Consider the following 144,179-nt stretch of genomic DNA (forward strand, 5'->3'; position numbering starts at 1 on the left):
AAAAACATTTTTCTGTGTTTGTGAATTGTGTGTACTGTGGCTGCATGTGCCTCAACAAAGGAGCAGCGCCAAGCGTGCACCTGTGTCCCATAAGTAAAAGGCCGGCTGGCTTGTCCGTTAACGGGTGCTGTAACCCCCAAAGGGCACTCCAAACAAAATAAAAAAATATATTTTTTTGTGTTTGTGAATTGTGTGCGCAGTAGCCGCACGTGCATCAACAAAGTAGTGCCAAGCGTGCACCTGTGTCCCATAAATAAAGGGCCAGCTGGATTGACCGCTAAAGCATGCTGTAACCCCCAAAGGGCACTCCAAACAAAATAAAAAACATTTTTCTGTGTTTGTGAATTGTGTGTACTGTGGCTGCATGTCCATCAACAAAGGAGCAGCGCCAAGCGTGCACCTGATTCCCATAAGTAAAAGGCCAGCTGGCTTGTCCGTTAAAGGGTGCTGTAACCCCCAAAGGGCACTCCAAATAAAATAAAAAAATATTTTTTTTTGTGTTTGTGAATTGTGTGCGCAGTAGCCGCACGTGCATCAACAAATTAGTGCCAAGCGTGTGCCTGTGTCCCATAAATAAAGGGCCAGCTTGATTGACCGCTAAATTGTGCTTTAACCCCCAAAGGGCACTCCAAACAAAATTTTAAAAAAAATTCTTTGTTTGTGAATTGTGTGCGCAGTAGCCGCACGTGCATCAACAATGTAGTGCCAAGCGTGCGCCTGTTTCCCATAAAAAATGGCCAGCTGGATTGATCACTAAAGGGTGCTGTAACCCCCAAAGGGCATTCCAAACAAAATAAAAAAAAAATTTCTGTGTTTGTGAATTGTGTGCACTGTGGCTGCACGTGCATCAACAAAGGAGCAGCGCCAAGCATGCGCCTGTGTCCCATAAGTAAAAGGCCGGCTGGCTTGTCCATTAAAGGGTGCTGTACCCCCCAAAGGGCACTCCAAACAAAATAAAAAAATATTTTTTTTTGCGTTTGTGAATTGTGTGCGCAGTAGCCGCACGTGCATCAACAAAGTAGTGCCAAGCGTGCACCTGTGTCCCATAAATAAAGGGCCAGCTGGATTATCTGCTAAAGGGTGCTGTAACCCCCAAAGGGCACTCCAAACAAAATAAAAAAAATGTTTCTGTGTTTGTGAATTGTGTGCACTGTGGCTGCACGTGCATCAACAAAGGAGCAGCGCCAAGCGTGCGCCTGTGTCCTATGAGTAAAAGGCCGGCTGGCTTGTCCGTTAAAGGGTGCTGTGACCCCCAAAGGGCACTCCAAACAAAATAAAAAAATATTTTTTGTGTTTGTGAATTGTGTGGGCTGTAGCTGCACGTGCATCAACAAAGGAGCAGCGCCAAGTGTGCACCTGTGTCCTATAAGTAAAGGGCCAGCTGGCTCATTTCTTAAAGGGTGGTGTAACCCACAAAGTGCACTAGTCTCCAACAAAATTAAAAAATTATTTTCTGTGTTTGTGTGCGCCTTAGCCGCACGTATATATCAATATAACATAAATGGAGGACCAAACTTTCTCCGATAAAAATAAAATAGGGAAAGATCAAGAACCACTTCCTCCTAGTGCTGAAGCTGCTGCCACTAGTCATGACATAGACGATAACCTGCCATCACCGTCGTCTGCCAAGGCCGATGCCCAATGTCATAGTAGAGGGCACATACAATCCCAAATTACAAAGTTCAGGAAAATGACCTTGAAAAAAACATTTAATTCATCTGAAGAGAAACGTAAACTTGCCAATATGCCATTTACGACACGGAGTGGCAAGGAACGGCTAAGGTCTTTCCCTATGTTCATGACTAGTGGTTCAGCTTCACATGAAGCCCTCCTCCCGCTAAAAAAATCAAACAAGTTAAGCTGGCAAAAGCACAGCGAAGAACTGTGCATTCTAAGTAGATATCACAAATCCCCAAGGAGAGTCCAAGTGTGGTGGCGGTTGCGATGCCTGACCTTCCCAGCACTGGACGGGAAGAGGTGGCTCTTTCCACCATTTGCACGCCCCCTGCAAGTGCTGAAAGGAGCAGTCCACTTGCTGATATGCAAATTGAAGATGTCACTGTTGAAGTACAACAGGATGAGGATACTGGTGTAGCTGGCACTGAGGAGGAAGTTGGCGAGGAGGATTCTGATGGTGATGTGGTTTGTTTAAATCAGGCTCCGGGGGAGACAGTTGTTGTCCGTGGGATGAAAAAGCCCATCACGGTCATGCCTGGGCAGAAGACCAAACATTCCACCTCTTTGGTCTGGCAATATTTCTATCCAAATCCGGACAACAACTGTCTTGCCATATGTACCATATGTAAAGGTGAAATAAGTAGGGGTAGGGACGTTAACCACCTAGGAACATCCTCCCTTATACGGCACCTGCAGCGCGTTCATAAAAAGTTACTGTCAAGTTCAGAAACTTTGGCTAAGACCGTAAGCAGTCCAGGGACACCTAAATCCCTTTTTCCTGTTTTATCCAAGGAATCGGTGGATGAGGAGGATGAGGACGACACCTTGCCTCCGTAGAGCCAGTTTGTTCAGGGACACATTAATTGCCAGCTTGTTTTGTGGGGGCCCAAACGAACCAATCATTTCAGCCACAGTCATGTGGCCGACCCTGGCGCTGAAATGATTGGTTTGTTAAAGTGTGCATGTCCTATTTATACAACATAAGGGTGGGTGGGAGGGCCCAAGGACAATTCCATCTTGCACCTCTTTTTTTTCTTTGCAGTATGTACTGTTTGGGGCCTAGTTTTTCAAACTGCTATCCTGTCTGCCACTGCAGTGTCACTCCTAGATGGGCCACGTGTTTGTGCCGCCCACTTGTGTCGCTTAGCATAGTCATCCAGCTACCTCAGTGCAATCTTTTGGCCATAAAAACAATATTGTGAGGTGTGAGGTGTTCAGAATAGACTGGAAATGAGTAGAAATGAAGGTTTTTGAGGTTAATAATTGCATAGGAGCAGAAAAACCCACAAATTCTGTGATTTAAGCTGTTTTTATGCTTTTTTTTTCAAAAAAATACAGATCCAAAACACAAAACCCAGAACCCAAAACACGGAAGGGTGGTTTTGGCAAAACCAATCCAGATCCAAAACACGAAGAAAGATCCAGATCCAAAACCAAAACACAAAACACGAAAATGGCCGGTGCACACCCCTACTTACAACTAACTTATACTAAAATAAAGACACAGACACAGACTGTTTTGGTTAAATGGTCATAACTTGCTTTATTGAAGGTATGACCCTGAGTTTTTCATTTAATTTTGGGAGACAAAGAAGGATGCTACAAACGCTCAGCTCCAGCCATATGTTTCTTAACCAATATTAGGGAGCGACTGATGGCCAGTGATGGCCATTGTAAGCTGAGTTGTGAAGACTCACAACCCCTATAATACTACATAGTATGAGTGTCTCCACAGAGATGGATGCCCAAAGTCCTCCTGCAGAGGACCCTTCAAAAGATATGTGCTTCACAATGTTTTCTTACACCTTACGTGGCCACTGGTTTGTAGCACCTTCTCGCCCATCATTATAATATAAACAATAGTGCTAGTAAGAACACAACACAATAAAGAGCATAACAAAAAGAAAAGGGAGGAAGGGACAAACACTATCCAGAAAGAAAGCTGCTGGGCATACAGCAGCCTTATAAAGCACCCATATAGGCACTCCCAAAAGCTCAAACATTGCCAAAAACAACCAACCATAATTAACCCCCATACTACTCTACCTATCAACTGTTAGGATCTGCGGTTAGCAGATCGTATTGTTTGTAGTTCCCAGTCTTAGTTGCTGCTTTTTTACCTGTCTTTATGTGTGCTGATCTCATGTGTTTCTATTTACTGCCTGTCTGTGTGCAGTATCATCTGCACACTAATTGATTGTCCTGTCTGTGCACAGCCCAGGTGCACACTAGTCTGTCATTAGGGAGGCTTGCTAGGCTTGCTCTGATTGGCCCTGTATCTGGTAAATTTCAGCCAGCCCTTCACTCCATGCCGGTGATAGCGTTCATGTGTTTCCGGGTGTGGTCAGTCTCCTGAGTATTCCAGTTGAGCTCCAGTAATCCTGTTTGCCTTAGCTTAATGCCGTTTGTGTCATCTAGGTGGCACAGTCCACATACCATCTACCAGCCATTTGCGTCACCCAGGTGGCACGGTCCGCATACCAGCTTCTTGCCATTTGTGTCATCTAGGCAGCATGGATCACACTCCTGAGTGCCTCATCTCATGTGCTGCTGCTTGTGTCAACCCAGCGGCACAGGCCCCACTTTTGCATCCCAAGTACGCAATCTTGCGTACTACCGCTACTGTCATCCCGGAGGCATTTAGCACATCCCAGTGTCATATTGCCAAGCATACCAGCCCTCAAGGTTGCTACACAGCCCAAAGGCTGCTACTCGGCTCAAAAGCCGCCTCTCGCCAAGCATACCAGTCCTCAAGGCTGCTACACAGCCCAAAGGCCGCTTACTCAGCTCAAAAGCCGCATCTCGCCAAGCATACCAGCCCTCAAGGCTGCTACACAGCCCAAATCTGCTACTTGGTCCATAGGCCACATCTCGCCAAGTATTTCAGTATTCAAGACTGTTGCGGGACTTTCTACCCGGACGTTACTGGTAGTTCTTCACAATTATCTACATGATTACCCTCTGTGTCAGATCAGCAACAGTTGACCAAATTCCACCCAATTACAAAAATCTAAGGACTCTTACATAGCCTTAAGCCTATGCAGCTCTCGTCTCATCATATTAAGGTTTTAGTGTTTGGCCCCTGGAAATATCCCTGTGTTTCAGTATTGGCCATTTCCATAGCATTACTCCTTCTTTCAGCCTCTGACGTAAGAGAAATTTCTTTCCATCACTGGTCTTTGAGTTGAGCTGTATGTTTGTATTCTGGGATGGTGGTCACAATAGGTGCACAGCGGATGTGAAAGTTACTATTAGGCCTCACAGCGAGTCCTTAACCAGGATGCTGGGTTTATTGGTAAACAGCAGGTAACAGAGTAACAACGATTATACAGGAACGCAGTGGTAATGCAGAGGTTAACAGTGGTAACAAACGGTGGTATCAGATAGTAGTATTGCAGCTAATGGGTGTCGCACTAGCAGGAGCTAAGTGCTGTGAATCTGCACAGCACTGTATCACTTTATACAGTAAAATGGGTGCAGTATGCACATGTGCAGGTCAGAGGTTGCACCTCCCTGCAGACACTGGGTCCTAGGGGCCGGATTCATTACGGATAGCAACTGTGATCACGCATGCAGAAAGATGATTGTTGTGTACTGCGCATGCATCGCAGTGCGCATGCGCAAATGCTTCATTGCAATCACACTGCGATTGCAGTGACTACGCAGACCCATCGCAGAGTGATTGACAGGAAGTGCCCGTTTGGGGGTGTTGACAAGAGGGTGGTCAGCGAAACACAGGCGTGTCAGTGCGTTTGAACGCCATTGCAGGGGCGTGCATAAATTAGCCACTGCGATGGCATATGCAGCTTGAGCTTTCAATGCGTGCTATGAGGCTAGCAAATTCTGGGTAAAGTCAGACCTGTTGTAAATGTGCGTGAGGCTCCAATGGTACTTAATGTTACTGATGGTTTTGCAGACTTGCAATGTATTACGGATGTGAGTAAGGGGAAGTGGGCGTCCTTATGTTAGGCTGCGACGGCATTGCGATTGCAAAACATTAGCATATTTGTGCGTAATAGCAATCCGTAATGAATCCATAATGATACCCTAGTGTCCAGATTTATGCACAGAGAGGATACTGTGCTAGAGCTAACATTCCATGCTTAGGCTGCCCGGCTTAACGTCCAACTCTGTAACCGGAATCGGTAAGGGATTTCGGCAGTCGGGATCCCAGCTGTCAGAATCTCGACATCATCATCACAACAGGATAGCATACTGACACTTGTTGTTCTGTATGCTAACCCTCTCCCTACCCTAAACCTAACCTAGTGCCTAACCCTAACCCTCCCCCTAGTGCCTAATCCTAACCCCGCACCCTAACCCTTCCCCCCACCCTGCTACTTACCTTCTGTATCCCAGCGGTCAGGATGTCGGCGTCGGGAATTGTGACAGGCGTCAGTATTCCGGCACTGGTAATATCAGTGCCAGCATAGCGGCCGCCAGGATACTGCCTGTATCCCCTCCAACCAGTGTAAGTGGTTCCAGGGGCCATATTACATAAATATTAGTTAGATGGTTTTGACACTTACCTTGCCAGGTGAGATTGCCAGACTCCAGCTTCTTCCCGACACCTAATTATTATTAATTAATAGCATTAATTATTTTGCACCAGCATATTTGGTAGTGTTTTGACAGGTTGACACTCTTAGAGAGAGACTTAGAATTACCACCCATCAAGGATTTCTCCATTTTGGCCTGGAACTCAGGAGAGCTGTCCAGAGTCTGGACATCAGTCCCGGATAGGTGGTGTCCGGAATTCTCACGTTAGGCATGACGCAGCATGGGTGACGGCACTGTCAGTGCGTCACCAGCCATCCCTATGTACCGCTCTAGTCCTCCCTGCAGCCTGCCACCTCCTCTGTATTTTGGCCGCAAGGCAGGCTTGAATGGCTCAAGTCAGTTACTTGTTGACAGTTTGACAGGCGGAGGCAGAGAGACTCAATAGTAGAACCTTTGATAGAACATACAGAGCACAGTCAGGACTCCTGCATCCAACTGCACCTCAGCAGTGATGAGTAGTCTGGTGCTGCTCAACATCAGTCCCTGTCTTTGCGAGCAGGGGGACACCACCAGAACCCTACATATTCCTGCTGGATCAGCAGTGAAATAAAACATTTCCATTCTTTACACATTTTGACATTTATACTTTTTTGTTCATACACAAAGCACATAAATTGAATTATTATATTGCTGGTGCACTTTAAGATTATGATGAGGTGAGCTAAAGGAAACCAAGTCCTGTAATTAACAATAGTATTATAATAACTTTCTAAAAACAGAATGTATTCACATTTCTATGCTATGAAAATATATGAATGCTTATATAAATATCTTTTTGCAGTTCTGCATTATCTGGGCTGGCATATATGGAGACATGAGGGATCACTGAGGCATATATAGTGGCATGATGCGTCTGTGAGGCACATAAAGCGGCATGAGAGGGTTCTGGGTTGGCATGTTAGGGCATTTGGGGGCTGCATGCGTAATCGCTATTGCATTCGCAGTTGTAATCGTTAGTGAATCAGGCCCAGAGTTTGGAAAACCTTGGTATAAATCCTTTGCTGGGCTTTACCAAGTTTTCCATTATAGTGATAATAGTAATATGTACACACCTGGGGTTACAGACAATGATGCAAGCTGGGATAAATGTATGTAAATATAGAAAAGTAAATAAGAAGAGTCTAACAACTGTATGTGATACAGAGCTGTGGTTTTTCACACAATATTGTGTTGTACATTAACAAAGTAGCCTGTATGCTTTTTTTCAACATCAGCTTCTTGTCACAGGCATAATCATGAAGTGTTGCCTTAATAACAACTGCTTCAACTCATTATGATAATGCCTTGTTGGCTGAAGCTCCTATTTGTTGCTAACCCTGGATCACAATTATATGACTGTTTAAAATGTCAGTTACTCCCATTTGTTACTTATATTCAAGTAATCTGTGAGACAAACCATTCATTCATGCACAATACACAATATGCAAAACATGAATATACTCAACAAAGGCCGCCATTGCATTGCATATAAAAGTATGTCACACATACTGGGATGATTGCGTTCTAAATGAACTAGGTCAATTCATAGTGTATCCATGCTCTTCATTAGGCACAGACATGTCACATGCATTATTTGTATGGCAAGTCCTGTGAATTCTTTATCAGTTACACTGCAAATACTATTGACAATGAATGCAAGAATAATGTAGCGAGCACATATCACTAGCAAATGAAAAACAGTAATAATAAAACAAAACAGTTATAAACCTGAAGCAAATACATATATACAGTGAATATAAAAGTCTACACACCGTTATGAAAATCGCATTGTTTCTGAAAATTAAATCAAGATAAATAATTTCTGACCTTTTATCTGCCTTTACTGTGACCTTGTAGCCAACAATATACAAATAAAAAACATATATCTGATAGGCAAAATAAGTGAAACAAACAAAATACCCTATTTGTATTATTATGCACACTCAGAGGCGCTTAAGAGAGGACTGGGCCCGTGTGCAGGCTCTGTTCGGGCCCCCTACTCTCCAGCGGTGCAGTAGACTCTGGCATCTGACATCTGTTATTTCTCACAGGTCGCTAGCCAATCAGCGGCCGGTTTACATGTAGCAGCCGCTCATTGGCTGGGACCCACGTGGAACCAGCCAATGAGCGGCCGCTACATGTAAACCGGCCGCTGATTGGCTAGTGGCCCGTGAGAAATAACAGATGGTTTTGGTCATCCGTCATTTTGCGAGGTGTAAGTATATTTTACAACATATACTTACACATGTCCAGTATGGTTCGCATAAGTCGTTTTCTTTTTTTGCCAAGTTCGTGGATGCTACGGAGAGCGGCACCAGGATGGAGGTGAGTATGGGATCTTTTTTCCAGGTACATCCGTGGAATCTACATGTGTGAGTGGGTTAAGTGTATGCAATAAAGTTTTACTAGATACCGGTGTGTGTGTCCTGTGGTTTTTGAACTATTTATTTTACAATGGGGGTATGGGTGCCGGCTGCCTGCTGACACTTGTAGCTCCACAAGTGTCAAAAGGCAGGTATACTGGCACCTGTAGTTCCACTGTAAAATATAATAGTTTTCTTCTATTTTACACTTCATTACCCCCATACCCACCGCTCCAGGGGTGCGGGATAGAGCCCCGGCTTCAATCCAAGCCTGGGGTTTCAGGTGAGGGGGGATCCCTTTTTAGGGCGGTCCCCACCTACCCTGAGATCCCTGGCTTGGCCTGACTAGCTTGGGGTGAGAATGCTTTGGCCATGGAGACCCGGTAATAGGGTCTCCTGGCTGTGGCATTACACGCCGGTTGTTTTGGGTCCGGGCCTTGTTTTAAATATAGGGGGAACCCTACACATTTTTTCCCCTATATTAAAACCAGTACTGGCCCAGCAGGCATGTGGTGGTTCCTAAATTATGGTGGAACCATACTCGTTTTGTTCCTCATAATTTTTTGAACCAGGACTGGCTGACCACTCCAGGGCTGGTTACGGCTTTTGGGGGGGGGGGACCCTACGTCTTTTTTTTTTTTTTAAATTAACCCTTCTTTTACAGGTATAACACACAAGCAGCTTACACATATCTCACTGATATGTGCAGGCTGCAAGCTCGGTAGAGATTTGCAGAGTGAAAACACTGCAATCTCGGGTGAGTAATCTCATCTAAACTTGCAACTCGGGGGAGAAATCTCGATCTACTTCACCATCGTAAAACTCACTTTCAGCTAAACTCACTGAAAAACTGGAAAATCACCCAAGATTCGGTGATGCAATTCGAGATTAAAAGAAGCAAAGCTCGACCAAACTCGAATCTTAGTAAATTTACCCCTAAGTATGGTGTTCTGTGTGTGATGAGCTGTTGTCTGTGTGTCAAACATATCTTTTAGAATTATGGTAAAAAAATTCAACCTGGGTCTCATCAGGTCATCATACATGATCTCACATGGCTCGGGGTGAGTGAATGCATGTTTTTGCAAAGTTAAATGGCCAATGATGTTCTTTTTTGTAAGAAATGTCTTCCATCTTGCCAGCCTACCTCATAACCCAGACATGCAAAATACTGTTGCACGTGCGAGGAGTGACCAGTTCCTGACAGAAATTCCTTCAGTTCCTTTATTTTTTATATAAGTCTCTTGGTAGCCTGATGAGTTTTCTCCTTATCCTGTCATCAACTTTGGCGGGACATCCTGTTCTTGGCAATGTACCCATTGTGCTACATTTTATCCACTTATTGAGTAACGTCTTTACAGTGTTCCATGGTACAATACAATAGAATACACCTTTATTGTTATTAACAAAACAACAATGAAATGGCAAGTAAAAGCACTCCAGCTCAGTAAAACAACAATCAAGCAATACACCTTCTTCCATAAAACTGAAATTAGTCATTTTGACAATTAAACATACATTAGCTATTGGGAATTTTTTTTTATATAACCACTTTGTACATGTTCGCACAAGCCTAACATGTCTGTTTGATGGTAATTTTTTACTAGCCACCCCCGTTAGCTCCCCCAAATGCTGACTACCCATCACTCACTTTGCGAGTGAATCCTCTGTGCAAACATAATTGCAATTCAATCACTGCGCATGCACAGTGCGGCTCACACGCATGCACAATGGCAAACAATCGCTGTGTAAATATTGGCATTACGTCCATCTCTGAATCAGGCCCACAGTACAAGTATAAAACGCTGTGCACACTTATGCAGCCAGGGTTTTCTAGGTTTTGTATTTCACCTCTATTTCGTAAAAATAAATCTATTTGTGCTTGACTTCCATTTTGTTGACTACAAGGTAACATAAACAGTGGAAAATGTTCTGACATGATTTATCTTGATTTCAGGTTTCTATAAAAAAAAAACTGTAACTTCAAAATAAGTGATAGATACCCCTTTTACACCACAGCTAAAACTTGGGTTATTGCCGGGATAACCCGGGTTGCTGCTGGGTGTAAAAGGGACTAGAGTTGGATACTCGGGTTGAATGACCCTGCACTCCGACCCGGGTAGGTTGCAGGGCTTAACACAGGAGCAACCCGTTTAACCCTGCAGTGTAAAAGGGTAAGCCGTGTCATCCAACCTAAGTCCCGTTTACAGGATTCAGAGTTCCGGATTTTCCGGTACTTGGAGATGATGTCATCTCCAAGATCTGTGTGCAGTGTGAATGGCGACGCGGTCTGAAGGGGGTATGTCCTGGGTATGACCGGGTTTGGAGCCTTGTTCCAAATACTGGGTCAGACCTGGGACATTGGTGTGTGTATTACCACTTTTACACTAATCAGCCATTACACTAAAACCACTGACAGGTGAAGTGAATAACATTGATTATCTTGTAACAATATCAAGGTGTGGGATATATTAGGTAGCAAGTGAACACTCAGTTATTGAAGTTGATGAGTTGAATGCAGGAAAATGGGCAAGCATAAGGATCTGGGTGACTCTGACAAAGGACAAATTGTGATGGCTAGATGACTGGGTCAGAGCTTCCCCAAACTGGCAGGTGTAGTGTGTTCCTGGTATGCATTGGTTAGTACTAGGGATGTGCGCCAGACCATTGTTGCCGGATTTGGATTTGGTTCTAATTCGTCGTCCGACTTTGTATTTGGATTTGGATTTGCCAAACTGCGGTGACTGGCTTTGGCTTTGGATTTGGATTTTTTTTCCAAAAATTGACAAAAGAAAGCTAAAATCACACAAATTGGTCCTTTTTTTTTCTTAGAGTATCATTAACCTCAATAACATTAATTTCCAGTCATTTGTAGTCAATTTAGACCACCTCACAGCTTATAATATTGATTTCAACATTATTGGCCAAAGATTGCAATGAGCTGACTGGTTACTAAGCGACAAAGCAGCGGCGCAGCGGCACAGACACCACAATTTAAAGCACATCTATGAAACATTGCCGCACAGCTGTGGCAGAAATGAAGTGTAGTGCACCCACCCAGTGGGGTATGGCCAGCAGAATCACAGTACTTGTTTACATAGTGGGCTACGGCCCAAGGAGTCACAGTGCACAATCTAATTCACATTCCATCACATAGTGCCCCTGATTCACATTACACCATAAAGTAGTGTCTCATATTTATGTTACGACACACAGTAGTGCCCCTTTTACACAATGCCCACAGTAGTGACCCTTTTACACAATGCCCACAGTAGTGACCCTTATACACAAAGCCCACAGTAGTAATGTCCCTTATACAATGCCCACAGTAGTAGTGTCCCATTAACATGCCCCCAGTAGTAGTGCCCCCATTAACATGCCCCCAGTAGTAGTGCCCCCATTAACATGTCCCCAGTAGTGGTATGCCCCCCATTAGCAGGCCCCCAATAGTAGTATGCCCCCCCTTAGCAGGCCCTCAGTAGTAGTATGCCCCCCCTTAGCAGGCCTCCAGTAGTAGTATGCCACCCTTAGCAGGCCTCCAGTAGTAGTATGCCCCTCATTAGCAGGCCCCCAGTAGTAGTATGCCCCCCCCTTAGCAGGCCCCCAGTAGTAGTATGCCTCCCCTTAGCAGGCCCCCAGTAGTGGTATGCCCCCCATTAGCAGGCCCCCAGTAGTAGTATGCCCCCACTTAGCAGGCCCCCAGTAGTAGTATGCCCCCCCTTAGCAGGCCCCAGTAGTAGTATGTCCCCCCTTAGCAGGCCCTCAGTAGTAATATGCCCCCCCTTAGCAGGCCCCCAGTAGAAGTATGCACCCCTTAGCAGGCCCCCAGAAGTAGTATGCCTCCCCTTAGCAGGCCCCCAGTAGTGGTATGCCCCCCATTAGCAGGCCCCCAGTAGAAGTATGCCCCCACTTAGCAGGCCCTCAGTAGTAGTATGCCCCCCCTTAGCAGGCCCCAGTAGTAGTATGTCCCCCCTTAGCAGGCCCTCAGTAGTAATATGCCCCCCCTTAGCAGGCCCCCAGTAGTAGTATGCACCCCTTAGCAGGCCCCCAGTAGTAGTATGCCCCCCCTTAGCAGGCCCCCACTAGTAGTATGCCCCCCATTAGCAGGCCCCCAGTAGTAGTATGCCCCCCCTTAGTAGGCCCCCAGTAGTAGTATGCCCCCCCCTTAGCAGGCCCCCAGTAGTAGTAGTGTCCCCATTATCAGGCCCCCAATAGTAGTATGCCACCCCTTAGCAGGCCCCCAGTAGTAGTAGTGCCCCCATTAACATGCCCCCAGTAGTGGTATGCCCCCCATTAGCAGGCCCCCAGTAGTAGTATGCCCCCCCTTAGCAGGCCCCCAGTAGTAGGATGCCCCTCCTTAGCAGGCCCCCAGTAGTAGTATGCCCCCCTTAGCAGGCCCCCAGTAGTAGTATGCCCCCCATTAGCAGGCCCCCAGTTGTAATATGCCCCCCTTAGCAGGCCTCCAGTAGTAGTATCCCCCCCGTAGCAGGCCCCCAGTAGTAGTATGCCCCCCATTAGCAGGCCCTCAGTAGTAGTATGCCCCCATTAGCAGTTCCCCAATAGTAGTATGCACCCCCTTAGCAGGCCCCCAGTAGTAGTATGCCCCCCCTTAAGAGGCCCCCAGTAGTAGTATGCCCCCCCTTAGCAGGCCTCCAGTAGTAGTATGCCCCCCATTAGCAGGCCCCCAGTAGTAGTATGCCCCCCTTAGCAGGCCTCCAGTAGTAGTAGTGCCCCCCCTTAGCAGGACCCCAGTAGTGGTATCCCCCCCTTAGCAAGCCCCCAGTAGTAGTGCCCCCATTAACATGCCCCCAGTAGTGGTATGCCCCCCATTAGCAGGCCCCCAGTAGTAGTATGCCCCCCCTTAGCAGGCCCCCAGTAGTAGTATGCCCCCCCCTTAGCAGGCCCCCAGTAGTAGTATGCCCCCCATTAGCAGGCCCCCAGTAGTAATATGCCCCCCTTAGCAGGCCTCCAGTAGTAGTATCCCCCCGTAGCAGGCCCCCAGTAGTAGTAGTGCCCCCATTAACATGCCCACAGTAGTGGTATGCCCCCCATTAGCAGGCCCTCAGTAGTAGTATGCCCCCATTAGTAGGCCCCCATTAGTAGGCCCCCAGTAGTAGTATGCTCCCCACTAGCAGGCACCCAGTAGTAGTAGTGCCCCTCCTTAGCAGGCCCCCACTTAGCAGGCCCCCAGTAGTAGTATGCCCCCCAGTAATGCCCCCTTACACACACACATAAAAAAAAAAAACTTACCTGAATCCCCGCTCCCGCCGCCGTCCACTCTGCTCTGCTGTATAACGCACAGTGGGAGCCGGAAGACGGAGCTCATGAGTGAGCTCCAACCGGCTCCCTCCGTGCAGCAGTCAATGAGAGTCTGTGTGACTCTCATTGGCTGCTATTACAAACACATAGCTGCAGCTGGCGGCTGTGTGTTTGATTTGTGTAGGGAAGACCACTATCACAGCTGTCTGCCCTACACTAGAGGAGCCCTGACATCGGAGAATCCGATGTCAGGAGGCTGCGGCTCGGCCTCGAACAGGGATCCGAGTCAGGCAGGGAACACCCGAACAGCGTTCAGGTGGACTTGGATCCGCAATGTTCGGAGCGGTTCGGATTCCACAGAATCCGAACCGCTCATCTCTAGTTAGTACCAAACAAAAATGGTCCAAGGAAGGCCAGCCTGGGAACCAGGTGATAGGGTCTTGGGTGCCCGAAACTCATTGATGTGTGTGGAGAGCGAAGGCTAGCCCGTCTGGTCCAATCCCACAGAAGAGCTACTATAGCACAAATTGCTGAAAAAGTTAATGCTGGCTATAAAAGAAAGGTGTCAGAACACACAGTGCATCTCTGCAGACCGATCAGTGTGCCCATGATGACTCCTATACACCACCAAAAGCTCCTACAAATGGCATGTGAGCATCAGAACTGGACCAAGGCGCAATGGAAGAATGTGACCTGGTCTGAAGAATAATATTTTATTTTACCTCATGTGGACAGCTGGGTGTGTGTACATCGTGTACCTGGAGAAGAGATGGCACCAGAATGCACTATGAGAAGAAGACAAGCTGGAAGAAGCAAGGTGATGCTCTGGGCAATGCTTTGCTGGGAAACCTGACATTTATGTGGATGTTATTTTTGTATGTACCACCAACCTAAACATTATTGTAGACCAAGTATGCCCCTTCATGGCAACGGTATTCCCTAATGGCAAAAATAACATATACACAATCAATCAAAACAAGAGCTGTTTTAACATATAGAAAAAGTAGGAACCACTTTTCCTAAATGTTAGACTTTGTAATTCATACCATTTACTGTGTTCTTTCCAACAGATTCAGCAGAAAACATAATTTCATTTTCTTTGGTTACCACATACTTGACAGTTTCAGTTTTGGGTGGTTTTAGGAACTAGGGCCTTTCCGAAGACAAAAGTTATAAAACTTAACATGCAAATGAGGTCTATGTGCATACAACACTTTACAGTGGTTAAGCAAAACGTAAATACACTACATTTATTGCCACTAGCGATTATAAACATGGCAAATAACTGTCACTATTTAACAGACAATAGTTAGACTTTGTTGTTGCCGCACAAATAAAATCTGACTGAAATTGTCCAATAAAGATAATATATAATATGTAATTAAACTGGAAAAATATGATTTCCATATTGTGATATTCACATCTATATTATGATATGAGCAAGTCTCTATATATACTTTGTCATGGTGAATAAATCATCCTTAAGTTAATGAATTATTTTCACCCTTCCTTGCCCAATACCCAGGGCAATGATTACCATATACAGTACTTCGCATAGTCTTGTACGCAGGACAGTGCTGTTCATGGGATTGTATAAAGATAAGGTTGGCTACGTCAGTGCATATTTTTGTATACTGATCTACACCCTCCTTTTGGATGCAGTTGTTAAGAAAACGAGGATAAAATAGCATAAAACTAATCATGTCATAGGAATGTTCACAGCAAGAACAGAGTATTATAGGGAATGAGTTTGTTGAACCTATTGTAAGCAGTGACCTGTCCACTCATGTGTGTAACTTGGGACAGGATCAGATGTGATAGAGGTCGAGATGGTTAGGGTTTTCTTTTTAAAGACTTTTCTTTTTTAATTTTTGAATTTTTTGCTAGTGGTCTATAACAAACACCTAATTCTCCACAATGCTGTTCTATAGACAAAATAAAAGTTTATATGTCCTACTAGCTGTTGCCCGCGGCTACGCCCATGGTGAAATCGCTTCTGGCAACATTTTATTTATTTGAGGTGTTCTAGTTGTGTTGCGTTGCATAGGGGCCCTGTTGCGGGTGTGGCCCACATGACCAGCAGCGCTATACAGACTGGTGGCAGCAGCACTTTCACTCACACCAGTGAGTGAAAGCACCAAAGCACCTCTCACCCCACCCCTTATCAGCCACACATATGGTGCCACACCTATCATGTTTGAGAAAATGAAAAATCCAAATACAAAGTAAGTGAAGTATCCAAATGATAAAAAACTATCAAAATGTTAAGTCCTTAGCAGTGGTGACTCCAGAGGTGAGGCTGCAGTACAGTCCAGTATTCTAATAGGAGAGCCACACTAACTGTCTGTCGCAATTCTAGGATAGGTAACGGATGTGACCCATATGGGCATTGGCTAGACCTATAACTGAGGTGTGGAGTCTAACGTGCCGGCGGTGTTCACCAGGGACTCCCGCAAGGACGTATGGACTTAGCTGTGTCCGACGCGCACGTCACAGCCCTGGGTTCCCTTATACAGGTGCTGGTGAACTCTGGATGAAGTGGAGGTAAACAAGCCAGGACAGAATCCAAAAGAGCAAACGGTACCAGGGGTCAGACAATATTGGAGTCAGGAGCAGAGCCAAGGTCAGAATCGGAATATCAAGTGCAGTACCAGGGAGGAGACGGATACAGATCAGGAACAAGCCAAGGTCAAAACGAGGAGTCTGTAAAATGGGTATGAACGCTGGAGTAAGGTAATTGAGCCTATACTCTGGCACTGGAGTGCTCCCAGGAACTTCCTAATATAGGTCAGGGCAGGGCCGGACTGGGACTAAAAATAGGCCCTGGCATTTTAAGAGCACATAGGCCCACCTCGCGTCAGCATCATGCTCCTGGCATAGACTCCTCCCCTTACTATTCTTGACTCCTCCCATTTCTTAATCTATGCTCCTACAAATATAATTAATATTAGAATAACATACAAGTACACATACAACAGAGAACATCCTGCAGGGGATTCAAACTTGTTCCATAGTCAAACATTTGGTATTGTGTTGGTTCTGTTACGCTGTGTACACAACTATAGAAATATCTGTCCAATCCATGTGGTGTGAAGGAAAATCTGGGAATGTATGGGAACAAATAACAATAGAAATTTGCTCCCAGATGCTGGAAAATGGACCAGATTTTCCTTCCCCCCAGATTGGAGAGATATCTATAAGTGTGTACACAGCCTTGGGTAAAGCTGGCACTTCACTGTTGCAGGTCACACACAAGAAAAGGAAAGACAGGAAAGAGAGAGGAGGGAGGAAAGGAGGGAGCAGGGAGAAAAAGAGGAGGAATTCGGGGAGCTGGGGGAGAGAGAAAAGGAAAGATGGGATCCAACATAGGAGAGAGAGACAGAGAGAGCCAGACAGCCAGAGAGAGAGAGCCAGAGAGAGAGAGAGAGCCAGAGAGAGAGAGAGCAAGATGGAACAGGGAGAGCCCAGAGAGAGGGAAAAGGAAAAGCCCTGAGAGAGAGAGCTAGAGCCAGAGAGAGAGCAGGGGGTGAGAGAGAGAGAGAGAGAGAGAGAGAGATCAGGGAGAGTGAGAGAGAGAGAAGTAACAGGGAGAGCCGAGAGAGAGAAGAACTTGGAGAAGCCGGGAGAGACACACAGTAGGAGAAAGAGGGGGACCTGCTAGAGAGAGATGAGGAATAGGGGAAGCCAGGAAAGACATAGGAGAAAGAGGAGGACCTGCTAGAGAGAGATGAGGAATAGGGGAAGCCAGGAGAGACATAGGAGAAAGAGGGGGACCTGCTAGAGAGAGATGAGGAAAAGGGGAAACCAGGAGAGACATAGGAGAAAGAGGGGGACCTGCTAGAGAGAGAGGAGGAATAGGGGAAGCCGGGAGAGACATAGGAGAAAGAGGGGGACCTGCTAGAGAGAGAGGAGGAATAGGGGGGAGATGGGAGATAGAGGGAAGGAATAGGGAAATACAGGATACAGGAGGAATAGGGGACACAGGAGGAATAAGGGAAGATGGCAGTTTAGGTATAGGGGGAGATAAGAGGAGAATAGGGGAAACAGAAAAAAGAGAGAGAAGAAATCAGGGGAGATGGAAGAGAAAGTAAGAGGAGGAGGAATATGGTGAGATGAGAGACAGAAGGAAACTAAAGGTGGAGATGGCAGAGAGAGATATCTCATGTCGTTTTGGAGTGTGCAGAGAAGGTTTTAAACAGTCTCCTTATGCAGTCCTCTGACTCTGCGTCCCGCTGCACTTCTGACGCTGATGCCCGGGTGTAAGCTACCATTTCATTACCGGCCTTTAACCCGGAAGTGCGGCTCCTCTGAAAGAGGAGCGGCTCGTGCGGTTCCACCTCCAGGCCAGCAGACTATATCTATACAGCGCGCCGCTCAGCGCTCACCCTCCCACCCAGATTGACAATGCCCCCATTGCCAAGGGGCTTGGACGCTTGGCCGCATCATCACGTCATCACGCAATGACATTATCGCGCATTACTGAAAAATCGTTGCTGAGCATGGCACCGCCCGGGAGGTTGCACTGTCCGGTAAGCATGCGCTCAGCCAAACTGGCCCATTTAGCCATCAGCCCTTCTGGCATTTGCCAGAAGTGCCCGATGGCCAGTCCGGCCCTGGGTCAGGGTTCAATACAGTGCCAATCAGCTTCCCCCTAATCCCACGCCCGCCCCTTTAATTTGAAACAGAGCGGCGTGCGTGTCCCTTTGGGAGCTGCGGCCGCCTGCACACAGAGCCGCCGTGGAGAGAGAGCAGCTGACAGTGGGTGCCGGGGATCCTGTCTATCGCCAGCCTGTACCCAAATGCCGCCGGACCCGGTAAGTGACCATCGGGTTCAGCTGCACTGTGACACGGTCACCCCAAATGCTGGCAAACAACAGTGGCAGTTGGTGTTGCTCCCCTATTGGAATATTGGACTGTGCTGCATCTCCACCTCTGAAGCTGCCACTCGACCGAGATAATGAGCAAACAGTTCCACAGCATGTGGAATATGTTGCTTTGTCACCTCGGTCAAAAGGAAACATTTTACCACTTTTCACCCTCTTAAGGGGTCGAATTTCAAAAAATCCTTGCTTAGTGGGTGCTTATCATGGAAAGCATTTGCTCCCCGAACTACAAGTTCCTATGTCCAGGGGTTTGTGATGGGCGTTGAAGAGTCATTCAATTAGTCATTAAGGACATTTGTTTTTATATACTGTACATATACTAGCTGATGTAGTCAGTTTCACACAGGTAGACCGTAGATATTTACTGTTTCCATTCCATCTCACTTCTCCCGTAACACATTAATCCTTCACCTCCCTCACCTATGTACTAACACATTCTATTCCCTCACCTCTGTAGTAACACCTTATCCTTGCTCACCTCTTTAGTAATACATTTCCCTCCCTCGCTCATGTTGTAACACATTCCCTTCCTTCACCCTGTAGTAGCACATTTGACTTTCCCCTCCCTCTCCTGTGTAGTAACACCTTATCCTTGCAGACCTCTTTAGAAACACATTTCTCTCCCTTGCCCATGTTATAACACATTCCCTTCCTTCACCCTGTAGTAACACATTTGACTTTCCCCTCCCTCACCTCTGTAGTAACACCTTATCCTTGCTCACCTCTTTAGAAACACATTTCCCACCCTCACCTATGTTATAACACATTCCCTTCCTTCACCCTGTAATAACACATTTGACTTTCCCCTCCCTCACCTATGTAGAAATACGTATTCCCCTCCGTCACCTCTGGAATAACACATTCCCCTGCTCACCCCTGTAGTAACTGTAAGACGTTCCCCTCCCTCGCCCATGTTGTTACACTTTCCCTTCCTTCACCCCGTAATAACACATTTGACATTATCCTCCCTCACCTGTGTAGTAACACATTTCCTTCCCTCACTATTCAAGAGGGTAGCCACACCAACTGCCAGTGATGTTTAGCAGCACTGCGGATGACAGTTGGTGTTTGAATAAACCACGATGAGACAGTCATGTAGGACACTGCTCAGGGGGAGGGAAAATGTTAGCCCACTTAGGAGATGAATTTTGAAAAATCTTTACTTAGTGAGCACCTATGTTATGGAAGAAAAATACTCTATTTTCATGTTTCCAGGTCCAGGGGTTTGGGTTGGGCATTGATGAGTCAGTGAGTCAGGACATTTGATATATATATATATATATATATATATATATATATTCCATAGACAAAAAACCTTATGGTTTCACATGTCCCATTAAGACTTCTTAGACATGATCTGAGATTTCAAAAAACCTATAGAATTTCTGCCAAACTTGAAAAAAGCAATGGAAATCTGATCATTAAAAGCTGACACCTTAATGGACATGTTCCTTGCACAATATGTATGCCATCACATCCTGTAGTTAACTGCAGATTTAGCACTCTCACAGAGTGAGATTGCTGTCACTCACAAAATTGTGGAGCAATTCACAGAATTGTGTGCTCATTGGAATACACACATGCAGTCTATGCAACTGAGGTCTTAGAATATAGAGCTTTGCAGATGAGATAAGGTGGTGTGTACGGGGGGAGGAGACAGAGCGGCGTGGATGGGTGAGACAGAAAGGTGTGTAGAGGGGGGAAGATTTAGCAGTACAGAGGGGGGGGCAAAGTGATGCAGATGGGTGAAAAACAGTGGTGCGGATAGGGGGGAGGAACAAAGTGACGCAAATGGGTGGAAAACAGTGGTGCGGATGGGGGGGAAACAGAGTGGCATGTTTTGGGGGGACAGAGCGACGTGGATGGGGGGGTAGAGAGTGGCATGAACATGGGAAGACAGAGCAGTGCAGATGGGTAGAAACAGATTGGTGCAGATGAGGGAATACAGACTAGGACAGACTCCCCCTAGTGCCTATGTGCCTAAACCTAACCTCCCCCTCCACTACCTTAAACCTATCCCTCCACCCTTAGTGTCTAACCTTAACCTTAATGCTAACCCTCCCCCTAACCCCTCTACTGACCTCTGGGATTCCAGCGGTCGGGATGCTGGTGCCGTGATTCTGACAGGTGTCGGTATCCAGTGCCGGCATTCTGAGTACTGGAATCCCCATGGTCAGGATTATGACCGCATTCCTGGGTTGGGGTACAATTGTTCCATGTGGGAGCTGACGTGGTGGTGTATTACACAAACACACAGTCTATTTATAATCCATTCTCATGACAGGAGATAAAAAAATCAACACATCGCGAAAGTATGAAAAAATTAAAGATGAACATTTAATGCAAACATTTCCTCAGGTGTGTTTGATAGGTACTTATCAAACTGTCATGGAAGAGCAATTCACCATGCAAAGGTAGCGTCTGACGGCCGTTTCAGTGCAAACATGCACCTTCCTAAAGGGCTCCATAACACAAATGGGGAGCTGAACTCCCTACACTGCCACCCAAAGTATCACAGACTAATAGTGCAACCAATCAACTATACTATACAAAGTAAATTTACCTGTTGAATGAGGATCCGGCATAATCTCAATGCAGTCACCGCTAACCCAGAAGTGACATCATCGGGAAAGACATGTGACATTGTGTTACTTTAGTTTGTATATATATACACATACATTCCGATACTGATTATGGTGCTTGTTAACTATATTGGACCCACTTGACATGATGCTACAATGAGCTGTGCAGGAACTGGGTCACTGCAGTACAAGTGGGAGTGTTGCTGTTTAGTTTCTACAGTAGTGGCTATATAATTAACAATTACCTATACTGACACAATATGTATATATACAGAAGAGGAGATTGGTGGATTGGAGCAGAAAAAAGCAGTGGTAAGTAGTTGTAGCATGCACACACTCTGTGGGGCTGATTCAGAGGTGGACGCTAATATTGTCACTGCTGTGTTTTCTTTTGGATTCGCTATAGCTATAATATGCAAATGATGGAAAGCCCTGAGACGCCCACTTTCAGTGTCGGTGGTTAATGGAAATCTGGCAATAAACTCAAACCCTGCACCAACGGCGCACCATCGCGATGACCATCGACACTAATGACACCCTATGGCTGGTGCAACGTCTCCTTCTGAACTTTCTCTAATCATGGCCTCTTTAGCTGTGGCTCTGCATATGACAACACAGCCGTGTTCACTGACACACCCTTGACACTCCCATAACGCGCCCATGAGATGTTCACTTCAGGCCACCTCCCAAGAATGACCATGGCTGTTCGCCGCCAGATCTATTACAAGTGACTATGTTTGCAACAGTGTTCTCTGCATACACTCAGTGGTAACCATGCAGCATAGGGGCTTCTCAGACTCTTTGCAGATGTGTAGTAATAAATAATAGCTCAACTGTGTAAACATCAACAATGAGTTTCCTCTGAATCAGGTCCAATATTATAAAATATACATACATAAATATTTATGGCCATGGGGGCCCTCCTGTCTTCATTGCCCTGGACCCCAAAGCCTTGATTTGGCTGTGGTCTAAGAGCATATATTACATGTTTAGTTATATTGTTTCATCCAATCACTTCTAATATCATTTGTTTTCAACTAATTTTCCACTCACTTCTCCCTTTACACACGTTTTATATATTGTCATCCTTTTCTTTAACTGTTTTCTGGTCCTCTCCATACCCCGCCTACTATAACCCAATCGGTAACACTCCATAGAGTTCAAGTAGTGTACGTCGCAATTGCACATTTCTGAAAATTGTATTTAGTGTAATACAAAACACCACTAACTTTAAAAAAGAGAGAAGTTGTTTTGGTTACAGACTCATGGCAGGACACATCAAGTATCATATTTTGAATGTGATACACCCCCGCCACTGATCACATGTATAAGGGCGTTTAGTAACGCCATATGTATGTACAATTGCTAATAAAATCGCAAAAGGCAGCTCTTCCAAAAAGAGATGTCCTTTGCAGTGCGAGGACTTTCGGGTTTATAACAAGGGAGTTCCTCTGCGCATTCATGGCTGTCGGCCAGCGCATGAATGACCCGCGGGGGACACTGGGAGGGACCTATTGGATCCCTCTCAGGGAATACAGCAGTGAGAAGCTCATAGGCTTCTGTTAGGCAATGCCATCTATGGATGGTGTTGCCTGTGGGATACAAGCTCTGGAGCTTGATGCATATGGAGATTGAGGTCGAGCCTCCGAAAGCAGCAGTTTTCTGATTTTTTTACCTCATTTTGGGCTTGATGCTTTTGAAAATATTACACTTCTACCCAAAAATATTAGCTAACTCAAAACTAAGAGGGATATTTTTCAAATCTTGGAGAGAGATAAAGTGGAGACGTTGCCCTTACCAACCAATCAGCTCCTAAATGTAATTTTACAGGCTGTGCTAGAAAAATAACAGAAGCTGATTGGTTCTCAAGAGCAACTTCTCCATTTATCTCTCTGGTAAATTTGATAATAAAAATGTTTATTGTATACAGAAATGAGTATCCCTCTTCTTAATATAGTTCACATCAGCTTCCAGGCTTATTTAATAAGTATTATTATATTTATTTAGAACGTGCCAATATATTACACAGTGATGTGTATCGAGCCTATCATGACACCATAAACAGAATGTAAACATGTCCCTGCCCAAATAATCTTACAATGTAAGATGGGAACGCGATACATAAGGTAGCAGTGTAACAACTGCAGTTTCTGATGGGGTACAAACAGGAGGCTAGAAAGCAGCGTTATCAGCTTTCAATAAGAGCAGTCAGTGACAACTGACATTTCTGTGCAACTACTGTGGTGGTGTAGCATGGTTAGAATGCGGAGAGAGGAAGGTGGAACCTGAAACATGAATCACTCACTGTAGAAATCTTAAAACAGTAGCTACTGTCAACCGTGACTTTACTTGTCATGCTGGCTGCTCTAAACATCCCCAGAACAGTTGTTCCCAATGGTTGGTGGCAATGGGGGATCACCAAAATTGTAACAGAGCTGACAACTGCAATGACAGTTGAACTCATTGGGTCCAGTAACTGAACTGTGATGGTACTCAGTAGATCTTTGAAACAAGCCTGTCCTTGGTGTGATGACACTTCTTTATACTACAATGTAATTCCCCAACTGCTGTCCACATAAATATATGAAATTATGGATGAATTAAATGCATATTTTTCTGTTCAAATCAGAAAACACTTCATGCTATTATGAGTAGGGATGAGCGGTTCGCGCTCCGAACATACTGTATCCAAGTCCACCCGAGCCGCGGCTCGGGTATTCCCGACTGACTCGGATCCCACTTCGTCGTCATCCTCCCAACGTCGGATTCTCACAAGACTTGGATGACGTTCGGCCTCTATATAAGGCGCCGCGCCCGGGACTCTGCGCAATTTCACTGTTACTTGCATGCTGTGCACTACTCTGCATTAGAACTTAGAAGTGGCTGTGTCCAGACAAGTGACTAGAGGCTGTGCTGTAATAATAAGTGACTGTGGGGGCACACTGCATGCTGATGTACGCTGTGCTACTCTGCTCTGCTAAAGTGGCTGTAGTAGCCTATCTCCTGACTCCAGTGGCTGTGCTGTGTTAACTGTTAAGTGACTGTGTTGGGGTCACACTGTACTCTGAATGTATGCTGCACTACTCTGCTACTGATTAAGTACTCCAGTGTAAAAAAAATAAAAATAATATATAAATCAAATAAAATAGTATAAAAACAAGGAAAAAAAAAATTATTAAAAGTTAATAAGTAGCCTTTGTGTATGCAAGTACTGTGACTCATTGGGCATAAGCCCTATGTGTGTACAAGCACCGTGACTCCTTGGGCATAAGCCCTATGTGTGTATAAGCACCGTGACTCCTTGGGCAATAGCCCTCTGTGTGTATAAGCACCGTGACTCCTTGGGCAATAGTCCTCTGTGTGTATAAGTACCGTGACTCCTTGGGCAATAGTCCTCTGTGTGTATAAGTACTGTGACTCCTTGGGCAATAGTCCTCCTTGTGTATAAGTACCGTGACTCCTTGGGCAATAGCCCTTTGTATGTATAAGCACTGTGACTTCTTGGTCAATAGTCCTCTGTGTGTATAAGAACCATGACTCCTTGGGCAATAGCCCTCTGTGTGTATAGGCACCGTGAATCCTTGGGCAATAGCCCTTTGTGTGTATAAGCACCGTGACTCCATAACACACAAGTACGGTGACTCGCAGTGAGTAAATAAATACATAATATTAGTAACTTAGTAGTTTTGTACAACTTGAGTGTTTTCATCAATATGGATCATGACAACCAACCGAGTGTAGAGTGTAGAAGCAGTATGAAAATGCTAGCAGTGCGGCTGCTGAAACCAGTCATGATGATGATACTAGTCATTCACTATCATCTAAACCTGATGCTCAAGGACGTAGAGCAGTGGTTCCCAAACTGTGCGCCGTGGCACCCTGGGGTGCCTCGGGACACTTGTAGGGGTACCTCAGGTTGGTGGTTCAGCACCAAATCAAATTGTTTATGGTCAATGTAATGTAAATATGTGGTCAAACAGAAGCACAAACCTGTCCAGCAACACATAACTGACCCTAAGGATGACAGGTAAGCACAATTTACTTCACTTTACTTTTTTTCTGAATCTCTCAATAACAAACCTAAACTTAGGGGTGCCGTGAAAACAATGCTGATGCTCTTGGGTGTCGTGATTCAAAAAAGTTTGGGAACCACTGACATAAAAGCTTTAAAAAATCAGGGTATCTTAAATTAAAAAAAATCGAGATTTCACAGGGGTAAAGACAAAAAAAACCTCCAAAGTTTAGTGCAGAAAAACAGAAAATTGGCAACATACCATTCACCACATGCAGTGGCAATGAAAGGCTCAGGCCTTGGCCTTTATTTCTTAGTGATGGTTCTGCACCTGTCAGTGAGGCATCTTCTGCTCTCATGACAATGAAAGACCTTTTCACTCCGACTATAGTAGAAGTGTAAAAAAACTAAAAACCACTAAGGCAGTAGATCAAACTGTGCATTCAGAAACACAAATGTCAGAAATCCCATAGGAGAGTTGAAGTGTGTCCATGAGTGTTATGTGTGAGCCTGACCTTTAAGAGAAGCCGCCTTCCACAGTTTCTGCTCCCCCTGTATTTGTGGGGATGAGAAGAATAAGTAGTGCTGATGACATAGAAATTAAGGATGCCAACGTGGAATTGCAAGAGGATGATGGGGATATTTTTGTAGCTGACCCTGGCACTAATGAGGATTTTGAGGATGAGGATGTTGTTTGTGTAAGTCAGGCATCGGTGGCAGCAGCTCTTGGCCATGATAAGAAGGCCATTGTCATGCCAACAAATCCACCTCTTATGTCTGGAATTATTTTTACTCAAATCCTGACAACATTTGTCAAGCCATCTGTAGCCATTGTGGAACCACAGTAAGTAGAGGTAGGGACGTTAAGCATCTAGGAACCTTCACGCTATTACGTCGTCTGCAGCGAGCTCATGACAAGTATTTTATAACATCAGAAACTGGTGCTAAAAAAATTACAACAAGCAGTCCAGCATCAGCTAGCTCCCTTCTCTCTACTAGATCCCAGTATCTGCAATCTCCACCTCCAACACCTTCATCCTCAATATCCACAGTACTGATCAACGGTAGTCCGGCATCCAATTTGCTAGGTGACTCATCCACTTTCCTGGACTCCTCTGGAGAAACTTTGAGCGCTAGGCCTGCTACTGCTGATGCTGGGGGTGGATCTTCAGCCCAGAAGTTGACCAAGAAGACTACGAGTAATAGTTTAACAAAAAAATTAACTGTTAAACAATCTTTTGCAAGGGGAAGCAAGTATGACAGCTCGCACCCAGTCACACAGTGGATCACTGACGCCATGACGGCTTTGCTAGTATTAGATCTGCATCCAATATCCGCAATTAATGCGTGGGTTTTACACAGTTAATTGAGGTCCTGTGTCCCCAGTACCAAATTCCATCTCGATTTCATGTTACCCGAAAAGCCTTTCCTCGGCTGTACCAGGACGTTAAAAGAACCTAATTATTGCCCTACAAAATGCCATTGTAACAACTGTTCACTTAAACACAGATATGTGGACAAGCGGTAGTGGGCAAACTAAAGATTACATGACTGTGACAGCCCACTGGGTGAGTGAATCATCTTCAGCAGCAGCAGAAGCAGCATCTAACAAACAACACCAGCTCATTCAGAGGCAGGCTAGTCTGTGTATCACCGGATTCAATAAGAGGCATACCGCTGACAACCTCTTAGAACAACTAAGATGTCATAGAAACATGGCTTACCCCACTTGGACTCTCCTCAGGATTTGTGATTTCTGATAACTCCACAAATATTGTAAAAGCATTTCAGCTGGGTGAATTTCAACACATCCCCTGTTTTGCTCACATGATCAACTTAGTAGTGCAGGGTTTTTAAAAAAAATGACAGGGGTGTGCAGGAGATGCTGTCTGTGACCCAAAAAATGTCAGGACATTTTCGGCATTCAGCAACAGCATGCAGGAGATTGCAGTACCTGTAAGAGCAGTTTAATTTGCCCTGCTTTCAACTGAAGCAAGAGGTGGTAACAAGGTGGAACTCCATCCTTTATGTGGTTCAGCGGATGGAGGAACAGCAAAAGCCATCCATAGCTATACAATAAGCCATGACATTGGGAGAGGAGGTGGAATGTACCTTAGTCCATCAAAGTGGAGAGTACTTTCTGCCTTGTGCAAGGTGCTCAAACCATTTGAAGTAGCCACATGTGAAGTGAGTGCTGACACTGCTAGTTTGAGTAAGTTGATACCCCTAATTAGGCTTTTGGAAAATCAGCTGGAGAAATTGAAGGAGGAGAATAAACAAAGCGAGTCAGCAAAGTATGCTGAGCTTGTAGATCAAGACCTTTATTTGCTTCGCCAGGATCCACGGGTGGCCATGATCTTGAAATCTGATCACTACATATTAGCAACCATGCTTGATCCCAGGTTTAAATCGTATGCTGTGTCTTTCTTTCCAACTGACCCAGATCTTAAAAGATGCAAAGAGCTACTGGGGAGCAAGTTGGCAAGTATCACTAGCACTACGACATCTCCTCCTTCAATTTCTTCAGCAGCAGCCAGAAAAAAATTGGCTTTCCCAAAAGATGCAGTGTTGATGCAGATAAGTTAACAAACATTTTGACATCTGGTCGGGTCTAAAAGAATTGGCCAACATTAGTGACACCTCTACCGTAACTCCATCTGATACGATCACTATCCACAGAATGGTGGAGGATTATTTTCATGACATCGTACAAATAGACATGTCACAGAGTCCCTTCAAGTACTGGAAGGAAGAAGAGGAAATTTGGAGGCCCTTATATGAACTGGCTTTGCATTACTTAAGCTGCCCACCCTCAGAGAGAGTTTTCAGCATGGCCGGGAACCTTGTGAGCAAACGGCGTAGGAGGCTACTTCCTCAAAATGTGGAAAAGATGATGTTCATAAAAATGAACTGGAAATTCCATGAGGAATACCTTTTCCGGCAATTACGTCACAGTACAGAGTCTTCTGTAATGGTGGATTCCAGCGGTGATGAATTAATATTGTGTGAGGATGATGTACACACTGATGAGAGTGAGTATGGCAATGACAGTGACATTTTGCCACTGTAGATCTGTTGCCTTAAGCCGATTGGTAGCTTGTTTTGTGGGGGCCCAAACAAACCAAGCACTTCAGCCACAAAAGTGGCAGTCCCTGTTTTTGAAATGCTTGGTTTGTTAAAGTGCACATGTCCTTTTTAATATCCAATATAAGAGTTGGTGGGAGGGCCCAAGGACAATTTGTGGGTATCACTGTATATACAATACAAGGGAGCACTGCGGGACATATTGGGGGAGCACAGTGGGGCATATAGAGAGGGCACTGTGGGGCATATTGGGAAATCACTGTGGGGCACATTAGAGTGGACACAGAATGGCATATAGGGGGAGCACTATGAGGCATATTGGGGGGCACCGTGTGGCAAATAGGGAAGGGCACTGTGGGGAAAAGTTGGGGCACAGTGGCAGGGTAGAGGGGGATCCCACAACTTAGCTGCCCCAGGGCCCCAACGAGCCTTAATCCAGCCCTGCTGGGCTATGATGTCACAGAGGAGAGATGCCAGTTAGACCACACCAGGTAAGAAGCGGAGAGTGGGGAGGGTGCACATGGTGGTCCTGGGAACTAGTTACATTGTTTATTGCTATAGAGAAAGATATAGACTGCGCTACTGTGACTGGATACTGACATGTGCTTGATTTATCAGAAAATCACATTAGCCTCTCTGAATCAAAAAATAACCAACAACATTTATTGAACATACAATAAAACAATATGTATAAATTCATAAGATGTAACTCTTAAATAAGAGTATATATCACAGTGATACAGTTGTTGCAACAACTCATATGGCCATTTCAAAAGTATCCGTTCAGTAAATCTTTACCCAATAAGGGATTTTTCTTTGTTGTGAGTTCAAATTGTAAAAATAACAGGTCAAATGCTCACCATTTTCCACATACAAATGTTTTGGAATATTCAGCAAAAGCCTGATGTGAATTGGTTTCCAACTGGCACTTGTAGTGCGCCGGGCTTGCTGAGGAAAAGTATCGTTGGAGATGGAATGGTCCGCAATGCTAGGTAGCCCTTAGCATTGATGGAGCCATGAATTACCACCTGGCATGTGAGGTGAAGTGGTGGCTGTGCTGGGGCCGGTGTCCGTCCAACACCGCAGTTTTATACCAATCTCCCGTTACCAAAAAGTGGTGTGTAGAGCGGCACTGCACTAGATCCTAGGCAGCCGGCTTTTGACACTCTGGTGTAATTGGAGCTCCCGTCTCTCTGTGCCTCATGGGTGATGGTGGCAGGTAGCAGATTGCTGAGTTGCTGAACACTGTTCACAGTGTTTAACCCCTTCGATGCATTTCACTCCCCTCTTGGAGCTTTTTCAAGATACAAAAGCTCCAAGAGGGGAGCGAAACGTGTCAAATGGTTTAAACACTGTGAACTGTGTTCAGCAACTGAGCAATCTGCTACCTGCCACCATCACGCACGAGGCACAGAGAGACGGGAGCTCCAATTACACCAGAGCGTCAAAAGCTGGCAGCCTAGGATCTAGTGCAGTGCCGCTCTACACACTGCTTGTCGGTAACGGGAGATTGGTATAAGACTGCGGTGTTGGACGGACACCGGCCCCAGCACAGCCGCCACTTCGCCTCACATGCCAGGTGGTAATTCACGGCTCCGTCACTGCTGAGGGCTACCTAGCCTCGCGGACCATTCCATCTCCAACAATACTTTTCCTCAGCAAGCCCGGCGCACTACAAGTGCCAGTTGGAAACCAATTCACATCAGGCTTTTGCCAAATATTCCAAAACATTTGTATGTGCAAAATAGTGAGCATTTGACCCGTTATTTTTACAAATTGAACTCACAACAAAGAATTATCCCTTATTGGGTAAAGATTTACTAAACGGATACTTTTTAAATGGCCATATGAGTTGTTGCAACAACTGTATCACTGTGATATATACTCTTATTTAAGAGTTACATCTTATGAATTTATACATATTGTTTTATTGTATGTTCAATAAATGTTGGTTATTTTTTGATTCAGAGAGGCTAATGTGATTTTCTGATCAATCAAGCACATGTCAGTATCCAGTCACAGTAGCGCAGTCTATTTCTTTTTCTATGGTTGTGTTTGTTTTATGTCAGACTAGCAACTGACATTTAGGCTCTGCAGCACTGTGAACTGAGATATTTATATCAAATTTTCGAGATTTACAATATATTTAATTAAACTATTATACAATTAAAAATTTGTTCTCTTGAGCGCCGGGTGTTGGCTGGGGTCGTCTGTTTTTTTGGATTGACCTCAGGTGATATAGGCCCTGATTCAGAGCCGGACGCTCTGACCAGAGCGCTCGCTCTGAATCAGGGCCCACCTCCATAATTATGGAGCGTCCTCCTGGACGCTCGTATAGTTGTGGGTCACCACCCACAGCCTATACGAGCGTGCAGGATGATGGTCGCGATGGTCTTGACCATCGCGACCATCGCCAGTGCGAGCAGAAGCCTGCGGTTGAGTTTCTCAACCGCAAGGCCAGGAGTGATTTTGGCTCTATCAGAGCCAAAATCAGTCCCACTGACATCACTAGTGATGTCAGTGGGGCCGGCTTCTGACGGTAGGCATTCCCTACGTCTGGCAGGCACGCCCCCGCACGCCCACCAAAGGGGGCGTGCTGTCAATCAACATCGACAGCACGTCCCCTTTGATCAGACACTACGAGCGAAGGAAAGTCCTTCGCTCGTCGCGTCTCACGCATGCGCACGACGGAGCTCCCTCCGTCGTGCGCATGTGCAGTGCACACCATCGACCCACTTGTGAGCGGACAGCCGCTCGCGAGTTTGTCTGAATCAGGCCCATAGTTTGTTCTAATTGTGTATTGCTATATACACACAAAACCCAATAAATTCTAGGGATTTCAAATTCCAGCTTTACAGAATGCATTTTGTAATGACCACTGATCATCTGAATGAAACAAACAGTTCAAGTGTTTGAAGCTGCCTGACAAATATGAAAATAATTTATTCAAAAGTCATTGAGATGAAAATCCAGGGGGTTGATGGGAGTGATTCTGCATGTCCAATAGGCCATCTTCTTTATTGGACGCTGTCCAATAAAGAGACTGTATCATTCAGAGAATATACAATATGGATTATAACAAAAAAATCTAAACAGCTGTATTGTTTGTATTATGATGTGTTATGATGTATGCCTTTATGATGTACACCTTTGTTTAAACAAAAGTAATGTTTACTTGGAGGGAAATTCCATCCTCCTACTGATTAGAAACAGGGGTTTCTGAGGAAGTGGTTGTACAAGGGGAAAGGGAAGTATGATTGTTTAGGTGGGGGAGTGTTATTAGCAAGTGTGGTGGGGAAATCCCCCACTAGCAAACTATAGTACAATACAACAAGACCTTTGTATTGGCAATAACCAAAAGTCTATTACATAGAATATAAGTAAACAATAAAGACTGTGGGGCTGCTGCTGAACTGGGTGCACACCTGTTTACTTGTGTTAATAGTTCTTGCACCTCTTTACTCTCAGATACTGTAGGTAGAACAGGGGAGGGATGGAATGGTGAAAGGTTAGCAGAGGGGTTTTATAAGGGTGTTTTATCACATGAAGAATACATGTTTTTAGCTTTCTCAAAATCTGTATATTAAACGTTTTTGGGAGGTACAGAAAATGAAAAACATTAGCATGGATAGTTACAAGACCGGTATTAATAGAGAATCAAGAAGTTACAATAAATATCTCTTTATGACATTGGGGTAAAATTGTAACAAGTGAAAAGATAAAATAATGTTGGCTAATTAAATATAACAACATTTATTAAACAGGGGTGTGGTAAAAAGGGGTGTTTGGTTCAGCAAATTGTTTTTAGCATTAATAACAAAAAAAACACAACATTTGGAGTGCTCATGACCTACACTAGCTAGGTGTAATGGTGTGTACACATGGTCTGATTAAAATGCACGATATGAACGATAACAATATCGATAATATCGTTATTGTTCATATTGTGCATTTTCCGGTGCCTCCAACACACGAATGACCTGCGATGCACGGGCACGTATAGACAATAAAGATGTCGTCCATCGACAAAGCATGCAGGCCAACCTGGTCGATATCGACCAGGTTACTATAGGGGCTTGCAATCGTTGATCCCGGGTCGCTGGCTATCATTGGCGGGTTGGTGGTGTGCTGGATGATCTCGTTATAGCTGACGGTCATCCCGTGTGTATGCACCATAAGTGTATCTGATGTATGCCTGCAAGTTGCAGCAAATCACACCATTATAGCCACCCACCTGCTGCATTATGCTGCAAATCAGGGCTGTAATTATGTGAATTGTGTCCCATGGAGTTGACCATTGATCCTGGATCTCCCCAGCGGGGAGCAGGAAAAAGTAGGTAAATATAAACTACTACTACAAGGTAAATATCTACTACTACTACTACTACTACAGAAGATGTCTAATAAAAATATGAATAATTCAATATAATTTGTGTATTTTACTCAATAATAAAATTAGTTTAAAGTAAACATCTTCAAATGCTCTGTAACTAAAGACTGCACAAAGCATAGTGTTGATTGTGAGCTATTTGTACTGTATGCACTATGAGAAATACAATGATGTTTACTCCCTTTAACAGAACACAGCACCTGTTACTCAGTAAGAAGCTAAATTAGTTTGGCACGTAACAGAGAAGCAGATGGCTGCTCACTGCTCTTTGTACAGTATATCTATTAGTTTATTAGACAATTTGCTATGTTACAACTGAGGTTTTACTTTGTAGCATTATCTTTTCTAGAAGTTGTGAAGCTATAAAGTGTTGCTTTTGAGTTCAAAGCAATTGCACAATATTTGTGACATACACAGAGATCTCCAGATTAGGGATGGCCAATAGGAGGTCCCATATTGATCTGGAGTGATACAGAACGCCATCTTTGATACATTTAAAAATTGTGGAAATAATATTGATCTTTTCCAGGATAGATATTATTTCCATACATGCACAGTTGCACAGGGAGAAAAGGTCACACATATTCAGATTCATTGGAGATGGAGAGGAAGGTAAGTACATCGCTGCCACCATTGTGACTTCTGGATCGATCCTGTCAATACACCATGTCTCCAGGATTGATCCAAAGATCATGATGTATTAGACAAGGAAATTGATCAATATTAAATGCCCATCCATACTCCAGATTTATAGGTGTGATGACAAAAACACAAATACAAAACCTCTTTCTTGTGTGTATAGGGGTATTTATTATGATTATGATCTGAAAGCCACAGCTATTTTAAGGTTTTTATATATTTATGCAGTATGTATGTAATCCATGAAGCCTGTGCTGTCTTCTCTTTAACAGTTTACATCAATTTAGATTTTAGAGCTCTCTACACTGCTTTGGTGTGTGGGAGAATTGGGCAACAAATGCCAACCAGCAGAAAAATCTATGAACATTTTTATTTGCAGTTTCAGAAGTACCAGATCAAAACAGAACATATAATCCAGTGCAATATAGTTCTCTTAAAGGTAAAGCTACAACAATTCACCCATTTCCACTACTTTGCAAATGCTCTCTGTGAATTCATACGTATGTTCTGGCAGAATGAAAATGTACCAGCTTCTCACATTTATAGGTTACTGTGGCTTATGCTGTATAGTCTGAATGTTTTAGTACTAGTAAGTAGAACTACTCCAGTTTGATGAGGTTACATTTGTACCGATGCTGGAGAGGTAATTCTACGACATATTTGTGATGAGAGAAACCATTAATAACAGCTTTAATGTGTCTGTGTTAGGACTAAGACATCATACTTTGTCAGAGTTGAACATCGGAATCACTATACATGTACAGGAAAAACAGACTCAGGTTAAAAGCTTCTGAGGTACAATATACTTCCTTAATAGTTAAATAATCTATATTGGAATCACTCAATAGATCAAAGAAAGTGTCAGTAAGAAAGTGTTTCAATCAAAAATTAGTGTCAATTAATATAGTCACTCATCAGCAGACTTGTTTCTCCTCAAAGTTAGCAGTTGGCCAAAAAATATACGATAATGTATTCATCAAGTTTTTTAGGAGATATATCACAAGAATCCTGGTTCCTCCTCACGTCTAGGTTTTAAACACTCTTACCCCTCAGTGTCAATAATATCATCAATTCAACATATTAAAGACAAGGTAGAGAAGCATATAGTGTAAAACCAAACATATGTATTTATACAATCAAAAGGTAAAATAGCCATGTACCATAAAAGACCTTTTATGAAAGGTGCAATATCACACATATAGGGGAATATATGCTCCCCCTATTGAGCAGTACCTTCACCAGGTAAAAATGGCAGCAGTGCCAGATCCTCCACCCTAGATTGTATACATAAATGTGTTTGCTTTTACACTATATACGTCTCCCCTACCTTGTCTTTCATTTCTTGTCGACTTGATGATATTATTCCGGATGAATACATTATCGAATATTCTATTGCCAACCACTGACTTTGAGGAGAAACAAGTCTGCTGATGAGTGACTATATTAATTGACACTAATTTTTAATTGAAACACCTTCTTATTGACACTTTCTTTGAACTATTGAGTGAATTCCAATATAGATTATTTGACTATTAAGGAAGACTATTGTACCTCAGAAGGTCGCTTTTAACCTGAATCTGTTTTTTCAATCAAAGTCTTTGTCACCAAGGATGAATTTCAGGGACTACAGTGAAACATAATAATAATACAATGAAACAAAATAATATAAATGGTTTCAGTCTGTGATGAGAATCAAATAACCATCTTCATTAAAGTCATTCTCTCTGTTGGGCCTAGTTCCTTCTCAGTCTGATGCTATAGGCTGTGCGCAGTGCATTCACACAGTCCATTCAAAAAGTCAGTGATAGAGAAGTCTTCTCAGCAGCTTGATCAGAGCACCAATAGTTACTCTACTATTTTATAAATACTTAACTTTGCTCCTCTGATTTTCCAATGTTATCTGAGAGGATCCATTTGCTGACACAACGTAAGTATAATATGGGTGTAGGGTGTTGCTAGGCCCCCTTGGGGCCCATGTGCACTGCACACCAAGTACCCATTATAAATACGCCTATGGCCTAGAGCTCTCCCAAGAACTTCTACTCTCCTTATTTCAACCAATAGTGTTACTTTGCCTAAGATGGTAGATCGCAGGTGTGGAAGAATTATATTATATGAATTGTGACAATTTGTGGTCTGTAAAAATAATTGGGAAATTTGCAGTTGAATGCTCTGTACAGTACATCAGTCAAGAATGAGATTAGTGGATTTTCAGGGGAATTTTGTGTGGTAGAGAGAGTTGACATTCCCAATGTCAACCATGCAGTTTTTCATTGCCAATGTAAGTATCCCTCATGCTAAACCAGGCCTGGCCAACCTGTGGCTCTCCCACCAATCAGATGGTAAAGCATGTTGGGACTTGTAGTTTCACAACAGCTGGAGTGCCACAAGTTGGCCAGGCCTCTCCTAAACCCTAACATTGTTAAAAAAAATTTGCTGTCTGCATTCTATTGTCAACATTCTGTCATTACCGACATTGTCAATGTCGACATATTGAGTATCGACATTCTGTCCATACCAACATTAGGTTATACCACATTTGACCACATGGATCTTGTTTGGTGAGGACACAAATCTATTGCCTAAATCAGCATTGCACCTATGCAGGACACGTTTTGCACAAGTGCGGGGGTGGTAACAGCCAGGGTTACTGGAAACAGGTGGGCGTGTTGTCCCCGTTTTTTGGGAGTGACAAGGCCAGGGGGCACGTCCATGGATGCAGTTTCCTGACCTCGCAAGCCGGCCAGCCTGAGTAAGCTGATGCTTACTCAGCTGGCCAGCGCTGACCACCATTGCGACAGATTGTCACGATGGATATCTCAGCCTGCAACCTCGGTCGGTGGGATAGCAAATGCAGCAGGGGTCATATTTGCAAGGACAGAATTATAAAGCTGCTTGTGTGCAGCTTTGCAATTCCTTTACATTACTGAATCACCCCGCTAGTGCTGATAAATAATGCTGCTTGGATGTTCATTTATTTCATGAGAATATTTGTATTAACATTGGTACTTTTTCAGAGTGTATACTATATAATTTAGTGAAGTGATTAACAAAAAACAACACCCGAGTCCTTACTTACTTTATCCAAAGTAAGTAATTTTCATAACTGCAACAAATATTTAGTTCTGAAGCATTGTACATTTTTGCATTATCTGTAACAAGTGATTTCATTTTTATTAAAAATCCTGCCCATTATTTACCTGAAGCACTGCGCTGGTCGATGAATGTAATCACCACAGGATTGTCCATTTTAGCACAATACTGTAGCTGTACACTTTTCTGTGCTGTGATTAGATTGGCCTGCAAATTAATGTCAGAACTGGTAGGCACAAAACTTTAGGAGCCCCAAGCCCTGTCTATCAATTGACTAAAACCCTTGAATTAATAATGACATAGAAAGATACATAATGAAAAAGGTTTTAAAAAAATCTGTGTAGGCCAATATATAGATCACATTTCTCTCAAATGTAAAGCTGAAATCAATGAAGAAAAAACAAACATAGTGGAGAAATGAAGTTCTACTGAATAAAACAACATGTGCAGAATAAGATTAGAATCTTATATAATCTATGACCCTGATTCTGAGTTGGGAGCAAAGCAAGAAAAACAAGCAACTTCGTATTTGGAACAAAGCATGCTGCAATGCAAGGAGTGCAAATACAAATATTTTTTGCATGCAGGGTAAATACCGGCTGCTTTTGCATGTAGCCCACAAATAAGTAAAAGCTTTATTTTTAAACACCAATTTAAATATGAGTTTGGACACGCACCCCCCACCACCATATTTAAACCATAGACCCACTCAGTACTACGATCATGAAAACCGATGCTGCAAGTTGAAACCGATGCTGCAAGTTGAAACCGATGCTGCAAGTTGAAACCGATGCTGCAACTTTTCACAGGGATATTTAGATTTGCAAAGCCGCAGGTGGACGTCTCAATACATCTACCAGCAGCTGTGACATTTGCAGCTACAATGCTATAAGTATACTTTCCTGAATCAGGCCCTGAGTGTGAAAATAAAAGCAATAAGCACTGCTGTGAGTCTGATCATAAGATCATTAGAACAACGTGGGAATGCTCAAAACAGCGGCACATTGTGACCACAACATTGCTCATTTTACCTTGTATTTCGTTGTAAGATGAGTAATCTTGGGCTACCGTAAGTATCAGCGATTAGCACATCATATCCCAACATCACATTTAATTGAATTGCCCCCATACAGTCAGACTCAGAGCGGTGCATGAAAATAGATTGTTACTGGTGGCCTGTGCAGCACTCACCAGGGCACCATACTCTGTCTATTGTACGCTCCTATATGGACACACATAGGGGACTTTTAAAATGTAAAATCTAGAAAGATCCTCTTGATTTCACAGTTTCCAGATGCTCGCTATCTGGTAAGAACAAAATACTGCACAGGATCACTTCCAAGAAGTAGATCTTGCAGTCTTCTGAAGTAATGCCCTGGGCACGAGCTATAGCATACCTGCCGACTTTCTGGCTGCTCCTTCCGGGAGGGAGCAGCCAGATCGGCAGGACAGTGGGGGGCGTGGCCGAGACAAGGGGGAGTGGCCGGTCGGGTGACATCACTAGTGGGCGTGATGGGGCGGAGTCACGCAATCGCGTCAGTTTGGCCCCGCCCCTGCTACACAATGGCGATAAAATAGGCATTGTCGAGCAGGGGGCGGGCCAAAATGACGCGAATCGCATCACCGCCCCCCCCCCCCCCCCGCTGCGGGGGTTGCAGGGGTTATAGCGGGGGGGATAGGAAGGGTGAGCGGCAGCCGGGAGAATTGCCTGCCTTCCCGGGAGGTCGGGAGCGGCACCCGATTTTTGGGAGGCTCCCGACCAAATCGGGAGGGTAGGCAAGTATGAGCTATAGTATTACACAGTTTTCGGTAGGACCTGATCCATGTCCCTTTCTGGTTCCTAATGAGATTCCCTTTGTCCCAGGATGTGTTTACAAATAATCTCTACTGCTACACCAGTGTGCTGCTACCAAGAAGACACTTTTGGGAGACAATAGAGGAATTTGGGCCTGATTCAGCAGTGCACGTGCGCAAGACCCATTCTGCGAGCGTGCAGAATGGATTCTGTGTAGTCGCTTGCAGACCCTTTAATGCCTCTGCCTGATTGACAGACAGAGGCATTTAATGGGAGATGCAGGGGCGGCCGGCATTCCCGGAAACTGGGGCGTGTCCGCCCCATTTTCCGAGAGTGGCCAGCCCAGGATCTGCGTTGATCAACGCAGTGTCATGGGCTTGCAGGTCGGCTAATGTGAGTAAGCTGAGGCTTACTCAGCTGGCCAGAGGCCCCTCGCCGTCCACCATCGTGACCATCGACCACCGATGGTCGCAATGGTGATCCCAGCCTGCGACCTCCGTAGCAGTGCTGGGATCGCAAATGCAGCAGGGGTGTCATACACCTCCTGCTGCATTTGTATAATAGTAAGGATCGTATTGCAAAGCTGCCTGCATGCATACATCATATATCTATAGCCTGCGTGCTGCTTTTGCAATTACGATCCTTGCTGATTAATTGAAATTCAGGCAAATGCAGAAGGAACTTTCAAAAATGACACTGATAGAATGGGAATGCAAATATTTATGCCACTTAAAAAAGGGTGTTATGGAGCAGGTGTCAGCTCCATCTGCATTTGCTTGAAACACCAAAGTGGTTTGTAAATTTGAAACGCTATATAAATATATGGAAATTGTTTTTGAACAAACATAAGGCAGTGGAATCAGAATAAAAAAAGATCCCAGATGATAGTTCGATAGCTGAAGGCAGACTGGTAAATGTAGTGTGCAATAAGACATATTTAAGCCTCTGTTTTCCAATATCACACCAGAAGAGCTGTCTTTGGTAAATAATAATAATCAGAAGGTTAAGTACAAACCTGTAACATTACAGATCAATGCAAAATAGATGTCCCAGTGCCAGGGAAAACACGCTCACATATGAAATGCAAGTGGAAACTTGGCTGAATTACACATTCTCAGACTTTAGCAGGAATCTGGAATAATAATTATCATAATCTGGATCATCCAAGGTTACAAAAATGGATGGCGTTTCATATTAGGGTATACACTTCATCAAAGCATTAATTAATAAAACATGCATTTGTAAAAATACTAAAGCTATTTATAAGCCAAGTGTATTCTGCTATAGTGCTACAGTACATTTATATACATTCTTGGTTTCATATTTCACATGGACTATATGTGGGAACAATTGACCGCAATGGCAGCAGAAGATAATGCACTATTTCCCTATAAGTTGCAATTAGATTTTGTCAAAAGAAATGTTATACTGCGCTGGTGTGTCTCAGTCAGAGCAATAGATTATTTAAATTGAAATAAACATAAACACATGAAAGCAGCAAAATATACCATAAATACTGTATAGCAACTTTGATAAAAGTATAATACAAATGTTAGTCTTCATCTTCGGTGACAAACTAGCAAAAAACCCAATACATAAGTTGGTTTAAGGAAGAAAAAGTCACATGTACGGTATCTTAAGTAAAGCATAGAAACACAATTGATAATTAAAAGTCCAGCACTCCAACAGTCTCGTATGAGACACAGCCTATAATTGGCCATAATTCTCTATCTAATCAGTCTCTCATCTCCAAGAAACCAAATTCATGGAGAGTTCACAATATATAGTACTTCATTAATAATGTTGCAAGTTACGGCTGAGCTGTTTTGGTAAAGTGTCTGGCTGTAAATGAAGCTTGAAAAATGCTGGATCCAGCTTGAAAAAGGCAAATGCTGAAACGCGTTGCTGCTCCTGTGATGATCCAGTGACTCCAGCTAATAGTCACCCCCTATTGGAAATGAAGTGTTTCTAGTGTTTACTATACGCTGCAGTTACTACCTAAAGGACCCAGGGACACCATGGTACTTAGACGCTGCATACGGCAGCGATCAGCATTGTAAGCATTGTTCTGACTGAGACACACCAGCGCAGTATAAAATGTATTTTGTCTGTTGTTGTGAGGTTGGTATACCTCTTTCTTCACTGCAGCAGGGTGCCTTGAGCTTATCAACTCCACAACCACCTAGTTTTTTGCAATTAGGTTTTGTGGCAAACATATGTTACAGATTAATACATATTGTTAAATTATGACTTGCAAAAAAAGACAAAGTTCCTTAGATGTCTAGGTGTATGTGCAGGTACAGGTGTGCAATTAGGTTGTCTTACCAGGCTGGCATAGGTGGGAGATAGTGTCTTACTGTACCTGTATGCAGTTATGCAGCTTGTCATCAGCTATAAAGACTATACTGTCTCCACAGGTTCTACTAGACCATGACAGTTGTAAAGGCTGAATAGCATCCAACCAGGGAACTTTGATTAATCGGGCTAAATTTACTAGCCGAATTATAACCGACGGTTTCCGATGCATATCAACGGCATTTAGCTGTCTAAAAAGTGACTTTTTCGTATTCAGCCCCGGATCTCTCTGCCTTGGATGATATTGAAAATAGCGTGAAAAAACATGACATTAACCAGCCCCAAACTGGTCAGCAGAGGGCTGGAATTCCTCGGATAGTGGGAACCCTCCCGAGGAAATACTCAGGGCCGGATTAGTAATGGGGCTGATGGAGCTACAGCTCCAGGCCTACAATCAGAATAGGCCCACAGCCCTCTGATGCGTGTCTGCTGCTGTATAAAGGAAATTTTATTTCCTTCTGCAGCAGCCTCAGGGCCGACCACGCCCCCCCCCCCGCTGGCCGCGCATAACACTCCCCCCCCCTCGCGGCTGTGACACCGGAATGCCGGGGAACAAAAATACTGTAAGGGCAGGCAGCGCAATGGAGGGCTTCTCTAGCCCTCCAAGCGCAGCGAATAGGCAGCGGCGGAGCCTGCCCGTCATGTGACATCACTGCGTGTGACGTCACATAGGTCCCACCCACCGCCGCCACCACCACCGCACCGCGTCCACACGTAACCCGTCCCAGGCTGTGCACCGTCTCTCTGCAGCAGCCTGTGGGCCGACCACACCCCACCCCCGGCCGTGCACCGACCACTGGCAGCAACTGTCTCAGACGCACGACAGCAGCAGCAGCAGCAGCAGCAGCAGCTTGATCTGCAGGGTTCTGTTTAGTCCCCCAAAGGTGAGCAAAGCTGGGTTTCAGTCCTCAATTCCATGCTGCTGCTGTGTACTGTATATGTATTGATATGTATGCATATCAATCATATACATATCCATACATAATATTAAATTCTTAAATATCCTTAAAAATATGTTTATAAACATATATATTGTGTGTACAAAGTATATTGCAAAGAAAAGACCATGCATACAAGCTATGTGCGTGTGTGTGTGTATGTATGTGTATATATATATATATATATATATATATATAGTATATATACACACATATAACTGTATGTGTGTGTATATATATACATTATATATACTGTTTATATCTATATATGTACTGTGTGTGTGTGTGTATGTATATATATATATATATACACATATATATATATATATATATATATATATATACATATATATATATAAACTGTGTATGTGTATATATATATATATATATATATATAAAACTAAGGCCCATATTCAATTTGAAGCGTTAAGTCCGGATCCGCGTTAAGTTACCACCGATGACGTCATTATCGCCTGTTTTGGTTTTAAATTTGAAAGACTTTCCGCCTCAATGCAATGTAATAGGCGGTAAAGTATCGCCTATGAATAGCAGGCCGAAAAAAGTACAGAATTGGGGTTTGGGGGTGCAAACTTTCGGGAACCCCCGTGCAGCCTTCAGACAGTCCCCCAAAGGTAATCTGTGTAAAAAAAAAAAAAAAACTTAAGGACACCCCAAAAATTTACTTTGAAAAAGGGGGCAAAAAAAAAAATGTTGGGGTACAAACTTAAAAACTAGCAAACTTGCCTCTGGGGGGGTCCCCAAGTATGCCCAAGGTGGTTTTTTGATTGCAGGTGTTTGCGGCAGGTGGATTTTTCAAAAATTTTTCAAGTTCACTTTTTCAACTTTAAATATGCTGACCCCCATTTTCAAGTACCCCAAATTTGCTGGGATAACTTATTTTCTGGAAAAAATACTCCTAAATACTATTCTGCATCAGGTATAGAATAACGCTATTTAGCAGCTATTGATCCCATTTAAAAACACCAAATACCTTCAGCGAGCCAAATCGGGGGGTACCATAGTGAACCCCCATGTCAGATCATCATTTGGGGGGTGACAGGCTGATTTCCCCCAAAATTACAGTACTTTCCACTAGTTACAGTATCACCGGGTGCCGTTTACACATACTTTCAAATTGAATACGGGGTAAAGCGTGCACGCGTGCGATACTTTAACGCCTACAAAACAGGCGAAGTCGCCGTTAAATCCGGGCCGTGTTAACTTAACTCGGCTCAAATTGAATACGGCTCCATATGTGTGTGTAGATATATATATATATATATATATATATTTTTATATATATATATAGATAGATAGATAGATAGATAGATAGATAGATAGATAGATAGATAGATAGATAGATAGATAGATAGATAGATAGATAGATAGATAGATATTCACACATACATACACATTGGCGGTGCCCTCACAACAAAAGCAAAACATGTAGTAGAGTAAGGTGCGGCACTCGGTGCAATAGCAGGCATTGACAATCGGATGTAATCAACGTTTCAGTGTTAGCAGGGCCGGATTAGCAATGGGGCGGGTGGAGCTTCTGCTCCAGGCCGCCAATCAAAATAGGCCCACAGCATGCAGCTACACTGCTGTAGACAGGATTTTTTTTTCCTGTTACAGCAGCCTGACAGTAGCCTCCTGAGGCCCCGCCCCCCACCGCAAGCCGCGACCATCCCACCCCACGGCCGTGGGGGATCAAACACCAGCATCTGCTTTTAATACACACACAGATTAATAGGCGCAGTAGAAGGCTTCTGTAGTCCTCCCTGCGCCACTTACGCACTGTGTCTCGCCACCTCCGCCATGCCGAGTGACGTCATAACGCATGACATCACTTAGATACCCACTCTTTGCCAGTCCGCGCCGAGAAGAAGCAGTTGCCCTTCTCCAAAGAAACAACTCAGACTGAGCTCCATGAAGGCTGGGTAAGTAATTGATCCACCAGAAAGTTGTCAGGGAGGCTCAGTGCTGCGAGGCTGCTGCTGATCAGCAAAATGTGGCTGGCTGATCACATATGTTAATTGAAAATAAATATGCATGTGTATATTCATAGATGTGTGAGTGTATATGTGAATATATGTATACAGTATATGAATATATATTATATATATATATACTGTGTGTGTGTGTGTGTGTGTGTGTGTGTGTGTGTGTGTGTGTGTGTGTGTGTGTGTGTGTGTGTGTGTGTGTGTGTGTGTGTAATGCTCTGATCAGTCGGTATGTCACAGACCACTCTCCGGCAACTTTCAGTGTTGGATACTGGCAAGGACTCCTAAATGCCGCTGGTTGGAGTAGCATAGAAGGCATGTAAGCAGTGTGGGGAGAAAAGCCTAGGGGGAACTCAACCACTCAGGGAGCACTAAACTCGCCCCCAGAGTGACAAATACAGGACACGTCCCTCACCTGCGGTCAAAGGTAGACGGGTAGCTTTGCCCTCCATGTTGCTAGCCACACCCAGTGGCACAGACCACACCCTCTCATCAGTAGGTACCCACCCACTGTGCTAGTCCCACCTCCTGTGGCAGCACTCAGTAGGCCCTTCAAAATTTCAGCTCCAGGCCCAGGTGGACCTTAATCTGGCACTGGAAATACTAGCTCTATTGCAGGGTTGATAGTAATAAAATAGTTAATAATATTGTTCACTACAGGTGAACTGTATGTCCCAGGCAATCTGCCTTGGCATGTCACACTTGTGGAACACAATTCTCAGACATTAAGGGCCCGCTGACACCTGTAAAGAAAATGTCAAAATAAGCACAGTAATCACACATCGACTGGGACATAGGACCTCATTCAGAGTCGGTCGTTGCAGCCGCACGGTCGTACGCCACCGATGTTCGCTAAACTGCGCATGCGTAAAGTTCGCAATCCGCGTGCGCAAACTAGCTGCTACAATCAGAAATTTCTCTCTCCTTGGACACAGCCAGGTCAGTAGTTTGAGTGACAGAATGAGGCGTTTGTGGGTGGAAACAGGGGAAGGTGCTTGAAAACGGGGGGGTGGAGATCCGAACGCAGGCGTGCCTAATTATGCGAACGGCGTTTTATGGGAGTGCATAATTAACAAAGTAGTGTCATGGCACACGTGACATGGGTGGTTTGTACACTGACCTGATCGTAGTGCTTAAGAGAGGGTATGGTCAACCTTAAGCTCTATGACCAGTTCCGATGGTTACTGATGGTCTCGATTAATCCTTATATGGCCGGAGATGACGTGTAATGCGTACGAGAAGGGGGCGTATTTTTTGTCTTACGGCCGCGTCCTCCCCTTGGTCGGCCAGCTAATGATCCGATCTTAAGGACGCAACTTGCGAGTGCATCATTTGCATATCCGGCCCCTTTTCCCTTACGACCGTGCGGCCGCAATGACCGACTCTGAATGAGGTCCTTAATCACCAAGTCCTTGGGTGGTCTCCTCTTCTGTGCATGTAGGCATCCATAACTCTTTGGAAAATAAAAAAGGAACACCGAATGCTACGGACAGAACTGTACGCATTGTGTACAGTGCTACCAAGAAATGAGAGTTAATTCCGGGACACTGTCATAGGACACCGTCCGCTCTCAGCCAATCAGCACTTCCCCTCAAGCACATCAGGAAGGGTGGACGTGCAAAGGGAAGAAAGATTGAAAGTGATTAAAAGTAAGTAGATGGAGATGGTGGTCAGGGTGAGTGTGGGGGGAATTGTTGAAAATGGAGACAGAACAAGGTGGAAGAAGACCACATCAAGGGAGTGGCCACTGTTATGGGAAGGGGAAGAAGTCTATTGAGAGAGTCAACCTTAAAGGGAACAGATGGGGAGAGAGAGGGTACAGGCAGGCAGATGTCCGAGAAGTGCAGTGAGCCAAAAGGAGGACCTTGTTGTCTCCTCGCTGAAAACCATTGGAGAAAGCAATGGGGGAGGTAGTTGTCAGTGAGAAGTAGTGAAGAATTTGAGGGAGTTAGAGAGGATAGTAGACACATTCCTATAATGGACCACAGTTCTACAAATGTATTGGCATAACATTACAGAATGCACTGCAAATGTGCCCAACAGGAGCCTGCACATTTTTATTGCACTTGAGGTGAATTTACACACAAAAAATGTGCTGTTCTACTGAATTTTGTTTGGTAAATTAGGACATGTCATGTTTCATTGCTGTTTTATTATAAGCTTCAGCAGATTGACCAATGTGCACTATCTTTCCTTAGAGATCTTTCTATGGGAGTATTTACCCTACTAGCCAAATAAACAGAATAAATAAGGGACAGGTTAATGGCCCAATTTAGAATTGCATGCTAGTTGAATGCACTTGCACCAGCCCTATACATGGTACAAGATATCCATCAGATCACTGTTTACAAAACTCTGCATAGCATGCAAGCCCAAATATATGCTCACGACATGCCCTCACTCAACTTAGTCTATGTGCAAATTGTGATGTGTATGACTCGGAATCACTGTACAGTAGATGGAAACACCCGGCTACTGAGTTTGCACAGTACATGCGACTCTGAAATCGGCCCCTAAATGTGTGCATAAGTCCTTATAGAGTTTTGAAAGTAGATAGCTGTAATCTGTCTGTGCAGGTTAGGATATGTGTGCTAACACTAATTGCTTGTTGCTGCTTCACTGAAAGGGGTTCCAGATTAATTTCTAAATATAAAGTCATGGCTATAGCAGATAGAAAACATAGAATAAATGCTTTATAACTCAAATAAAGCATATTCTTATTAAAACTATGTTAACTTAAAATATTTTCTTTCCACAACAGTTTTTTTTTCATGAATCTACACCTTAAAGCCCAAGAGCAGTATGCATGTGTGACTGTTGCTAGGAGATGATGGTTGTATACTGAAACAAAAAGCTTCCTATTAAGCATGTGTGGGGAACCTTTTTTCTGCCAAGGGCCATTTTGAAATATAGAACATTATTCGTGAGCCCATTTCAGGCCACGCCCCCTCCGTGTGATGTCACACAGGGAAGGGGCCACAATCGCCAGTGATTACAGCCATGCCTTGAGCATCCTGAGGATGCTCCGTGGAGCTGTAAGTGCAGCAGTGTGACCGTCTAAAACGCCCTAAGGACACTACAGGCAGCACTGCTGCATAGATTCTGGCTGCAGTGTTCCATTCTAGGCACCCTGCTATCCAGATGAGGTTAGCAGAAAAAAGCTCTGAGGGCCAGACCAAATGATTCCGGGTGCATTATACAGCCCCCGGGCCTGAGGTTCCCCATCCCTGCTATAAAGCATCTAATTAATGTCCCAGGATAGGAGATGTAATTCTATGTACACCCATCTCTTTGCAGTGTAGTACTCAATGTAGTTCTTTGAATGAGCGGGACAGTCTTGGTCAAACAGCTACATTTGCCACTACACCGCTCCTTTTAAAGCAATGTCTAGGCACTCTAGGCTTATTGGGATTTCTCATGAAGAGTTTTTGGATAAGATGGGATGCATGAACATTTTATACTGTGCCATAACCCTTCCACTTGAACTGGAATATTAAATGTCTTCCTCACTTTATTGTGACTGGAGGAATAGACAATTGGGTAGAACTTGAAGCATTGACTTTTTCCCATATTTCTTTTAGGTTCCTGTAAACCTCCTGAATAGTCTGCTGGAACATGGCTGTGACTGTTAGAAGCAGAAAATTACTGTGGATGATGAACATAATTTTTTTTTTTAAATGTAATGTGGAAGAATGTTGGGAACTAATATAAGCAAATTCTGCTAGAGCAGACCTGGCCAACCTGTGGCTCTCCAACTGTTGTGAAACTACAAGTCCCAGCATGCCTTGCCACAGTTTTGCTATTAGGGAATGCTAAAACTCTGGCAAGGCATGCAGGGACTTGTAGTTTCACAACAGCTGGAGAGCCACAGGTTATCCAGGACTGTGTTAGAGTAAAGTATTCTGCCAGATGTCTTGTTGGTAGTTGCTGTAAGTACATAAATACTGCTCTACACATGGATTAATGGTCTGTTTGGCCATTTGTTTGTGGGTGGTATCCAGACAATTGCTTTCATGTGATTTGGAGAATCTCACAAAATGGTTTCTAGAAACGAGATGTAAACTGCTGTCTCCAATCTGAAACTATGGAATGTGGACAGATGTGTAGTCTACAGATTGTTTTAATAAATAGGTCAGCAATTTGAGCAGAGGAAGGCACCTTGGTTAAAGGGACAAATTGGAGAACCTATCTAAGAAAATTAAAATAGCTGTAAATCCGTTGGATGTGGGTAAATTGGGAATTAAATCTAAGGAAATGTTCTTCCAAGGGTCAGGTGGTACTGATCGAGGTTTTAAATGGCCACTAGGGGAGGTATCCAATACCTTGTCCTAGAACAAGTTAAACAATCATTAATATAGCATTGAAGTCTGCAAAAATTGTGATTTATGTATTCCAAATTATGATAGTTACAGGATATGAAGCTTCTTTAAATAAATGTCTTCATTCCTTCAGAGCCATGATTAATCAAAAGCAACTCATGGTTACCAATAGCATAATGTTCTTCGGCAGTTGAAAGATTTTTAGAAATATAAGTACAGGGGTGCAACACTTGTTTAAGACTTTTACATTGAGACAAGGCAGTCCCCTACAAAATTTCTGATGCATATACTTCATGTATGAATGGTAACCGTTGATAATGAGCAGACTCAAATGCTATATGACTGGACCAATAAAAAGGGACACCTTGTCAGGTGGGAGCAGTTAGAGCTGGACTGTTTTGGAGAACACTTTAATAAAGCGTCTATAATAATTTGCAAAGCCCCAAAAGCATTGCACTGCCTAGACATCAAGTGGCTCTGGCCATTCCTGGATTGCTTTGGTTTTAGTTTTGCTCATTTACATCCCATTAGCAGATACTACATGACCCAGGAAATAAATACAGTTGGCTGCAAAGATACATTTCTCCAGTTTGGCATATAAAATTTGTGTTCTGAGATTCTTTAGTATCCTTCAGACAGGATTACATTGTTGTTTCAGGTTCTGGGAATAAATAAGTATATTTTCTAGGTAGATGACAATGAATTGTTCTAAAATGACGGGAGTTTTTTATTTACAAGACATTGCTGGGGCATTAACTAGGAAAACAGCACAACCAAATATTCAAAGTATCAAAAGACCATCTTCCATTCATCTCCAGCACGAATTCTGACTAAATGATAAGATCCTCTTAAATGTTATTTCGTGAAAAAATGCTAGAGCCGCATATACGATTGAAGAGTCTACAGATAAGTGGTAAGGGGCAGTGATTTCTCACAGTTTTTGTATTCAGGACTCAATAATCTATACAGGATTTCAAACCTCCATCTTTTTTGCTGATGAAATATATAGGAGCCCCAGCAGGGGAGGTCGAGGAATGGATGAACCTTCAAGCTAGAATGAGCTCAATACTCATCTTTTAAAGTTTTTAACTCTGGCTCTGCTAAGGAATATACAGTACTGGTCCAAATGAAATTTGTGCCCCAGGAAGAATATCAGTTGGACAATTATATATTCTATGAGAAGGAACGGTTTTGCTTTTTTTTTTTTTTTTAACACATCAACATACAGTAGTCTTGGTACCACAGTGGTATACCTATATAAGACTTTTATGGTAAAGAGCACACAAGATTGGAATTTGTACAGTAAAGATATACATGCACCTCCTCGCATCACTGTCACTCTTGTGAATAAAGGAGGTATAAGTTCTGGCTACCAGGGGTTCAGATGCCGAGGTTACAGAGCATGGGTCACTTGAGGGAGGGAATTAAGTATTAGTATGAAAACATCTGAATTTCTCTTTCCTAACATCAGTTAAATCGGAATCAATGGTTGTACATTGGTCCATAAACTCTTTCAATCCCAGTGACAGATCTATGCAGGTTCATTCATAGTTGACGTCTACATATTACTTCTTTCTATACTTGTACTGTTTGGCTGCATCATTATTATTATATTGTTTAACCCCAACCACTGTTGAAAACTCAACGTATTCTAGTACTGAGCAGGTCCCTGTTGCAAATTCACAATTCTAGTCTCAGCTGTAGCAACCCTGTGAGTATCATCAAACAGTTCACAAATGTATGCTATAATACAGGCAGTGAATTTATTATATGATCTTGCCCTTCCAGGAATGGTGTGGCCAATGCCAGGCTTGGTCTTTAATAAAGTTAGTATTGACCCCAATGCATCTAAAAAACTAAATTATTTAAAAAATTGCCAATACAACGATCTATTTCCATTAAATCTTTCAGGAAATTGAATTATAGGTTCAGCTGGCATATCTCCTTGTTCTTTTCCAGTTGCTGCAGGAGGCTGCACCGCTCAAACTGCCTGAAGTTGATCGAGTCTACTTTACATTGCTGTAAGCTGCCCTTGTAGAGCTTGAATAAGGCCACTTCACTGATCCTGAACTTCTACTGGCTCAATTTTATGTGAGGCTATGTAATTCTGCCCAATAATATGAGTAATATGAGTAGAAGTCAATATTTAGAATGCTGGACTGCAATTATAGAGGTACTGTACACAGTAATAGATGAGTGAGCAATAATAGGAACAGTTTTGCTCACATTATTGAAGGATTCACCTGTCCCTGTCAGCAGATTAGAATTCAACAGCTAGACAAGGGTGAGGTAAGTACAGGTCCAGAGGTCTGTTACACAAGTTGGCAAGCAGCAAGCAAGACGAGGGCAGAGGCAGATCCAGTAAGCAATTTCAAAGGTCTGATTCACTGGTAATCTTGCAGAGAGGATTAGGGGCCTGATTCAGACCCTGTCGCTATTTGCGGCCACTCGCTGGCTAAAAGGGGTTGGATATTTAAAACCAGAAAACATGTGAGGTGCTAAATGGCGCTTATAATACAAGATATGAACACTCCAAAATGTTAGCCGTTTAATAGTAAATACATAGAGTCACAAATTGAATAACTCCCGGGAGTGAAAAATAAGAAATATAATAACATACATAAACAGATAAAAGTATATTAGTAGGTCTAAAAATGAGAATATCAGTAAAAAATAAAAATTAGCACAAAAATAAAAGTCGCTAGTATCAATAGGAAAACATGTTACTTAGAAATTGTGTCTTTAATCTTCGTAACAAATAGTGTGGTGTAAGGACACACTGTATCAAAGTCTCTGAGTTATGCCCACTTGATGAATATAGGGGATACTCACAAAATAGGAGTGGATGAATTCCAAGCACTAACTGAAACTCTGGCTGCAAATAAACCACGTGAAACGGGAGCTACAGTAAACTTGCACTGCCAAATGTCTCTAAATGGGGAGCTGCAGACTCACCCAATAGTAGCAGCTCAGTAGGTGGCTCAAATGGCTGTATTTAACGGACACCAAGCTCCGATTCAGAAATCCCGTCAGCAGTGGATATGAACAGGTCAGTAGCCCACTAAGGCAGGGTATCCTCCGCAGATGGCTGGCTGTATAATGGCTGGCCAGACGATATGTAACAGACCAGTGGGTACCTCAATGGCTGTTATTAGCGGGCACCAAGCTCCAATTCACGGATCCCGTCAGCAGTGGATAGAACAGGCCAATAAGCCACTATAAGCAGGATGTCCTCCACAGGTGGCTGGTTGTATAATAACTTAGCCGGACAGCGCACCGCAACACATGAGCTGGCTAGCGGTGATAGATAGATTAGGGCAAAAAACGGCAGTCATCTCCCAGTCCAAAGGGGATACATGTTGATATAAATCCAAGTTTAATAGTAGATCCGGGAAACAGCCAGAGTAGAAGGATCAATCAATGATGTGCAGCACAGTGTAACAGGAATACACCTGTACCTTCAACGCGTTTCTCCGTGTACCACAGCTTTCTCAAGAAGCACACTATTTGTTACAAAGATTAAAGACACAATTTCTAAGTAACATGTTTTCCTATTGATACTAGCGACTTTTATTTTTGTGCTCATTATTATTTTTTATTGATATTCTCATTTTTAGACCTACTAATATACTTTTATCTGTTTATGTATGTTATTATATTTCTTATTTTTCACTCCCGGGAGTTATTCAATTTGTGACTCTATGTATTTACTATTAAACGGCTAACATTTTGGAGTGTTCATATCTTGTATTATAAGCGCCATTAGCACCTCACATGTTTTCTGGTTTTTAGTTTTTATGTGTGGAGTTGGCATTCTCCACGTGGATGGTACTTAGGCAGCTATAGATACTTGATATTACTACCACAGGTGTTTCTTTTTAGCGCAAGACTTATTCTCGTCAGATATTTAAACCATGCGCTCACACTGCATCACGTAAAGTCACCCACTAAGTATTAGCGAGCGGCAGCACTATGAGCTCACACCTGCATAAAGACACCCCTTTGCCACTTGCAACACACGTCGCCTCCGGCAGTTGTAGGATTAATCGGGAACATCGAGAGCCATCGGGGCTGCTCGCAGTGCTTGTGGTAGCCTTTTCCCACCACAACATTATGAGCAGTTCAGGCTAAAATACAACCCAGTCACGCTACTTTGCTAATTATGCACACCCACTAAACTCCGTTCTGATGGTCGGGCATGCCTGCACATCCACACCCCCATTCACAAGCACCTTCCCCTGTTACCACCCACAAACGGTTCAATCTGTCACTCAAAATAGCGGTCCAACTATGGGCTACGGACGAGCACTTTGCGAAAAATCGCTCAATGCGAGCGAGCACAGAATAGCATCCGGGTCTGAATCAGGCCCTAAGACAGAAACAAATTCTACAACAGCTGGGTCGGTACATGTGAGTTCTCCAGGTGGATTATACAAATGAGTGGCCAAAAGTGAAGCCAAGAGGTCAAGCCAGTAGTCAGTCTAATAGTAAGGTACACAAGGTCTCAAAGGACAGGAGATTCATCACCTAGAAAAAAATGCTAGGTGTGGATCCTGTATATAGCATTAGGGGTGGAGACCTGAATCAAGAAAGCCACTAACATCTGGGCATTTGCCCCCAGCTTTTCCATATGCCTAAATTTATTCCACTTTGAAATGGTGGGCGCAAACACCTGGGACCCGGAGCATTAGGCTAATTTATGTAAGAAGGTGTATGCATCAAATTGAGGCACAATGTTCAGTTTACAGAAGTCATTGCTGAATCATAAGCTTCCAGCTGGTTTTGGAATTAGGACAATTGGGCTTAGCCAATCATTATGTAATTAATTAAATTCATTTTCTTTCATTCCAAGTCCAACATATGTTTAAAGTCATTGAAAACAGCCTTTCATCTAGCTATTGGTATGCTATAGGGTGTTAGGTTAACATTCACCGCAAATCAGTGATAAATATATAAATTAATCACTGTTGTTCTGCCAGGTATTTCCTGAAAATGTTTCTCCATTCCTAGTTTTTGGCTTCATACTCTTCAGTGGCTGACAGGGTTTCCACCAATTCTACTATGGGGAACTTGATTTAAATACTCTTTTAATAGATTTTCCTTTCTGAGGTTTGAACACTTTATAACTGACTTTGTCTATTATTCCAAATAACCCTGCCATTAGTCAACCAGTGGTGGATTTTACCTAGGGTCTGCCGGAAGCAGCCCCCCCCCCCTCTCCCCCCCCCCCCCCCCAGTAAAATCCCCCACCTGCAGGGACTGCCTAGGCTAGCAGCAGTGGTAGAGACTTCTCATTGGAAGCACTCGCTGCTGATCACAAGCAGCCAGACAGGCAGTCCCAGGGGGAAGTGTTTTATCCCCCTGGGACTACCAGTCTGGACTGCAATAGCAGAGAGAGGGCTTCCCATGGAAAGCCACTCCCCTGCTATAACGGCAGCCCTATCTGGCTCATAGGGGCTGCAGCTAATGCAGCCCCTAAAAGTCAGCCTGTCTGCTAGCCTAGCAGCAGCCCCAGGCTTAAGCCATGCCCCCATATTTGGGCCATGCCCTCGCAGCTGCCTTACTTCAGCCCCGCCTCCCTATGACATCAGCTGTAAATCACTAGGATGGCAAGGGAGGAGACTCAGGAGAGGGATAAAGTGAACTGCAGACCCCCTCGCCAGACACGTAAGGAGCCACCACTGCTTTCAACTGTGGATAATATGGGGTATATTTACTAAAGTGCAGGTTTTTAGAAGTGGAGATGTTGCCCATAGCAACCAATCAGATTCTAGCTATTATCTTCTAGAATGTGCTAGATAAATGTTAAGTAGAATTTGATTGGTTGCTAGGAGCAACATCTCCACTTCTTTAAACAGGCACTTTAGTAAATATACCCCTATGACTTTACCCCCTCTGTTCAGCCTGCCCTATGTGCTCTCTAACTATCAGCACTATGGGGTCTAGTTACTAAACAGTGTTAAGAGACAGAGTGAAAAGTGATAAGGATGTGATAAGGTGCCAGCCAATCAGCTCCCAAATGTCATTTTTCAAACACAGCCTGTGAGATGGCAGTTAGGAGCTGATTGACTGGAACCTTATCAATTTTCACTCTGTCTCCTAACACCGCTTAGTAAATAGACCCCTATATCAGCTATCCTCTCCAGCAGCTGAGAGATATGCACAATAACACTGTTGTAAGGACTGGGTTGCCCCTCCCATGTTCTTTTGCCTATGTGCAACAAGCTCCTTGAATATCTCCTAAGCTGAGTACATACTAGGTCGACAGATCTGATAATTACTAAGTGTATGCACAATGTCCCGGGATTGACAGCTCAACTGGGCAACATTTAAATTGCCCACCCAGTTGAGCAGTCAATCCCCGCTTGGTCCCTGCAGCATTGTGTACGGACGATCGGTGGGTCGTCCATACACACCAGCAGATGATTGATATATATCTTTCAGATATATCCGCCATCTGCTGTGCATCATATATATCTATGATCGACGTAATTCACAGACATCCGCTGTACACACCCGGTGATGCACTACAGATATATCGCCCGTTCCATTGATATATCTATCAGTGTTTACCCAGCTCTATACAACATATCAGATAGTGACAGCCTCGTTGATGATTGCAATAATGGCCTGCAGACAACCCCTTTTAGCAGAATATTTAGGGGTTTTCAAATCTTCCTGTCAAGCCATCAGCCTGAGGATGGTAAACTGAGGTTCTTAGCCTAGTGACCTGCATAGCATAGCATCATGCATTAAGGAATAAACTAATCCCACAGTAGTGACAATGGATCCACAACACTGCCAAATTAGAGAAAATAGGTGTAGTTGATATCCCGGCTGTCGGGATGCCGGCACTCAGAATGCTGGTGCCGGAATCCCAACACCAGTCAGAATCCAAGCACCAGCATCCCAACCGACAGCATCCCACTGTAAGTATTGGGGTTAGAGGGAAGATAAGGGTTAGGGGTTAGAGTTGGGCACTGGGGGGGGGAGTCAGGGTTAGACATAGGGGGAGGGTTAGGCTGTGGGGGGGAGGGTTAGTGTTAGGCTGTGGGGGGGAGGTTAGGTTTAGGCTGTGGGGAGGGAGGGTTAGGTTTACTTATCGGGATTCTGACTGCTGGGATCCTGAGCGCCGGCATCCCGTACCCAACCAATTTCTGGTCCTCTAAGTTTTTTCTAATCATTTCTATGGGCCCAAATATTTAGTGTCTGCTGACTTTTCCTTGTGGTAAGGCTTTAAGATAACAAAACAAATCCTACTCTATGAACAGATAGTCCTTCTCTATTTGGGTGGAGAGGATGACCTAAGGCAAAATTTTCTAAGCAGCGGGTTCTAAATAGAGAAGAGGGGTTCGGTTATACTTTGTTATACTTGCGCTACTTTTGCCAAAATTAGTGCAAGTTCGGATTTATCTTATTGGCTTTTCAAAACATGTGACACCTGGATACCAATAAGATTAGATTTTTAGATCTGAACGTAACTGAGCCCAAACCAAAATGCTCTTCTTTAGTTTTCTAGTTTGACAGCTTTGCTGTCAACGAATTTACTAATGCCAAAACCACTGTAACACCGCCGTCAAAGCACACTTTATAGAATAGAATTGAATTGAATATCAAAGTACCTTTGAAGTTTTAGACCATAGAATTAATAGAATAGAATAGAAACCCCTGATTTATCAAGCAGGACTTTTGAAAACCACCATGAAATCGCCAGCAAACCCACCTTTAGAAATGACTAGCCTCAGACAGACGTGTTTGCTAAAACAGCAGGTAAATTAATTCATTTTGACAGGCAACAATTGATTTACAGGAATATCATCCAAATGGGCTATGGATTATAATGTCTCTCACCAGACATGACCGTTCTTTAACAGAAATAAAATAAATAAATAAATTAAACACAAATACACAATCACACTACATTCACACACACACAGGACTTAAAAAGAAAAGGAAAAAAAAGACTATATGGAAAACAAACCTCAATTAGACAATATGCAGAACAAGAAATAACACAACTTATAAAAAACTCAGCACAATTACCAACCACTTTCTATCCTTTTAATTATACTTTCCTACAACTTTCTCCTTCTCCACTTACACTCCTCACAAACACAGAAGCCAGCTGTTTGTTCTATGAAGTCAGGTGGATTCTGTTTCTGTAATAGCACCATGAAATTAATAGGAATATAATGGTATGCATTCGGCATCCAGGCGGTCTGGATGCCAATGCTCCTGTTACCGGCACCAAAATCCCGAAGCTCATCAAAAGCCTGGCGCCGTCATCCCAACCACTGGGATACGGAAGGTAAGTATCAGGGTATTGGGGGGGGGGTTAGGTTTAGGGTGCGGGGTTAGGGTTAGGCACTAGAGGGGGAGGTTAGGGTAGGGAGAGGGGGAGGGATAGCATACCGACCAACAAGTGTTGTTATGTTAACCCTGTTGGGATTATATGAGACAGGATCCCGAGTGCCTGCATCTCATACCGATTCCGAATAGAATTGCATCTAATCCACTGTGGTCTGTTTCTATGTTGTCAATTAAATGGTGCTTTCTATAAAAGCGCCATTAAATGAATATTAATAGAATTGCTTAGAATCCGCAGTGTAGAAACCACAGTGAAATAGAAGAGAAACCACTGCCAAATCCAAAACTCTACGGCGGGCTGTCATTTAGAAACTTCCGTAGATGGGCGGGGTTCTAGTTTAGACATCAAAACCAACATTTACTAAATGCTGTCAATAAAATGGTTTCTGACGGTTTCCAAATGACACGAAAACCGCCGCAAAGTGAATTTAGCTCCTAGTGTCAACATCACAGACACAAAAATTGTAGGCATGTTTGTCTCACAAGCTAACCATGTAATGTGACTCTCTGCATAGGCTTCCTGCCTCGTTCCCCAGAAGGTGAGATAAACGGAATGGGATTCAAATCCCGACAGTTAGAGTCTGACAGGGAGAGATCCTGATGGGCGTTGGTAAGTACCCTAACCCTCCTTTAGGGGTGCCTAACCCTAACCTATCCTCCTAGTGCCTAACCCTAACCTCCTCCCAGGGGTGCCTAAACCTAACCCCCCCTCCCTGCACCCTAAACCTAACCCTCCCGGGGGGTTGGCTAACCCTAACCTTCCCCCTAGTGCCTAACCTTAACCCCCCCCTTCCACTAGGCTAACCCTAACCTTCCCCGGGGGGTGCCTAACCCTAAAGGTGCATACACACTAGACGATATGCTCCCTGAGCGATATCGTCTAGTGTGTCCCCGGCAGGCTGTGCTCAATGTCATTTATGACATTGAGCACAGCCGCTGAACGATATCATTAACGATATCGTTCAGCGCTGGGCTCTCTCCCCCATTCCCTGACATGCAGCAACCTGACGAGATCGTCAGGTTGGCCTGCATGTCAGCCCGATGAACGATGATGACGAACGACCCGCGGGAACGCGCGTCGTCGTTATCGTTCATCTTTTTGGGCTTAAAAATGGACGATAAAGTGGACGACTGAACGATAACGATATCGTTATCGTTCAGTCGTCCACTTTATCGCCCAGTGTGTACGCACCTTAAGTCTCCCTGAGGATCCCTAAACCTAACTCCCCCATCCCCAGACTAAGTGTTATACTTACCCGTCAGCAGACGATCGGGATGGCGGGGGGTCGGTCCTCCAGCGTCAGGATTAAGATAGGCGTCAGCATTTAGACGCCTATTTTAAGTTCCTTGTCGGGCAGGTCCAGTCGGGATTTAGACCTGCGGCATTGCGTCCACCGGTCTATTAACTACAGCCCTAGATAAACACAGCACATTGATACACCCTTAGCACCTGCTAAGCAGCTTGCTGTCTGGCTGGGTTGTCAAAGACCTAAACAAACCATCAGGATAAGAGGTGTACCGTCACTCCTCCATTCTCTCCAGGGCCCCCATAAACTAACTCTTCCTTTAGCCGAACCTACTGGAAAGTTTTTAAAATGCATAAGATGGAAAACTAAGTAAGAATTCTTTCAAAAATAGAAATGCTAATAGTTTATGTTTATTAATTAACAAAATGCAAAGTGAATGAACAGAAATGTAAATCAAATTTATATTTGTTATGACTACCCTTTGTTTTCAAAACAGCATCAATTCTTCTAGGTACACCTGCACACAGTTTTTTAAGAAACTCGGCAGGGAGGTTGTTCCAAAAATCATGGAGAACTAACCACAGATCTTGTGTGGATGTAGGCTTGTTCAAATACTTCTGTCTCTTCATGTAATCACAGACAGACTTGATGATGTTGAGATCAGGGCTCTGTGGGGGCCATATCACCGCTTCCAGGACTCCTTGTTTTTTATTACACTGAAGATAGGCCCTCATTCAGAGCCACTCGCTAGCGGCAGTATGCTCGTTCTGAGCGATGTTCGCACATCTGCGCATGCGTACGGATCGTTATACGCATGCGCAAACCAGTCAGTGCGGCCGAAATTCATGTGCTCGCAAAATAGCGAATGCCTGCTATTTTGAGTGACAGAATGAGGCGTATGTGGGTGGTAACAGGGGAAGGTGCTTGAAAATGGGGAGTGGAGATCCGAACGCAGGCATGCTTAAAGGTCAAAACGAGCGTTTTATGGGTGTGCATAATTAATACAGCAGCATCATTGACCACGTCACTGGGTTATTTTCTAGCCAGAACTGCTCGCAAAATTGTGGTAGCAAAAACCAACCACAAGAATAGCGAGCAGTTCATACGCTGGTCGATGTACTCGATTAATCTAATAAATAGCGGACATGACGTATGGTGCGTGCGGCCAGGGGGCGTTTTTATCAAGTAAACGAGCGTATGTTTTGCTCGCTCATTCAAACTTAGAGGTGGGAACAGACTGCAATTTGCGAACTGATCATTTGAATAGCCACCCCTTGTTTTTGAACGAGCGAGCGCAAATAGCGAACGGCTCTGAATCAGGCCCATAGTTCTTAATGACATTGTCTGTATGTTTGGTGTCGTTGCCCTACTGCAGAATAAATTTGGAGCCAATCAGATGCCTCCCTGATGGTATATCATGTTTCGTGCATAGTTCAGTCGTTTGGCCTTGTTTCCACATTGAAGGTATAGTTTTAGCAATTAGGGAGATAAATGTTTATTCTAAATGAGATAGATGTATGGAGTGAGAAGGATGTTGGAACACAGTGGGATTGTTGTGGTGACCGAATGGGAAGATTGTGGGCACCGAGTGGGATGTGGGTGCCACATAACTGCTCAGACCTCAGTTGCATAGGCTGCATGTGGGTATTCCAATGAGCACACAATTCTGTGAATTAGCAGTTCCACCATTTTGTGAGTGACAGCAATCTCACTCTGTGAGAGTTCTGAATCTGTAGTTAACCACAGGGTGTGATGACATACCATATGTGTATTGCGCAAGAAACACGTCCATTAAGGCGTCAGCCTTAATGATCGGAAGTTCATTGCTTTTTTTAAGTTTGAGTGGCAGAAATTCAGTAGGTTTTGTGAAAATTTAGATCATGTCTAACAAGCCTTAATGGGACATGTGAAACCGTAAGGTGTTTTGTCTATCGAAATGTATTGCTTTTTTAAAATTTATTAACTCTCAGGGTTTGGAGGAACAAACTGTGCCACCTGCAGGGGAGAAGGGCAATAAATTGTACACTAGCACAGGTGGAGGAGGTGCCGGCACACATGAGGTGGTTTGGGAGTTGCAGAGTGAGAGACGGCTGCAGGGGCGGGCTGTAGGCATGTGGGGTAGCAGCAGCAGTGGGGGTGCAGAGCAGTGGGGCAGTGCACAGAGGCATCAGCAGGCAACAGAGGGGCTCAATGGCACTGGGCATGCATCTGAGAACATAAAATCAATAAGACACAGATGCATGGATGTATCAGTGAGATCTATCTATGCATCTATGTTAAAAATGTTATATGTATAAAATAAAAAAAGGACATGGCTCCCCCCCTCCCAACAAAAGTTCAACCAGCCCAGGGCTATTCACTGCCAGTCCTGGTTGTGAAAATACTGGGGACAAAAAGCTAGGGCCGAAACTAGGATTTTTGTCACCAGGGGCAAGACAGTAATTTGGCGCCCCCCCTGGTAATTCCCCCTGCAGCAGTGCCCCTATAGTAATGCCCCCTGAGGTAATGCCCCTGTACTAGTGCCCATATAGTAATGCCCCTGTAGTAGTGCCCATATGATAATGCCCCCATAGCAATGCCCTTGTAGTAGTGCCCATATAGTAATACCCATGTAGTAGTGTCCATATTGTAATGTCCTCATAGTAATGCCCATATGTTAATACCTGCAAAGTAATGCCCCTATAGTGCCCACCATACAGTAATGCCCCTGTAGTGCCCATGCTCCCATATTAATGCCCTTGTGGTAATGCCTCTGTAGTGCCCATGCTCTCATAGTAATACACCTGTAGTGCCCATGCCCCATAGTAATATCCCTGTAGTGTCCATACAGTAATGCCCCTGTGGTAATGTCTCTGTAGAGCCCATGCCCCAATAGTAATGCCCCCTGTAGCGCTCATGCCCCATTAGTAATGCCCCTTATTGCCCATGCCCCCATAGTAATGCCCCTGTGGTAATGCCCATGTCCCCATAATAATGCCCCTGTATTGCAGCTAAAAAAAAAAACACCTTGAACCCTGCTCCTGCATCCAGCATCGCATCCGGTCCGCCGGCTGCTCCTCGGAACTATGGGGGAGACATCATTACGTCTCTCCCATAGTGCCCGTGGGGAGAGCCGGAAGCTGGAGTTCGGGAGAGAACTCCAGCCTCTGGCTCCGGCTACACCGCGTCGCTGCAGAGAAGGAGCCGGGCGCCCGCTGGTAATAAATATTACCAGCGGACATCCGGCTTGGTGCTGCTCTGCAGCACTGGGCTGGAGGTCACTGACACCAGGTGCAGCGGCGCACCTGGTGCACGTGCACCTCCAGCCCCCCCATAGTTGCGGCCCTGAAAAAGCATAGGGGTCCCCTGCATTTAGCACAACCAGCACCGGGCTTTTTAGAGCCAGTCTTGGTTGTCAAAATACAGAGGACAAAAGACATAGGGGTCCCCTGTATTTAGCATAACCAGCACTGGGCATAGTCCAGCCGCTCCTGGTTTTGGAAATACAGGGGACAAAAAGCATAGGAGGTCTGCTGTATTATCCATAACCAGCACCAAGCCTTTCTAGCGGGGGGATAATGCCACAGCCAGGGGAACCCTTCCACCGGGTTCCCCGGCCAAAGCATCAACCCTGACCACTAGTCAGCCAAGGTTGGGCATCCCAGGGGAGCTGGGGAGACCCAATAATGGAATGCTCCCTCTCCAGGGCACCCCAGGCCTAGGCTGATAGCCCCGGGCTATCCCCGGCAGCCCTGGGCAGTGGGTGCCAGTTTGATTGTGTAAAGTGGCCCCCTCCCCCTAAAGCACAACCATCCCCAGGCACTTCACTGCCGGTCCTGCTTGCCAAAAGACAGGGGACAAATGACGTGGGGACATTGCGTATTCTGAGCAACCAGCACTGGGCTCTGAGCCAGTCCTGGTTCTGGAAATACAGGGGGAAAAAATGCGTAGGGTCCCCCTGTATTGTCCAGAACCAGCACCAGACTTTATTTTAGCGGGGGACTAATGCCACAGCTAGGGGAGCCCATTCACCAGGCCCCCCAGCTGAAGCATTAACCCTGGCTGCTAGTCAGCCCAGGCCGAGGATCCCTAGAGAGCTGGGGACCCCCCCAATAAAGGGGTCCCCCTCTCCAGGGCACTCCAGGCCTGGGCCCATTGGTACCTGTGGTACACCTGTAAAATAAATATTAAAATGAACAGACTACAATGATTTTTTTAATAAAATGTATTTTGTCTGCACCTTCACCTGGGGGGCGGCGGCCTTCAAGCTCTTTTTCGTGGCTGCCGCCACCCCAGGACTTAGTTGTCTTTGCCTGGCAGGCATCAACCCACCAGGGCTTTGTCGTCTTCGCCTGGCTGGCGCCAACCCACCAGGGTTTCGGTGTCTTCGTCTGGTGGGTGCCAACCTGCCAGGGCTTCAGTGTCTTTGCCTGGCAGGCACCAACCCACCAGGGCTTTGGTGTCTTCACCTAGTGGGCAGCAGCCTGTGTCAGCTTTTTCATGGCCGCCGCCCACTAGGACTTCCAGTGTCTTCGCCTGGCGGGGGCCAACCCATCAGGGGCCAACCCGTCAGGGCTTCAGCATTGTCGTCTGGCGGGCGCCAACCCGCTAGGGCATCGGAATCTTTGCTAGTGGGCAGCAGCCAGTGTCAGCTCTTTTTCATGGCCGCACCCATTAGGATTTCCGGCTTCTTCACCTTGTGGGCGCCAACCCACCAAGGCTTCGGGATCTTCGACTGGCGGGTGCCAACCTGCCAGGGCTTTGGCATCTTCGCCTAGAGGGCAGCAGCCTGTGTCTGCTCTTTTTCATGGCCGCTGCCCTCTAGGACTTCCGGCGTATTCCTTTTTCGGGAGCTCTTCAATGCTCCCTCCCGGCCGATGACATCACAAGCAGTGATTTGCTTACGACGGCCATCTTTGAATTTCAAAAATGGCCCTGAGACGCTATTTTTGAAATGAGCTACGCTGACGAACTCTGCAAAATGGAAGGCAAGGACTGGATCCTCTCTGATCCAAGCCCGCCGCCAATGCCCGCAGTGCCGGCAGTTCGTCCAGCACCACTGGGTCCCGCTGATGCCCACACGACCGCCACTGACACCCACACCACCGCCGCTGACACCCGCGCTGCCGCTGATGCACGCACCGCCGCCGCTGATGGTCACACCGCCGCCGGGTCCCCGCCACTGCTACCACCCACTGCCATTGCCGTGTTCTAGCACTGCTAACGCCCGCAAAAGGCAGGTATCTTGGTGCACCCAAGTGAAGCCACTGTGAGTACACCTGCTGATGGCACCTACTGAGGCTGTCCAACAAGTTGAAACTTACTATCTGTATAATGGTGCATTTTGAGGTAATAGTTTAAAAACTGTAACTTTCTCAATTACCTGAACCCCAAAAGCACCTACCCTGGAACAATAGCTACCTAGTAAAATAAACCCCAAGTCTAAATTTGCCCCCTACCCTGAGTTATGCCTTTCCAAAAATCCCCCATAAAGAACAGAAGAAAAGTGGTCCTATTTGAGAGTGTCACAAAAAACTGACACTTGTTACTTTAGAGTACTTCCAAATCCTCATTTTTATGCTTTTGCCCTGAAATTTGGCATGCAGCACTGATCGATAGTTCTACCCGTCCATGCCAAATATCAGCTCGGAACCTCCAATAGCTTTTGAGGTGTAGTCCCTTAAACACCATGCCCCTCCCCTCCAGAATCCTCTATGAAGATTTCAGTTTTTTTAGATTCAGCCTTAATATAAGGGTACGACTGCACTTATAATATATATATATATATATATATATATATATATATAGTCCCATAATTGAGAGGTTATTGCAACAAGGAATTTTAATTCATACAGCAAGTTCAGCCAATAGTCCCATTTTTCCAGTGAAGAAGAGTGGGGGAGGGATTATAGATTAACACAGGACCATAGAGGAATTAACAAAATTGTTGAAAGCCAATACCCCATAGTGCCCAATCCAGCTGTCATCCTCATGCAGATTCCACCATCTGCTACTCATTTCACTGTCATTGATTTATGTTCTGCTTTCTTCTCTTTTCCTCTTCACCCTGACTGTCAATATCTATTTGCATTCTCCTACAGAGGGGTACAATATACATGGACACGATTGCCCCAGGGCTTCATAGATAGCCCCAGTATTTTCTACCAGGCCTTACACGACTATTGGCAATCTTTTCAACCAAGCAATGGGTCTGTCCTTATTCAATATGTAGATGATTTGTTGTTGTGCTCTGATTCGATAATGTCATATTTAAATGATACTAAACTGTTGTTGCTTCATCTTTCACAACAGGGCACAATGTTGCAAAGGACAAATTACAGCCATGCCAGACTAGGGTCAAATACTTGGTACACTGTCTAACCCAGGGTCTAAGACACTTGACAACTGGCAGAATTCAGGCCATACAGACCATGACATTGCCGCAAAACCAGCAGCAGATCCGTACCTTCTTGGGGATGTGTGGATATTGCAGGACATGGATCCCAGGTTTTTCTATTTGGCATTACCATTGCAGGACTTTCCTCAACCTTAAGGATAGTCTGACGAGAGCACCTGCCTTGGGAATACCAGATTATGAAAAACCCTTTGAGTTGTATTGTACGGAAGCTGAAGGCTGCATGGCAGGTGTCCTCACACAGAAACATGGTGACACTAGCAGACATGTAGCATACTACAGTGCACACTGTGGCAAGATCACTCCCGACGTGTTTAAGAAGTGTAGCTGCAACTGCTCTTCTGGTAAATAAGAGCGAGGATGTAGTATTAGGGCATAATACAACTGTCTGTACACTGCATGCAGTATCTGCTTTGTTGAATTCTGCCCAAACCAGACATGTCTCTTCAGCAAGATTCACAAAATGGGAATTAGCTCTGATGGCACCTGCAAGTATCACCATTAAACGGTGCAATACGTTAAATCCAGCAACGTACTTACCATATGTGCCTCGAGATGCACAAAGGGTGGAAGGAGGTGAGTTTCTGGTTGAAGGTGAGTTTTGCAGGTATGCTGATACACATGATTGTATGGAGTATTTGAATCAGACCTTTACTGCAAGACCAGATATACGTGACACACCATTAGAAGATGTAGATTTGACGTTTTACATGGATGGGAGTTGTCATAGACAGATAGACACAGGAGAATTATGCACAGGTTATGCTGTTACAGATGATGAGGATGTCATAGAGGCTGAACCCTTGGTCCACCTCACTCAGCCCAGGTGGCTGAACTAGTGGCATTAAGGAGAGTGTGTGAGTTGGCAGAAGGTAAATCAGCTAATATATACACTGACTCTAGGTATGCCTTCGGGGTAGTACATGCTTTTTTAGGCTCTTTGGCATCTTAGGAACTTTATGACAGCAGCAGGCACGCCAGTAGCACATTCACAACACATAAAAGGACTTCTGACAGCAATACAGTTACCAAAGGCAGTAGCCATCATCAAATGCAAAACCCACACATGCGAAGAAGACCCGGTGTCAATGGGCAATAACAGAGCAGATGAAGCTGCCAAATGGGCAGCAGGGTCAAATGTAAAAATACCAACTAACAAAGTGATGGTCTTCCAGACAATAGACACACAGAAATTAATTGAAATGCAAGATTTGTGTTCCCTACAGGAAAAGGCGGTCTGGAGATCAAAGGGATGTGGTCAAGAGTCCTCTGGAGAGATGGACAAGGTAGGCCTGTTGCTCCTAGGGCATACTACCCAAGCCTGGCTGAGGCAGCGCACAGTCTGACTCACCTGGGAAAAGAAGGTATGTGCAAGTTGGTCAGAGCATATTGGTGTGCACAGGGCTTTTCTTCTCAAGCTGGAAAGAGGGTAATGTCCTGTCTGACTTGTTTGAGGAAAAATGTCGGGAAGACAATACCAACCGAACCATCCCATATCCCTCTGACAGATGGACCTTTTCAGGAAATACAAATTGACTTCATCCAATTACCACCTTGCAGGAATCTCAATTATGTATTAGTTTGTACTGATGTATTTTCTAATTGGGTAGAGGCATATCCAGCTGCCACTAATGCTGCTGATTTTACTGCTCAAAAGATTGTTCAGGAGTTGGTATGCAGATACAGTATCCCTAGAATCATAGAAAGTGATAGGGGTTCTCATTTCACTGGTGATGTTTTCCAGAACATGTGTAAACTTATGGGAATCAATAGTAGACTTCACACGCCCTACCGACCACAAGCCAGTGCCAAGGTGGAGAGGGTAAACGGTACTATTAAGAATAAACTGAGTAAGATCATGGCTGAAACTGGATTAGGATGGGCAGAAGCCTTACCGCTTGTCCTCCATAGCATCAGAACCACTCCCAGACCTCCTCTTAATCTGCCCCCCCTTTGAGATATTGTTTGGAAGGCAACCTCATTTGATCATAAGTCCACAGGATGATTTGAAGAGTAATAATGAGGTTACTGTGCAATACCTTATAAAAATGAGCAGACAATTGAAACAACAGCAACAGAAACTGAAAATGTTGTTACCTGGTATGCCAGAAACAAACTGTCATGATGTTGAACCTGGAGAATATGTTATGATCCGAAATTTCTTACGCTCAGGTTGTTTAACAGACTGGTGGGAAAGTCCTTACCAGGTGTTGATGACAAGTACCACATCTTTGAAGGTAGCAGTAAGAGATACCTGGGTCCATTCCACTCACTGCAGAAAGGTCAACCACCCGAAGGAGGTACAAGGCAAAGTCGAGATAGACAATGTGGACCTGTCGATTGCGAACCTGTTCTGGGAGAACTAGAGACTGCAGTGAAAACACCTGAGCCAGAGATGTGTACAAACTATTATCCCAGCAAGGGAGTGGCGATTTGTTTCTCTTTCTTGTTCCTGGGTTCTTCTCATTTTTATTTGTTTCAGGATGTCTTATTTCTGTGATGGAGGACAGATGACGGAGAGGGAGGCCGATAGTGATGTTGATAGAGTGAAGTCGGAGGAGAGAGCGTCAGAACGATCAGGGCAACATATGGTCAAACTCAGTTCAGGGATTGTTAAGAGATCTGTTAGCCATGGAACTTGGAGACAGTGTGAGGGGCTATTGTCTGAGGAATATTGTATCTGTGAGTACTGTGGATCCCTAGTTGATGAGAGATGCATCCAACGATGCCAGTCCAAGAGTAATCTGTATTTGGGAGGGCATCCTTTAGAGGATTACCATTCCTTAGTGGGTAAGGTCTTAAACTAGACTGAATGTTGGGTGTGCACTCACGTGCCTCAGGGACAACATAATGTAGGATTAGTACCATTCCCATTAAATTTCTCTGAGGTCCTTGAATTACAGGGAGGGAGGTCCATAGACGGGAAGTATAACATCACCAGGTCCCCTGGTTTAAAGCTCCGCCAATACTCCATAGATCGGCCTTTGCTGTGTCTGAACATTTCATACATAGAAAGACTGGAGAATTGGGAAGCAGACTTATTGGATCAGACAATGGCTCACCTCATCAGTAGTGACGAACACCAGAGACGAGGACATAGGACCAAACCGAATGTGATATCTATTGGAAAAGTTCCTGTGGGTTATTGTCGAAATGTTATTCAGGCTGAAACTTGTCTTGAGCAGATGAGGACAATAGGCATAGGTAGTTTTGTTAAAACTTTATGTGATATTGTGCAGGATTGAAATATACCTTATGTCCTCCCAGATAATGTATACTATGTTTGTGGAAGAAGGGCATATTCTTGGTTATCTCTGAGTTCCAAGGGTTTATGTTTTATAGGCAAATTGGTCCCAGAGGTAATGACCCTTACACATGATGAAATGATTGGTATCCATAAAACTGCACCACCTCCATACATACACACGCAGTATGAACATCGTGACAAAAGAAATATGATCCCTGGTGAAGAACATATAGCCACACAGTTGATTAGTGAAACGACTGGTTTCCAAATTTTGGTAGCATTAGATCCCACCAGGATCACTCAGGGAACTTTAAATTTTAGATACATCCAAGTCCTAGCTAAATTAATAGACAACATCACCAAGATGTATGAAGACACTTTCAGGTATATGGGTAAGGAGCTACAGGCTTATAAAAAGGAATTGGTACAACATAGGCTAGTGTTAAACTACCTGACATCTATTACTGGAGGATATTGTGTGACTTTGGCCACCCAATTTGGTGTCAAGTGTTGCACGTACATCACCAATAATACTAATGACCCCAAAGAGGTGATTGACCGGAGAATGGATGAAATCCTACAACTGAAATGGGAATTTTTGGAAGGACCATAATACTTCCTTGTATGAGACTGAGGTAAAGATAGAGAAATGGTTGTTGTTAAACCCTGTAAAATGGTTCTCCGGTCTGGGAGAGTGGGTACAGGAGATGATTGCTAGTGTAGGTAAGCTCCTTATTCTTATACTTGTTGTCATTTTAGTAATTGCTTTATGTGTCAGATGTGTTCCTACTGTGTTGAAGTGTGGAAAACGTACCACCAAGGTGAACAGTGAAAATGAAATCATAATGGTGGTGAGTAGTGGTAGTATAGGTACTAAGGTTGATAAAGAACTGCATTACAATCCTGAAATTGAATGTACCATCAGATAATGAAATGTGAATAGGCTAAGTCAGATATAATAAAATGTATTGTAAATGTTCCATTAAACATCATAGTTAATGTAGTCTCAATTCCCCCAAACTTCCTTTATAGGTTAGATGAGGTCCCACATCCTACCAATGGCCCCGTATCGATCCACTGAGTGCGTATAAGGGTTGTTTTACCCTTTCCTGAGGCACAGTATTGATGGTTCAATGACCAAATTGTGTCATACTGTATAGAACATTAGATAATAATTTATTATGTCTGACTAAATAGATTAAGAATAGAATATGATAGTGTTAGGTTTGCTATCAAAGGGTGGACTGTCAAAGTCAAATAATTGGGTATGATCACTTTACAATTATTATCTGACGATATAGTCATCTATAGTTTGATGACGAGTTACTTGGGCGCTACGTTGCGTCGGTGCAATCCAATGCACACAAATGTGAACGCACACATGTATTCACATACACACACACAGACGCACATATGCAAACGCATGTGTATAAAATGGTTCCCACACATTATAGATAATAACAATAGTTATTAAAGGTATTGTTAGCTAAAAATTATGATGTAAGATGTACTTAAAAGAGATCTACGGTTCAGAATACAGTGGACATGTCATGTTTGGTATCATACTAAACCCCTGTTTATTTGCAGACATCCGTTTCTATCGGCAAAGAAGTCGCATCATGCGTCCGCTAGTTATGGATGATAGGGAGTTATTGTGTAGAATGTTATTACTTGTATGCAGTATTGTAGCCAGTTTTAACCAGTTCTTCGGCGGGAATCTACACAATGTGACTGTTGGAAGACTGAGCCATACCCCTGATGACACCGTATGAACTGACCAATGAAATCCTGTCCATTTGTCCCTTTGTTAACTCTGAAACCTGTAAGGTATATAGGCTTGTGTCCTGACCCCAGTGTACAGACATCTTCTTTGCGACCAAAGACTTCTGGACTGAATGACTGTATACTGGGACCAGGGCGCACGTGTATGTATCGGCTGTACTATTGTATATTCTATTGCTTTTTACTCTAATTGTTAAACTTACATCATGTTACCCCTTTTTACATAAATAACTTTTTGTGCTTTGAAACCACACGATTAAACTGGAAAGCAATTCTTTCTTAAGTGACTAGCAGCGCAAAATAGCAACTGAATGGCATTCATCAAACATACATGTCCGAAACCTCTTAGTTATGATCTGATGTCTTCACTGTACTAGAGAATGTTTGTGCTATAAGGAATAACACATTCATCACTTGTAAAATAAACAAAAATACAGATATTAGCAGCCCCCTTTCATATCCACTTTTATAAAAGCTCTCAGCCTGCATCCTTGTGCTTTATATTGTTACAGAACTTCTTTTGTCTTTTAATATCCTTATAATTTACAGTAGGTGGTACATTATCCTTATAGATTGTCATCTTGGGGATATACACACAAAGCAATAAAGGGGAAGCAGTCAGTAAGCCGACAGACAGAATCCCGACCGCCGGCCTCCCGACTGTCTAATCCTGGCAAGTTTAAATGACAGGCGTCAAAATCCAGACGCCTGTCATTTTACCTATGCCGGGAGCCCGTCACCCGGCTTACCGATCGAAGGTAAGCCGGGCGCCTGGTGCGGACAGCCGCGCGAGGGGGAGGGTTAGGTCTAGGGCTCCCGGGGGGACTTAGGGTTAGGCACCCCCCTGGGAGGTTAGGGTTAGGCTAGGGGAAGGGGGGGTTAGGTTTAGGCACCCCCGGGGGGAGGTTAGGGTTAGGCACCCCCCGGGGGACTTAGGTTTAAGCAGCGGGGAAGGGAGGTAGGTTTAGGCTCTTAGAGGGGGGATTAGGGTTAGGCACTTGGGGGGGAGGTTAGGGTTAGGCACCCCCACGGGGGACTTAGGTTTAGGAGACGGGGAAGGTGGGTTAGGTTTAGGCACTTAGAGGGGGGATTAGGGTTAGGCACATGGGGGGGAGGTTAGGGTTAGGCACCCCAAAAGGAGGGTTAGGGGGTAGAATAGGGTTAGGAAATACTTACCTTGGACTATCGGGATTTTCACCCCTGCCGGGCAGCCGATGAGGCCGACGGTAACTCATACCGAACCCCTATAAATACACGTGTTATGGTCCCTTGCAAACAATTTGATATTAGATCTGATTTGATTGGTTAATGTATACTAAATAAAAAGTATAGTTGCTTTGAGTTACAACTATCCTTTTTGCATATCATTAGTAAAAGTCTTATTATATTTGACACCTATGGCCTTGAGAATCAGCAAGGTTTCGAAGGCCTATAACTATGATTTTTTTCAATTATTGCAGGTATTTATTAAAAAATATATATTGGCAGGGCAACTGAGCTATACTCTGCTTCCCTAGCAATACTAATCATCAGCCAAGCTCTGCAGCCAGGCTCTGTAGTTGACTTGCATGGCATGCCAGATCATATCTGTGCACTGGAACAGAAAGCCTATAGTGGACTCTGGTTCCATTAATGACCACTAACGAGAAAATTAAATAAATTACAGTGTATGAATAATTGTTAATTATTGTGAAAAGCTAAAAAATAATTATTGTGAAAAGCTAAAAAATATTTTTAAAAATAATTATTGTGAAAAGCTAAAAAATATTTTTAAAAATAATTGCATTTAAAGCCGACTTTCCATTTATTGGTCTATGAAATTAGGAGCCCTTTTACTAGAGAAACCACTTGTTTTTATTGCAATGGTGCAATGGTCTAATTCAGAGATGTACACAAACCCAATAGTTTACGTACATCTCCTATGGTGTGAGATCTGTGCATGTGCAGATCTTGTTCTGCGAGATCACTCACAGTGCCCTGGACCCCACAGCTTGATTGACAGACTACAGCAGTTTGGGGGTGGATCAGAGAAGCCAGCAGGATGCGTATATTTACACAGGATGCCTCCGGCGGTGTTAGCATATTGTCACACAGCCGCTGCGTAGAAAGATGCAGCAGCTGTGTGATTAGCATACATCTCTGATAAAGGCTCTATATGTACTCTTAGCCCTTTAATAAATAGGTCCAGGGTCGGACTGGCCCACAGGGGTACAGGGGAAACCCCCGGTGGGCCCCAGTGCCTGAGGGCCCACTCCCTTCTTTTGGGATCAGGTTCCAGACTGTGCACTTCAATTACTGTATACTGCACAGGACTATTGTGTATTTTCTACAATACATTGCTGTTATTAATCTGGTACATTATCATTATCATGCATTCACTAGCAGTATTTACTGTATATATGTATATATTTAAAGGGACCCTGACCCCCTCTGGAGGCTGGCCACACCCCTAAGTAAGGGCCCCTATCACTGCATTCCCGCGGTGGGCCCTTCATGCCCCAGTCCAACACTAAATAGGTCCCTCAGTTATACAATCTTTATCCAAGGTTTCTATGTCATGACTGCTCCTTATAGTCTTACCACATAAATCTGTGCTTATACCAGAGATTATATGTGCATACATTTAATGTGCACTATTTCCCAGTGGTCTCTTATTCTACAAGAATGAACAAGTAGCTATTATGAGACCATTGATCGTTAATGCACATTTACTTATGTTGTGTCTCATTTTTTATTCCTAAAAATTGTACACATTTAATAGTATAATGTTCCATTCAGTGCACATAGTTTTCTGGTAAACCACAAAGCACTCACATAAAGTAGCAGAGTTGTTTAAAAGCAAGAAAAGGTTCAACTCATTGTTGTTTAATATTTTATTTCAGAAAGCTGTATGAAATGTTTTGAAAATGAGGTAATGTTTGAATTTTTTATGAACAGATTGCCTCTGCACATATTGCTTCAGTTAATGTCTCCCCATACAGCTACAAACCCATTATACTTTTGGCTTAGACTTCCAGTTAAAAATGAACAGTATAATACCAACATTGATTTTTGTTTTTATCAAACCAATTTTGGCATTAGCTTTTTATGTGTTTTTATTTTATGATTTTATATATAATGCAACACTCAATAAAAGCGTAAAATTCAAACAGAAATATTTTGAGTTTTTCAATGTACTACACATAAACAATAAACCACAGTATAGACAAAATAATCTATTTCCAGTATGTGAAAAAGTTGTATTTAATCCTCCAATATAGACGTGTTCCTGTTGAATGTAGTATTACATTAAAGAGACTGAAAATGGGTAGTAATGAGTGTCAGTTAAAATACCCTGTATGGCTTACATTTACAAAATGTACTAACCTAGCCTATATTCTTCTTTTCCTAAAAAAAACCAAAAACCACAAGTAATTTGAGTAAATTATTTGTTTGTAATGTCGAAGTCGAATAATTGCATGCGACCGCAATTCAACTGTTATAGGACGATTTGGTCGTCCGCTGTCCGATTTATGTTGGTACAATCCACGACGCACCATTGTGTGCACACGCACTCAGGGTGCGCACGTATCCACACATTCGCACAACACTAAATAGCGAATAATATTAATATACAACACTCTCACACTGACAAACACAATATTCATGCAGGGTTTAGTTAGTAATGAGAAACAGCTTCTGTATACATGTCTGAGAAAAGTAATAAAAAAAAAAAATACACCAGGATACTGTGAGTGTTTTACAAATAAATCGAGAAGCCCCGCATACAGACAAGTATGGCTGTGGCAATTGAAATATAACCCAGACACTGATATGCACAATTGAATTTGTCTGAATGAAGAGTCAGAAACAATGATCAGAGGTTTGCTTAAGAAGTACTGACAAGTGTATTCTAAGTAGGCAGAGGAAAACCTTTGAATTAGCTATCAGACGAAGTGGCAACAGCAGTCAGCTGGGGGTCTCCACCCTGCTTGAAAGTGAACCTAGCTGCTTGTAACACCTTGCACTGTAGTTTTAAAATATGTTAGAAAGGGATAAAAAAATAAATATTAATCCATCATAAATACACTGAATTGCATAACACACACAAAGACTTTATCATAAGCACTCTACACATAAACGCACCACGCATATTAGCAACGTTACGCAAGATACACTTAAACTTACACATACACAAATTTCCTAAAAGGTTCCTTAGTATAAAGGCTAATATTAGAAGGTTTATTCGTTATTGTATAATGTTATAAAATGCATGTATTTGATATCTAATGTTTAGTATGTAGTAGCCACATCGTGTTTGGTGCTATTCTAAACCACATTTTATTAGCAGATCTCTGGTTCCATCGGCAAGGAGATCGCAACATGCATCTGCAAGTTATGGATTATAGAGAATTATGTGTTAGAATGTACTTTGTATGTAGTGTCTATTGATTAGTTAAAACACACACAAAGAGTCATTGGAGTGCTGAACTACCATTGTACCAACTGACCTGTGACAGAAGAACCAAGAAGAAGAACCAATAGGATTATGCCAACTTGTTTCTATTGTATTGCCTACTCTCTGCAAGGGTTTATATGCAAGCATCCTGGATCTGTTAGTTAGTCATCATATTCTTTCTGTTGACAGAGGCTTCACCTTTGATGCCGGAAATCTGGATCCAGAACGCCTGCGTAATGTATTGACTGTACCTTGTTTATGTATAATCTTTTGCGCTAATTGTATTTTAGATCACAGTGTGTAACTATCTGCTTTTTGGTGAATAATATCTTTTTGTGCTTTGGAAACACAATCAAAGTCTGGAAAGCAATTATTTCTTGTGCGACTTATATTGCTAAATAGCTACATTTAGAGTGTATAGATAGGTAGGAATCAATAGTAATAAGATATAATAGGTACCTAAAAAAAAAATAACCATTCAGTTTAAAGTATAGGATGTCTCTTGACCATCAGTACAAGTCTTTTAGAGGGGAAAAATAGTCCCATGACCACACAAGTAATATCCATATACACGACCCATCTATTCATTGAATGTCTTGTAAAAATCTTGTGCAACATAAAAACATTTCACTTTGAATGTGTGTGCTACCTAAGAACATATAAAGACATTCCTGCTTCCAGCCCACATGCAGCAAGATACACCCTGATCTACAGTCTGTAGCTCCTCCAATCATTAGATTGAAAATGTTGCATCAGGTGCATGCGCTGCCATCTTAGCATACAGTACAGTTCCAGATGTTCCAAACAACTATAGCTGTATCAGTTCAAATAAATATTTAAAGTTAGGCGTCTATCTGTGAAGAGTAAAATATACATTTCTGTATTACACATGCATATCAAAATGTGTCGATATTTAGATTTGAGTGTGTTTTAAACTTGGAGTCCCTTATGCCTTCAGAGACAAGAACAGGAAGTGTAAGCTCCTTCATAGAGGGCGTAACCATGTCCCAGGTGAGGGGGGTGGCTCTGTGATCATGTCATCTTGGTACCGCCCCTGCTGTTCAAAGCCATGGTTCACAGCATTTTAGAGAGGAGGGGCAGGGCCAATAAGACATAATTCAGTGTGAATCTCATCATCAAACCTCCCAAGTGAAGTGGGCGGAATACGGGAGTCTGGCCTACTCTTTTGAGAGTCTGTTCATTCCAGGAGATTTGGCAAGGGCACACGATGTAGTGGCGACTTAGTCAGACTACGACACATCTTCAGATATGCTTCTGGTATAAATACATGATGATGACACCAACAGTACTACTGAGTCTCATCTGATTAGCTATTTGGTATTATCCCAGCTGATAATACTTCATTCATTAGTGTCATATATGAAGTCTATTCAAATTTCTTACATCCTTATATTTTAACTATTTTTTATGCATACATCCTAGACACAAGATCAGTTAAACTCTAATTACACAAAATGGCAGCTGTGCTGCAGGGGTTTATTTTGCACAATTAGAAACAACCCTTTCAAAATTGTATCTACCTGTCAGTCTTGGCATGTATGCATAAAGGAGTGACATGATAAACATTTCCAGGCAATACTATTAAGAACTGAATGAACCCAGCTCTCATTACATAATGCTCTTTATAATAATTATACTTCTCATTAGGATTTGCACCATTCCAAGCCAGAATTGTTGTATGATAATTGCTGTATGCAGTCCAGGCCACATTGAAATGGTTTGCCTTCCTATGCTGCACAGCCCATGCTGAAGAGCTTCATAGCCCCAACCAGTGGTGAAATTAGAAAGTGGTGGGCCCAGGTGCAAGAATATGCTTTGGACCCCCCTATGCATGTCCCCCAGTAGTGGTCCCCCTATGCAGTGACCCCACTACTGCCCATTATACGGTGTCCTCAGTAGTGGTCCCATATACAGTGCCCCCAGTAGTGGTCCCCATATACAGTGCCCCCAGTAGTGGTCCCCCCTATGCAGTGCCCCCAGTAGTGGTCCCCCCTATGCAGTGCCCCCAGTAGTGGTCCCCCTATGCAGTGCCCTTATACAGTGCCCCATATACAGTGCCCTCAGTAGTGGTCCTCCCTATGCAGTGCTCCTAGTAGTGCCCCTTATAAAGTGCACCCAGTAGTGCCCCATATGCAGTGCCCCCAGTAGTGGTCCCCCCCATGCAGTGCCCCCAGTAGTGTCCCCCCCTAGATATATATATTAGACAAACACACACACAAAAAAAACAAAAACACACCTGAATCCCTGCTCCTGCGCCCGCCACCATAAGCTCCTCTGTCCTCCCGCTCTGCACGATGGGAGAGACATCATGACGTCTCTTCCATCACCCACTGTGGGAGCCAGGAGGCAGAGCTCATGAGTGAGCTCCAGCCCGGCTCCCTCTGTGGATGCAGCAGCCAATGAGAGTCTGTCTGCTCTCATTGGCTGCTATAACTGTGTAGTGCGGACTGCTCACACTGCGGTCCGCACTACACTTAAATACTGGTAGTGCCCCTTATACAGTGCCCCCAGTAGTGGTCCCCCTATTCAGTGCCCCCAGTAGTAGTCCCCCTATGCAGTGCCCCTTATACAGTGCCCCATATACAGTGCCCCCAGTAGTGGTCCTCCCTTTGCAGTGCTTCTAGTAGTGCCCCTTATATGGTGTCCTCAGTAATGCCCCTTATACAGTGCCCCCAGTAGTGGTCCCCCTATGCAGTGCCCCCAGTAGTGGTCCCCCCCTAAGCAGTGCCCCCAGTAGTGGTCCCCCCTATGCAGTGTCCCCAGTAGTGGTCTCCCTATGCAGTAGCCCTTATACAGTGCCCCATATACAGTGCCCACAGTAGTGGTCCTCCCTATGCAGTGCTCCTAGTAGTGCCCCTTATAAAGTGCCCCCAGTAGTGCCCCATATGCAGTGCCTCCAGTAGTGATCCCCCCTAGATATATATAAGACAAACACACACACACACACACACAAAAAACAAAAACACACCTGAATCCCTGCTCCTGCGCCCGGCACTGTAAGCTCTGTCCTCCCGCTCTGCACGATGGGAGAGACATCATGACGTCTCTTCCATCACCCACTGCGGGAGCCAGGAGGCAGACCTCATGAGTGAGCTCCAGCCCGGCTCCCTCCATGGACGCAGCAGCCGATGAGAGTCTGTCTGCTCTCATTGGCTGCTATAACTGTGTAGTGCGGACCGCTCACACTGCGGTCCGCACTACACTTAAATACTGTGGGGCTACACTTAAATACTGGCGGTGGGTGCAGCGGCGTTGTTGGATGCAGGCGGCTATGGGCCCTTGCACCACAGTGTGCCCCGGTGCAAGGCATCAGCTGCACCGTCGCTAGTTCCGCCACTTGCCCCAACTTCTACCACATGTAATTTATGTAGACACAAAATACATAAATGTATTTTGCGGTCTGTAGGCAGCTTCCTGATCTATGCATATATTTCCTTTGTTACTATTTGCTGAAGCTTATTACTGCATAAATATGCAGCAGTTTAAAGGAACATTTGTGTTCTATGGGTAGTCACGTGACCTGCTATGACTATATTTACTCTATTTGTTACAGCCTTATGGATTTGTACATGGTAAGGCAATTTTGCACTATAAGTATTACATGTAAAAGTGCTAAACCACCTGCAGGTTCAGTGTTACCCAGTGGCGTTCCTCCCCAGTGGCATCTCTCCCCACGGTGACATCCAGTCTGGGAAGAGATTCCATGCAAGCGGCGCTGCCGTGCACTGCGGAAAAGGAGGCATGGCCTCATGTCCTGAACCCCAGCCCGTCGTTATCAATGGGGCGGTGGGAGGTGTCGGAGGTTTGGGGCAGGGCTCCGTGAAGGGAATCTAGACACTAATGGCAGGGAATCGGTATGAAATACCACTGGCCGCATGGCCGGTGGTTCGATTCCCGGCAGCAGCAGGCCGACGCTGGAACAGATCCTGGCAGCGGCAGCTCGACAGCGCTGGAAATCCCGATCGTCCCTAGGTAAGTATTAACTAACCTAACCTACCCCCTAACCCTCCCTTAGGGGTGCCTAACCCTAACCTTCCCCCCCAAGTGCCTAATCCTAATCCCCCTCTAAGTGCCTAAACCTAACCCCCTCTCCCCGCTGCCTAAACCTAACTTCCCTGGGGTGTGCCTAACCCTAACCTCCACCCGGGGGTGCCTAACCCTAACTCTCCCTCCCTCTAGCCTAACCCTAACCTCCCGGGGGTTGCCTAACCCTGAGTCCCCCCCGGGAGCCCTAAACCTGACCCCCCCCGCGGCTGTCCACTCGCGGCGCCCAGCATCCCTGCGATCTGGATGCCGGGCACCGGTCTCCCTGCGTCGGTGAAATGAGCGGCATCTACATCTAGACTCAGGGCATTTCACCATTGCCGGGATATGACAGTCGGGAAGCCGGCTGTCGGTCTAAAGTCAGCCGGCTTCCCGATTGCATCCCAATGGCAGGGCAGTGCCAGCTCCCTCACTGTGACTACAGTGAGGGAGTGCTGCACTTAATACTACAGTGCAGCACCCAGCTCCTGTCACTGCGGGGGAGCCTGCACCTTGGTGTCAAACCTCGGCGGGTGTCACCCGGGTACGGCCAGCACATCCCCTTGCGACGCCACTGGTGTTACCTTACTATTGCAAATGCATAGTAAAGATGGCTGCCATAGGCATAAGAGTACGGTTACCACCTTTTAATTTTCAGATTCATGGACAGGGGGCATGGACCATGGTGTGGTCAAAACCACAGTTTGTATGGTTCCTCAAGCCCCTTTATATGTATCATAGCCCCTTAATATTCCAGCTCAGGCCACGCTAATTCCCCTTTACATGTCAGAGCTCACTCATGACCTTATTTGCCTCATACACCACACCCATGCCAGTTTAGAGAACCTAGATATGCTTAAGAGCCCCATCTGTCATGCCCCTTTATATGCCAGCCTCAGAGCCCCCTCATGTTCCTTAAAATGCCTCAGAGTCAACTCAGTCATGCCCTTTTATATATGCCAGCCTCAGAGCCCCCCCACACTGCTTTATATACCTCAGTCATGCACCTTTATATGTCAACCTCAGAGCCTCCTCATTCATGCCCCTTTATATATGCCAGCCTCAGAGCTGTCTCATAGCCCCCTTTGTCATGCCCCTTTATAGGTGCCAGCCTCAGAGCCCGTTCAGTCATGCTACTTTATGCCAGCTGCAGAACCCCGTCATGCCCATTATATAAGCCAAACTCAGAGCCAACTTATTTATGCCAGCTTCAAAGCCCTCTCAGTCATGTCCTTTTATATATGCCGGCCTCAGAGCCCCTTCAGTCATGCACCTTTATATATGACAGCTATAGATTACTGTCATGCCCCTTTATTTATACCAGAGTCCCATCAATCATGCCTCTTTACATATGCCAGCCTCAGAGCCCCCTCAGCAATGCCCTTATATATATGCAAGCCTCAGAGCCCTCTCAGTCAGGTTTTTTAATACACTATGTAGACAAAAGTGATTGGACACCCCTGCACAAGCAAATGAATATCATGCATACAATTACACATGAGTTCCAAATGGCCACTAATGTGGCGGTTTCGACAAGAATACTTTGTAGTGAGGCCCATGCACTTGCAGATCTACAGAAACAACAAATGTTTTTATCAGAACGACAATGCCATCTGTCTTGTTTCCAGGGCGACGCTGGACTGGAATACAGAAAATGTGGTGACCCGGATGGACTGGCCACCTCGTAGTCCAGATCTTAACCCCACTGAGAACCTCTGGGATGAATTGGAGCAACGGGTGCATTCTAGGCCAACTCAACCGTCTTCGGTGTCACAGTTGGTCACTGTACTTAAGGGAGAATAGCAAAACATACCACCTGCTGTTGTCCAGGAACTTGTGGACAGTTTGCTAAGAAGGGTGTCTGCAGTAATCACTGCACGTGGTGGACCTACAAAGTACTGATGTTAATAAAATCTTGTTGATCTATTTGCTGTCAGTGTCCAATCACTTTTCTCTACATAGTGTACAGTATATGGCAGCCTCTGGCAGCCCTTCTAGTGATCGATGGGTTGCTATCAATCATAATTCTTTATAATGTTTTTTAATATATGACATGTATTGAGCACCATGGATACTTTAAATCTTGTCTGTTTATGAACACCAAGGAGTGTTAGACTATTACTAAATTGTTACCTGACAAAAGGATAGAAAAAAAGAGCTGTTGAAGTAAATATATATTTATATGTATTTTGTTTACCTTGAACACTGCTCAGACAGTACTCTACATTCCAAACATATAAGTGTCAGAGTAGGTGTATGGACCTTCTTTAATAGTACATTATTCATCCCTTGATTGATTGTCTTCTACATAGATTATAGAATTATTGGCTTGGTCTAGTATAGGCACTATTTCATGTTCCTGCTGAGTAAAGGACGAGCCCAAAGCCCAAACTTGTAGCCTACTGATCACAATCTGTGCCAATGTAGCAGCATATGGACATGTTGTTTTGTGTGCATTTTGCTATAACAAGACTACGGGATCAATGCAGCTGACAGCACCTCATGATAGAATGACCTCCTGTGGTTTTAGCATCTGTGCCATCGTACTTTGTGTCCAGACAAATAAGCCACTACAAGTCTAATCTAGTCACTATTAAAAAAAGAAATAAGAAGATTGAGATTAACCAACTGTTTTTCCTCTTAAACAATAAATACACTGTAGTGCCAACAGTTGCAGCAAATGGTGACTCAAGCTCTGGCTGAACATTTTTTACATTTGATAGGAGCAATAAATAATTAATCTTCAAGAAACTGCTTGCATGTTATATTTCATTATAATCACAATACTCCTTTACTTCTTGTCAGTGGCATCTATGCAGACGGCAGTATAATGTAGATCAGTGGTGGGTAATCAAATACACTACAGCTCATTCATTTCAGTACACCACCTAAATAGAATTTTTTTGTAAAGTAATGAACAAAAGAAGATAGTTTGTGATGAATGTAAACATGTTTTGTACTCATACACATTGTTTACAAATAAATAGAGTTTTGATTTTCTTACATTTTTCTCTCATTAAAGTACCCACCTTTAGCGGCGATCACATCAGTGCAAACGCGGGGCATTCTGTCGGTCTATTTGTCTAAAGTTTCAGCTTCGATTGCAGCCCACTTGTCTTGTAGTAACTCCCAAAGGTGATTTTGGCTGGTTACTTGCACATCCCGAACACACCTTTCCAGATGATCCCAAAGGGGAACAATTGGATTGCAATCAGGACTCTGTGGTGGCCAAACCATGTTATGTCATGTTATTTATTTGTTGACGAATCGGTTTAAAAACAGCATTGGGCATGTATCTGATATCACTACGAGCTCCTCGTGACCTTGCGGGTGTAATTTGTTTATTTTCAGGGATCAGACATTATCTGGCTGATCCCTGCTCTTTGATAAAGCTTCATGTAGTGGAAGCAAAACTAGTTAGAGGATTTTCATCAACTGACACAGTCGTTTTGCTGACCCTGGACACCCGCTTATTTCCACGGAGAGCCATAAGCGCTACATATATTACGGTGACGGTGCCCGCTGGCTGGATTCAGGATGGTGAGAGAAAATCAGGCGGTCATGTGTTGACCATATTTTAGCCTCAGGATCTCAGGATTTCCCTGTCAGAGGATAACCTTGTCCATTGGCCAGGCGGTAGGACATACCAATAACCGCTACACCTCTTCAGGATATACACGTGGATTATACGTACGCTTCAAATTAGCGTGAAGTCCATGTTTCCTAAATAACATTATACTGTTTACATCTTTGGAAATCATTTCAGCATTACCCCTTGTTTAAAACCCAGAGGTAGAATCAAGGGGATATTAGGACTCTCACATGTGGACTTTGATCGGGTGAGAACTGTCAGATTAAGATTGGTCACATTATATATGAAATATACAATTTTTATATATATATTTTTTATGTTTTTTGCTTCCTTTAGTAAACTTGCCAGTTATGCAGGTTTTTATTAGGAACTAAGAAGTTTCATGGTAATGCATGATAGTCTGTATAGACTTTTACAATATTAAGGTGATTGTTATATGTAATTTCTACACCACTATTGACATGCTTATTGTGTGTTTATTAAATATATGTTAGATTTATTTGGTGTCTTGAATTAATTTCTGCCACGTTAAGTATTTATTTGTGATTACAAGTCCAATTAGCGCAACTCCACCAGTGTAATATTTATGTTTGGCATCATCAGTAGGTGATCTTTTATTGGGTTTACACAGACCCATAGGAGTTTGCAGCTGTGGTCTATTCGTTAATTGCAGTTTATTAGCGCCAGGCTGTCATTTGGTGGGACATTATCTGGCTGTTAGCATACCGCTCAACTTCTTTACCTCAGGAAGAGGAACCTTTGTGCATGGTGCAGTCGTGCCCCTGAAATTTGGTGGGCGTGGCCTCGTGGTTAGGAACGTGGTCTCGCAGTTAGGGGTTGTGGTTTCGTAGGGGATGCCGCACACGTGAGTCACAACAAGTGTCCTGTGCAAAACACACATATCAGTTTCATCCTTTACAGAGAAATTGACGAATTTGGGGGTGCATTGAAATTAATGAGCTGTAATGTAAAGTTTGGAGGGCCTAGCACATCATCATCATCATCAGAAGCATTACAGTTTATGGGGAAAATATAATCAGGCACACAGAGAAAATAAACAAATAAATAAATACAATCATTATGGTTGAGTTATCTGATGCCACAAGATTCTATAGCACCATATACATATGGCATTCATGAGAACACTAAACATAATAAATTGTGCTTGGATACAACAATAACGGGAAGCAATCGGGAAGCCGACTGCCTATATACCGCCAGCCGGCTTCCCGACTGTCTTATCCCGGCAAGGGTGAAATGCCGGGCGTCTAGATGTAGACGCCCGCATTTCCCCAACGCCGGGAGACCGGCGCCCGGCATCACGATCGTAGTGATGCCGGGCGCCACGAGCGGACAGCCACGGGGGGAGGGTTAGGTTTAGGGCTCCCAGGGGGGGGACTTAGGGTTAGGCACCCCCCTGGGAGGGTTAGGGTTAGGCTAGGGGGAGGGAGGGTTAGGCACCCCCGGGGGGGACTTAGGGTTAGGCACCCCCATGGGGGACTTAGGTTTAGGTAGCGGGGAAGGGGGTGGTTAGGGTTAGGCACTTGGGGGGGAAGTTAGGGTTAGGCACCCCTAAGGAGGGTTAGGGGGTTAGGTTAGGTTAGTGGATACTTACCTATCCACGATCGGGATTTCCAGCGCTGTCGGGCTTCCGCTGCGTCGCATACCCATTCCACAATAACGAATGCATGAATGCATTTAACAGAACAAATCAAGTGGCATTCAGGAAAAAAACAAATTAGGATGAGAGATGATAACTGGAGTGGAGGCTGTGTGATGTGGATAAAAGTTGTTAAATGTTCAAAAATACAGGTAAAAGAACAGTGCTGCTAATGTATGAGCGCAGCTCCAAAAGTGCAATATAAAGAGAAGTATGTGAGTAGTGGGTGCAGGAATTAGTTATTGAAATAAAGAAGGTTTAAAGTGGATAGATGTGATGCAAAGGAAAAAGGCAATACAGTACAAACAGGATGTTCATTAGTATGAAGGCAAAAATTACAATGTACAGAGCCGATTCAGTCAGAAGTGTTTTGAACAACAAGATCATTCAACAAGAGCAGCACAGTACTGTGCAAAAGTTTTAGGCAGGTGTGGAATAAATGCTGCAAAGTAAGAATGCTTTCAAAAATAGAAGTGTTAATAGTTTATTTTTATCAATGAACAAAATGCAAAGTGAATGAACAGAAGATAAATCGAAATCAAATAAATATTTGGTGTGACCTCCCTTTGACTTCAAACCAGCATCAATTCTTCTAGGAACACTTGCACACAGTTTTTGAAGGAACTCAGCAGGGAGGTTGCTCCAAACATCTCGGAGAACTAACCACAGATCTTCTGTGGATGTGGGCTTGCGCAAATCCTTCTGTCTCTTCATGTAATCCCAGACAGACTCGATGAGATTGAGATCAGGGCTCTGTGGGGGCCATAACATCACTTCCAGGACTCCTTGTTCTTCTTTATGCTGAAGATAGTTCTTAATGATATTGGCTGTATGTTTGGGGTCATTTTTCCTGCTGCAGAAGAAATTTGGAGCCAATCAGATGCCTCACTGTTGGTATTGCATGATGGATAAGTACCTGTCTGTATTTCTCAGCATTGAGGACACCATTAATCCTGACCATATCCCAAACTCCATTTGCTGAAATGCAGCCCCAAACTTGCAAGGAACCTCCACCATGCAATAATGAGTGTCTGCAGGCAACAGTGAAGCATGTGAGCACTGAGCGCAGTAATAGACTCTGGGCACTAGTGTGTGCCTAGAGTCTACTGCGCATGGGCAGGTCACCGGGAAATGGAGTGGCAGTCATTTTCCCAACGATTACCCTAGTGCGCATGAGTAAAAAAGGTCAGAGATCCAATATGTGACCGGCACCATGCCTTGCACTGCTTATTGTTATGCTTGCATTCAGATATGTTAATTTCGTGTATTGGTGATGGTATTGTGGGGGTGGGGGCACCAAAGAAAATTTTCACCCTGGGCTCTGCCTTTTCTAGAACCGGCCCTGCTGCTATGTACTATAAAGTGAAAGGAACTGCTGAGGGGTCAGTATGCTGTGAAAACGGCAACGCCATTATATGTCAGAAGGCAGCTGTACAAATTGGATTTGAGATGTAGTAAAAGAATTGTTCTCCTGCAAGGGCTCATCAGTAAGCAAGAGCAGCTCCATCCATCCAGAGCACCATAAGGGGGGCCAATGCAGGGCCTGGTAGCAGTAAACCCAGCAGTAAACCCATCAGTAAATGGGAAAGAGAAGATCCTTACTGTGTCGGTATGCCAGGGAAGCATCTTTGAGAAAATGGGGAGGAGGGATCTGTGCAGGGAGGAGGGATCAGCTGGATGGAGGGGTTAGATATAGGAGGCATCAGATGTGCAGAAAGGATCAGACACTGAGGGTCAGTGGGAGCTGTTAGCGGGCAGGGGGGTTGTGCAGTGTAATGCAGTGCAGTATATTGTTAAAGGGGGATCACATGCCATAGACATAGATATTTAAAATAATAAACTGGTAATGACTGTGAGCGTGAAAAGGTGGCATGTGTATCTGCTCTTACTGAGCACATCAATCTCATGACTGGCCATCCTCGCAGATAGATATTTCCTTGAAAAATATTCTTAATAATGTGATCAGTCAAAGGTTAAAAAAATAACGTAGTATAATGATGATAAGGTTGATATGATTTTAATTTATCCACTCTAGAGGTAAAAAAAAATAAAAGTTATTCACTTATATTAATTGCCCATACTGGCAGTGATTATTAGAGAGGCATGGGCGGTCATGCTCCATTGGGTTTATGACCATTTCCATAATGTCAAATGTGCAGAATTGTAGTGTGCATGCCCACAAAAACTTATGGTAACATTCATATACAGAAGTGACACCTGTTTTTTATACTACACCCGAACCTTGGGTGCCTCCAATTCAGAACTTGGAAGTAAGGGCCTGATACATTCCGGATCGCAACTACAATAGCGATTACGCACGCAGTCCCACTGCGATAGTATGCTAATCTATTGCGATCGCTATGCCATCGTAGCACTACATAAGGATGCCCACTTTACCTTACACACATCCATACTCAGCAAGACTGTGAAACCATGGGTACCATCGAGTATCATCGCAGCCTCACGCACACTTGCACAAGCTCTGACCTTACTCAGGAATTGTTAAGCTCATCGCAAGCTGAGTACTCAAACTGCGTATAGCATCGCAGTGGATAATTTATACACGCCCATGCAATGGCGTTCAAACGCACTTGCACGCCTATATGTTTCATCGACCACAAACGGCACTTCTTGTCAATCACTCTTAGAAGGGTTTGCGTCGTCACTGCGATTGCTGAGGCTGGTTCGCGCACTGTGATGCATACGCCTGCACAGAATGCAACAATTGGCCGATTGCGTGCGTAACACAGTTGTGATCGATAATGAATCAGGCCATAAATACATCATTAAGGGCATTTTCTTTTCACCTCAGCATGAGTCCCAATGTTTGTGTGTTCTGCCAAGGTGTGATTGTATCCAAAATATTGACGCTTTCAAAAGTAAATTAGTTGCAAATTGTGTTATAGTTTTTAACAACTTTAAGTTCATATGGGTTACACAGCAGCTCAGGATACCAGCAACTCATTTTAAATGTCAATACAATTATATGGGGCACATTATCTTACCAGAAAAAAAAACAGTATCCTTGGAGCTAATGAAACAAAATTGTGAGAATATATTGAAAAATTACTCCACGTATATATGGGATTAATTATTAGCAGCAGCTAGTTTCAAGGTCATTAGTGAAAAAAAACCTAATAAACCAACACAATCAAGTCAAACTGCGTTAATCAATACAAAATGCCCATTTAAGAAAATCTTAAATGCCAGAAGTGATGATCAAGACACACCAATAAAGATAAAATACAGATTTAATGCAAGACATAAATATACAATATCAATAGGGTTGAATATAAAATCACTGTATTGCAATTGATAATAAATAATCTGAGTCACATATATACCCTAAAAAGTGATAGTTCTTACCTAATGCACATTTCACTGTCATCTATAAACATAGCATAAAGATAATACACAATTGTCTAACAGGTGACATGTGACAATCCAGCTGCTTTGGAACTACATATCCCATCCTGTCCTGCCACAGTTTTGCTGTTAATGCATGCTAAAACTGCAACAAGGCATGCTGGTATGTGTGTTTCACAGCAGCTGGAGTGCTGGAAGTTACCTACCCCTAGTCTAGCATTTATACAGTACATGCCTAAATTGCCATGAATATATAAAGCCTCACAGTTATCTATCATATGAATTGTCCAGTGTATATTAAGACCCACTTTAAATACCTCCAAAGACCTGCATTATTTTAGCTAGAGTGCCCTAAGAATGTCATGTCACCTTCACCTTTTCCTGTACTGGCATGGCTGCTGTTGGCAGGCCCATCTGTTTGCTGTGGCAGAGATTCCATCATAAGACACTAACTGCTATATGGATGCTGCAGCAGGTCTGATTACCTGTTTATGGTCACTAAAAAATAAACACGGTTGTTATTCTCTTTTCACACAGCTGCTTCGTGCAATGTTGGCCTCTTACTACAGGGTATGGCTTGGTTGTTAGGTCATTAATGAGTGGTAGTCCAGATCCACAAGGGGTGAGCAGCCTGAAGGAGCTGCAGATTTACTACTAGGTAATAGCTTTCATCTCTATTATGGACAGCTGTGCTTTACTCTCTTCTTGAAAGTTCCTTTTTGCAACTAATACCCCTTTTACACCAACTTAAAAATTCCGGGTTGATGCACATGAACACGCATCAACCCAGCATTTTTGTCAGTGTAAATGGATCCACTTGGGTCCAGGGACCCTGGGGTCCAACTCGTGTAGTTTGCAGGTTTGACCACAGGTCATTCCCATGTCACCCTGCAGTGTAAACGGTGCGATCCGGGTCACGAAGGCCCGGATCATGACTCATGCCACCCAATTGGCTGGCTTCAGAGGCGCTTGTAGATGACATCATCCACTACTACCAGCGTCAGCCCAAGCAGCACAGAGCAGTGCACCCCACCTGCCCCCCCTGCTTCTGGACCACTGCGGAGTGTCGGGGAGGGGAGAAAAATACTGCTCACCTGCGCTGCAAGAGTGGTGTGAATGATGTGGGTCGCCGCCGTGGATAAAGAGGTCTGTCCTGGGGCTGATCTGAGGTGGAGACATGTTCCGAATCCCGGATCAGACCAGGGACTTTGGTGTAAAATTGGTAAATCTCTAAAGAGCTTCTAGGTAGAAATCAGAAGCCATTGTTAATAATAATAATAATAACTAGGTTAGTCATACCCAAACTCCATCAGTCTAAAGAGGGTATAGATATATTTGAAAAATATTAGCAACAAGCTACTTTCTATCTCAGTTAAGCAGAAGACATCAATTCACAAAATGACACAAAAGTGCCTCTTTATGGGTGGTGCTCTAGGGTGTGCCCTGCTTTCCACTGGACTCATTCTTCCAGCAGGGATAGTTGGTAGCAATATCCATGTCTAGTTTGGAATTTTACCATGGAACTATTACACACAAAGTGATGATGACTGTGACCTTTTGTGTTTCACAAATGATCAGATTCAGCTTCAAGTACATTCAACATGTACATCATCATTACTTTCGCCATTAGCAGGGGACAACAATGCTAGATGTACAATTAACATTTCCATTTGTTTTATTAGAACTGCCATCTGGTTTTGTTGGCTCTTCTGTGTTTCTACCAAAAGAATTATGATGGTTTTCCATATGTTGTATCAGGGCTGATGTTCTTTGCTTTATTCCCTGTTGACCTCAACTGATCCTTTGTGCATTGCACATAAACATGACTGTTGTCATGTTATCATGACATAGGGTTTCATTGGAAACTTCCATGCTGTTCGTCTACAATGTTGTAGTGTTGTAGTCCAGCATTTCTCAAATCTTGACTTTGTGGATCACTAATACCCCTTTTACACCGCAGCTAAAACCTGGGCTATTGCCGAGTTAACCAGGGTTCCTGCTCAGTGTAAAAAGGGTTAACCCAGTTTCAGTGACCTGGGATTCCAAGAAGCCGAGAAGGGTTGGAACCAGGTTGCAGAACACTGTAAACGGGTGTCCCGAGTCATCCAACCCAGGTCCCAGTTACTGCATACACAGTGTCGCATTGTGGACACTAGAGATGATGTCATCTCCAAGCGCCGCCTAAGGGAAGACACGGCAATATCCCAGGTCCAGTCTGCGGTGTGAATGAGTTTCAAGCCACAGTGACACAGCTTGAAACCTTTGTTCAGTGACCTGGGGTTTTAGTGTAAAAGTGGTGTTACAGTGCTTGTTTTCTATGGTATATCACCTAATTATTGACTAATGGAGCATACACACGGTCAGATTTGTCAGACTTGTCAGATTTGTCAGATGAACGATTAAACGATTTGAACGATTTTACCAAAGTTTTGAACGATTTGAACGATTGAACGATTTTTGACTGCATTAAAATGAATGGAATCGTCCAAGTCTGACTGCAAACACATCAGATGTCAAAAATCGTTATCTGACCATCGGGAACGCGCATCGTTGATCGTCCATCGTTCAGGCATGTCAGATATGAACGATTTTCCTTCAGATATGAACGACTGAACGATTTTTAAATCTTTATCGTTCATATCTGAAGGAAAAATCTGACCGTGTGTATGCACCATAACACATTTTAAAAGATCTTCATGGTTACTACTTCATATGCATTTGAGAAACAGTTGCAGGTGATCGGGGACTACCAGCCATTGCATTGTTTGGTATTGCAGTGTTGGTTTCACTTAGCCTTCTTAAAATCACACATTCCTTCCCAGTATTGTGTTACTTTGTGTGTGTGGGGTGGGGGTCTTTTCCTTCTGAAATGCAGTTTGCAGTCATTCTCTTTACTTGTTTTATATGTCTGCTCAAGGGCAGCTTAAGAGAGTGGAGGGCCTGTGTGCTGACTCTGTGCAGGACCCCCTCCTCTCTAGCAGCATAGTAGACTCTGGCTTGGTGCTAAAATCCACTGTGCATGCGCAAGTCTGAGGGGAAATAGTGCCAACACCTTATTCCCTGGACATCTCTACTGCGCATGCGCAAAACTGGGAAAATGGCCACTGCACCATTTTCCCTGTGATTTTTGCAGCTCTGCAGTGCTAGGTCTGCAGCAGACGCAGAACTCCAGAACCTGCGGAGAGGTAAGTATAACTATATTTGGATGCACCCATTATAGAAACACTATTGTGCAAGCCAAATGCAAGTGCCATGGGGCAGCGATGGAGCCACCTCCTAGGCCCTGCACCCTGGGTGGTAGCACAGCTCGAACAACCCTAGTTACGGCCCTCATTACATTTTTTATTTCTAAATAAGTTAGATGGGGATTGTTGATCATTGACATTGGACTTTGATTGACAATGTTATGTTATAGACCTGACTCTCTAGGGGTTGTCAATTATTCAGTGAGTTTCGGAAAACTCTACCTCTAAAAATATCTTGTTTATAAAGTAATGTGGTTAGTAACAGTGTAGGGCTTTAGAATAAGTCTATATAATTAACTTGTCTATCTCAACTGTTGACTTGACTTTTGCCTGCTTCATCTTCAATTTATGAAAATGTCTGTACTATAATTGAATATTTATGTGTATTTGCAAATATCCCTTAACTATTGTTTAGTCATCTATGTTTATATTTATGTACAATATAACGTTTTATAGGTATAAATATATTTCATTTGTTTCCATAGTAAGGTCACACAAGTACAAGACATCATAGGCATATATATTTCAATAGCTTTCTCTGTGCCCAGTGACATTTTCAGTGTAACACACAATGACGCTCATGTCATATCACTGATTCCTCACTGCAGACCTGTTAAGAGTGGATTAGGTTTTCTATCTATTCAAAAGGCTGAGCTCTTGGCCAGGGCAGGCTTCATTACCAGAAACATGATATCAAAACCTTTCAGTTCGTCTGATGACATTCATCCAGTTCAGTGGTTGAGATGAGGTCTGGGCAAACAGCCAATGACTCAATGTCCTTTTATATAACTACACATTATGCTTTATCCAAATTTGCTGCTTAACACGTCTGAAAAATAGAAGCACTGACACAAAGTTGTATTTCAAAAAGTGCAATATTATATATTTATGCAATGACAGAGTTATAAAAAGTAGTATTATTACATTAAAGCAACGTAATTAAATTACCAAAAGTGCACCTGCAATAGGGAGGAAGAGGCATGAAAGAAATAGTAAAACCCTACAGATGACTATGCCCTTAGATACCTCAAGATCACTGACACACATGCCAAAGAGAAAATAAGTAACACATCATAGACTGACAACGGGAAACTTGCTGGAGACCGGGGTTCAAGTTCCCAGCTCTTGCATGCTTGGACAAATCACTCTTTCTTTCCTTGTCCTTGACACATGTACCAAAAAACTAGACTGTATGCTCAATTAAGTGAGCTGTCTCCAATGCTAAATTAAAAGATTGTATGAGCAATATAAAAACGGTAAATAACTATTACTCTGTAGGCAAGTATATTAAGTGATTAAAACACAGGTCATTAACGTAAGATTGAACAAGAACAATGTCATTTAACAACACAATGTAGTTGGTATCCAAAGCCTATGCATGAGAAATCTTATTCTGGCTTTGGAAAGATTGGTGTAGCTAGGGCTAGGGTGTCCAGTGACATGGTCAACATTTGCCATGTCATCATTCATAATGTTGAGAATGTTGACATGGTTCAACATGTCGACAGGCACCAGGTTGACATGTTCCTCACAATGTGCAATGAAATGTCTCCATGTCAAATGTCAACACTCTCAGAATGCAGCCAGTTAGGGTTAGGCTGCGGGAGTGTGGTTAGGGTTTGGTTGTGGGTAGGTTAGGGCTAGGCACTAGAGGGAGAGTATGGGATTAGGTTAGGGCAGATGTACTTACCGTAATACCAGCACATCAGATCACTCCGCCAAAACTGACAGTCACATGACTGCCAGGACCCAGAAGAAGTAGCTGAATATGCCGCCTGGACAAGGTAAGTAACCGCTGGGCCATCAGGGTTGTTAGGTCGACATTCTAGCATGTCAACATTTTGACCATGTCAACATTCTCATGACGACCTAATGCATATCACACCCACTGGCTAGATGTCATCTGAATTTTACGTGAATTGTAGGATCGTAATTTCATGATGAGTTTATGAGACTGATCTTTCCGTCCACTGGACGACCAATATCTAGGTTAAACGTCCAATCAGAAACAGTAATATAATGCTACAGAGTAACGCCACATAGACGTTGAGCTATAAACTACCATTCTTGGGTCACAATTACTTTGGTGAGGTGAATGCTGACATGTTTCTCCCCACTTATTTAAGGGATTCATATGATCGATTGGCAGTATATGTACATTTACATCAACAAGCATCTTCATCATTAACATAAAAGTGAATAATTTGAATCAGCAGTCCAAGTTGCGTACCTGGTGAATTATTCCTCTGGTCTAAGCATCCAGGACTTTTTGTACATTTGTCCCAAACAGGATGCAGTGAGATTACCGGCAGCCAGGATGTCGGCCGTTGGAATCCCGACAGTGGAATCCCGAACCAGGACTAAAGATACGCGTTGAAATCCTGACGCCTATCTTTAGCCCCACAACAATATCCCGACAGCCGGCATCCCGAACAAAGGTAAGCAGGGACAGGTTAGGGTTAGCCTCGCGGGGGGAGAGGGTTAGAGTTAGGCACCCCCCCCCGGGAGTGTTAGGTTTAGGCTGCGGGTAAGGGGATTGGTGCCTAACCCTAGGCACCAACGGGGGAAGGCTAGGGTTAAGCACCCCCAACCCCAGGAGGGTTAGGTTCAGGGTGCGGGGAGGGGGGTTAGGTTTAGGCACCACCATGGGGACTTAAGGTTAGGCACCACCCCGAGAGTTTTGGGGTTAGGCACCACCAAGGCACACTGGCGATCTGCGTACGCTGTTGCAGTTGCGATCCATAGTGAATAAAGCCCTAAGACATTAGAAAGTACAGCAACATAGAATCCTATTATCCATTTAAAACACTGGATAGGGGAGGGGATGTATCAAGCCTTGGATAGATATAAAGTGGAGAAGTTGTCCATAGCAGCCAGTCAGCTTCTGTAATTTATCTATGTAGCTCAGTGTATGAAATGACAGAAACTGATTGGTTGGTTGCTTTGCAACTACTCAACCTTATCTCTCCCTAAGGCTTGATACATCCCACCCTGAGAAAGATCTTGCATGCTTTGTTTAATAATGCATAATGACTCTCTAAATGCAGAAAAAGAGATCATTATCTTGGATTAAAATGTTATCAGTCTATCCAATGCATAAACTGCATATCTACAAAAAATACTAATACTAATACAGAATTCATTTTGAGTTAAAAGCATGTATTGGGAAGTAAATGAATATCAAAGGAACTGATGCAGAGTTGGTGACAAAATGCACAAAAGTAGAAAAAAAAAATTGGATTTCTGCCTACACGCAGATCCATATACGGGATCGGTATGATTTACCGCCGACCGCATGGCCGGCGGTTTAAATACCGACAGTGAAGATCCCGACAGGTTTGTATATTTTCTATTTATTAACCTAACCTCCCCCCCTAACCCTCCTTTAGAGGTGCCTAACCTCCCCCCCAAGTGCCTAAACCTAACCCCCCTTCCCCGCAGCCTAACCCTAAGTCTCCCAGGGGGGTGCCTAACCCTAACCTCCCCCTGGGGGTGCCTAACCCTAACCCCCCCATTCCCCTAGCTTAACCCTAACCTCCTGGGGGGGTGCCTAACCCTGTCCCCCCCGTCCAGCTGTTCACGCCCGATGCCTGGCTTACCTTCGATCGGTAAGCCGAGTGTCGGGCTCCCGGCGTAGGTCTAATGACAGGCGTCGGGATTTTGACGCCTGTCATTAGACATTTGCCGGGATTAGACAGTCAGGAAGCTGGCGGTCAGGATTTCGTCAGTCGGCTTCCCGACTGCTTGCCCCATATACATCGCAAGATGTGTGTGACTGTGCGTGGTTTATGCCAAGTTATCATCATATGTATTTTGCACTTACCCTGTACCAGGTACAGCATATATGCCTCCTAATAGGGGTATAGGCATGTTTCTGCATGTGCTGCATTTGCGTGAACATTGAAGCACTTACTTGCCATAGCCTGCGCTTACATGCCCCTTTCCTCACCTCGTTCCATCTAAGTTCATTTCCACATCAGGCCCTTATAGTCGTAACTGCCATATCCATTACTCATTCTCTAGTAGTGAAACATGTGACAAATGTTAGTGTGACTCAGAAAAATACTGACTCACAAAGTGCAGCTCTGTTCTTACTATATTAATAAACTGTATCCATATGGTTATGTAGCTATTGCCAATAATAGGATTTTCACATTACTGCTATTTATCAAATAAAAACAGTTGAAACACATTAATTATGGACAGAGACCTTCATCTAGTAATCTTTACATGTATCTAGTTTAACCACTTTATTTATGTGGGCAACACAGTCATGCATCAGACAACACAAAAGTCGGGTTTTGGGGTGCCCCAAACTTCCATTTGGGCGCTCTAACCAGGGTTTTGCACGGGTTTAGCCACTTTAAGCATCTAAACCCGGTGTATTTATGTGCGACAAGCGCAATAATGGCGTCTTTCACACATTAGCATAAATATTTGGATATCGCCCATCAGGCACTTACAGGCGTGATAAAACAATTGAATTCCCCCCGAAGAGTTCTAATTATTTAAATGTACAGAAAGTTATTATCAGTAAAATTGTATTTAATATTAAATGTCCAACAAGGATAACTTTTAAATCTGGAGTAAGTAGCAGATATTACTCATCCCCTGGTAATTTCAGGTGTAACCATCCACCATGCAGACAGTACACAGTAGTAGAGTTTTGCACAGCGGCCTTGGATGGTCCATTCAGCTACCATGAAGGTGCATGCTTCCTACCTGTATGCAGTTGCAGCAAAGTAAAAGCGTGTCTCAATGTAAGGAGAGTGAGAGAAATATTTGTGCTAAAGTGTAAATGTTACAGACAAGTACAAATATTATTATACTATATTATATTATTAGTGATACACCTTTCAATTAAATAAAACTTTTCTGTTTTTCCCCTGAAAACTGCTTTAGCATCTTTAATGGGTAAAATTAATTTTGGTGCTGATGCGATTGCTCAAGTGTCTTTTGCCGTAGTTATGTCTGCGACTTTATGCTAATGCCAGTATAAGTCCTTCCCTGGTGTACAACAAGTGTGCATCTGAATGTGCAAGGACTGGGACTTCCTTTTTGTGTCTTAAAGACACACAATCACGCTTTCTGTGTCTTTAGACGTAACTATCATTGCAACTTGCATCAGCTCTATGCCATGACAGTGTTTTTGTCAGAGTATGGCCTCATATGTAACCAATTATAAGTGTCTGAGGGCCTGATTCAGCTTGGATTGCAATTGCATCTGCGAATCGTGACGGAACGCAGCTGTGGACACAACCTTGTCCGTGCGTAGAGACGCCCACTCCTGCCTCCTCTTCTGCGAGAGAACACACAGACCAGCGTACACATCGGGAACATTGGCCACCATTGACCACTTACCTGTCTCTAATTCTGCGAGTCTCTTCACATGCAGAGAGCTCTTGTGCTGCGGAGGTGATCACAATGGCTAATTTATGGATGCCCATTGAACGACGCCCAAACGGGAAGTCACACCTTTTTTTAGGACCAACCCCATCTCCTCCCTCAAATGCTTGCTAGCTGTCAATCACTTCTGCATGTTCGCTGGCTTGCGAGTGCCATCGCAATGTAATCACATGCGTGCAATATACGCACAAGTGCACAGGATGAAAAATCGCTTGGCTGCGTTGTTTGCAATTGTGATCCAAGCTGAATTAGGCCCTGAGTTTGCAACAAATTATGCAACACTCCCAGAACACGTTAAATTGGTGTAATGGTTAGCATTACTGCTTCACCACACTGAGGTTGTGGGTTCAAATCCCACTATGGCCCCAACTGTGTGGAGTTTGTATATTCTCCATGTACTTGCATGAGTTTCCTCTGGGTATGGTTTCCTACCACAGTCCAAAAATATACTGGTGGATTAATTGGCTCCCCACAAAAACTAACCCTAGTGTGTGTGTGTACATGTGATAGGGAATATAGATTGTAAGCTCCACTGGGGCAGGGACTGATGTGAATGGCCAAATATGCTCTGTAAAGCGATGAGGAATATATGTGCGCTACATAATAACTGGTAATAATTAATAATAAATATGTCAGGGGATCTCCGTGCCTCTCAGTTACTGCCCAGGAACGTCCAGTACATTTCTGAGACGTGTCTCAATTGCTAATGCAACTCTGTGCATACACACTGTGAGACGCATACACTGTGTGACTTTGTAGCTATTTAGATACATGCGAAGTTCAAAAACATTGACCATTTCAGTTAATATCAGTATTGCATCTGAATCAGAGTCAGGGCCTATGAGAAGGAGGCACAGTGTTCACCCTAGTTTTTAAAGCATGTGAGAAAAAAAGTTTTCCACTGAACAAAAACATTGATAATGATTAGTTGAGGGTAAAGTACGGACCTTGTTGCGTATGAATTGAATGTCACAAAACTGTCAAATTATGCAAAATTCTTGGGGGTAAATTTCCTAAGAATCGTATGTGGCTCAGTTTGCATTACTGTGCGAGTTTCCCATGAAGTTGCAACTCAGAGATTTACTAAAGGCAAGCCCGCATGTAAACACATGATCTCGCACAAAAATAGATGGCACAACATGCAACCCAACCTGCACACTCACACTACATACTTACCTACTCCATGGCACTGGTCAGCCCCCTCCTCCAGGTAGACTTCCAGGGGGCTTTGCAGAAAAACAAACCACTCTCCCGATTCCATGCACATGCTAGCAAGGCACTGCCCTTTCAATTATCGGGCATAAATATGAACAGAAGTATCAAGTTTTCCAACCCGACACTTTGTAAATAAACCCCAAAATCGTATTTAGCCTCATCTCACATGGCTATCCTGACCTACGAGCAGACTGTGGAAATGGTAAAAGCTGGCCAGAGATGATTCAAACAGTTTCCATCCACTACCCGTGTTTTCCTTTACAAGGGGCATGCAACAGAGACGCACTGCTATTATGGAAGGGGCATGCAAAAGAGATGCACTGCTATTATGGAAGGGGCATGCAACATATATGCACTGCTATTATGGAAGGGGCATGCAACATACATGCATTGCTATTATAGAAGGGACATGCCACATATATGCACTGCTATTATGGAAGGGGCATGCAACATACATGCATTGCTATTATAGAAGGGACATGCCACATATATGCACTGCTATTATGGAAGGGGCATGCCACATATATGCACTGCTATTATAGAAGGGACATGCCACATATATGCACTGCTATTATGGAAGGGGCATGCCACATATATGCACTGCTATTATAGAAGGGACATGCCACATATATGCACTGCTATTATGGAAGGGGCATGCCACATATATGCATTGCTATTATAGAAGGGACATGCCACATATATGCACTGCTATTATGGAAGAGGCATGCCACATATATGCACTGCTATTATAGAAGGGACTTGCCACATATATGCACTGCTATTATGGAAGGGGCGTGCAACATACATGCATTGCTATTATAGAAGGGACATGCCACATATATGCACTGCTATTATGGAAGGGGCATGCCACATATATGCACTGCTATTATAGAAGGGACATGCCACATATATGCACTGCTATTATGGAAGGGGCATGCCACATATATGCACTGCTATTATGGAAGGGGCATGCCACTTATATGCACTGCCATTATGGAAGGGGCATGCCACATATATGCACTGCTATTATAGAAGGGACATGCCACATATATGCACTGCCATTATGGAAGGGACATGCAACATACATGCATTGCTATTATAGAAGGGACATGCCACATATATGCACTGCCATTATGGAAGGGACATGCAACATACATGCATTGCTATTATAGAAGGGACATGCCACATATATGCACTGCCATTATGGAAGGGACATGCAACATACATGCATTGCTATTATAGAAGCAGCATGCATGAGAGGAAACAGAAAGATAATACAACCTCCCTCTGTAAGAGCTGCAGTCTCTTAGTTGCTTTTAGTTCTTGAGCTTGTCAGCTAGAAAATCCCCTAATATTCATAGTGCTGAATTGCTTCCATTGTGGCACACAAGTTAATGGAGATGTAATTTCATTGTCACACAGGAGCTGCAAAGCTCAGAGCACAGAAGGCCTTGCGTGCAGCATCTCCAGAGTTTTCCCAGTCACTGTATAATCATGTAATGAGAGTTGACATTAATTTGAAACATTCCATAGTAAAATATTTTAACATAAGGTAAATTGTAAGAATGTCTTCTCAACATGCAACTCGGTGAAATATTTCCTTAATATGTAACCTCTCTCTTACATAAGTCTAAAGGAACACATTATAGAACATTAAATATAGGTCATTTACTTTAGAAGCAGCATTAGCCAAAGAAAGGAAAAAAACATGTTTGACTGACATTAACTTCCAAAGCCATTATGTTTATTGTTTCAGACCCTAGTGTACATAATTTAACTCTAGAAGTAAATTCGATTACAGCCAGTGTTCCTTGCAGCTATTTTTGTCACTGTTATTCCATACTTATCTGATCCGCTGTGACTGTCAATTTACTGCTTTTCTTATAGTAAGCAGGTTTCATCTAAGCATCCAAACGAATTACAGTATTTGCCTGGCAGCACTGGTTCTTGCAGATTGTATTTTCTTATTCCCTGCTTACCCACAAGCTTGTCTCTAAGTGACCTTTTGTCCTCATGCCTACTTTTATAGTGCAGTTGCGAAATTTGTTTTTCCAATAAAGTATGATATTAACTACAACGTAAAGATAAACTAAAATGCCTGCACAACATGGACCTTATTCAATACAACTTCACTTCGCAGTCGGATCTTGCGTTCTTTTGCTTCCGAGCTGTCCATACGCATCTTTGTGCAACTACAGATTAGACATAGGCAATAAGCGGCCCCCCAGATGTTGTAAAACTACACATCCCAGCATGCCCTGCCACAGTTTTGCTATTGGCCATGCTAAAAATTTTGCAATGCATGCTGGGATTTGTAGTTCAACAACAGCTGAAAGGCCGCTTATTGCCCACCCTCACACTCATTACAGTAATTCGTATTTTGTCAGGATCTCCACTTGCAGCTGAATGGGCAGGGCCGGCTCTAGGGGTGTTCGACCTGTGCGGTCGCATAGGGGTGCCACCCATAGAGGGCGCACTCCTCCCCAACATCCAGATTTCAGCGGGACACTACTGTCCCACCCGTGGGCCGAAGTGGCCCGTGGGTGGTCAAATCGGAAGGCTGGGGACTCCCACGGCTGCAGCTGTGCCGGACCGCGGAGACTCTGAATGGATGCTGCGCGCATGCGCGCGACATCCATTCAGTGACGGGAGAGGGGCTGGGGGAAGCCCAGCTAGTGAGGCTCCCCCCAGCCTGATGTTATTTGGAGGCGGGCATACCTCCTAATAATGTCACGTAGGGGGCGTGGCCTATGGCAATTAGTTCACGCCCCCTCTCTGCGCGCGATGATAGGGCGCACTGAAGAGGGCCGGCACAGGGTGCTCCAACCCCTGAGCCGGCCCTGTGAATGACTGTAACTTAGAAGCGACAAAGGCACGCAGGCTAAGTGTTCTGTATGTTTTCAGATAGATCTCTTGCACCAGGAAAAAGGCAAACATGCACTGATAGTGATGACGCCAACTTATACAAGCGGATGTAGTAATAGGAGTGGTGCTTCTAACGAGTCTACTGATTACATTTAAATTTACAGTTAATGACTTTTAGGCCTCACGTTATTTAAATACAAATTGTAGTCAAGCATCTAACAATGTAAAGCATTATTATAGAGGATGCATATGTATTTGCACTGTGTATGTGAGGTCTGAAAAAAAGTACACATTTACTACTTATATTGCATGACACAGTATAGATTAAATGCAGTTAGGTTATACCATAGTTGCCTACTTTTGAAAAAGCATTTCAGGGAGATTGTGGAAGCAACACCTATGAGCGCGGCGGTAAAGTGGGCGTGTACTGCTACATCTGAGAGGCATGTCATAAAATTCATTTATATCCAAATGTAATCGAGCCCCAAAGCATTTGGTAAGATCTATTTGTTGATGAAAACACACTGATACTTTTCAGAAAATTCATGTAGTCATAGGGATTATTGTGCTTTATAACCAATGCAGGGAAATTATACTAATGATCCCATTTGAATGTATATATCTGTTTTTTTTAATATAACAGCTACATAATGGGGGTAAGGTGCAATCAGGAAGATTGCCAGACTCTTCAGGGAGACAGGGAGATTGCTACTATTTCAGGGATTCTCCCTGACAATGAGGCAAAGTTGGCAAGTATGGGTTATACAGTATAATAATGCAGGATCATCTTTGGAATTTGTCTTATAGAATCCAATATTGAAAATTCTACTGCCGTTCTATACCAAATATAAGGCCTGATTCTGAGATCTCTCCAAAGTGACTGCAAGTGCGGATGTCTGCAGCACCTGGATTTACTACCTTATGCAAATGCTAATATCCATCTGTATTCATGTGTATGGTGGCTTTGAGCTTGCAGATGCTGGACAAGCAGGAGGGGACAGGCTAGTGACAGATGGCTCAACTTCAAGTGTAATTTTCTTGAAGATAACAATATTTGTTTCATGTCTGAAAGCAGAGAATATAACTTTATATTTATAATTTTATGTTTATAAAGTTAAGTGTTACCTTCATTTTACTTACGCTTAATCAACTACTGCACTAATACACATATTATTCCTGTAAACAATACACTAACTCCTGATATTTTCGGTTTTCCTTTGAGATTACACTGCTGATTACAATTATCAGATGGCAGAGGAAATCCAGGATTTAAAGATGGGTTTACAAATCTTTGATTTCAAGACAAATCTAAAGAAAAACTATTTGTAATGAACAAGTCACAGACGGAATGGGTTTGAAATCCCGGCAGTCGGGATGCCTGCTGTCAATATACCAACAGTGGCATCCCGATGCTTAAGATCCCGACAAGGGCCCGTAAGTATAGTAACCCTCCTCCCCTTCTACACCTAACCCTGTGTTCCCACATCCTAACACTAACCATCCCCTCACCCCATCCTAACCCTCCCCCCTTGGTACCTAAACCATCGTCAGCATATCACCTACTGTCTGTATTCCGGCTCCGGTGTTTTGGCCAGGCAGTGGCATTCCGGCGCTGGGATTTCGTCAGCCTTGATGCCGGGTGTAGGTATACTAACTACATCCCATCACAGACACTTAGGGGTATATTTACTAAAGTGCTGGTTTTTAGAAGTGGAGATGTTGCCCATAGCAACCAGATTATACTCAACATTTATATAGCACCCTACAGAATATAATAGCTAAAATCTGATTGGTTGCTATGGGCAACATCTCCACTTCTAAAAACCTGCACGTTAGTAAATATACCCCTTAGGATGGAAAAGAAAGGAACATCATACTAATCCCTCTTCTCAGGTCATTATGCTGAGTCACTGATTTAGAGGACTGCAGAAATGTTCATGCATACGCTACGCACAAAACATCGCTCAGCTACATGATCATCAACACTGCGTGTGTATTGTGTGCGACTCAGAATCAGGCATAGTACATTTACATCTACAGTATTACAAGGACGTGTATGAGCATATAATATAGATACAAAAATATGTCAGCATATATCAATATGCAAAAAGGTAAACATTACAGGCCTGATTCAGAGCCACATGCAGTCTTGATGTTCACATAGTTGAATGATTATTTGCAACTGTGCTTGTACAAAAATGTCAGAAAACCCCTACTGCACATATGTTACACAGAGTGTACGCGAAAAGGTGCTGTTGCCATTGGGACACACAGTATCAGTTCCTGGGTGGTTACTGTGAGGTGGCTAGAAGTGAACGCATAAAATGGTCCGCCTCATCGGTGTGTTATGGAAGTATCGCGGGCGTGTCAGTGAAAGCGGCTGCGTTCCCAAATGCACAGCCACAAATGTCTTAGTTAGAGAAACTGTACCTGCCATAGGCCTAGTGCAACTGTAGATTTTGGCATCTAAAAAAAAAAAATCACCAGTGGTATTACAGTGTGCAGAGACGCTGAAAGTGAGCGCTTCTATCCTTGCACATTCAGATGCAGGCTACTACATCGGAGCAGGGCTGATACTAGCGTTTGCATATTATTGCAGCCACGACTCCAGCAATAGACGCAAGATCGGATACAGCAGCGTCCGCCTCTGAGTCAGGCCCTACATACCACAATTGACACAGAGGACCTGATTCTGAGTTGCACACAAAAGCAGCAGCATCTATTGACGGTCCCTCATCTACGAGCTTATGCCAATGCCGCTACAAACTCCTTCCCTTGTCCACTTTTAGCATTTGTCCACGTTGTAATACTTATTGGTGCATCCTTATACGCTACCATCAGTTGCACCATCAACACTTGCACCAGCCCTATGCAGTGGCACACGCAAGAGCGGTTTCTGAGAACCCAGAACCCCCTGATGGGCCAAGGTTTTTATTTGAGATGGAGACAGGTATGTCTCTGTCTCTACAGTAACTGCTACAGCTACGATCGGAGCTTCAACATATGCTCAGCAGCTCTCTGTGCTTTGCAATGCATTACACAGGCGTTTCAGGAGGTGGCGAAGGTGAGGGAACTGCAGGCACTCAGCAGCATTCATTTCTATCCACCTCCTAATAACCGCCCAGGAACGTCCATCACTTTTCCGCCAAGTTTCTGATACCATCTGTCCTGATCACAACAGCACCTTAGTGCGTACACTGTGTAACGCTTGCACCGTAGTTTTTGTAACAATTGAATTGTTTATGGCACCCATTCATTATCGCGCTTGTCATGCCCAAATAGGCAGAGTTTACCCGCGTATAGTGGCTAAACCCATCTAAAGTCCTGGTTAGGGCACCCAAATGGTAGTTTGGGTACCCTAAAACCACTGACAATTCGCACATTTTTACTCACCTCCTCAGGAGGAGCAGAAGAGCAGGCGCCTAATGGAGCAGCAATTCAATTGCTCAGTCAGGTGCCTGGCACTGAAAGACGCCTGCGTTAACAATTGAATTGCCCCCTAAGAAAGATGCACGCACAGCTCTGGCTGGGAGCTGTCCTAAATAGCCAACACGTTAGCAGCTCTGCCTCTTTGTCCAGGTTGTGCAGCAGGAGCATTGGTAGGGTAGGTAGAGAAGCTGAGAGAGAGGAGAGAGGAGGCTGATGCTGAGCACTGTGAGCAGCACTGGGGTGGGGGTGGGGCCCGCTGCCTGTGATGACTCGTATATGTAAGCCAGTGATCTGAGGAGTCTGAAGTAAGCTTAGCTGTCTGCTTCAGACTCCTCTGTTCACTGGCTAAGAGAGCAGATGAGTCATCCTGAAGCTCCACCCACACCCCAGTTTGTGCCGTGTTCAGCTACTCCAGGGACCCGGGCCGGCTGCCAGCCGGCATGATGACAGCAGTGACAGCAGGCTCTGCATGCAGAGGAGCCAACTGCCAGGGAGCAAGACTGGCCAGCATTATTATAGGTAAGTGTTGGAGGGAGGCACAGTGTGGGTGAGAGGAGGGGGCACAGTATGGGTGAGATGAGGGAAGGGGGTCACAGTGCGGGTGACATAAGGGAAAGGGAGCACAGGGTGGGCAAGATGAGGGAGCACAGGGTGGGCAAGATGAGTGGGCAAGATGAGGGGGCACAGTGTGGGTGAGATGAGGGAAGGGGAAGCACAGTGTGGGTAAGATGAGAGAAAGGGGAAGCACAGTGGGTGAGATGAGGGACAGGGGGAGCACAGTGTGGGTGAGATGAGGGATGGGGGAGCATGGTGTGGGTGAGATGAGGGATGGGGGAGCACAGTGCAGGATAGGGAAAAGGTAGTACAATGCGGGATGTGGAGCACAGTGGGATACAGAAAAGGGGAGGCAGAACATATAGGGGATACAATGCAGAACATATAGGGGGAAGCACATGTGTACAGATATATGAAAGGACAAGACAATATATTTTATGATGACATATTTTATAGCGGCTTTTTTTGCTGGTCAAGTTAAGTCTGCTGGGAGTCAAGTAGATGGCGAAGTCAAGCTACCGCCCAGAGACGAGTGAGGATCCAGCGCCTGACAAGGTCAGCAGAGCAGGTAAGGTCCCAGTGGGACAACCCTACCTCATTACCACCCTAGACCACCAGGGTGTCAGGCCTTTTTCCCTGGGCATACAGTGGCACATAGCAAAGCTAGGGCCACTTGCTTGTCTTTGCCTCCCAATCTAAAAGTTACCAGCTCATCCCTCACTACCCCCCCCCCCCTTCTGCGGCACAATAGAGTGAGTCAAGTCACTTCTCACTTAGCCGCCCAGGCCCGCCCTCCCGCTCCACCTCCTACATATGCTGCAAAAAAGTTTTTCTAGTGAGCCAGCACGGTGTGACGTCAAGGGGTGGGGGGGGGCGGTTTAGGGGGGGCTAGGAGGGGGGCCCTGCCTATTTTGTCAATCCCGGGCCCCACAATTTTTTATGGCGGCCCTGTGTAACAGCAACATATTCGAAAGCACTGTAAGAATCAGAACACAAGGCAAAGATGGCAGGCACTGATTGCTACTTGATTCCTTCGTTCTCTTCTGAAGTAGCTCTTACCAGTACACCCCACATTCAGTCTCCAACATAGAAGGAGCTGACTGGTAAGCAGTGAGTTTCTGTTACTATCAGTGTGCAAAAGACAGATATCACAGTGTTACCGAACAGTGACAGCTGCTTATTTTCCTAGGTTTGTCTGCTTATGGTATCAGTCATGTGAGAGAGTAAGCCTGGGTACACATTAGAATGATGTGTTTCCCAGCCGACGGGGCGACTGACGGAACGTCACGGTGGTCGCTGATACACACAATGAATGATATAGCGCACGATTGCACAATATATCGTTCAGTGACCGTAACCAGAAGCATGGGGTTGTACGTCATATCTTCTGATTTGCCATGCAGCATGACAGATCAGAAGATGTTGTATACCACCCACGGCATTGCGCAATCGTTCATACACACTATGCGACCCGCACGATTTGTAGTTCCAATTTGCCTGGAAATGATATATTGTGCCAATATTGCTGTAGTATGTACCCACCCTAACGGTGGTGGGCCCTGGTGTAGCCCTGCCTGTTCTCTCTAACCTCAGATGTTATTACAGTGCACAAAAGCAGAAGTACTGAAAAATATCAACTGTTTGGTTTCTGCATTTTAACTTTTATTTATAAAGGGGAGATGTATCAATATATATAGGAATCGCAATGGGTGCGAATGTGAGCTCTGCTGCGCAAGGAAACCAGGTATCCATTAGTAGAGTGCCAGATTGTGGGGACAATTGGGGATTGAGTGAGAGTTGGTGAGAAGAGGTGAAGTACCGAAAGGTCTAGTGAGGTAAAGAGGTGTCAGATACTATAAAACAGACACTCCAGGTGGGGAAAAACAGATTAGAAAGGTATCTGATTAAAGAATGTGATATTCAGAGAAAGAATATAATCTAGACTGTGAGAGTGGATATTCCTGGCCAAAGAATGTACTCCAGGGTGTATTCAGTAAAGGTGTCACTGTCCTAGGTAAGTCCAGATGTGTTTTGTTTGTATTCAGCGTTCCTCAGGGAAAAACAATATACAGCATATTAGCTAAGCCTATGGGGAAGATTCTATTAGCCATGGGTTAAATGTCTGAACCTATTAAATTACAGGTTCGCAGTCAACCGGATGAACAAACCCAAGGCAGCTTAATAGATCTGAATACTTGAATAAATTTGAGGAAAGATAAGCACCCTGTTTAGGATGGAATATTGAAAGTTCACCAGGGGTTAAGGAAAGAGGGGGCGTAGTCGGGATTGTGTCCATCAAAACAATAGCCTATGGCAGCAATAATGGGTAGGGCCCATACTATGCATTATAAATAGCCTGGAAGAGGAGACATCTTCCTCTTTTCCAGTTCTGGAACCAGGCTGCTAAGTATCACCTTTTATAATTCATTGTGTTCTGCTCTCACTATATTTCATTAATAGTCCTTTACAGCTCCCATTTGTATATTCATCCAGCCCCCCATGCATCCTTCCACCAGTTCCTGTGGTAAGCCGGCTTTTCTCTCCCCCTCCCCCCAGACCCAGCGCCCTCCGCTCCACCATTCCCCGCCGCCTCTACCCCCCCTCCCTCCACCTCAGCCTCCCCCACGCTGCTTACTCACCCCACATCTGGCAAACACACACAGCGGGCCTTACCCAGGCATGCCACATGGCACCCGGCGGCCCGTGATGCCGCTCATTCCTGCCCTCCAGGCGCATACAACTGGCGCACAACACAGGTCGCCTTTCTGCAGACATGTCATGCGGCACCGGGCAGCTCGCGATGCTGCGCCTTTCACCCTGCAGGCGCGCGTGGTCAGCCCCACACTCCCCATTAACCCACAGCCAAGCTCGCGGTGGTCTCCACAGGGAGGCCGGATACCCCCCGCCTGGCTGCACACCCCCTCCCGGATCAGGCCTCCCGCACTACATGCCACTGCACGGCCCTGCCCACTATCCATCGGTGGCCATTTTAGAGTACAGCAAATAAAATAGCAAAAGCCGGAATGGCCCCCACTGTCCACCCTCCCACTGCCACCACTACAAGTGCAGGGGGGGGGGTTTCACCACCCCCCCAAGGTTTCATCTCCCCAGGATTTCACCTTCCCAGGGTTTCAACCTCCACGTGGTTTCACCCCCAGGGTCGCGCCCCCATAGGGTTTTATCACTGCAAGGTTTCACAACCCCATTATTATTTAGCTCCAGGGTGCCAGACGCTGTTTGTTTGTTTTTTTTCCTGTGCATTCCATTTCTCCCTGATTGCATCCACATATCCGTCCCAGCCCCACCCATTGCTGCACACTGGTGGTTGTCCCTTTTCCACCATCCTGATCAGATGAAAGATGTCACGCCCATGCTTCCACCTCACGTGTTTTATTTCAAATCCTCAGGTTGCCGTCTCAGAGTCTTCCAGAGTGCCACAGGAAGGGTTTTCGGCTGTCCAGGATGTTCAGAAGGCTACTCAAGTCGGGGTGGGCGCACCGCGCAGCGAGGGACAAGCGTTAGCGGGCAGTCGGTCAGGTCAGAGTTTTCATCCACTGGATCACGTGAGCATGTTGTTCTCTTTTTGTGCAGCGTTTTGACTTTTATTTGCTGTGTATAGCGATTCTTCCAGATACACACCGTAGGCCCTGTAAGTTCAGGGAGTATTTGTGCAGACGATTAAGGATAAGCGTAAAAGCCTAAAGAGTCTAGTACTATTATTGGCAGCTAGAGTCCCGGTTACAGGGTCCCGGTTACAGTGGGGGATGGGGTCCATTGTGCAGACGCAGCTTTTCTTAGGTTTGAGGTTAAAGTTATGGCAGCACAGAGGGTGTGGTGATTACCGTTACTGCCTCTCAGGGCAGACTTTGGGCCTGATTCAGATCCACTCGCAAGCGGCTGTCCGCTCGCAAGTGGGTCGATGTTGTGCTCTGCGCATGCGCACGACGGCGGGAGCTCCGTCGTGCGCATGCGCCAGACGCGACGAGCGAAGGACTTTCCTTCGCTCGTTGTGTCTGATCAAAGGGGGCGTGCTGTTGATGTTGATTGACAGCACGCCCCCTTTGGTGGGCATGCCGGGGGCGTGCCTCCCTGACGGGGGCGTTCCCACGGGAACGCCTCCCGCCAGAAGCCGGCCCACTGACATCACTAGTGATGTCAGTGGGAGTGATTTTGGCTCTGATAGAGCCAAAATCACTCCGGGGCTTGCAGTTGAAAACCTCAACCGCAGGCTCCGGCTCGCAGTTTCGATGGTCAAGACCATCGCGGCCATCAAACTGCACGCTCGTATAGGCTGTGGGTGGTGACCCACAGCTATACGAGCGTCCAGGAGGACGCTCCATTTTTATGGAGGGCGGCCCTCATTCAGAGCGTGCGCTCTGCTCAGAGCGTACGGCTCTGAATGAGGGCCTTTGAGGGTTAAGTTGCATCTTTGGCCCAGAGTGGGTGGAGGTTGTAATGCGCTCACGCGAATGGTGTCTGTGAGCGGATTATGAAAGGCAAATGTGTGGGCATGTTTGCCATTACGGGCAACATGATTGGCGTAGTGGTTAGCATTCCTGCCTCACAGTACTGAGGGCTTGGGGTTGCATCCCAAAGAGGTCCTATCGATGTAGAGCTTGTATGTTCTCACTGTGATTGCAGTGTTTGTTTCAGGCGTTTTGGGGTCGGTTACCATCGTTCATACCTGATTTTGGTTACTGGCTTGTTCGTATTCAGGGTGAGTTTCTGCTGGGAAGCCCGGCCGGGGAATTCATGGATGTGTTGAGGGCATGCAGTCCTTTTAGGATGAAGCAGGAAGGTTAGGCAGTGTTTCAGTTCATGATTCAAGGACGTGGAGTTTTTTGGTTGAGGGTTACTCGGTAGTCATGGATACCTATGGGTTCTGGATAACCTGGAGGCAACTCTGCCCAGCCTGTCCAAGTACCTGAAGCACCGGGCGAGGTGAGGGTTATGCGTTCAATAATGTCCAGTGCAGCAGGGAGTCGGGCATAGGTGCATTGAATTCTGCATGCTTTGTGATGACTGCCTTTGGCCAGTAATATAGCCACATTGGCAATGCAGTAACGGGTCGAGGGGGATTCAAATCGAATAGCGAGGGGGTATTACTTTGTTAGAAGGTTTGTTTGTTTTTGGGGGTATTCGTTTGCTCTTAACAAACAATTATACGACATAGTCCAAACGGAACCTCAGTCCATAGGCAATCTCCCGGAAGTCGTTAGGAGTAAATGGGAGGTGGATTAGGGCGCGTGTGGGGCTCTTTATAGTCTTTTCCCTGGGAAGGGATTTTTGTACCTCGCCATGGGGTTTAGATTTATCCAGCATCTTTCTTGCTCAAAACGGTGATATGTCAACGGCACGTTAGATTCGGCATTTGACTGTGAGGTGTACCAATCCTTCGAACAGGCACTGGAGAGGGTGCAAAGTTTTGGTGAGCGAGCTCACCTGGATAAAGTGGATATATTTCTGTGTATGGGAATTGGAGTAGCTGGAACTTGTTCCATAGATAAGTCCCCTTTGACGGGTTGTTCTGTTTTCTTTTCTTTGATGTGTACGCTGCAAGCACGTACACATCATGGGAGGACAACCCAATTCTTTGGTTGCTTTATTGGTAGTAGGGGGCCACTCAGTGGTTTCGTTTGCATGTATTTAATTTTTTTTACAGGCGTCTTTTATTCAATTCTAGGTGTACCAGTTTCTCGCAAGGAAATTGAGGTCTCTGTTTAAACTTTTGTCCTCTCATATGCACACTTAGCTATTTTGCCAATTGCCTTTGGTTAAAGTTAGCCAATTGGGGAATTATTGGGTAGTGTCACTAAAGCAATTGCAATCCCTTCTAGGCCATGAATTTTGATTGATGGGTAATACCCACGGGCAGAAAATTGTCATCGCTTGGATCGCTCCATAACCAGGATTCAAATCTCAACATTTTAATTTGTCTTGGGACTTGTGGGAGGATCTGCATGTTTGGTTGGTAATGTTTCGGGTTTTCAACGGAGTTAGAATCGGACAATTATGGCCTGCAGTTGTTTAAGAATGCGTCTAGTTCCGTAGTTTTTAGGGGAGTTATCAGAGGGCGACTGTGCGCAAGTTTTTGGTCGGAATCATGAATGCGGTGAGATCTACCTGCCAGTATGCTGTGTTTTGGAGTTTCATACAAACCTGGTTGTAGCAGAAAGCTGGGATACCAGACTCGGCACCAGCAGGTTTATGTTATGCGGAGATATTTTAAGTGTAGTTCAAGCGATCTATATTTACGGGGCTGAGTTCCCTTCGGCATTGCATTTGATTATGCGTTCTTTCACCTCTTTGTGAGTTTGCGCTGGAGCATGTACGTTAGGGCGCGTCATGGCAGTGGGGTATGGTATTACAGATATCCTTGTCTCGTTTTGTCCAGGGATTGGTTTTAGGGGCTGGCCACCTCCACTTTTTTGCTGAGATACATGGCTTACCCTAGACCCGTTAATATCGGCTGGCTGTCGCGCCGGAATTTAAATAGTTTGTTTTGAGGTCATTGGCTCTGCATACGCGGAGGATTTAGTTGAGGGTTTGTAAGGTTTAGCAAAGTTTACGCTGAGTTATAGTTGATGTTTTTGTAAGGTTTAGCAAAGTTTTATTGGATACGAGTCCAGGGGGAGGTTCGCCATTCCATACATACCTGTTAGAATTGTTGCGCATGGCATGAGCAAAGTCGTTCTGGAACTTCCACGTCGGCAGCTTGGGCTAGCATTTTTCTTCTTTCACAAAGTTTCCTGTTGTGTCGGTCAAGGGTGTCCCCATTCTAAGTGATTTCGCAAAGACCTATGTAGCTATAAATTGTAAATGAGCTGATAGTTACAGGGTGGAGTATCGCATCGTTAATTAAGAGGCGCAACTTTAATCTGCTAATTTGTTTAGCTTATCTAGAGATCTTTTTAATTGGAGGTTGGTTATCAAATAAGATGATTTAGATATCAACGGGTGGTTGATTGAGGATTAAGTTTTCAGTGCAATCCGTAAGTGTGTCGTATTCATAGATTACTTAAATGATCAGCTTGCTAAAGGGAGATGGACCTCTATCCCAGCTCCAGCACATACTTTCACCAACCCTAGTCGGATTGACAGTACGTTTAATAGTTACAGCCCCCACGCAGCGCACGCTGGCTCCTTCATGCCATACAGACAACATTAGATAGGTTTACTTTACAAGGGTCTTTCACAACTGTTTGATTGCTTTAGATTTGCCACTAGATCAGTTTGGCACACTTTTCAGGATCGGAGCAGCAGTCTGCATGACAGCCGCAGGTGCTTCCTTTGACGCCTTAAAACATTTAGGTCAATGGTAGTCATCAGCCTACAAGAGTTAGTTGGACTGCGATAAGTTGCATAGTTAGCAGTGCTTCTTGCGAGTTTGTTGGGAAACCCAAGGGCCTTATGTCTACTGCTGCTAGGGATTTTGAAGGACTTTTCAGGTTTTGCTGTTTTTCGCCTTCAGATGGGTCACCCAACTATTGTTTTCCTTCCCTTGGCTAGGCTGTTTTCTATAAATTGTATCAGCCTATCTGGACGTCTTTAACCGCTTTTTGCAGGTTATTACAAATGCTAACTGTCGGGTGTGGTTCGTGGGACATTCGTGTATCTACTGGGCTAATGAGCATCTTTTAGTAATTCAGTCCCCGCATTATTAGATACTAATAAGATTCAGAGTTCAGTGTTAGGGGCATGCCTTGATAATTACGATTGCTTTGCATTTATACTTGCTATTAGGAAGGACCTGCAAGTAGTCTATTAGAGATGGCCATCAGTAGGGTATGCTGGCGGTAATACCTAGTCCGGTCACTAATGGGCAGACGTATTATACGGGCACCTTCGATTGCCTTACAAGAAGAGTTTTATAGGTCCGATGAGGTACACCTCACGGGCGCAGGTCTAGAGTGTTTTATTCAAAACATTCCAGTTTTCCTTGCAGTGCAATTATTTCCTGATGGGTGGCGGGGCTCGGCTCTTTGAGCTGAGCTTTTGGCGGGAATCAGTGCTCCTAGGCGGCCTATTATAGTGTAAGAGTGCCTGGGTAGCATTTGCCTTTTGATAGCGGCCAGTTGGTCATTCCCCTTAAAGGGGGACCGGGCCATCATCTTAAGGAGGGGTCAAGGCTGTGCCAATTAAGGGAGTATGGTTCTGCCTCAGGCCAGTTTACACCGGGCAGGGATCTGCCTCTTATTATTTAGTCAAATATAATTGCTGGGCTGTGGCCTTGGAGCACTGCTTTTTTACTGCCACCATCTTTCTAATTACAAATTGATCAATAAATTTCGGCTGCGTCCTCTTTTAATTCCACATACGTGTCCGTGTGGTTATTTCTAGTTAGTAGTTAAGTGAGCAAAGTAGCATAATGTAAGATTAAAACTAGGGGTGTGCACCGGCCACTTTTCGTGTTTTGTGTTTTGGTTTTGGATCTGGATCTTTCTTCGTGTTTTGGATCTGGATTGGTTTTGCCAAAACCACCCTTCCGTGTTTTGGGTTCTGTGTTTTGGATCTGTATTTTTTTTTTAAAAAGCATAAAAACAGATAAAATCACAGAACTTGTGTGTTTTTCTGCTCCTATGCTATTATTAACCTCAATAACCTTAATTTCCACTCATTTCCAGTCTATTCTGAACACCTCACACCTCACAATAGTGTTTTTATATCCAAAAGGTTGCACCGAGGTAGCTGGATGACTATGCTAAGAGATACGAGTGGGCGGCACAAACACGTGGTCCATCTAGGAGTGACACTGCAATGGCAGACAGGATGGCAGTTTGAAAAACTAGGCCCCAAACAGTACATAATTCAAAGAAAAAAAAGAGGTGCAAGATGGAATTGTCCTGGGGCCCTCCCACCCACCCTTATGTTGTATAACCAGGACATGCACACTTTAACAAACCAAACATTTCAGCGCCAGGGTCTGCCACACGACTGTGGCTGAAATGATTGGTTCGTTTGGGCCCCCACAAAACAAGCTGGCAATTAATCTGTCCCTGCACAAAGTGGCTCTACAGAGGTAAGATGTTGTCCTCATCCTCCTCATCCACCGATTCCTCACCCTCTACAGTGTTGTGTACATCCTCATCCTCACAGAGTATTAATTCGTCCCCACTGGAATCCACAACCACAGGTCCCTCTGTACGTTCTGGAGGCTGGTCTCCCTGGAAGAGTTGATAATTCATTTTATGAGCATCATCTTCTCCACATTTTGTGGAAGCAACCTCCTACGCCTTTCGCTGACAAGGTTCACGGCTGCACTAAACACTCTTTCGGAGTACACACTGGAGGGGGGGCAACTCAGCTAAAATAGAGCCAGTTTGTACAGGGACCTCCAAATTGCTTCTTTTTCCTGCCAGTACAGGTATGGACTGTCTGACATACCTACTTGGATGCTGTCACCGATGTAATCCTTTAACAGACAGACACACGCTTGTCGCTGCTGCTTTAAGGATGCAGGGGCGGCTACAGCTCACACATTTCGCAAAGACAGAAAAAAAAATAAGAATTTTTTTATTGTTTGTGGAGCGCACTTTGAGGGTTACACCACCCTTTAACAGACAGATGCACGCTTGTCGCTGCTGCTTTGAGGATGCAGGTGGAATCTAGACGGGATTTGGAACCGGGGACACACTACCTCCATCAATTGTCTAAATCCCACTGCACTAATGGCAGATACCGGACGCACGTCTAACACCAACATAGCAGTCAAGGCCTCAGTTATACGTTTTGCTTCAGGATGACTGCTGTCGTACTTCATCCTCATCGCTAGGGACTGTTGGAGGGTCAATTGTTTAGTAAAAGTAGTGATGTTCCTACTTCCTCTCTGGGATGATGAACAACTCCCAGCAGCAGCAACAGCACTAGGAGGAAGTGGTTCTTGATCTTTCCCTATTTTATTTTTATCGGAGAAAGTTTGGTCCTCCATTTATGTTATATTAATATATACGTGCGGCTAAGGTGCACACAAACACAGAAAATATTTTTTTATTTTTGCTGGAGAGTAGTGCACTTTGTGGGTTACACCACCCTTTAAGAAATGAGCCAGCCGGCTCTTTACTTATGGGACACAGGCGCACGCTTGGCGCTGCTCCTTTGTTGATGCACGTGCAGCCACAGTGCACACAATTCACAAACACAGAAAATATTTTTTTATTTTGTTTGGAGTGTACTTTGGGGGTTACAGCACCCTTTAATGGTCAAGCCAGCCGGCCCTTTACTTATGACACAGGCGCACGCTTGGCACTACTTTGTTGATGCACGTGCGGCTACTGCGCACACAATTCACAAACACAGAAAATATTTTTTAATTTGGTTTGGAGTGTACTTTGGGGGTTACAGCACCCTTTAACGGTCAAGCCAGCCAGCGCTTTACTTATGACACAGGCGCACGCTAGGCACTACTTTGTTGATGCACGTGCGGCTACTGCGCACACAATTCACAAACACAGAAAATATTTTTTTATTTGGTTTGGACTGGAGTGTACTTTGGGGGTTAGAGCACCCTTTAACGGTCAAGCCAGCCGGCCCTTTACTTATGACACAGGCGCACGCTTGGCACTACTTTGTTGATGCACGTGTGGCTACTGCGCACACAATCCACAAACATAGAAAAAATTTATTTTTTTTTAGCACTTGGGGGGAGCACCCCTGACGGACAGAGCACCCCCTGGACAACACTACAGCACCCCTTTAGGACTGGGACACTGCACAGGACTTTGGAGTGGACACAGCCCCTATGGACAACTGACTGCACAACACAGTCCAGCCAGCCCCTATGGACTTTGAAGTAGTGGACACAGCCCCTATGGACAACAGCAGCACAGCGCAGCACAGCACAACACTACACTACACAGCCCAGCCAGCCCTAACTCCCACCCTCCCTCTTCACGGTCCACAGCCGAGTGAGAAAATGGCGCCAACGCGGGTACCTTATATAGGATCCAAAACCCGCGAGACCCGGAAGGCGGGATGATGACGTTTTGCCTCGATTTCAGATCCGAGTCAGGCGGGAAAAGTCGAGCCTGACTCGGATCGGCCTCAGATTGGGGGGGCTCGGGGGGGGGTTCGGATTTCAGAAATCCGAACCCGCTCACCCCTAATTAAAACAATGGGTGACTTATTTCTGCTCGCAACCTCCGGAAGTAAAAAAGTCAATAGATGTTGCCCTCAGTAATGATGTCATAAACAAATACATGACCTCTGGTTTTGAGATTATTCTTCTATAATTACTGTGAGCACTGCTAACGAATTTTATGGTGTGGGAGATTTCTGGAAGAGCATGGAGAAAGACTGTCAGTATATTTTACACATGGTGCTCAGTACGTCATTCAAAAACAAGCCACTTTATAAACAGAACATAGCTTTACGCAATGTTCACTATGTAAAATGTTTAAAAAAATAAAAATTCTAAGTTCTAGGTACACAAGTATTTCCAGACAAAAGAACAACCTCACAAGAAGGGACTTGTTGGACAGAATGTGCGTATGTGCTTAACTACAAAATATTTTGTGTTATTACTCATGTAAATGTCACAGATGTTAAAAAACATTTACCATGACAGAAAAAGGTATTTTACTGTACCAGATAAGTCCCTGAAAGTAAACACATGGAAAGTACAGTGTTGCAGGAATGCTATGCATTCAGCACACAAAGAAAAAGAACATTTGATGATGATTAAACCAGTGGAACCAGCATTCACAGTGAAAGTGAGTAATGGGAACAGGAATGTTTATCTCCTCTTACGACTTAGTAAAATAGTTATAAAAATGTTTAAAGTAGACCTGTCAGAAAAATCAACTAATTTTTTTATTTACCATAAAGACAAAAGGAGCAATACTGTGGTCTGAAAAGGGTTTTGCCTTCTTGATTTCTTCTATTTTTGTATATTTGTCACACCTAATTGCTTCATATCTTCAAACAAAACTGAATATAAGACAAAGACAACCTGAGTAAACACAAAGTACAGTTTTTAAATGATCATGTCCTCTATTGAAAGAAAAAAGCTTACCAACACCAATTGTGTGAAATAGTAAATGCCCCCTTAAGATGGGTACACACGATACGATGTATCGTATGATATATCATGCCGATGCGGATCGAAAGGGTACATCGTACAAAACGCATAGTGTGTACATCTGATCCATCATTCATTGCACAGTCATCTGCTGTGCTGCATGGCAGATGCGTTGATGCAAGGAACGACGCGGCATGCAATGATACATTGCGCCGACATACTGCAGATTGTGCGTGTATGGCACGTGCAATGTATTGTTGCATCATTCGCCATATAGCTGTGTCGCACTGTCGTATGGTGTGCACCCAGCTTTAGTTACTCATTCAACCAATGAACTAAATTGAATTGATAATTGGGTTCAATAAGGCTAGCCAAAATCAGGCTTGTTACTTCCAGCCCTGTTGAATCTAAACATCACTTAAAATATAATGTTTCCAGCATGTGAAGTTGTCTAAAAGGTTTTGAAAAGCAGCATAGTATGCCACAATCAAAAGAAGTTCCAGAAGAGATAAAGAACAAAGTTTATTCAAATATATCAGTCTGGATAGGGTGAAGCCATCTCTAATGCTGCCCATCCACTTAACGATGTGGGGGACGACGGCACGATTACGATGCCGTCGTCTCCCGCAGGGTGTACTGCATACACTGAACGGTCAGACGTTCAGTGTATGCAAATCAATCATCCCCGAACATGGCAACCTGACGGTGGTCGTCAGGTTGACCGTCATGTTCGGGCGATGATTGATGTTAAAGACGACCAGCGGGCGCGCACATCGCTGGTAATTTTTAACCTTTTGCTGCCCGATTTGCGGGCAATTACCAAGCGATGGAGCGATAACGACCGTTGTTATCGCTCCATCGCTAGGTTTAATCGCCTAGTGGATGAGCAGCTTAAGTGTCTGGAACTACAGCAGACCACAATGAAAGCTATTATCTCCAAATGGAGAAAAGTTGGAACAGTGGTGAATCTTTCCAGGAGTGGTTGACATAGCAAAACTCCACCAAGAGCGCATCAACAACTCATTCAGGAGGTCACAAAAAAACCCAGACATATATTCAAGAAACTGGCGGCCTCGCTCGCTTTTGTTAATTTTATCATTCATGATTCTACAGTAAGAAAAAGACTAGGCAAAAATGGTATCCATGGGAGAGTTACAAGGCGAAATTCACTGCTAACCAAGAGGAACATAAAGGCTCATCTCACATTTGCCAAAAATCACATTGATAACCACCAAAGCCTTTTGGGCTAATGTTCTGGGGACTCATGAGTCAAAAATGTTACTTATTAGATGTCATGGGTCCCTCTACATCTGGCAGAAAGCTAACACAGGAATCCACTTGAAGGACATCATACCAACATACATAGTGGTGGTAGTGTAACGGTGTGGGGATGCTTTGCTCCTTCAGAACCTGGGCAATTTGCCATAATTGACGGAATTCCTCTTCATTTTCCGTTTTCTAAGAGGCCAGTCAGTTGGGTGCCAAAATATTTTGATATTTGGAGCTATTCATTATGCCCCCTATCCTGACTAGTCTCTGCCAAAGCTGAAGAAAAGCAGGCCCAAAGCTTGATGCTGCCACCACCCTGTGCCACTGTAGCTAAAGTATTCTTTGGGTAATGAGCGGTGTTGTCTTTGCACGAAACATAATTTTTAGAAGCAAAGCTAAAAAGATTACCTTAGGTCAATATGCAATTTCAATAGGAGGGTGTAGGTGATATTTTATACCCAATATATTAATTTTCTTAGAATCAGGAATATTAATTTGGGGAGTATTTTAATTCCTAGGTATGCTTCTGCAGGTGAAAATCAAGGCTGTAAGCCAAAACTGTGTGCAATGTAAATCAAGACCCTAAGTTAGTGTATCATTAAACTACAAGTAGGGAGTTGCTATTATTCAGAGCATAGGGATGAAATAAGGAAACGAGGAGTGTTTAGTGAAGGAGGAGAAATAGAATGGAAGGAGGACTAAGGGGATAACAGGTGTTTGGAGAGGAGGCAATAAAGATGAAGAGAAGTAATCAGAGGCAATAAAGGGAAGCTGGTTTACAGTAAAAAAGCACGGGTTGATTTTACAGTGCAAAGAGGCACTGCAAACAGTGTGAGCTCAGAGGGGCATTCCAATGCCTTTCTGCTCACTACATTATGTGACTGTGGTTAACATGGTTGCAGCCAGAGCAAACAAGGAAAAATTATATTCTTCTCAGAGTTTGCCACTGTGATTTATGTTTTAAAAAAATTATCTGAATACGGCAAAGACAGAGGCTGTTCCGATAAATGTCCTCCCTGACCTGTGGTTTAAACTTAGAGGCAATTATGCCAATGCTTTGTCAATTGCGCAGATCTTTTTCTATCTTGGCAGGATAAGAGCATTTTATATTTAGTAGTTCATATTCCACAGCGTCCAAATGATATTGTGGCATGTAACTATGTCCCCTTATTAGGGAAATGCTCTCATTTGACAGATGACTAGATGTTGCAAGAGGTCTCATGGCTAGGCCATATAGCAGCCCTAAAAATTGTCTCATTACCCAAATTTATGGGTCAATCCATACAAAGTGGTCAAATTATGAATTTTCTGGTTGCTTGACCATTTCTAAAAACATTTATTTTTTGTTAGTTATCTCCCCTATATGCCAATAGTTCAAAACTACTAATATTTTTTTTACTTGTGTCCTTTTCAAAATGGTGGCCAAATCATGGCAGACAGCGATTTTCGTGATTCTAGGCATTTACGCAAATGCAAATATCTCAGGGCTGGGATGTGGTAGAGCCTTGGGATAAAAACCATTGTTTTCAGCAAAGTTTGGGCTACATTTTTTGTTTGATGCAAACCTTATTTCACTGTAATCGTGAAAAAGAGGGCCCAATGAGAACAACATATTTGTAAAAATATGACTTTTCAGGGTGCCATTATCTAGTTTGAAAATAAATATTAGGTTTCAATTTTTTTGTGAAAGGTACATACTGTATGTACTTGTAGTTTGTTACCAAAAATGCTAAAGTCTGTATTTGTTTTCTACTGTTTTTATTAGATTTTGAAATTTTACTTTTTTTAAAAATTTTTCCAATTTTACGCTTAAAAATCTCTGGTTGGCAAAACAGGAAAAATTAAATTTTTGGCTCAATTCAAAGTCCATATGATTCTAAGCTACTGTGAAAATATAAAATTTGAGACTGAAGGCAGAATTAAGTTATTGATACAAAAAAAATAAAAAAAACAGGCACCATGTAAGCTTATAATACTGGACTTAGGTTCCTGCAAGGAACGCACGGATACAGACGCACACAATCGGACGATGGTTTTGCTCTGCGCATCCATATGCATCACAGTGTGCGTGTGCGAACCGGCTAGTGCGTACGCAGGGAGTCCGCAGCCCAAGGGAGAAGTGATTGACAGGAAGTGTCATTTGTGGGTGGTGACAGAGGAGTGGTCGGGCAAACGCAGGCATGCCTGTGTGTGTGTTTGTATGGCGTTTCATGGGCATGCATAATTGACCCCTTGCGGCAGCGGCAGACGCAGCCTGAGGTCTAGTTGCACACAGGAAGTATCGCTATGTCTGCAGGAGGGTCAGGTCAACCACTATTGTGTGCATGGGTCCAATGGTTCTCGATTTTACAGATGTTTCCGCTGTCTTGCCAGGTATAGAGGACGTAAGTAAAGGGAAGTGGCTGGTATTATGTAGTGCTGGGCATCTGCTTATTCTGCTGTGATTGCCGTGCGTATGCATTCATTAGCATATTCTCGCAGCTGCCAGGTGCGTGCGTCTGCCTTCGTGCGTTCCTTGCTGAATCAGGCCCTTAATGTCTAAACATACAGGTTTATTTTTAATAATTGATATTAAATATATTAATGCCCTATCTGATTTTATGTACTCACAAATGATAACATTTGGTGTTTCAGCAGTAGGGGGAAATCTCAGCATTTTCGGGAAAAAAAAAAAGATGCCCAAAGTTAGAAAAGTTGCACAGGACCTGCGGCTTACTCACGCCAGGCATGTTGCGCTGCATGGTGTATTGAGGCTAGATGCATGAGGACACATCTGGATGTGGAAATTGTTTGCAGATTGCCCTATTTTCCATCATGTACCACATGAGTGTATTAAGTGCTTCCTTTCTAAAGTTTAGCGCAATCATTTGCAAAACTGTGATCTGCCACTGCACTGCATGTCAGCAAAAGTAAAAATGTCACTGCACGTACCTGCTTGCTACCACTTTTGGAACACACCCTTTATTAAACTTTTCCTATTTTAATTTAAAATACTGGTCGCTAGTGCCTCCATCTTGCCTGTGCATCTGCAATTGAAATGAACACTGCACTGACTGATGCAGAGCACTGGATAACAGCCATACAAAGCTTTAAATGAACTGTGCACATTGCACTCACCATGGCTAGAGGTATATGGCGCAGGGCAAAGGGGCCTTTTGTGGTAGCCTTGTGCAGACTGTCCCAGCTGTGCCTCTATAACCCAACTATGACTGGCACTACCCACAACCTCTTCGTCTAAGGATGTATAAAAATCAAGTCATTTTGTGCAAGGGAGTTTACCTGTTAAACTAGGAAAACTTGTCCTTAAATGTATGTTTTCTACCCCGTGATGTTTTCAGACCACAATATTATTTTACATTTTTGCATTTGGGAATTGATCATTCACAGTACTGTAGCCCAGGGGTTTTCTTGTGCAAAAAAACCATTTGCATGGGTGCTAAAAAAAATAAAATGTACAGCTTGTCTGTCATACTGAAGCTCCAGCTGAAGTAGGCTGTGAGCAGAGCTGTGATGTGGGACTTCTTAAGGAAGCATCAGTACAGACCAATCATTTGCTAACTGTCTCCACTATGGGCCTGATTCATTACAGATCGCTATTGCGATCGCAGCTGCGATTAAGCACACAGATCTGCTGTGAAAGTATGCTGTTTGCAATCGCAATGCCGTTGCAGGCCAACATAAAGATACCCTCTTTCCCTTACTCACATCCGTAATACCTTGCAAATCTGCGAATACATCGGCACCATCAAGTAACATCGGAGCCTCATGCACAATTACACAAGGTCAGACCTTACTCAGAAATTGCTAACCTTCCTGGACACAGTGAGACCTCAAGCTGCGTATGCCATAGCAGTGGCTAATTTATGTACGTCACTGTAACAGCGTTGAAACACAATGGCACGCCTGCATTTCGCCGACCACCCTCCCGTCAACGCCACCAAATGCTCACTTCCTATCACTCTGCAATGACTCTGCATGGTCTAACGCACTGCGATGCATATGCATGCACAGTATGCAACATTCGGCCGTCTACGTGCGTAATCGCAATATCGATCTGTATTGAATCATGCCCTATGTCACTAGACACAGCACAAGGAGGAGACTCTGTAACTGCTTGACAGAGGGTGATTAGTGTCAGTGTTTGTATGTCGTGTCAGTGCATCTGTTCTGTCTGTCTGTATTTGACTTGTTTGTCTTACTCCATGACCAGTGTTAAGGTTCTCTGTTCTCTCACGTATTGGACTGCCTGTTTTCCAGTCCAATACGTGAGTCCTGTTTCCCTGTCCAGTGTCTGTCTGTCCAGTATGTTTTCAGGTTCTATCTGTTAGTCTGTCTTCCAAGCCTGTTAGTCTGAATGACTTGTTTGTAAATCTACACAAGCTGTGTTGTTTTTTATGAAGCAGAGTAACAGTGCACCACAAGTCACTGGTATTTGAAGTTACGTTAATTGTGTAAATTATTTCTAGCATCTAATATTGAGGGGTCATTTACTAAGCAGTGTTAGGAGACAGAGTGAAAAGTGATAAGGTGCCAGCCAATCAGCTCTTAACTGACATCTCACAGGCTGTGTTTGTTTGAAAAATGATAGTTGGGAGCTGATTGGCTGGCACCTTATCACTTTTCACTCTGCCCCCTAACACTGCTTAGTAAATAGACCCCTATATGTGTTTGCAAATGTGTAAGTTTATAGTATCAAATAGCTCAAATGCACTAAGTCAGAGGTTCCCAAACGCGGTCCTCAAGGAACCCCAGCAGTTCAGGTTTTAGAGATGTCCATGGTTGAGCACAGGTGGTTAAATCAAATTGACTTAGGTACTAATTAAGTCACCTGTGGTCAAGCATGGATATCCATAAAACCTGGACTGTTAGGGTGCTTTGATGGCCGTGTTTGGAAACCTTTTCACTAAGCAATAATAACATCTTACTCGCAGCATGTATGTAAAACAATTTAGCTACATAAAAGTGGAATTTTAGGCTTATTGCGTACATTTTTCTTTGTTTTGTTCCTAAAGCAAACATTCGGAAACCCCGCTGTAAAAAGCCTTCATTTGCACCAGCAGCTATTTTCCATTTGACTACAGCAGCATCGGCAGAAAAGTAAGTATGTAGGCTATGGGGGCAGGGTGTATAGTGTGACTCTGCCTGGACCTAGGGGTACATGTGCGCCACACACCCTGCACCCACTATAGATATGTCCATGCACCAACATTTAGCTATTATCTCTGGTTGTTTCACCATTTGTGCAGGCCTGCATTACTGTTTCTCTGCAATTTTACATCCTCTTACCACTCACACTGTCTTTCAAAATCTGAAAAATGAATCTTTCCTTAGTTAACCGAAGCTACTTACCTGACATTGGGGTAGATGTATTATAGTGGCACTTAACGTGCCGCTCTAACGCTTCCCGCTTCGCCTCTTTACCGAGGCGAAGCAGGAAGCACTACCGATGAGATGTATAAACATCTCATCGGCCGGAGAGGGGGAGTGTTAACTCCCCCCTCCGGCGCTACCCGCTAGAGACAGCAGCGCATCAGCCTAGTGCTGATGCGCGTGTCTCTGTCCCGGCCGGCTCCACTGATCATGCGCGGGATCTCGCAAGTATCGCGAGATCCCCGCGTGGAGCCCTGGAGCCGGCAGCCGCCACAGCAGGGACAGCGCTGTCCCTGCTGTGGGGATAGGCTAGTGCCAGGCTGTAGCTGTCGATGACGACAGCTACAGCCGGCCGAACAGTCATACGTTATGACCGTTCATACATAGCCCTGCCGTCGGCGCTGCTATCTTGTAGATAGCAGCGCCGATAATGACAGGGGCGCATAGAGCCCCTGTCATTTACCACCCATACCCCCGATCATACATCGGGGAGAAGCGGTATCAGCGCACATAACGTGCGCTGATACCGCTTCTGGGCTTCGTACATCTCCCCCACTGTCCTTTGCTCTCCATATCCTACCTGCAAATGCCTTTACACAAATCTATAGGACTATTGCAATTCCCTTCTTACTGGCCTTCCCAGACCCATCCTACTTACTTGTCTGTCTATAAATAGAGTCTTATTTATTTGTTCTGAATTGTATCTGATCTGCTTTATGCTAGTGTTATATAAATAACCTAATGTCCCCAGAGCTGCCTGAGTTTTCTTTTTATCTGTCTCTTTACTCCTTTGTTTTCATGTCCACCCTCCTCCCTCTTTTATTGGTCTTTCCCTCCTTTATCTATTTATCTTAGGATGTGCTTTTATTATACTGATTATCCTTAGCATTACCTTCTCTCTTCTCATCTTTACTAGTGTACAGTACTTTCAGGGACTTCCTCACCTTTTCTACTCTACAGTGTTTTTTAACCTCTCTGTATGTGGCTGTGCATCCCTGTGTGCCTTTTTCCTTTCCTCTATACTGTTAAACATTTTTGGTTGCGAATAATGTTGTAGTTGATGGATTATCAGGAGGGTCTGTGTTGTAATCATGAGGTATTATGTTATGAGTAAGTATGGGAAACAATAGAAGTGTTTGGAGAAAGGAGATGTGTGTTATGTTGGGACTCTCTGGAAGTCACATCACTGCATGCTTGCCAACACTCCCGCATCTGTCGGGAGTCTCCCGTTTTACCCACCAGCCTCCCGCTGCCCCGCAAAGCCCTTCCAATCCCCCGGAATCCAGCAGCCCCGTCTGAAATTTGCACTGCGCATGAGTGATCAAGGCGACGGGTGGAGCATGTCGTGAGCATGTAGAAGAGGCCATGCACCGCGGGCTCTTGGCAGGCAGCGTTGGCCGCCCAGCTCAGCAGAGCCTGTGAGGGCAGGACAGGGCGGGCTTGAAGACACTATAGTGTCTTCTTTCTCCAGCATCAGCGGCTATGGCAGAAGCGGTGGATCCCTCCCCCTCTCACCCCTGCATGTTGGGAGCCGCGGAGAGACATCCAGGAGGGCGAGGGAGATGTCTGCTGGTGATGGGGGAGCTGGTCTGGTGCGGAGAGCAGCTCTGCTCAGTATGGTTGTGGCTGGGTCCCGGAACTCGGAGGAGAGGCTGGAGGAGGAGTGCCTGTGCCCAAGGTGAGTGTCTGTACTCTGTGGTTCTACCTCAGCAGCTCCATAGACAGGCACTGACAGTGTGTGTGGCACTGACTCCTGTGTGTGTGTCTAGCACTGACTCCTGTGTGACAAGTGTGTGTGTGTGTGTCTAGCACTGACTCCTGTGTGACAAGTGTGTGTGTGTCTAGCACTGACTCCTATGTGACAAGTGTGTGTGTGTGTGTCTAGCACTGACTCCTATGTGACAAGTGTGTGTGTGTGTGTGTCTAGAACCTACTCCTGTGTATATAGTCTGGCACTGACCCTGGGTAGGTGTATGGTGGCACTGACCCCTGTGTGTCCATGGAAGGTATAAAAACACTTTGACACCCATACACAACCCCCCCCCTGGCAGCATGCTGCACTTACAGTAGTGCTACTGCAGGACACCTCCAAGCAGCCACAGGCGGAGCATGACATGCCCCGTCAGTGGCATGCCGTGCAAACTCTCATTCCATCTAGAATCTCCCTGAAACTAGTTTCCAAAAGTAGGCAAGTATGCATCACTGACAGGTGAGAGGTCAGAGTTCACCTAACTGTCCTTAAATGCCAAAGTTTTTATCACTTTTCAGTTTGTATATATATATATATATATATATATATAGTGTGTATATAACAACAATAACATTCTCAATCTCTAATCAGTAAAAAAAAATTTTTACTAGCAATATACAATACACAGTGGCAAGGGCAAAATAAAACCATTCAGATTCCAGTAAAGCAAAAGAAACAATAGAAACTGTAATGGATGCAGCAACAGACGCCATTCTCAGACTCTGTCACGCTTCTTTGTGTTAATCAGAGCTTGTTTTGGTCTCTAGCTGTTAGATCCTGCTAGGAAGCATGTTGAGTACTAACTTGTTTCTTTGAAGAGCTATTCGCAACACTGTGTTTGTGCATAAAGGACCTGGGAACCAAGCATTATCCTCCTACACATAGTCACGTAGTCATGTTTTTCTCGTTCCTAGTTTTATCAGTATATGGGCAAAAACGTATAAAAAGAAATGCAATGTAGGCTAATGTCTGCAAACAATCTAATTAATATATTCCTTTGGTTTCTCTATGGTATACGATAGTCAGATGATAAAGCACTGCTCCTTGGCTGTCTCTTCAAAAAAATTAAATAAAAGAAACATGAGTCAATAATGTATATTTCAAAATTCTATGTAAAACTCATCTATCCATATCTGAAAGGTTGATATATAAGTAACTAGGCAAAGGCTATTGTTCAGTGAGGCTTACCTGAAAGTACTCTATGGGGTTGGTATAATACATACTGATAGCTAAGCAAATTCCAGGCACACGCAAACACATGGTGCTGTGTATATGTCATCAGTGTCTAGTCTGTCAGTTTTGAGTCTTCAAAGGTAAACAATTATTCTCACATTCAATTAAAGGCAAAAAGCTGCCTGCTCTATTTCCAAGAATTCCTGCAAGCTAACAATGTGACATGTAGTTTCACAAGCAAATTCCTAATACCAGAGGGTAATCAGCATAAAAATGAAGGGGGGAGGGGGTGCTGGCCTGAAGCCCTAAATTAAATAATTAACTAAAGGTGGCTACAAGCAGATCTCTCTGCCGACCCACCGACAGAGCGGCCGATCAGGTCACACTTACCAATCAGCCGCTCAACGTGTCCACACTGAGGCCCTGATTCAGAGCCGGATGCTCTGACAGAGCGCTCGCTCTGAATCAGGGCCGTTCTTTTTTTTTTTTTTAGAAAAGCCTCCTGGCCGCACGCATAGCTGTGGGTGACCACCCACAGCTATAGCGAGTGGCCAGGAAGATGGTCGCGATGGTCACCATCGGGCTTGCTACGAGACCCTTGTGGTAGGGTCTCATTGCCGCAAGCCCCAGAGAGATTTCGGCTCTCACACAGCCGAAATCTCTCCCACTGACATCACTTGTGATGTCAGTGGGGCCGGCCCCAAACAGAGGTGTTCACATGGGAACGCCTCCATTTGGGCAGCCACTCCCCCGGCCCGCCCACCAAAGGGGGAGTGCTGTCACTCAACATCGACAGCACGCCCCCTTTGGTACGAGACCTGGAGCGACGGATTGCCCGTCGCTATCCGGGTCTCGCGCATACGCACGACGGAGCCGGCTCCGTCGTGCGCATGCACTCTGGGCCACCATCGACCCGGTTGCGAGCGCTCAGCACTTGCAACCAGGTCAGAATCAGGCCCAGACATCACACAACCAGATACGCTGATATATCTGCAGATACACCAGTCATCTGCTGTGCTGGACAGCAGATGCGATATGTCTGCGAACGACGTCGTTCACATACATATCTGGGGTACACACCTGCTGACCCGCTCTCGATATAACGGCCATTTGATTGAATGCCCAATAAATCCTTCAGTGTTATCACGTATACCTATACTATGCGGACTGACAGAAGTGGCTACTCTACATGTAGAGCGGCCTCTGATTGGCTGGCAGGCCGTGAGAATTCAGCAGAATAGTGTCTTCTATCATTCCGCGTAGTATAGGTATATGTGATAACACATATACTTATACTTGTCCGAGGTGGAACGGGATAGTTGTGTTTTTGTTTTGCCAAGACCCATTGGATGCTACATGGAAAATAGGACCGAATCTACGCCAGGAGGTGAGTATAGGTTTTTTCTTTACAGGTAGTAACCCATTGGAATACTGCTTGGACAAGGGGACTGAACAGCTGGCAACAGGTATGTGTGAGTGTAGTAGGTATGTAATAAAATTTTACTTACTACTGTGCGTGTGTCTTATGGTTTTTTTACTTTTTTTTTACAGAGGGGGTACGGGTGCCAGCCACTTGCTGGCACTTGTAGTTCCACAAATGCCAAAGGGCAGGCATGCTCTCACCTGTACTGTAGTTCCACTGTAAAAAACAATAGTTTAATGCTATTTTCAACACTATTAACCCTGCATCCACAGCTCAGTGGTGCCAGGAAGTGCCCCGGGCTTCAGCGTTAGCCTGGGGTGCTTGGGAGAGGGGGACCCCTTTATTGGGGGGGTCCCCACCTCCCCTGAGATCACCGGCTTGGGGTGATAATGCTTTGGCCGGGGAGACCCGGTGAAAGGATCCCCTGGCTGTGGCATTACACCCCCAGGCCGGATTTGAGCCCAGTGCTGGTTTTAAAATTAGGGGGACCTCTACGAAATTTACCACCTCTATTTTTATAGCCAGGACTGGCTCAACAGCCCAGTGCTGGTTCCTAAAATACGGGGGAACCCTACTCGTGTTTTTCCTTGTATATTTAGGAACCAGGACTGGCTGAGAAGCCCGGGGCTGGTTATGTTTCTTTTTTGGGGGTTTTTGAACCATACGTCATTTTTTTTAAATTAACCCTTTTATTACAGTTAAAACACACAAGCAGCCTTCGCATTTCTCAGTGATATGTGCAGGCTGCTTGGTCAGGAGAGTTTGGCTGCTGTCACTGCAAACTCGGGTGAGAAATCTGGATCAGATACACCATCGGAAAACAACCTCTGCAAAAAACGATTTTCTGTAAATTTGAGTGTTTCAGAAGCCTAAAATACTCGAGTTTCAGAGAGTCAAATCGAGTTTAAAAACGGCAAAACTCGAACCAAACACGATTCTTAGTAAATTTACCCCTATGACTGCATACCTTTAGTGATATGGATGATTGTACCAATGGCGTATGGGGCCAAGCCGGAGCTACCAACAGGACCGTGTCCCCTTCCTGTTTGAACTTCCAAAGAATGAAAGGAAGAAGGGATATTGGAGGGAAGAGGTATGCCAACTAGAAGGTCCACCTCACAGAAACTGCGTTCACGAAGGTCGCGTTGGGGTCCCTTGTCCTGGCTCCATACACTGGAAGCTTGTGGTTGTGTCTTGAGGCCATGAGATCCATATCTGGTAGACCCCATTTTTTCACCAGAAGCTGAAAGACTTCTGGATGTAGAGACCACTCTCCTGCATGCACGTCGTGACTGCTGAGAAGAGAATTCCTGGGATGAACACTATGGAGATGGCTTTCAGTCCATGTGAGAATGTGGGACATATCTGCCATTGCTGCCCAACTTCGAGTGCCTCCTTGGTGATTGAGGTAAGCCACTGCCGTGGCGTTGTCGGGCTGTACTTGTACTGGCCAGCTCTAAAGGATATCCTGAGCCAGGGTGCAATCTCTGTAGATGGCTCGGAGTGCTAGGACATTGATTGGTAAGACCTCCTTGGCTGGAGTGCTGGCCGGTCACCACGTCCCACTCTCGGAGGCTTGCGTCCGTGATTAGGAGTACCCAGTCCGGGATCCAAAAGGGATGTCTGTAGCCACCAGGCTAAGGACAGGCGAACCTCCAGGGAGAGACTCATCAACTGGGATCTGAGCAGATGAGGCAGCCCATTCCACCTGGAAAGGATCAGGTGTTGTAGAGGCCTGGAGTGAAACTGAGCGAACTCCACCATGTCAAAGGTGGACACCATAGATCCCAGGGTCTGCACTGCAGAGTGAATTGACACTCGCCGACTGTGTAGTAGTCTGCACACCCAGTGCTGTAATACCGAGATTTTTTCTGTTGTTAGGAATATTCTCTGAACCTGAGAGTCCACGAAAGCTCCCAGATGTACCATTCTTTGAGAAGGTTTCAAGGAAAACTTTCCAGTTGATCAGCTAACTGTGTGTTTGTAGAAAGGCAATGGTTATCTGTAGATGGCGGTGAAGAATTTCTGGGGAGCTGGCCAACAGCAAGAGATTGTCTAAATATGGGAACAGTCTGATCCCTTTACGATGAAGATAGGCCACCATAACTGCCATGATCTTGGTAAAGGCCAGAGGAGCCGTTGAAAGGCCAAAAGGCAGAGTCTGAAATTGGTAATGTTGCTGTAGTATAGCAAACCGGAGATATTGTTGATGAGAAGGCGCTATAGGGACATGTAGGTAAGCGTCCTGAATGTCCAGAGACACCATAAAGTCCCCAAGCTCCATAGCCAGGATAATAGAGCGGAGGGTTTCCATACGAAACCTGGGAACCCTGATAAACTTGTTCAGAGACTTGAGGTTGAGGATAGGCCGATGAGACCCATTGGGCTTATGAACTAAAAAAAGGGTAGAATAATAGCCCTTCCCTTGATGTGCGGAGGAGACCGGAATTATTACCCCTGAGAGCAGTAAGGACTGAATGGCATTTTGGAGCAGTAGGGCCTTGCGTGGGTCCGATGGAGGGCCTGTGCAGAAGAACTGCTGGTGGGGGGGGGGGGTCACCTCAGGAAAAATAGGGCATATCCATGGGAGACCACTTCTCTTACCCAGGCTTCTGTTGTGGTCTGATGCCAGAACTGGGCAAATTTAAGAAGTGAGAGGCCCGCCCCGTCAGGCTGAAGGCTTGTCCTCAGATTTGGTAGGTGGACATCTAGTAGCCCAGGTCTGTTTGGTCCTAGACTTGGAAGCCTTAGTTGATGCCTTGAAAAGGACTGACCTTTAGCTTTTCCTTTAGGACGAAAGGATGACGTCCGAGGCTTTGCATTATATGCAGAGGACAGGAACGCCATCTTGGAAGCTGCCAAGTTAGTCACAATTTTGTCCAATTCTGGGCCAAACAGGATATCCCCTGAATAAGGCAGAGACTCCAAAGCCTAAAAAGGTATCTGCCTTCCATGAGCGGAGCCAAACAATACGGCGTGTTACTACAGAAGTGGCAGATGCCTTGGAGGCTAGGAGAGTTGTATCCATAGCTGCTTCACCTAAATAGGAGGCTGCATCTCTAATGTGAAACATGTAGGACAGCTGTTCCCTTAAAGCATCAGCGGGAAACGTCTCTTCTAGGGCATCTGCCAACTCTCAAGGGTCATAGCAAACCAGGCCGTAGCCCTAGCAGGACGAGTAAGAGAGTATATAGATTTTAGACAAGCTTCCATCCTTCTATCCATAGTCTTTAAGGAGGTTGCAGTATGGATAGGTAAGGTAGCATTTTTGACCAGACGTGTCACGTGGAAATCCACAGCTGGGGGAACTTCCCATTTAGTGCAATCAGTACCGGGAAAAGAATAAAAAAGGAACTTTAACGCTTAGGCAGCTGAAATGTTTTACTGGGCATATTCCATGCCTCACTCATATGATCAGATAGCTGATCAGAGTGAGGAAATTCTGGTAAAATTACCTTTTGTTGTTTAAAGGATGGCTATTTAGCCTTAGGAGCAGGTTCTGGCTCTTCTATTTGAAGAATAGATTTTACAGCTCTTACAATTGCAGGTATATTCAATTTAGAGGGGGGTTCCTCGTCTCACGAAGGGGAGACAGACTGAGAGAGGTCTGCATCTTCCGCCTCCCCAGATGATAAATCATAATCTGATAGCTGGGTGGACTGGGAAGATAACACAGCAAGCTTAGGGCCTGATTCAACTGCAACTTATACGCATGCGCAGTTGTGCGACCATCGCTCAGAGCAAGCGCAGCTTAGCGATCGAGTCTGAATCATGCCCTTAGTACAATTACTAGGTAAGGGCCTCTCTTTTTGCAGCATTTGCTGAAAAGCTGTAGAGGTATCCGCCAGACTTTGCACTGAGGTAGAAAGTATGTCTACCCATGGGGGAGGCAAAGGATATGCTGGGAGTATCTGCTGTGGCCATCCCATAGGGGGAGCTACCACAGGGACTGTTAGATGGTCCGCAATTTTTGCCAGCACCTGTGGAGGAAAGCAGCACCAGGGTGGGTCCTGTGGAGGACATCGGAGCTGATGGGCCCAGGGCAGTATAACACGATGCACAAAGACCATTCTGAATGATGTCCTCTGAAGTCAAGCCTGCTGAGCAGGACTTACAAGACACCAGAGTGTGAGGAGCAGGCTGCTTGTCAGTCTTGCCTCTGTCAGACATAGCTGCAAGAATATTGTAACACACAATCTGGCACAGTGCAGTGAGCAACCCAGCTGTGCCGTATGGCACAGTGTAGTGCGCAACAGCAATATATAGTATGTGATAGCCCTCACAAATATATGGTGAATGATCCCCTTATACCAGAGGTTCCCAAACTGTGTGCCGTGGCACCCTGGGGTGCCTCTGGACACTAGCAGGGGTGCCTCAGGTTGGTGGCCCCAGCACCAAATCAAATTATTCAGGGTCAATATAATGTAAATATGTGGACAAACAGAGGGCCTGATTCAGAGCCGCACGCTATTTGCGCTCGCTCGTTTAGAAAAAGGGTCCGGCTATTTAAATTGAGCGGTCGCTCTTTGCGGTCTGTTGACAACTCTATGTCTGAGCGAGCGAACAAAATATGTGCTCGCTATTTTGTAAAGACGCCCCCTGGCTGCTCGCATCATACGTCATCTCCGCTATTTATTTGATTAATCGAGTACATCGAAAGGCATCTGAACTCGCAGTGCTTGTGGTTGGATTTTCCTACCGCAATCATGCGAACAGTTCAGGCTAAGAGACAACCAAGTGACGTGTTCGATGACGCTGCTTTGTTAATTATGCACACCCGTAAAACGCCTGTTTTGACCTTTTGGCACGCCTGCGTTCGGATCTCCACTCCCCGTTTTCAAGCACCTTCCCCCGTTACCACCCACAAACGCCTCATTCTGTCACTCAAATTAGCGGGCATTCACTATTTTGCGAGCACACAATTTCCGACCTCAATGACTGGTTCGCGCATGCATATTACAACTAGGGGTGTGCACCGGCCACTTTTCGTGTTTTGGTTTTGGATCTGGATCTTTCTTCGTGTTTTGGATCTGGATTGGTTTTGCCAAAACCACCCTTCCGTGTTTTGGGTTCTGGGTTTTGTATCTGTATTTTTTTTTTAAAAAGCATAAAAACAGCTAAAATCACAGAATGTGTTGGTTTTTCTGCTCCTATGCTATTATTAACCTCAATAACCTTAATTTCCACTAATTTCCAGTCTACTCTGAACACCTCACAATAGTGTTTTTATGTCCAAAAGGTTGCACCGAGGTAGCTGGATGACTATGCTAAGCGACACGAGTGGGCGGCACAAACACATGACCCATCTAGGAGTGATACTGCAGTGGCAGACAGGATGGCAGTTTGAAAAACTAGGCCCCAAACTGTAATAATGCAAAGAAAAAAAAGAGGTGCAAGATGGAATTGGACATGCACACTTTAAAAAATGCAATCATTTCAGCGCCAGGGTCTGCCACACAACTGTGGCTGAAATGATTGGTTCGTTTGGGCCCCACAAAACAAGCTGGCAATTAATCTGTCCCTGCACAAACTGGCTCTACGGAGGCAAGATGTCGTCCTCATCCTCCTCATCCACCGATTCCTCACCCTCTTCAGTGTTGTGTACATCCTCATCCTCACAGAGTATTAACTCGTCCCCGCTGGAATCCACCACCACAGGTCCCTCTGTACGTTCTGGAGGCTGGTCTCCCTGGAAGAGTTGATAATTCATTTTTATGAACATCATCTTCTCCACATTTTCTGGAAGCAACCTCCTACGCCTTTCGCTGACAAGGTTCCTGGCTGCACTAAACACTCTTTCGGAGTACACACTGGAGGGGGGGCAACTCAGGTAAAATAGAGCCAGTTTGTACAGGGGCCTCCAAATTGCCTCTTTTTCCGGCCAGTACAGGTATGGACTGTCTGACATGCCTACTTGGATGTTGTCACCGATGTAATCCTATGTCATAGGTGGATGTATAGGCTTGAATGGCCTTTTGCTGCTCCTCCATCCTCTGAAGCATATAGAGGGTTGAGTTCCACCGCGTCACAACCTCTTGCTTCAGGTGATGGCGGGGCAGGTTCAAGAGTGTTTGCTGGCGGTCCAGTCTTCGGCATGCAGTCGCTGAATGGTGAAAGTGGCCAGAAATTTTTCAGGCCACCCTAAGTGTCTCCTGCACGCCCCTGTCGCTTTTCAGAAAATTCTGCACCACCAAGTTTATTGTGTGAGCAAAACATGGGACGTGCTGGAATTTGCCCAGATGTAGTGCCCGCACAATATTGGTGGCGTTGTCAGATATCACAAATCCCCAGGAGAGTCTAAGTGGGGTAAGCCACTTGGCGATGATTTCCCTCAGTTTCTCTAAGAGGTTGTCGGTGGTGTGCCTCTTACTGAAACCGGTGATACACAGCGTAGCCTGCCTTGGAACGAGCTGGCGTTTCTGAGATGCTGCTACCGGTGACGCTGCTGCTGTTGCTGCATAAGGTGATACATCTACCCAGTGGGCTGTCACAGTCATATAGTCCTTAGTCTGCCCTGTTCCACTTGTCCACATGTCCGTGGTTAAGTGGACATTGGGTACAACGGCATTTCACAGGACACTGAGGACACTTTTTCTGACGTTTCTGTACAGTCTCGGTATTGCCTGCCTAGTGAAGTGGAATCTAGACGGGATTTGGAACCGGGGACACACTACCTCCATCAATTGTCTAAATCCCACTGCACTAATGGCGGATACCGGATGCACGTCTAACACCAACATAGCAGTCAAGGCCTCAGTTATACGTGTTGCTTCAGGATGACTGCTGTCATACTTCATCCTCCTCGCTAAGGACTTTTAGAGGGTCAATTGTTTAGTTAAAGTAGTGGTGTTCCTACTTCCTCTCTGGGATGATGAACGACTCCCAGCAGCAGCAACAGCAGCAGCGGCAGCAGGAGGCGTAGCATTGCAGGATCCTCCGGAGGAATCCCGGATAGGAGAGTCAGTCATGCCAGTGACATGGCCTGCAGGACTACTTCCGATCCTGACTAAGGAGGAAATTGACGAAGAGGGAGTTGACGGTGTAGTTTGCAGGCACTTGGATACAACAGGACAACGGGATTTAGGTGTCCCTGGACTGCTTACGGTCTTAGCCAAAGTTTCTGAACTTGACAGTAACTTTTTATGAATGCGCTGCAGGTGCTGTATAAGGGATGATGTTCCTAGGTTGTTAACATCCCTACCCCTACTTATTTCACCTTTACATATGGTACATATGGCAAGACAGTTGTTGTCCGGATTTGGATAGAAATATTGCCAGACCAAAGAGGTGGAATGTTTGGTCTGCCCAGGCATGACCGTGATGGGCTTTTTCATCCCACGGACAACAACTGTCTCCCCCGGAGCCTGATTTAAACAAACCACATCACCATCAGAATCCTCCTCGCCAACTTCCTCCTCAGCGCCAGCTACACCAGTATCCTCATCCTGTTGAACTTCAACAGTGACATCTTCAATTTGCATATCAGCAAGTGGACTGTGGGTGCTCCTTTCAGCACTTGCAGGGGGCGTGCAAATGGTAGAAAGAGCCACCTCTTCCCGTCCAGTGCTGGAAAGGTCAGGCATCGCAACCACCACCACACATGGACTCTCCTTGGGGATTTATGATATCTTCTTAGAACGCACAGTTCTTCGCTGTGCTTTTGCCAGCTTAACTCGTTTGATTTTTTTAGTGGGAGGAGGGCTTCCATCATCATGTCAAGCTGAACCACTAGTCATGAACATAGGGAAAGACCTTAGCCATTCCTTGCCACTCCGTGTCGTAAATGGCAAATTGGCAAGTTTACGTTTCTCTTCAGATGATTTAAATGTTTTTTTCAAGGTCATTTTCCTGAACTTTGTCATTTGGGATTGTATGTGCCCTCTACTATGACATTGGGCATCGGCCTTGGCAGACGACGTTGATGGCATGTTATCGTCTATGTCATGACTAGTGGCAGCAGCTTCAGCACTAGGAGGAAGTGGTTCTTGATCTTTCCCTATTTTATTTTTATTGGAGAAAGTTTGGTCCTCCATTTATGTTATATTGATATATACGTGCGGCTAAGGCGCACACACAGAAAATAATTTTTTATTTTTGTTGGAGACTAGTGCACTTTGTGGGTTACAACAACCTTTAAGAAATGAGCCAGCCGGCCCTTTACTTATGGGACACAGGCGCACGCTTGGTGCTGCTCCTTTGTTGATGCACTTGCAGCCACAGTGCACACAATTCACAAACACAGAAAAAAATTTTTTATTTTGTTTGGAGTGCCCTTTGGGGGTTACAGCACCCTTTAACGGACAAGCCAGCCGACCTTTTTACTTATGGGACACAGGCGCACGCTTGGAGCTGCTCCTTTGTTGATGTATGTGCAGCCACAGTGCACACAATTCACAAACACAGAAAAATTTTTTTTATTTTGTTTGGAGTGCCCTTTGGGGGTTACAGCACACTTTAGCGGTCAATCCAGCTGGCCCTTAATTTATGGGACACAGGTGCACACTTGGCACTACTTTGTTGATGCACGTGCGGCTACTGCGCACAAAATTCACAAACACAGAAAATAATTTTTTTTTGGTTTGGACTGGAGTGTACTTTGGGGGTTATAGCACCCTTTAACGGTCAAGCCAGCCGGCCCTTTACTTATGACACAGGCGCACGCTTGGCACTACTTTGTTGATGCACGTGCGGCTACTGCGCACACAATTCACAAACACAGAAAATATTTTTTTTTTTGGTTTGGACTGGAGTGTACTTTCGGGGGTTACAGCACCCTTTAACGGTCAAGCCAGCCGGCCCTTTAATTATGACACAGGCGCACGCTTGGCACTACTTTGTTGATGCACGTGCGGCTACTGCGCACACAATTCACAAACACAGAAAATATATTATTTTTTTAGTACTTGGGGGGAGCACCCCTGATGGACAGAGCACCCCCTGGACAACACTACAGCACCCCTTTAGGACTGGGACACTGCACAGGACTTTGGAGTGGACACAGCCCCTATGGAGAACTGACTGCACAACACAGTCCAGCCAGCCCCTATGGACTTTGAAGTTGTGGACACAGACCCTATTAACAACAGCAGCACAGCACAACACAGCCAGCCCCTATGGACTTTGAAGTAGTGGACAACAGCAGCACTACACTACACAGCCCTAACTCCCACCCTCCCTCTTCACTGTCCACAGCCGAGTGAGAAAATGGCGCCGACGCGGGTACCTTATATAGGATCTAAAACCCGCGAGACTCGGAAGGCGAGATGATGACGTTTTGCCTCGATTTCAGATCCGAGTCAGGCGGGAAAAGTCGAGCCTGACTCGGATCGGGGGGGCTCGGGGGGGTTCGGATTTCAGAAATCCGAACCCGCTCACCCCTAATTACAACCCATACGCATGCGCAGTTGTGCGAACATCACTCGGAGCAAATGATCGGCCGCTTACGAGCGGCTCTGAATCAGGCCAGAAACACAAACCTGTCCACCACCAAATAACTGAACCTAAGAATGACAGGTAAGCAAAGTTTTCTACTTTACTACATTTTCTTCTGAATTTCTCAATAACAAACTTTTGTTTCGGGTTGCCGTGAAGACAATGCTGATTTTCTTGGGCGCCGTGATTCAAAAAAGTTTGGGAACCTCTGCCCTACCTTTAGTATGCCATGGTTATAGTAGAAGGGAAAGGTATAAGCTGACAATAATATGAAAAAGAAAACAGACAGCAGCGCAAGCATAAGTCTCATTCAATGCAGAAAATACAATATAACTGCAGTGGGCACTAAAATCAACTACACAGACCGCAGTGGCTGGTAGGCTATAGCGCTGTATAATATAATCTGGCCCTTGGGAGAGATATACAGGGAGACTGGACCCAGTGTTCCAGGAGACCTGAATGCAGAAAATGGCTGCCGTGAGTCTCAGAGGGGGCGGAAGGTGAGGGAGGAGCAGCAAGACTGCAGTAAAATGGTGCCCTGAGCTGGGGGGAGGGGCTGGAGGGAGAACGCCTTCTCCCCAATGCTGACTTTAACCACTGGTTCCCTTGGCCTTACATATGCACTGTGCCAGTGCTTGTAATGCCCTGGTGGTCTAGTGGAGTCCCGGACGAGCTGGTGTGCACATCAGCACCTCTGGTCTGCCTACTAAGACCGGAGGTAAGACTGCGCATACACGCGGGTTCCCTTAAGTGGGGGATACACCTTACCTGTACCCTTGAGTCCCGGGTGCAGTATGGGGACCGGGGAGCCTCGCTAGCTAGGCCCCCCTCAGAGCCCCACTGCGAGTACCTAGCCGAGGGCTGGTGTCGCGGTGCCACGGAGGGGTGATGGAGCAGCATTGCAGACGTCTAAAGGACTGTCTCGTGCTGCTGCTCACTAGTAGAATAAATAAAACTAAAATGAAATCATAAAAATAAGCTTGGGCTGCTTAAAGCAGCCCCACTGTTAAAACGGTGTTTCAGCTCCTGCCGGACACCAATGAAACGGAGTTGCCCTCTGGCTGTGGGCAGGGTATAGGGTGAAGGACCAGAGCATCCTGGGATTGAAAAGCTTTGCTGTTGGTGTCCGGTCCTCCAAGTCCCACCTACACCCCATTGTCTCCCTGTGGAGTCCTATGGACGCTGAAAAAGAAATAATTAATAAACCACTTCCCTACAGTACAAACACGGCTGGGTCATAGCAGCAGCATTAAAGTCATACTATAATGTGTCAGTGTTTCATGTAATATGTGGATTTCCAATCAGATAGTGACATATGATTTATGCGCATTACACTTCTTACTTTCATTATCCATTGATAACATCATATCTTCTGGTCCCGTATAGGTGTTCTTGTCTTTCACTTTTAAACCCCACATTTAGGCCCTCTCCCATTCTTGTCACTTCCACTTTGTAATAGCTCCAGGATTAAGGGCCTGATTCAGAGCCGGACGCAAGTGGCTGCTCGTTCGCTCCGAGCGATGTTTGCCCAACTGCGCATGCGTACGGATCATAATACGCATGCGCGAACCAGTCAGTGCGGCCGAAAATCGTTTGTTCGCTAAATTGCGAATGCCTGCTATTTTGATTGACAGAATGAGGCGTTTGTGGGTGGTAACAGGGGAAGGTGCTTGAAAATGGGGTGTGGAGATCCGAACGCAGGCGTTTAAAGGTCAAAACGGGCATTTTATGGGTGTGCATAATTAATAAAGCAGCGTCATTGACCACGTCACTGGGTTATTTTATAGCCAGAACTGCTCGCAAAATTGTGGTAGCAAAAACCAACCCCAAGAATAGCGAGCAGTTCATACCCTGGTCGATGTACTCGATTAATCTAATAAATAACGGACATAACGTAGGATGCGAGCGGCCAGGGGGCGTAGTTTCCCAAAAAACGACCGCAAGTTTTGTACGCTCGTTCAGACCTAGAGGCGTGAACAGACCGCAAACAGCGAACGTTTCATTTGAATAGCCACTCCTATTTTCTTGACGAGCGAGCGCAAATAGCGTCCGGCTCTGAATCAGGCCTTAAATTCTTTCTTACCTTGGAGGCAACGAAGACCCTCATTCACTCACTGGTCATCTCTCAACTGGACTGCTGCAACCTCCTCTTATCTGGCCTTCCAGACTTCTGCCTCTCTCCACTCCAATCCTTCCTTAATGCTGCTGCTCGGCTCATCTTCCTCTCTAACTGCTCAGCATCTACCACTCCACTCTGCCATACAATACAGTAGCTCCCTTACCCTTATTTTAAACTTCTATCACACATAAAGCCGTCACCCCCTCCTCCTACATCTCTGACCTCATCTCACTCCAAACTTCTAACGAGTGCCTCCTCTCCTCCAAACTGATAACTTCATCCCACTTGATCCCTGCTGGATTTTGTCCTTGCTACTGTAGTTCAACCTTCGGAACTCTCTTCCTCTCCCTATCATTCTCCATCTATCTGCATTGCTTGAAATAGACTCTCAAAACCTACTTCTTTACCAAGATTTCATCCTAAGTAACTCCTTTCAGTCCCAGCACACTAACTTACTTCTCTAAATCGCTGTTGTATATTATTATATCTGTATAAGCACAACTGTTTATTATCTAGCTCGGTTCTCAGGACTCCCCACAGGTCACGTTTTCCAGGTCACATAGCAGGTGCACAGGTGAATTCATTACTCACTGATACATTTTAAAGATCCACAGGTGTAGTACACTTGTGATTCTGTGAGGAGACCTGGAAAACATGCACTGTTTGGGGTCCTGAGGACTCAGGGTCTCTGAGCGGGTCGATGGTACCCAAATGCGCATGCGCACAACGGAGGCTGCTCCGTCGTGCGCATGCGCGAGACCCGGCGAGCGAGGTGGAAGCCGTCGCTCGGGGTCTCGCACCAAAGGGGGCGTGCTGTCGATGGTGAGTGACAGCACGCCCCCTTTGGTGGGCGTGCCGGGGCGTGGCTGCCCAGACGGAGGCGTTCCCTCTGATAGAGCCAAAATCACTCCAGGGCTTTCGGCAGCGAGACCCTACCGTAGGGTCTCATCACAAGCCCGGTGGTCGCGATGGTCTTGACCAGGAGGACGCACCCAAGAAAAAAAAAAATGCCCTGATTCAGAGCGGGCGCTCGTTCAGAGCGTCCGGCTCTGAATCAGGCCCTGAGTTTGAGAACCTATGATCTAGCTTGTTGTATCATAATGTTATACACTATATCTATATTTACATCTGTATTACTGGGTACACACTGTCAGATATATTGGGCGATCAATTGATCGCTCAATATATCTGGTGCCCGTCGGCCAGTGTGTACCAGCGATATATCTGTGAACGATGTCGTTCAGACATATCGCGTCAGTTGTGCTGCACAGCCGATGGACAGATATATCTGCAGATAAATTGGGGCATCGTGCTGTATGCAGAGGCCACGGGGAGGAGGGGCGCGACACACCATCTGTCCAGCGGGACCCGCAGCCAGATGGCAGTGATGGTTGTTCAGGGTGAAGGTTGTACATCACCTGCAGATATATCTGTTAGATGTGTACCCCCTTAGGGCGATGCGGATTGTGGCACCCTATAAAAAAAATTATTATTAATAATACTTTGGTGGAGGAGCACATTTTTAGGCACAAGTTTCCCATTGTAAATGAAAATTGCAAACACACAAAAGTCCTATTCCCTCTCTCATAATTAATTTAAGCTATCAATAAGACTAAATGGATAGAATAAATTTGCTGAAAAATATAGACATTATAAATACAAATGGTACATATCTTCAGTAGCTATGTGAGTCTATGAGTGCTTTGCCATCCCCGTTGGTGGACCACAGTTGTCAAATGGCAGTACAAAAGGTACAGCAAATGGCAGAATGCAATTGATTTTATTCCAGCTCTTTAAATATTTCAAAAACAAAATTCAACATGAATGTTGTGTAACGAGTGCATAAATACTCAGCCTGGATCCAGTGCAAAGTATAAGAATGCATAATTGAGATCAGAAACTTATTAAAGGGTACGATGCTTTCAACTGCAATGGCTCCTTCATTAATTGTTCTTGTAAAAGGAAAACCATTGCTATGTATCCAAAGTGGCTCTGGGTCAATTACGTTAAGTGATTTAGGATTGGCACTATACAGAGTTAAGAAAATGAAAAGACATGTAAATTGATTACACTGTACCTCAAGTCTTTTCAGATACAACTGTGATAATGACATGATCCTCAGAAACACCTGTACTGCAGGAAATATTACATTTTAGGACTAGTGAAATTTAACAATGTTCTAGAGCAGGGGTGGGGAACCTTTTTTCTGCCGAGGGCCATTTTGATATATAGAACTTTATTTGCGGGCTCGGTGCAGGCCACGCCTCCTCCATGTGATGTCACACGGGGACAGGGCCACAATCGCTGGTGATTACAGCAATGCCTGGAGCATCCTGAGGATGCTCCAGGGAGCTGTAAGGGCAGCAGTGTTACCGTCTGAAGCATCCTAAGGACGCTCCAGGCGGCACTGCTGCATAGATTCTGGGCCTGATTCAGAGCCGCTCGTAAGCGGCCGCTCGTCCGCTCCGAGCGATGTTCGCACAACTGCGCATACGTATGGGTCGTAATGCGCATGCGCCAACCAGTCAGTGCGATCGGAAATAGAGCGCTCGCAAAATAGCGAGTGCCTGCTAATTTGAGTGACAGGATGAAGCGTTTGTGGGTGGTAACAAGGGAAGGTGCTTGAAAACGGGGAGTGGAGATCCGAACGCAGGCGTGCCAAACGGTCAAAACGTGAGTTTTAAGGGTGTGCATAATTAACAAAGCAGCGTCATCGACCACGTTAATTGGTTTTTTCTTAGCCTGAACTGTTCGCATGATTGCGGTAGGATAAACCTACCACAAGCACTGCGAGCAGTTCAGACGCCTTTCGATATACTCGATTAATCAAATAAATAGCGGAGATGACGTAGGATGCGAGCGGCCAGGGGGCGTCTTTACAAAATAGCGAGCGCATGTTTCGTTCGCTCGCTCAGACATAGAGGTGTCAACAGACCGCAAAGAGCAAGCGCTCAATTTAAATAGCCGGCCCCTTTTTCTGACCGAGCGAGCGCAAATAGCGTGCGGCTCTGAATCAGGCCCTCTGGCCGCAGGGTCCCAAAAGCTCCAAGGGCCATACCAAATGATTCCGGGGGCCTTATACTGCCCCCTAGCCTGAGGTTCCCCATCCCTGTTCTAGTGTACAGTAGAACAAGGCTGTACATTGCTTCATAGGTAATAAATTGACTGTATGCACCTGAACAAGGTGAATATACAGCTGATGTGTGTGATTCTGAAAACTGTATGTATTAAATGTGCATGGAGGGGCAGATTCTGAGTTGGGAGCAAAAGCAAAAACAAGTAATACTGCTTTTACATCTGTGCACCGGGTCACACCTGGGATTTTGGTCATGCGCCCATCCCAGATGCGACCCGGCTGAGACCCCTTACAGGCATGCGGCCCGATGCGGCACTTATGCCGGGTCGATGACACCATCATCATCACGTGATGAGTCAGCGCTTAGAGATGATCATCCTCTGTTGTGAATGGGACCCGAGTCGCATAAACCCAGGTTACCCGTTCACACTGCATCATGAGCAGGATTGAACATGCGTTCAACCCTTCTTGTGGCCAGGGTTGAAATGCCAGGTCACCTGACCTGGCTTATTTTAACCTGGCCCTTCACACTACACAGTAACCCGGGTTATTGGAGCAAGTGTAAAAGGGGTATAACGGTGCATCTTGGTAAAACAATGTTGCACTGCAGGTGGGGCAGATTTAAAATGTGCAGAGATTTAGATTTGGGAGGGGTGTGTCCAAACTCATCTAAATTGCAGTGTAAAATAAAGCGGTTTAGAACTTATGGGCTACATGCAAAGGCAACCATTACCATGCATGCATGCATGCAAAAAAAAAAGTTAAATACATATATATATAATTTCATCGTAAGTATTCTAAACAGTTCTACATTTCTTAAGAACTTTATTACTTCGATAGGATTTATCTCATGATTCTCTTCTATCCTCACTAAATTATGTTGAAAGACTATGCAAATATTATATAGCAATTAAAAGCACAACTCCAGCAAATGAATTGCCTAGGTTTTCAACTAATTAGTTTGTGGAATTTTTTGTGTTCCATTTTAAACAATAGTTGGCAGCAACTAAATACATGTATAGTGTATTCCAAGGAGAACAATGATATCTACTTTTATTTATATTTCCAGTCGAGGACCTAATCTAATATTTAATTAACTCTTTTAAACACCTATATTCCAGCATAATAAATCCACTTCCAAAACTGATATCTCCAATAAAAATCAACTAACACAGGGCCAAATTTAATTCAACGTGATGAATAGCAGCAGCTATTCAATACACAGCGCTGTTTTCCTGGTCGGGAAATAACCTGGGTGTTTACTCGTGAGAACCGGCATTCTCCGACTTAAATGCAGGCCGCGTGGCTCAACAAAAAGTGAGGGGAAGGGTACATATTAACAAAAGTTGCACCTTGGGATAACCATTTTGAATGAATGGCCTCTATCTCACACTTGTTTTCATAAAAGCCTGTTCTTTGCCAAGTCTGACATTTTGAGGTACATTTCTTCTCCCATGTAAATCATTTGTGCCTTTACGAGAAATAGTATTACTGATATTTTATTTCTTTTCAGTAAAGCAACTGTGGTTATTGTCATACATTTTGCTGAAGAAATATGCATAACAAAATTAAAAGCTACTTCTGCTTGCATGGAGTTGTGTGATTTTTCCATAGTGTAGATAGGAAACTCCTAAATTCTTCATGTGTCACATCTGTATCCACTTTAGGAGCGGTTTCACAGCAAAAGTAAAACTGACATTTATTTCTTCTTTATAAAAAGAAAAAGAAATCCAACAGGAATTAAGTATAGTGGCAAATAATAGCACACAACTAGATTAGTAGTTCTCAGGAGCCTGTTCTGGTGACTGCTTTCTAGATGTAACCACTAGATGATCTCCTACTGTTTTAAAGCAGCAGTGCACTGACCTCTTTCATTTATTTGAAAATTGAAGGTAGAAAATGTTTTCTTCAATAAATAAAATAAAAACTCTTACAGGTTGGCTTCAGGGTACCTCATGGCAAGTTCTGCCCCCAGTACATGAATGTATGTGTCCCACTTTTGGTATTCTTGAACCAATGTTTTCAAGTAGGACCATCCCATTAGCAGAAGGGCCTTGGAAGTGGCACCTAGCTTACCATATTTGCAAATGTAGGCAACTTTAGTCTTCTGTTGGTAGCAGCTCAGTGCGGGTTGGGTATAGAAATGTCACCTCGATTAGAATATCGACAAAATGTTCCTACAGAGAATTACCTGGTTTGGCAGGTCTGGTGGTTCCTTTAGTGTCTTCTGTGGCAGGTGGTCAGCAGATGATGACTTTCAGCATCCAGCAGTAAGTAACGCCACTAAGCCTCATCCTAGCCCTGACCCTTCCCCTATTGCCTAACCCCGACTGTCAGCACTCTGAAAATAGCACTTTACGTCGACAATTGTGAACTAAATTCTGCAGCTGACATTTCAACAATGCCTGACGTCCGGCGTTCATACATACCGACTCCTTAGGGCAATTCTTAAGTAATGGTGTTGCAAGGAAGTAGGTGGGAAAAACACAATACTAGAGGTGCCCTCAGTGTCAGTAATTTCTGCAGCACAATTCAGAGTGGAGGAAGGATAAATGGCAGATTAATGAAGCTTTGGGTACTCATATAAATATTTGAACACAGGGCCAACGCGTCATTTCAATGCTCTGGATTTGCAACTTATTGTATGCAAAGTCATATTGAATCTTCCAGTGTTGTGATTGATCTTACTACACTATGGGGTCAATTCTATTATGTGGGAAGGGTGCAAGTTGCCATTGCAGTGGCGTTAAAACGCCAGCAACGGACTGGCACCTCGAACCCTTCGTGGCCCGCTCTGAGCCAGAATTCGCTGAATTTTGCTCAAAGCACTATGGGTCTGCCAGCAAAATTCAGCGAATCCGGGTTGCCGTAAAGTACAACCATTGCCACCATGACTCGCTCTGGCGAGATCATCGCGGCTAATAGGATCGAGCCCTAAAAGCACCTTCCCGGTGTCATTTGTATGCTTTAACATGAATTTATGTTTAATGTTTTGCAACACCACATATGTACTAAACCTAAAAATCAACACAAAAATCAACCACCCCCCCCCTCCCCCCCAAAGGAAAAAAATATATGTATAGTATATTAAGAACACAAACCCTGATGTGGGTTGCACACCTGTCCGACCAAGTGACCACTTTGGTAAGCATACACACTTACCAATCGGTCGCTCGGTATGTCTGGCCAGACATCACAACTGGATGATGTCTGTCGGTGCAGCTGTGATGTCAGTGTCGACGAATCCTGTGGCCAGTGTACGGGGCTGTTGGTGGGTCGCCCATACACACATGCAGATGCACTAAAACTAGGGATGAGCGGGTTCGGTTCCCTGAGAACTGAACCCACCCGAACTTCGGGGATCCGGGGCGATCCGAGCCCAAGCTCGGATCTGCCTGTCTGCCCTGGATCCCCCTCCCGAGGCAAAACCTCGAGATCTGCTGTCGGATCTTGAGGTTTTGCCTCGAGCGGCCATTTAAAAAAAATGCCTTTGCCTTTAATGGGCAAAGTGCTGATTGGCTGACAGAGCCATCTGTCACGGCTCTCAGCCAATCAGCATTATGGTGCTCATTTGCATGTAGCACGGACTCGTGAGATCAGTGCTACATGCATTTGTGTGATTGACAGTGACACAGAGCACAGATGGGTCAGTGAGACCCGTCTCTGCTGCTGTGTATTTCAATGACACAGATGCACGCACGGACCAGGAGATCCGTGCTACTTGCATCTGTGTCATTGACACAGAGCACTGACGGGTCCGTGAGACCCGTC

General features: G+C 44.6%; 1 pseudogene; it reads left to right on the forward strand.

Moving 5' to 3' along the window:
- The first annotated feature begins 66,446 nt into the window (after positions 1–66,446).
- On the forward strand, positions 66,447–91,674 carry LOC148538378 (uncharacterized; annotated as a pseudogene).
- Positions 91,675–144,179: the final 52,505 nt, after the last annotated feature.

The sequence above is a fragment of the Taudactylus pleione genome, unplaced genomic scaffold, assembly GCF_031769625.1.
Source record: "Taudactylus pleione unplaced genomic scaffold, aTauple2 ptg000040l, whole genome shotgun sequence".
NCBI lineage: Eukaryota > Metazoa > Chordata > Amphibia > Anura > Myobatrachidae > Taudactylus > Taudactylus pleione.